Source organism: Pleurodeles waltl, chromosome 9 (assembly GCF_031143425.1).
Source record: "Pleurodeles waltl isolate 20211129_DDA chromosome 9, aPleWal1.hap1.20221129, whole genome shotgun sequence".
NCBI classification, from domain to species: domain Eukaryota; kingdom Metazoa; phylum Chordata; class Amphibia; order Caudata; family Salamandridae; genus Pleurodeles; species Pleurodeles waltl.
Window position 1 is genome coordinate 977,520,051 of NC_090448.1, and position 144,179 is coordinate 977,664,229.

Here is a 144,179-nt window from a genome sequence, read left to right on the forward strand (position 1 = left end):
TGGGAACCACTACAAGGGCTTTAGAGGCCGACCTCAAAACTCTTGTGGGTGTGTATAATGAAATTAATGATTTTAAATAATGAGGATCCTTTTTATATAGAGCTCTGTGGAAGAAGCAAAGAGCCTTAAACTTTATCCTTTTTGCCACTGGAAGCCAGTGCAGTTCAATCAGACCTTTCTTAGCTGATGTGGTCCTAGGCAGATTAAAGAGCAGTCGCGCTGCAGCATTTTGTACCACCTGTAGTTTGTTAACCACATAACCTGGAGATCCCAAAAAGAGACTGTTTCCATAATCTAATCTGGATAAAATCAGGGCTTGTACGGCCAATCTTTTGTCCAATGGCGGAAGCAGGCCAATAACCTTCCTAAGTAGCTTAAGTATCCCAAAACAGGTGGCTGCTGTCTGATGAAATCCCTGTCTGCTTCCCAAGCTCAGCTGCGCCAGTGACCTCCCGCTACTCTAGATAATTCTCACGTCTAATCCCCCTGTTTGCTATACAGTAACTTATTTTCCTGAGCAAAAGCATCGTAGCTGGAGTAATCCATATGGGAATTTATGCAGGACTGTCACTCTTAAAAGTGACACTGTTTGCATGAGTGTCCCCTTCTCAGGTCGTTACACTTGGATTAATCTGCATAGTAGCACCATAGTAGACCATACTGTTGGTACTGCCCGAGTACCTTGGGATATGTGATTTGAGTGAGTGTTCTAGGGCCTAGCATATATTTCCTAATTGGTGCTGTAATTGTCAGTTATTATATTTCTATCACAGGAGGGCTAATTTTGTATTAGACTCTTCATTGAGTCTATTTTATGAACCATACATATTCTTTGCTTAACTTTGGAGGCTCTAAACCTCACAGTGTATTCTATTTTTAAAGGTGCTGTTTTATTCCTCTGTCTAAAGCGCTTGTGACTCTTCTGATTCTAGGCATTTATCCCTTAGCTGTGTCTAGTATTCACTCTAAGCAGTTTGATGCATGTGTAAGTTGGCTAAAGCAGTATTGCAATCACTTTGAGCTTGTTTGGCGCCAGTTGAAGTAAGGTTTGCTTTAGCTTCATTGTTCCTTTTGGTAGTAGATGCATTTAGGTATGCTTAGCTGTTTAGTAGTTACATTTTGTCTGTGCACAATCCTCTTATCACACATTAATCTAGGTAGATACTTCCTGCCAGAGTTCAAACAGAAGGAAGGTCTAAGGTACCTTCTGCTGACAGACAATGAAGCCTGCCTCTTTTCAGAGTCAGATACTGCAGTGCAGGTCCCCTGCCCTAGAACTCTCTTATGTTTACACCAGTGGTTCCCAACCTGTGGTCCAAGGACCCCTGGGGGTCGGTGAAGCTTCCTCAGGAGGAAAATCAAATATTATTAAAATATTAGGTCCCCAGCTTTCAGTAATGACCAAGTGGGGGTCCACCAGTTTCCAGTAATGTTCAGTGGGGGTACCAGCTTCCAGTAATGATAAAATGGGGGTCCACAGAAGTCAAAAGGTTAGAAACCACTGGTTTACACTGGTAAAAACCTTCAGGATTCTTTTATTCTTTAATCGCCATAGTCACTCTAATTACTATAAAAAAATTATTCTAATACCACGTTCAATTAACATGTAATTTAATATGTATTTTTAATGATTCCTACCGATTCACTGGAATGGGCTTTCTTGTTCAAGGCCGCCTCAACATATAAGCAAGAACATAATTAAAAGTAGGTTAAATTAATTTCCAATTAATTGTGGCAGAGTAGTTCATTAAAACATCCAAACTTAATGTCTACATGTGGCAGCATAGGGTATGGATATTGATTCAAAAACATAACGATGTTTGAAGTGACGAAGACTGCAATTATAAACAGAACTAGAATAAATGTTAGTTTCTTAACACTGCAGCACATGGAATGATAAAATATTCAGTGAGCTCATTTGAGTACTAAAAATAGTACTGCCTTATAGATAGTGTTTAAGGCCTAGCAGTAACAGAAACAGTACTGCGACATATATTCTGGATTGAAGTTTTATGAAAAGTAATGTCTATTGAGTAATGTAAGATCTAGCAACTTATACCATCTTGCAGTCTATAGTTTTTGAAAATAGGGAAGAGCAGTGGTGGTAGAATGTAGTGTCTAGCAGAAAGCAGGGACCATTAAATTCTAGCACCTAATGGTTCAAGAGTAACAGCTTCATAAAATGTACACCAATTGATGAAAAGTGTGATCTGAACATCTGCAGCAGTCCCAACAGTGGATTGTGATTTGGCACCTGAGTCACAAAACAAAAGCTGCACTTGTGCAAATGGAGGAGCACGAACCAGTTTCTGCACAATCGCACATTAATATGCTCCCATAAATTATGTGAATGGGGAACTAAAACCATCGTCCTTCTAAGTTATGTGTGTCGCAGCACTGCTCCACTGCTCTTCTTAACACTCCCACTTGACTTGATCTTTGTGGGCCTCAGCAAATATTCATGATTCTGTATTCCTTATGCCATTTTATTTCATTTCATTTTTCACTCAAATGTAGATCCCCGCATTGATTGAGTAGGCTTTTACCACCAACCCCATCTCATGGTAGCATCAACAGCTGCAATATTATTGATAGTAAAGTAACTCTAGAGATTCTGCCTAGTATGATACCTTTTATACTATTCCCTGTAAAAGACTGAAATAAACAATACTTCCCCCACAAGTAGATTCATTTATTTAATATATAATTGAATATATGTTCATGTATAACATTATACAGTGCTTAATTTGTAAATAAAAAGGTGCCGATGCCCAAAGCTGTCCTCTGAAACACACGGTTGCTGCAATTGAATGTGCAAGCACGTAATACTGAGGTGGCGTAATCCTCAAGCCATCTTGGGCCTCTTTAATCCATTTACAGCCACTCCTGCCCCTTCAGCTCACTATTGCAGCGTTCTCCTTTCTCCCTTCGTGACGCTTTTTCATTTTTCTCTTCCTCCATCTTTCTTATACGTGTCTTTTGCTCACAGTAAATGCTTGAGGCAGAAAGGTAAGTGCCGGCCCTCAAAAACGAATTGCCGGTGCCCAGCACTGGAAACCACTAACACGAATTAAACACTGATATAACTGATAAAATGGAGAATTATCATCCATACTTCTCATTGCAAGAAGTTTCCTATCATTACATTACAATTTCATACAATTGCCAATGGTATCGTCTGTAGCTTTTAAAATTGTTGACCCACTTCATATAATAATAGCATAACATGTGCTTCACGTGTAGAAGAATAAGTGACGTTCCCAAAGGTGTACTCTGTAGTCCACGGTTGGCACTTTCGAAGGCTGGGTTGCCAAATACCAAGGTTGCTCAGCCTTGATTTCACCTCATGCCTCTTCAATCTACATCCAGCCCCCCGGCCTTTTTAGTTCACTCTTACAGTTTCTTTTTCATCCCTGCTTTCTCCATTTGTCACTATTTTCCAATCTTTCTCTTTCACCTTCTTTCCCACTTTTGTGTTTTTTGCTCTATTGCTCTAGATCAAAGTTTGTTGCGGGAAAATAAGTGCTGATCCCCAGATATTAGTGCTGGTGGGCCCGGCCTGCAACCACCAGTGCAAATTAAGCATTGAACATAACAGTAGTACTGCTGAATACGTTAAAATGTATAGTTTTAGTTTGTAGGCTCAGTGTCAATTTGAGAAAGACAAAACATTTCCAAGCTGATAAAAGTGTTGATACATATTTTTACAGGTTGACAACAGGCTGTCATTATACTTTGTAATAAAAAAATAATCACTTCAGTTATCCAGTTTGGAGGTATTGCACAGGAAACAAAAATTCGCCCTGGAAAACATTGTGAAACTATGTTCTTAAGGCATCAAGCACATGAATTGAGCAAGTCTGAGTCCCTGAAGAGGTGCTTTATAGCGTGGTTCATCACATAAGTTTGAAAAGGGTGAGCCCAGTACTGCTGTTTTACTTCAGAAGTCTGCCAACGTTCACAAGAGCATTATTTCCCAGCAGTATCAAAAACCAGTGGCAATGCAACAAGTCCAGGCTAAGGTTAAACAGCTCTGTTTTCAAGTGTTTCCTGGAGTGTGGTTTCTTTGGTTGGTGCTGTTATAGTTCAAAGCAGTTTAAAGGCAGACTCCTTGACCCACAAGGTCCTGTCGCTATAATTTAACTGATTGGACGTTGGTTGATGGACTCGATGCAAGTTTGAAGAACATATATTCCTGACTTAACCAGCCACCTCCATGGTTCTGCAATGTTCTCAAATAGCTGCAGGTCAGCAGAGGCATTCCTTCTCACATATGTGACCATGTTCTAGACAGCTTCCTGCAGTTCTTACTCTGTTGTGATAACCCTGACTATCTCAGCGTACCCAATCACTCATGCAGACCTAGGTTTGTTCAAAGTGTTGCGCATTTCTCAAAATGTTCAAATGTTCATGCAGATTTCAGCACAACCTGCGCAAAATTGAAATAATGCTGAAAAATGTGTTCCTTGCTTTTATGATGAGTTTTTACATGCTGAGTTGATATAAATTGAATGGACCAAAAAAAAAAAAAAAAAAAAAAAAAATATTGAGGTATTAACTTGGAGGAATAGGATAGGAAAATAGAGTAAAACATGCTCACGTTTTTTTATGTTGAAACAAAATCAAAACACAGGAAAGGTCACAAAAAGAGAACGCAAGGGAGTGTTATTTGTATTTCTGGGTTAGTTCCATCTTAAAATATGAAGGCATAACATACCCCCTAAATTATAAGGTTTTAAATGTTATTGTGTGCTTTCACTTTGTGAGGCTTCTGGCATTATTTGTATATCACTGCAACCCTTTTGCTTTGCCATGGCCCTACAAGCCTCTCTATTTTACAGCTCTATTGATTGAGAGGAAGACAAATGTGCTCTTCCTAAGGTACAGTGCAGTTACCCCTATTTTTTGTTTAACTTTGTTTTATTACATTTATGTAGTAATGCATACAGTTATCATGTAACATAATGAGAACACGTATAAAGCACTTGTATGCAGTTTGCATCAACTTACAATTTCGAAAATAAGGGAGGGGGATTGCAGACAAAGCATATCAATGACATTACACAATAAGTGCAGCTAGACAATGGTTGAGTTACCATATTTGCACATCAAACATCTCCAACATACAAGCTCAGCATGGTCTATCTCTGGTTTGTTAGTATGTAGATGGGGTCGCTGCCCGTTCAGTGTCCCTGTTCAGGCAGAGTTGCGTCCCGCTATGTGTAAAACGTTGCATTGCAGGCAGCCACTACCTGTACAGCGCAGTTACCCCTATATTTAAGGTAGGGCTTTGATTTTTATGAATGTTTTGATTGTGTTTCTCATCTCTCACATCATTAGGTTTTCTGGTGTTCAGTTCTGTTTAAGTTAGCTTTACCTTCAAATGGCAAAGATTGTGTGCCTCTCATGCTACTGTAACTACTTGGTGCCCGAGTCACGAAAAAATGTAAAATGATGGGCAGAGATTTACATATTCACCTGAATGCAGGTGCAAGTTTCCAAATGTACCAATAGAAATGTTCTGTGACGTCTGCTATTGGTTCCTATTCCACCTAGCAAAAATCTACATAGCATTGGTTTCAGCACTTTGGGGTCATGGAACCTGCCGTGCAAAGGCCCATTTTTATCCTGGAAGAGAAACACTCTCCCCTGGAGAAAGCCCTCCTCTTTCACGTCCACCAAATGTGAGGGGATTTGTTGAAATTCCCTTCCTGGAAGGGGACACACACCAGTCCCTTGCTGGAGTAAATTTCCAATCATTTTCAGAGTCAGATAGAATTAGAGTTTGTGAGTGCCCACAAAAGTACAAGTTTGAAGACATTCACAGACCTACAGCACAAACCACGCCATTTAATGCCCACATTCCATCCTGTGTATTGATGTGGATTTCCTACTGTTGATTTCTCCACTAATGCTAGAGAATGTTACAGCAGTAATGTATTTATGTAACATGCTAACATAATGTAGGTTTACTTTCTATTGTTTCCTGTGTCTTTTTTTTTTAGAATTCTGAACTCTGTATTGTGATGTATAGAATCCTGGCTTTGGGTTGCATGCTATAACGACAGTTGGTGCTTGGTTTCTCTGCTGTCAGCAGCATCCCTTGACGTGGCTAGTTATCTGCAATAAAGGTTACCTTAGCAACTTTGGATTGGCTTCCTCGTCTACTGCTGAACGCTGCATTGCCCCGATACTATATATTGATATTAGGAGTGGAGTAGAGGCCTTTGTGATCTGGGATTTAGTTCCTGCTCGACCCACTGGCTATTGGGACTCACCATTTGCCTTCCATCCTGCAACCGCTGCAATTTTTCTGCTGGAGGCTGATTATTCCAACATTGTATGGAGACTGTTCAAGCTTTATTTCTGCTTTTGTTGCTGCTAGTTGGCACAAGCCGTGAGGTGCAGGAGACCGTTGATGAACCTACCCATGAAGACTGTGCTTGTGCGGGGTTGAATCATCTCTACTCTGGTATCTACTATTTGTCACACCACCATGAATCCTGGGAATGCCATTTTAGTTTGGGTGATTTTCAATTTGCCTATAAGCTAGCACTCCATGTTCGTCCTGGCACTTACAACATCTGCCTGCACACATTCTTCTCCAAGTTTGACTTTGTCTTATCGGCGAAGCTTACCCACGCTGTTTATTCTTGATGTCGCCTTTCCTGAAATTATTGGTGGGCCAATAATTTTGCTTTGCACTTTGTGTTTGCTTGTTTCTTCTAAATTTCAACATTCATGGCTACCAGCATTGATGTAGTGCTTCCACCACCTTTTCTACAAAGGGATAGTAGACCAGACATTAAATGGAAACAGTGGGAGTGCATTTTTGAGAACTATCCTCTAGCTATTGGTGCGCAGGCTTATGATCCAACTAGAAAATGAGCACATACTTTTAATCCATTCAGAGGTTGCTCGACAGATTATTTTCGATAACCTTCCCATAATTTGGAGATTGGAATGTTTATATGGAAGCAAACGAAAGGCTGAAGAAACAATTTGATGATGAAGCGTGTGCACTCCTTGAACGGCATAGCTTCTTTAAACGTAAACAAAACAGCTATGAATCCGTGGAAGAATTTATTGCAGCTTTGCATGTTTTAGCCTGTGAATGTGAATTCCAGAATTTTGTGGATACTTATATAAGGGATCCATTCATTTTCCATTGTTTCTCCAAAAGATGCAGGAGAGTTATTGGCTTGCAGAAATCCTAGCTTACAGGAAGCCTTTGACATTGCGAAAAGCATTGAAGGATCTATTATGTCAACACAAGCTTTGGCCTCACAAGAAGGTTTGTCACCTGTCTCGTTTATTTCTGATGATGGTCCCATTTCTACTGTCAATCTTAGAAATCCTAGAAACAAAAGAAAGCAACCTGTTTGTTATCCCTGTGGTTCTGAGAATCATATTGGAATAGTTCGTCATGTCCTTCTCTGGAAAAAAAGTGTTTGAAATGTAAGGAAGTGGGTCTCTTTGAATGGGTGTGTAGAGTACAAAGACTGGGTAATAATGATGTTACAATTAACAATGCGGAAGTGAAAGAAGCTATGGGAAATCCCAGAATTTCTGAGCAAGTGTTAAAAGATTGTACTACTAGATTTTCGAATGCACTTCTTATCATTGCAGATGATCAACATGACATTCGCTTTAAAGATCCCATTTGTCAAGCGCTCATTGGTTGCAAAGCTCTTGGGGCCTGATGTGTGACGCGGCTTTGCAGTCGCAAAATGCGAATTTTGCCCTTTGTGACCACAAAATGGCCTTTTCCAATGTACCATCCTTATTTTGCAAGCCAGCATGCAAATCCCCACTTGAAAAATAGGGATTGTGACTCGCAGTTAGGAAGGGGCATTCCAAGGGCACCCCCTCCTAATTGTGAATTGTAGAGGCATGTATCATTGTTTTGTGATCACAATTACTGTCGCAAAACAATCGCAGTTACCATCAATTTAAATTGGTGGTAACCCATTCACAAACGGGAAGGGGTCCCCTCAGGACCCCTTCCTGTTTGTGAATGGAAGAGAAAATATTTTTTTTCGGAGCAGAAAAAGAAAACATTTCATTTTTTGTTTGAAATGCATCTTGTTTTCCTTTATGGAAGATGGGCTGCATTAAAACAAAATGCTTTATTTAAAAAGCAGTCACAGACATGTTGGTCTGCTGTCCCCAGCAGGTCTCCACCCCTGTGAATGTGGCCATTCCTGATGGGGTTGCAAATTGCAACCTAACTTATGAATATTGATGAGGTAGATCATTTGCAACCCCTTTGGGAATCACAAACAGTGTGGTTGACACAATTACACATTGCAAATTGCGACTTGCAAAAAAATGCTAATTATGAGTCGTTATCTGGAATGGTCGTACATCGGGCCCTTGATATCATGGCTGACTTTGGTGCTCCCATCACTGTTTTAGTTGATAAAACATTTTTCTCACATTGGCCAGCCACTAACAAACTTGAATCTCCTTATATGAAGCCTAAAATGTCTGGAGACCAAGAAATAACTTTGTTTGGTTATTTTAATTCTCTTTTACAATGCATGGGAAGAAGTACATGGACCAAAGTGTATGTAGCAGTCAATGGTAGAGCCATAATTAGTTGGAAGGATTTTGCCAAATTAGGAATTATTTTGAGAGCAGGACATGATAATCCTATTGTGCTGAGTGAAATGCCTATTTTCTCTATTGATGTGGATTCTGATATACTTCCTATCATGGTTTCTAAAGTCCCCATGGTTTTCAGGAATGAAGTAGGCACAGTCCTCGGATTTGAACATGTCATACATTTTTTTAAATGTAGTGCCTATTATCCACAAATGCAGAAAAGTACCTATTATTGCTTGTGAGGAACTTAAGATGTTACTTGACAAACTGTCTAAAGAGGGCATTATGGGGCCAGATGTACAAAAATGCAATTTTGCATTTCTTAAATAGCAACTTCGTAAAAATTGCTATTTAAGAAATGCAAAATAGAAATGCAAAGTAGGAATCGCTATTAGGAAATCGGTATAAAGAAATCCCATTGCATTTGAGTCAGTTGGCCAGTTTTGCAAACGGGCTTCATACATCTGGCCCAATATCTCCCATTGATTCATCTGAATGAGTATCACCCTTAGTTTAGGCCAAGAAAAGGTGCTCTTCGGTTGTGTGTTAATAGTAACATTCTCGATGACTGTCATCTGTTACCGCATATTCATGAGATGTTAGCTAATATAGGGGAGGCAAAGTTTTTCTTCAAAATTGATTTCCATTCTGCATATCACCAGGTTCCTTTAACCCCTAACATCCTTATTTTCACCACCACCTGATAAGAGCCTTTAAGGCTTTTAGAACAATACTTGGAATTCTCCAAGATAGAGGCATGACAATTAAGCCTGAAAAGTGCAGATCTTTCGTTCAACAAGTTGACTACCTAGGGCACTCTATTTCTGCTGATGGCACTAAACCAAAAAGTTTGGAATTTGGAGGCCACTGTCGAGGCACCTGCTTCCAGAGACAAGGAAACTCTTAGATCTTTTCTAGGAGCTTGTGAATACTATGCCCGCTTTGTTCCTGTTCACGCTTTAATGGTTCAACCTTTAAGAGCCCTTCTCAAGAAAGGCGTTACGTTTGAATGGGATGATAGTCTTGAAAATGCATTTTTTTGCATTAAAAAAATAGTGGTTAATGCCCCTGTTCTAAGTCCATATGTGTCTGGTGAGAAATGTTTTCTTGCCATAGATGCCAGTTTAAATTGGTGCTGTTTTTGGCCAAGTTGTTCAGAACAAGGAACTTACCATTGCTTTTGCTTCCAGGACACTCCAAGAGGCTGAATCTAACTACAGTACTATCAAGAGAGAAGCCTTGGCCTGTGTTTGGGCTATCAAAAATGTAAAACGTATCTATGGGGTACTTGCTTTGATTTTTATACCACCCACAAACCCCCAGTCGATCTTTTAAGTGGCAATGGTTTAGGAAAGGCTTCTGTCGCTTGGTACATCTGCTATCCAAACTTCAGGAATGCAATTTTTCCATTAGATATGTCCAAGATGGAAAAATGTTCAGGGCAGACTGTTTGTCTCATCTGCTGTTGCCAGATGTCTCGGATGGGTTGGAGGGTGAATTTGAATTTGTGGTGGCTGCTGTTGATGTTGTTTCTCTCTCAGAGGGATCAATTACTGAGTCTGAATCACTTGATGTCACATATCAGGAAGCTATTTTGAGGGACGTTTTTAAGTACCTGAGGACAGGTTGGCCACCTCTTCACAATTCACCTTCTTCGTTGAGATCATTTGCTCTAATTGCATCTGAACTAGCTTGTGAAAATAATATATGCCTCAGAAATTTACATTTTGTCCCACCCACGACTTTGTGAGAACGTTTAATTCTCTTGGCTCATGAGGGACACCTGGGCATTACTGCTTGTAATATATTGAGGGAGAATTTCTAGTGGCCCTCCATGAATGATCAGGTTTCGTATTTTTTTAATCATTGTCCTCAATGTGTAGGTATCCAATATGCATTGGAGGACAATTGAGAAACCTCTTCATCCTGTTCCATTGATTAAAGGTGCCTGGCAAAAAAATGCTTTGGATTTTTCTGGTCCTTTTCAGTTGCTACCTTTCTGCAACAGATTTTTAATAGTCTTAGACAATTTTTCTAAATAGAAATGTTTTTCATTTGTGGAAATTACTTCCACACAAGTGGTGTTAAAATTTTGGAAGGTGTTTTTTTGTTTGGTGAGTATTCTGAATTAGATTGTTACCGACAATGGCACTCATTTTGTCTCTAATGAGATGAAAAACGTTTTATCCACACAACATCAAACATCTTCAAGTTGCTCTGTATAGTCCTTCGGCAAATGGCCATATGGAAAGAGATAATTGTTTTTTTGAAGGACAACATTCAAAGTGCCCTGGCTTTTAATTTAGATGTTAAACACTTTCTTAAGAATAAAATCAATGCTTATCATTCTCCACATTCTACCGCAGGTGTTACTACCTTTGAAATATTAAGATTGAGGAAATGAGGACCAGTTCGGTTCTTGATTGGTTGAGCAACTCAGTGAGCATTTCTTATTGTAAGAGTAGAAATACTGAGTTACCCATTTTTGTAGAAAGAATAAGAAATAAACTGGCTAACCAGAAAGAGTATTTTGACACCAAACATTCCACCAAAGATCGAGTTTTTGTTGAAGGAGGTTCCGTTCTTATTAAGAAACCAGGGAAAGTTTCCAAAGGATAATCAAAGTTTTCCAATCCTGCTGTTTTGGAGAGGGTTTCTAAGAACTCTATTTTACTGCAAGGAAAAGGTTGGTGGAATAAAAACAGGTTGGTTCCCATCACTGATTCACAAGCTAAAATACACTCACACACTCATTAATTCTGAAGCTTTGTTTTATGTTTCTAATGTTTTAGGATATGGTATTTCTTCTTCTATTGACAATCACTCTTTGGATTTGTATTTTTGTGCTGCTGACAAGCTTGATAATAAAATTGCCTTCCAGAGCGGTTGTTGAAAATTCCGTTGAAGCCTCCGATCTTAACAATGCTGCTTGTACATCCAGTGCTGTTATTGGGGATTCCAATGTATTATTTCATGTTAACAATCCTCCTATTACAGGAACTTGAATGTAACAAAACGATGATCACATTATCAATTAAACTATTGGATTACGATTTTAGCTAACATGCTTTTGTTAAGGAGGGGACATGGTGTAACATGCTAACATAATGTAGATTTACTTTCTAGTCTTATCTGTGTTTTCTTAGAATTTAGAACTCTGTAATGTGATGTATAGAATCCTGGTATTGGGTTGCCCACTGTAATAGCAGTTGGTGCTTGGTCTCTTTGTCATCAACAGCTTCCCCTTCCATGGATCGTTATCTACAATAAAACTTACCTTATCAACTTTGGATTGGCTTTCTTGTCTGCTGCTGATCGCTGCCTTTCCCCGAAAGTACACTTTACATCTGCCAAGAATCCCTTTGTGAGTTCCTTGCAGGTATTTTCTTCTGTAAACTTATGTTTATGGACACACATATATTTGTGAATTGGGCACATGGGCCCAGATGTGCGAAGCCAGTTTGCATTTCTTAATGGTCCAAATCGCTATTTTGAGCTATTAAGAAATTAAAAATGAGCTTTTTCTTATGTACAAAGCTCTTTAAGAAATCGCAAATTGGGATTTCCTATTTGCAGTTCCCATTCTGATGTACCGTGCATTTCCTAAATGCGACTTGGGCATTTAGGAGATACAATTACCATTGACTTGGAGTCGATGGTAAACAGATGCAATTTCAAAAAAGCACCCCAAAGTGCTTTTTTCTAATTGCAATAGAGAACACACATGCCCATTGGGCATGTGTGTGCTCTGCAGGTGCAACCCTATTTTTAGAGTGCACCAAGGGGGGCTTTTGCTTAACAAGTTATGCGCCTCATGTAGCCAACAAATTATGCGCCTCATGTAGCGCAAAGGTGTTTTCTTGCCTTCCAGTTCCATGTTACAGACCTTCTCTAGTTCCAAAGCTGCTTGTAAAAGTTTATAGAAATGACAATCGACTGCCGCTTTCAGAGTTTTACTAACCATCGCACATCACTCTGAGACAACAGGTTTGTGATACCTCTTGTCAACAAGGCAGCAGGAAGGAGGGCTTGCTTGGGGTTGCGTGGCTAATATTTACTGGCTTATTTATAGGGTTGTGCTAATAACTTGTTTTAAAGCAATTGGCACCAGAATGTTCGCTGTTTTATAATGCTGTAAATCAGTGTTTCCCAACCTGTGGTCCAGAGACGCCTGGGGTCCGCAAAGCCTCCTCAGGGGGTCTGCGACTGCTTAGAAAATTAAATAATATTAACAGATTAGGTCCCCAGTTTTCAGTAATGACTCAGCGGGGGGTCTCTGTATTTCAAAAAAGATTCAGTGAGGGTCCCCGGGCTCCAGTTATGATAAAGCAGGGGTCCACAGAAGTCAAAAGGATGGGAACCACTACTGTAAATAACAAGTGTTACTGTTCTCCCGTTTAATGGATCTCATCTACGTTGGAAGGATTGAGGGAATGGTCAGCTGTGCAGGATTGTAACATGTAAGTCACACGCAAGCTTTAACTGCAAGTGCTTACTGCAACTAACGGAGCATTCTTTCACATAAAGGATGACAGCTGTGCGGATCCTAGAGCAGTTTTGCAAAAACAAAATACAATTACCTAGTAACATCAATGTTTGTTTTTAAGTTTAATAACTATCCTAGAAAAGAGCAGGATCCAATTATGTTTTCATATTAATATTATATTGGAATATTAACTTGGTTTTAGATGCAGTTACCACTCACTGCACGTCTGCTGTTTCTAAAAGCTGGAACATCACTGCTACCCAACTGAATCGAGACAGCATCAAGGTCACTGAGACATGCAATTATAAAAATAATCAAAATATATGATTAGGTTAGAACATACCCATGTGGCTAAAATGGTGAAATACAGGCTCAAGTTGAGGGAATGTTCACACGCTTGTGGTGGCAAGGAGATAGGCATTGCGCTTGTAGTAGGTGAGAATGGTGCACAGGGTAGACTGTGACTGGGCAGTTGTTTTGGTTGGCTATGGAATATCGTTTCAGTCAGTGTAGCGGAGCATCGTGCTGTAGGTAGTGTAGGGTGGGCGAGGTATGAGTTGGGTGACTAGCGGTTAGTGGGGTGTAGTAACATTACTGCTAGTAGTGTATCATGGTGAAGCGGTATGTGTGAGAAGGGAGTAGAGGTGGTTTGAGTGCAGCCTCTAGGGTTGATAGTAGCACAGTGAGGGTGAGTGGTAGTGGTTCATAGTGGTATGACAGTACTTAAAGAGACGCATATGGAGAGGACATGTAACTTCCTGAATGAGGTGACTCTTCCAGAAACTACCAGAGACTCCAAGGGGGAAGTGAGTATGAGATGAGGAGGCCAAGCAGATAGACATGGAGCCATTCACTCTTAGGCCCTCATTACAAGTTCGGTAGAATAGGGTTGAGTGTTTTGTAACAACAACAAAATAATTATTTGTAACACATTGAATTCGACATGTTTTGCCCTTTTCCGTGTCTATTTCTCCTACGCAGGTTTGATCTGCCAGAATTAAAAAGGGGAAAACCATGAGGGTGTGATCATTTTGACACAGCTGGTAATTATGCTTCCTGGGAAAACTGGGCAAACTTACGTTTGCCCAGTGATCTGAATTTAGCTGTTGCCTTGTAATGAGCGTCTTACAGTGTGGACCTAGCCTTGGTACTGTTTAAATGAGTGACTGTGTGAGTGGGTGAGAAATCTATCAGTGCGAATATTCACCAAATGGGATTGTGGTTGGCAAAAAGGACCAAGGGTCAACAAATCAAAGAAAGTTTCCTAACCAAAGAGATGGATGTTATATCCTGGTTTAAGGTGTAATTTGCTTTGTATTATTACATTTTTCATTTAGCATTTCTTCTGGGTGCTATTTATTACTATTGTTAGTATGTTGTGTGCTCCATTTTGTGTGCAGCCACTGCGTTCTGATTCCACTATTGATGGTAAGTTCACTCTGTTGCTCTTAACACTGGCATTTTCCTAGCAAACGAACATTGCTGCATTTTTACTCCGTTGCACTCATATGGTGCTTCAATGGATATGTGAGTCCAGATGAAACATAGTGGCGATGAGCTGATTTCTGTGCCCAGTTGCTTTCCAGAGAAGGAGCCCAGCACAGAGCAGCACAGAGCAGAACTGGGTATGTATTTTGAGATGGCTAACTTCTGCCTGGTTTGTCTGAGGTCAGTATTAGAAACGGTGCTGACCGCAAACCTCTTGGCAAAGGAGCCATTGCAAGCATACTGTAGACTCAATAGCATTGCACAAAGTGCCTTGAGGCCTGTTAGTGACTCCATAACTAATATCACAGGACAGCCATCAGCCACGGCCTTCTGGTTGCAGAACTAGAGTCCAGCTTACAAAGTAACGTGACATACATGGACATCCCAGATTCCATGGAAGTAACTTCAAAGTGTATGGTGCGCAACTATTTTGAGTTTCATCGAAGGCTCAGTAGCTGTGTTAGTTGCCTCTACGCTGCAGTGCACACTGATGTTAATGGCAGCCGCACTTCCTTTATCTTTACCTTCTCCTTATTCATTAAAAAGGATGATAAGTGCAGTCTCCCTCAGATATTGCTCCCCTGCCTTTCAGATTTACTAAGAGGAAGGTGAAAAGACACCAAGTACAGCACCAAGAAAGTTGTGCAAATGGCAAAGGCACCGTACATGTATTTCAGAGAGGAAAGGTTTAACAAGTTACAGAAAAAATCCTCTCCAAATATATAAATAGAAACAAACATAATGCTAACACAATATTTCTAACAACAACACAGAAGAGAAGAAAAGCTAAAATTATCACACAAGAACTCAAATTAGGACATGGATAGCAGAAACAAGGGAATGGGGCACAGTGGGAATAGAACGTGACGAAATCCCCAAACACTGAGATGCACAGAGGATCAGACTTTGAGCCTTTACATAGGAAACCAGTGCTGACACCTCTTCCAGTGATTCAGGAAACAGAATTTCGCCATTTTGTATTTGCAAGACACATAGAATAATATTATACTTCCTGTTATTGAGAATAATGTTGTTTTGTCCTCCGACCAGTAGACGTTGTGTACCTTCTAGACGTTGTGTACCATTTTTCAAGTGTTCAAAGAAGTGTGGCCTCAAGAATTAGGAGAGTCTGCTGCTGGTAAGTATGCCTCTTTTTCTCAAAGTCTTCTGCTTCTAAACAGTGGGCCTGATTCACAAATGTAAACTTACACATATAGGCCTATCCTATCTTTTTATGTACAGATTTCTCCCTGAATGCAAAGCCTCAGCACTCCTAACTGTTTAAAAAATGTTTAGTTTTGTGAATACTGAAAAAGCATAAGTGTACACAAAAGACAAATAGAATAATATTGTACTTCCTTTTATTGGGAATAATGTTGTTTTGTCTTTCAACCACTAGACATTGTGTACCTTCTAGACGTTGTGTACCATTTTTCAAGTGTTCAAAGAAGCGTGGCCTTAAGAATTAGGAGAGTCTGCTGCTGGTAAGTATGTCTATTTTTCTCAAAGTTTTCTGCTGCTAAACAGTGGGCCTGATTCACAAAGGTAAACTTACACTTATAGGCAATGCTTAATCTGTAAATAAAAAGGTGCCGGTGCTCCTCTCAAACATGCGACAGCTGCAATTAAATGTGTGAACACGGAATACTGAGGCAGCTTAATCCCGAAGCCATCTCGGACCTCTTCTATCCATTTAAAGCCGCTCCCTGACCCTTCAGCTCACACCTGCAGCTTTCTGCTTTCTCTCATTGTGATGCTTTTTCGTTTTTCTCTTCCTCCGTCTTTCACAAACCTGTCTTTTGCTCACAGTAAATGCTTGAGGCAGAAGACTAAGCGCCAGCCCTCAAAAATAAGTGCCAGTGCTCAGCACCGGAAACAACAAGCACAAATTAAGCACTGTTTATAGGCCTATTCTATCTTTTTTATGTGCGGATTTCTCCCCGACTGCGATGCCTCAGCACTCCTAAATTTACTTTGAAAATGTTGTTTTGTGAATACTGAAAAAGCATAAACTTACCCAAATGTGTAAGTTTACCATTGCAACTTAGCCCTCACAATTGCGACTTAGGCCCCTAGTTTTTAGGAGACATGAAGGGTCCATTGATCCTACTGTTCAAAGCAACTGTGGGAGGTCTTGAAGAATCACGGCTTCAGTCCTCCTTTGACGAAGTCCACAAAGACTTGCAATTTCTCTTCTGCGAAGCATAACAGGGAACCATGACTTCATATGTGAGTATTTGGATGAATACAAAAAAATGCTTTGTGACTCAAAGGTAACATTTTGTATGGTTCCCTAAATTATGGGTGTGCACACTAGCTGCCCCCAGATCTGGAAAACACTTGATATTAGTTGAGCATTCTCATCATTAGGTATGGTATGTATAGAACGTTACTGTTATTAGACTTAGAGACACGTTGTATGTTTGATCAAAAATATTAAGAGCACAACAGAGTATTCATCTACCTACCCTACTTTTCCTTATCCTGGGAAACCATAAACAAATGGAAAACATGGCTGTACTCATTTGAAAATTATCTGGTGTCTATAGACCGGAAGATATATGCAGCAAAAAGGAAGAAAGTGCTTCTGTTCAACTGCTTATGTGCTGCGGAACAGGATGTTTTTTTTTTACAGTTTCCCAGAAATAATACCAGACTACCAGAAAGATGTGACTAGGTTAAAATGCACTAGGATGAGGAGCCTAGAGTGGATTCTTTTCAAGGAGCTAAGGGAGTCACAAAACAATGGAGAATTGTGTTGCAACACTGTGTATTGTAGCCTCATCATGTGTATCAGTTTAAAGAGTTCGTTGATATGTATTTATGGGATCAAATAATAATTCTGATGTTTCTCAAAGAAAATTAAGGAACATCTATTGTGTTGTTGTAATTTATGTTTCGAAGAGACTATTTCCATTACTAAAACATTGAGAGATCTGTCACATCTGCTAAGCTTCTTAACTTGGCTGATCAGTAGTACTGTTAAATTATAAGATAAAAAGAAGCATAAACATGTTGCAAGGAAAAACATTAGTGCATGTTACAAATATGATTCAAAAACATGTGTCGGTAACTTTACAGGTTGCTCAGAATCAGGTAGACAATTTAATAAGTGCATGGAAATTGGGCACTTTCTGAGTGGCTACATGAAGCTTTCAAATTCCTAAATAAAAACAAAACAGGACAAAAGAAAATAAGAACCTTGGAGAAATACAGAACTAAAAAAAGAAAACACAACAAATCAGAAGGCTGCAACGAACCTGGCTCAAAACAAACAGCATTCAATTAAAACTTCACCTACGCAAACTTAGCAAAATATACAAATCATCAATCAAAAATGCTAAATCAAGGAAGTACTCAGACAGAATTCAAAATACTGTATATGCAAACAAATAATTTTACAAAATTCTCAATGAATTACAATAACCTAAATGCATGGAAGGAACTCATCCCATTACTCAAGAATTCACAGATAAACTGTCAAATCATTACACAACAAAGGCAGACACACTGGACTCCTATTTAAAACAAAGGAAAACCACCAGCACCAACGTGTTTCCAAAAATCACCTCTAAGAGTAGGCCACCCCAGCCTCTGCACTCCTTCAAACAAATATCCCAAAGTGAATTTATGGATCTGCTCAAAGCAATTAGGCCTTCCGGCTGCTCTTCTGACCCTTGTCCACCACACATCTTCAAGAAAATTATTTTATCTACCTCTGCTGCCACACCAGTAAGAAGAATCATCAATAATTCTTTAACTACAGAAATCTTTCCTGAATACCTTAAAAAGGCACACATATGCCCATTATTAAAGAAAACAAACCTGGACCCGCATGACCCTAACAACTACAGACCAATTACATATGGACCTTTCCTGGGCAAACTGATAGAAAGAGCAGCATTCACCCAGATGTCACAATTCATTGAAGATAACTCCATACTTTCAGACTACCTACCTGGATTTCACCTAGGAAGAGGCACTGAATCTGCCCTCATCGCCATCTTTGATGATCTTAAAAACACAATAGACCGCAATGGAGTTGTTGCACTACTTGTCTTGGACCTTTCAGGTACCTTTAATACAGTTGATCATGGCACCCTAATACAAGACTCTACGAAGCCGGCATAGAGGGGACTGCTCTTGACTGGATCACATCCTACCTTCTAAACAGAATAAATGCCATTCTTTCTCCCCGTTTCTCATCCAAATCCTACTTCACAAATCCCTAAAGGCTCAATCATCTCACTCAAGCTTTTCAACATCTACATGAAGTCATTACCGGCAATGACCAATTAATTTCAATTCACATACTTCAACTATGCAAATGACACACAAATACTTCTTAAACTAGAATGCCCCAAAGACATTGGAAACTCAAAAATCTTCAGTTGCCTCAGAGCCATTGATCGGTATATGACATGGAGCAATCTCAAACGGAATGCTTCCAAAATCGAAATACTCACCTGTGGCGATTGGAAAAATTATGACCTGCTCTATGCCTGGCCTGGCGATCTGGAACCACCTCCTAAAGTATCTAATTAAGTTAGAAACCTTGGAATTACCATGGACTTCTAATTAACAATGAATGACCAAGTGGATAAATTAGCAAGATCAAACTTCATCACCATGACAACTCTGCAACACATCTTCGCCCATCTTGGATTTCCACACAAGGTCCAGGCTACTATCTGTAGTGTCTAAAATGGATTACACCAATGGCCTGTACCATAGATTATCTCTATCTACAATGAAAAAACTACAACACATTCAGAACTCGGCTGCCACATTACTCCTACATGTAAAGCCACAGCCCACATCTCCCATGCCTTGAGGGCACTACATGGGTTACCGGTTTCCTGAAGATCCACCTTCAAGCGGCTTTGTGTAATCCACAAAGCAATACAAGGAACAGGACCTCTTTTCATCAGGAATAAAATCACCAAATACATCAAACAAAGAAACCTTCACTCAAGATTGGCACCTTGCCTCAAAACCCCACCATACAAGAAAAAAGATAATAGGTCGTACGTCTTTCTCTCTTCAAGCGGCCAAACTATGGAATTCATTACCCCCAATTATAAGATCTACAGATAACTATTTTATCTTCAGAAAACTACTCAAGAGTTGGCTCTTTCCTACACAACCCTCATACTCAAACAGCAATGGGCTGCATATCTCTGTGTATGTAAACATGTATAATTTGATTATATGTATATATATATAGATTTGTGTATTCTTTTGTACAAATATTTATTAACTATTTTATCTTAAAATAAATACAAACTCTTTCAGCCTGTTTAACAAATTTATAGATTGCTTATGGTTAAATGTATATATGTACGTATGTTTGTATATGTATGTTTATTTATTTATATATATAATAATAGATGTGTGTATATATATATATATATATATATATATATATACATTAGTCTATGCTTAACATTTTCATTGCATTTTTTCTATATAGGTTGTATGATTAGATGCTTATTAGTCTCTGTTTTTATTTTATCTATCACAATAGGTAAATATTATCTTAACTATTAACCTGCAAGCATTTCACCTTTGAAATATTTAAAAAAGCTAAAATTATGTTAGGTAACTACTTAAATGAATTAACTTCAAATACTGCAATACTCAAAAGTCTGTGATTATATGTTACAACTTTAAATCTCTATATATTATATTCCTTACACATATATTCCCATACTATGTAATAATGTATCTGTATATTTATGACTTTAGTCCTACTGTACAAGAGAAAAAAAAATCTGTCTTGACAGCTTTACTCTGTTTCACCATCAGCCTGTACCTCTATTTTACTACCATGATCTCCAAAGTAACCCTTCCCAGACTCTTCCCTCCTTTACCTCTCCTGGCTGACCCCAAACCTCAGTTTACTATTATGATCTACCAAACAACCCTACTAAATTCTCCCTCATGTATCTCTCCTTTGACTCATCCCAAACCTCATTTTACTACTCTGAGCTCCCTAATCTTTTTCTACAGATTCTTCCCTCCTCCATCTCTCCTTTACTCATCCCAAACCTCATCTTACTACTATGATCTCCCAATTAACACACCCGGCACGGAAATCGACAGCTACACACACACACGCTAACAAATGCCCTTATCAACACACATCTACAGACACACACACAAACTACACAAACACACGCTAAATCGAAACACCACGGCCAACAGACCTGTGCAATACACACAACACACTGCACACGCACATCACTGCCACTGTCAAACACATCCATACACAACACTCCACAATCACACAGTGACAACAACACCACAAACACACAATTGCATTGTCAGAAAGGCACATCAAACAACTCCACCTGACAACACATAGTAGCAGCAATACTTAGCAACAACACACAATCAAATAAATAGTACAGACATCCAAACAGGGCCTCAGGTGACACGTCATGTCCAACCAGCATACAAAGGACATCACTGATGCATCACTATACACACGGACGCACACACACTACCAAAACAGGCCTTACACCACCACAACAACATATCACAACAAGCACATGGCATAAGTCATCTACCCAACGCATGCAGCAACAGATACATCCAATACACATACGACACAGACACCAATGTATACAGATACAACACCACCATGTTGAAGGAAATCCAGGACAATTTTTTAACCTTGACACCAACATTTCAGTGGGGCAGATGTATTGAAAATATAAATACATTTAAAAAACTATATACAACTGAGGCCTACTGGCCAGTCCAATTCTCACAAGTGCCCCAGGCACATTGGGCACAGTCACATGACCCAACTTGACTCCTGACTGCAAATTGGCCTCTACATGGCAGGGTCATCAATGGGGCAGGCAGGCACCTCAGGGGTGAGGAGGGGTGGTGGTGGTAGGGACTTGGGCTTGGAAGCGGGGTCCTTGGGTTTAGGTTTTGGAGGGGGGGTTTGCCTTCGATTTTGATTGTAGGGGAGGAGGTTTGGATCTTGGGGTAGGAGTAGGGACCTTAGGCTTTGGAGGGGGTGTTTTTTTTTGCAGGGGGAGGGGCATGGGCACTACTGGGGGGTAACGGGAGGACCGGGAGGCGGAAGGGCTTGGTTGAGGCAGGGAGACATGGCACTTAGGGGCATCACAGAGTGGGACAGAAGCAGTTTTTTAGGTGCACAGGGGCGGTAATGGGTAAAAGATTTAGGAGTGGAGATAGAGGGAGCGGTTGTAGGAGGAGTTGGTGTGCTGGACATTGATGCAGGTGTGTGCAATGTGTGCTTGTGTGTGGTGGGTGTATGTTGAGAGGGTGAGTGAGGGTGTATATGTTTTTTGGGAGGAGGGGGAAGAGATGAAGGGAGGTGGGATACAAGATGTGTGAGTGTATGTTGGGGTGATGTCTGTAAGTAGGGTGGATGGGCTGCATGTGGTAGTTAAGGTTGTCATGCTGAGTGCAGATGTGGTGTGTGAGGTGGATGTCTGTGGGCCTGCTCTTGTGGTGTCTGTGGGTATGACATGACTGGTGGCAGGATCAGGGAGTGTTGGTGTAGTAATAGCAGGTGTGAGTGGTAATGTGACTGTGAGGGAGGAGGTGGTAGGGAGACCGTGTAGGGAGTGTCTGTTGTTGTGTCTGTAGGTGTGTGTTGACTGCATGCTTGTGGTGTGTCTTATGGTGCCTGTGTTTGTCTTTGCACACCATGTCTGTTGTAGTGTGTGAATGCTGGTCTGAATGCGTGCTCTGGATGTGTGAGGGGAGAGGGGTGTAGGAGTGGGCACAGGTAGCCAGAAGTGGGATGGAGGATAAAGGGACACTGACTGCCGTCAAAGAGGAGGCCAGTGCCTGAAACGATCTCTGCAGGCCAGCCAAGGCACTGTGAATGCCTTCCAAGTACACATTACTTTGTTGCATCTGGAATGCCAGTCCCTGGATGGCATTCACGATGGTTGACTGCCCCACAGAGATGGACTTCAGGAGGTCAATAGCCTTCTCATTGAGGGCAGCAAGGCTGACTGGGGCAAGGGCAGAGGTGTCTGCGGCGGAGACGCCCATCCTCCTGGGTGAGCAGGCCCAGGTAACTGGGTGGGGAGCTAAAGGGAGCTCAGTGCTGGCAAGGGGAGTGGTGGACAAGGATGGTGCTGGGATGGACCCAGATGGGTCTGACACTGACAGGGAGCTTCCACCGGAGGAGGAATCCGAAGATGATGTAGCTGTACCGGTCTCCTCTGTCGTGCTCCCCTCAATTTCCATCCCACTGGTCCCTTTGGCGTCGGTGGACTCCTCCTCCCGTGGGCTGCAGCTTCCCCACTCGTCGGTGCCCCTTCTCCTTTGCCTGATGATGCTGATGCACACGAGAATAGAAGAGGACAGGGAGAGAGGGTGGGAGACAAAAAAGGGAGGAAAGGGTCAATACCTACCCATCTAGTACACATACCTACAAGTACTCTACTCCTCTTCTGGTGTGGCAAGAATGGCCATGATACATTGTCCCCAAATTTGGTCAGGTAGACATAACTTAATAGTCAAGCTGTTACCTCCTAATTTCCACCAAACCACTAGTTTGGACATGCTGCAGTCTGTCATCAGTCGTTCTACAATGGTAATAATTACCAACCACCTACATATACTTACCAATCTGACACTTTAAAAAAAATATATCCTGGATAAGTACATTGCACACAAAATATAGGACAGGTGGGTAAAGGACTCATAATGTGCAGAAGTCCATTGACAATGCAACAATTTCATGATCGAAGTTTCCTACTTACAGTACATATTACCCAATATCAGCCCTGACAAGATGACATTGGCTATCTGAAGCAGACCCAGGGATAGAGAATAGAGGTGTAAGAATCACTCGACATAGGAGTGTGTCTAAAGGTAACTGGACAAGGAGGCATGGCACCAACTTATTACTGTCTGCATGGTGTTGAAAAGCTAACTTACACCACTTCTAAGCAGTGGAAGTAATAGCCAGAGACTATAATCTGATTTTATGTATACACACCTCATTAATACCAAAATAATCTAACTGACACAATAGAAGCCCATACAACTGAGATTAAACAGCTGTACTCACCCCCTTGTGGCTGCTGTGCTGCCCTCAAGCACCCATCTATCTTGGGGCAAGCCACTGCCAATATGCGGGCCATTAGGGGGTCACGGTCCGACGGGCACCTCTCACCCATTGGGAGGACGTCCCCAGCTGGGCCTCTGTGGTCTTCCGGGCCCAGCATCTCAGGTCCTCCTACCGCTTTCTGCAGTGGGTGCTCCGCAGGCTATGGACTTCTAGGGTCCGCACTTGTTTGGTGATGGCTTTCCATATCTCCTTTTTCTGATGAGCGCTGACCTGCATGGGAGACACAGACAAGAGGAGATAATCATGTTGAGTTACAGTACATCTACAGCAGTGGCCTACACACTGCGTGGCCAGCACATGCTCATACAGAGTCCACATTACGCCATTATCAATCATGCAACACAACCCGAGCAGTCGATCATGCCATGTCAGTATTCCCACACTTTCGCCGTCAAACACCACCCTAGCTTATAAGTATTCCACATTGTACTGACCTGTTTATCTGGAGCCCCACACAACTGTCTATACAGGCATAGGACCCTTTCCACCACTTTGTCCAATTCCTCCTGGGTGAAGGCTGGAGCCCTATCTCCTACAGGACGTGCCATTGTGGTTTCCAGATACAGCAGCTCATGCAGTGGAGGTCTTGCTTGCTCGAATGTCAGGAGTCAAGTGAGCTGGGCTATAAAAATAGCGGTCATGGCTGTCGCGGTAATGACCGTCACCGTAGTGGTGATCATTATTGACCCCAGTTTCCCATAGACATCAATGTTAACCAATGAGGAGTTGCATGGCGGTTCCGACCCCCTACCGCCATGACGACTTACGCCAGCGGAATGAGTTCACTTCCATCTGTCCTCTGCATGCAGGACAGGTGGCTGCCATTTTACATATTTTTATGATTTCTATGTCATCCTAGTGCATCATAGCTTGATGTTAATCAGTAGTTGCCTAATGTACAAGGTCAACTCATGTGAGCTCACTAGTGAAGTTAGAGTCACCTGCCAATATGTATGATGTATCATCTTTTCAAAGTGTGGAAGTTTGATATCTGTATCCGACTTATGGACGATATTACTATTTCTGACTTCCATCTCTGTACAGACCCCCTGTGACAAGTATAGCAATGGTATTTATAGGCATGATGTTGCAGTTGTGTAGTGTGTGAATAACTGTTTCCCTGTGTCAGCTATCAAATACCTTATATGACTTGTCCTGTTTGCTACCTCTATGGTGTACTTGTTGTAACAACAGTGTCAGAGGTGTAATGAATTTTGTTATATCCTATGTCTAGATACCGTCCAGTGGGGAGAATAAGAAATGCACCGGTCTACCGGCCCCTAGTAGACCTTGCTACCATGTAAGAAAGACACATTATTCAGACGTATCGTCTGAACCATCAGGCCATCAGGGAACTGTGTACCCAGTTGGAGCCGGATCTCCTGTCAGCCATACGTAATCCATATGCCAGCCCTCCAACAGTACAGGCATTATCAGTGTGCCACTTATTAGCCTCTGGCTCTTTTCAGGTGACAGTGGGCTTGGCAGCAGGTATGTTGCAGCCCATGTTTAGATTTGTGTTGGAAGATGTACTGTCTGCTTTGCTGAAGCTCATGGACAGTTACATAAGGTTCCCACAACATGTTTACTTACCCACTGTGAAGGCTGACTGCTATGTTGTAGCACATATCCCTCATGTGATAGGGGCTTAGAAGGCACCCACGTTGCTTTGATCCCTCCCAGGATCAATGAACAAGTATTTAGGATCCGGAAAAATTATTATTCTATAAATGTGAAGGTGGTGTGTCTCACTGATCAGTACATATCCCAAGTGACGGCCAAGTTCCCTGGATCTGTGCATGACTCCTACATTCTGAGGAACAGCAACATCCCACACATGATATCACAAATACAGAGCGGGCAGGCTTGGATCATTGGTGAAGCCATTCTTTTGTTGTTCCACAGTTAGCTATTTATTCTTCATTGATTACCTTATGCCATTCCTGGATTGTAATGTGTGCAAATGTCTTCTACACAGGTGACTCTGGTTGTCCTAACCTATCATTGCTGCTGGCACCAATGAGATATCCCAGGTCAGAAGGCGAAAATCGCTATAATATGGCCCACGGCAGGACAAGATGGGTGATTAAACTCACATTTGGCTTACTGAAAGCAAGATTCTGATGTCTGCACATCTTTGGAGGTTCCCTGCTCTACTGTCCGCAAAAGGTCTGCTAGATAGTTGTTGCCTGTTGTATGCTACACAATTTGGCCCTGAGAAGACATGTTCCTTTAATGGTGGAGGAGGAGGTGGCTGCTGTACCGGTGGCAGATAAAGGTGCAAATGACAGTGATGAAGATCATGATGATGAGGATGTGCACCCAAGAACTCAGCTAATCCTCCAATATTTCCAATGACAGTCAGATATGAATGCAAATACTGTTATCTGAAACTGTTCTGATCTGCAGTGTCGCTGATGAGATGTCACTTACTGGTATTCTGGCTACTATGCAGATAGTGATTGACTTATTTGTACACAATGAGAAAATGAGGGCTATCATGTATACTTTCAGCACAAGTGTCACAGTACAAATTGTCTTACTAACATGTTTATGCTAAGTGTTGCACTACCTTGTGTGACAAGTTTTAATGGAAACAGTTTAAAGTCTTTTCACTTGGATTTACCATTTGGGGTTATTGACACAAACATATCCTCAGTTGTAAGGCCCTCCCTGACAGAACTCCCAGCCCAGGATGTTAAGAAGCAGTCATTGAAATTGTAACTTTGGATCCTGTTTGGATGTGTCAGCTGTGAGGTACTGACATATGGCGTAGAGTGGGAGATGTCATGTACTGCAGGGAATGTTCCATTTGTCTACACTGAGTAACTCAAATCCCATTTTGTAAGTTTGTAAGAGTACAGCATGTTTAGTGGGCACCTAAATTGGGATCCTAATTGTCTTGCACTATTTACAAGTAATGTTGTTGTATTAACTCAGTTTCCTGCCTCATCTGCTCGCTGCCTTTGGAGAAGAAATCAGTATTAAGAAGGACCTATTTTTTTAGCACTTTCCTCCATCTTCCATCCCCTTCCATGACACACCTGCGTCTGACATTTTTTTATATTTTGATTTTGGAGTACAAACATTGGTATATCACTCAATAAGTACATTTAAACAATATATGTGCTCAATAATGTTTATTCTGACAATATAGTTGAAAGTGGAGAAACGTGGGGTCATGGTGTTTGGAATCATCAGAGTAATATGCACAGCTGTGGGTAGTACAGGTCCAGTATCCAGGGGCCAATGGAAAATGGGGCAATGACAGTGGTGAGTCCATAAGGTGTCTCAATGGCACACAAGAGAGACAGCCCAAGAGAGGGTCACTTCCTGTCAGTGAAATTGGTCTTGCCTTCATTTCCTGCAGGATGTCTGGCTTGACGATCATGTTTGCGGGGGTTCCTCAGCTACAGAGGAAGGGGTGCTAGTGGCCTGTGGATCCTCTAGCAGGGCCTCCATTCCACTAGTTGTAGTAGATGTTGAGGACTGTGTTGGAATCTAGCTAGTGGAAGGGGCCTGCTGGTGGTTGGAGGACTCACGCAGGATGGTGGGTAGTTCCTTCAGTACCCCTGCAATGGAGACCATGATGGCACTGAGTGCTTGCCACTGCTGCATGGCTTCCTGGCAGTGTTCCCTCTGCAGCCTCTGGTTCTCCTGCAACGTAGCAAGTATCTGGCCCATCCTGTCCTGGGATTGCTGTATGCTCCCAGGACATGGGAGATGGTCTCCTGGCCAGTCGCTTTCCTGGGTGGCCCCATACCTTGGCCCACAGGTGCCATCCCACTGGCCTTAGCCCCCTGTGCCTGTGTCCCTGGCACAGTGTGCCCCACTCCCAGTGACACTAGGACCTTCATTGTCTTGGGTTTTAGGAGAAGACTCATGTCCCTGTATTGTTGGGCACACTCCTGATTGAGCTGTCCTTGGGATACCTGTTTGGGAACGTGGAGTTGGCTGAGATGTTCTGGCCACAGGTGTTGGGTCCTCTGCAGTGAGCTGGGTGAAACTGGTTGTGCGTGATTGATCAGATGTTCCAGATGGGCCAGGTTTGTTATCCGGATCCAGACATCCTGAGTTGTACTCATTACTGGGGCCTTCTTCCTGTGGAGGACTGGCAATTTCAGTAATGTGATGCTTGGTGACAGTGGCTGTTGTACCTGGGGATGGACCAAACTGTTGTTGGTATCAGGTTTATATGATTGTAGTCTGATGACATGGTGCATGTTGCTGTTTAGGTGCTTCCCAGGGATGACAATGACAGTTGCTACAGTCCAATTTTACATTGCTGGAGTATTTTTTTCACATTGGTTTCAGCTTAGATGTGGGATAGTGTCTTTGCCATGTCATGGGTTGGAATTGACACCTCACGATTATGTATATGCCTTGCTCATACATGCAGGTGTTCCAATGTTGAATATGAATATTTTAGAATACTTAAGTACGTAGTGATGCATTGTGGGAGTAGCCGTCCATCCAGTTGAGCTTGCTTTCCTTTAACTTGGGGGGGATTTGGTGGGGATGGTGTTAGTGGGGTGGTGTGGACATGCAGGGGAAGGGTTTAAGCTGATTAGGGGGTTGAGGATCAGTGTAGGATGGGCTGATGTGGGCAGTGATAGGGGATAGGGTTGAATGCAGTAAGAGTGTACAACGTGCCTGGGGAGTTTACATGACTTACCAGTCTCCAGTCCTCTGGGTATTCCAGTCAGGCCCTCTGGATGCAGGACAGCCAAGACCTTCTCCTCCATGTTGTGAACTCCGGGTGAGGAGGTGGGTGCCCACCGCCAGTCTTGGGGATGGCAATCTGGTGTTGTGACACCATGAAACGCACATTCCCCTGTGGGTCGTTTGCCCTGTCGACGATCCTCTGCCTTAACTCCACTTTCCTGACTATTGATGTTTGCCGGACCTGTGCTCCGAACAGCTGTGGCTCAACCCGACGATCTCATCTACCATGACCCTCAACTCTTCTTTGGAGATGCATGGGTGTTTTTGTGGGAACATGGTGATAGTGTAGTGGTTGTTGTGGGTGGGTGGTGCAAAGGCTGGAGTGTTTTTTGGTTAATGGGGTGTGTGGGGTGGGTGGTTGTGTGTGGTGATGTGTTGTTGTGATTGTGTGCAGTGGTAATGTGTGTGTGTTTCAGATGGTGAGGTTGTGTCGTGTGTGCTGAGTGTGAAGTGTAAATGGGCCTATGGTATGTAGGTGCTTAGCGTATGCTTCTTGGGACCTCGCTGTCTGTGAGATCGTGGTTGTGGTTGCAAAGGATTGTGGGATGTGTGGGTGTGTCTTTTATAGTGGTGTGTGTGTGTGTATCAGTTGTGGGGTATCCGCACTGTCCAATGTGGGTTAGTGTTACAGTGGAGGAGCTATTTCGACTGCGGCGGTTCGCACCACCAATGGTTTGCCATCGTACAAAGACCACAGTGCTGATTTGTGGGTCGTAATTTGGAGGCATGCATGTTATCAGTGTGGCGGTGTAGGTGATAGGACCTCCTCTCTCTCGCTGTCGTTCAGCCTGGCGGTGTCATATTTGTGGCTGTTTAGGGAGGTCTTCAATTTCTGACTCGTAATATGGCGGTTGTGATATCGCCAACACTGGCAGTCTTTTGGTGCCAGCTAATACAGCGGTCTTCTGAAAAGACCGCCAAACTTGTAATGAGCAGCAAAATGTTGGCACAAGTGGGTAATGGCGAATCGTCTCTAGGATTGATGTCAAAGCAGCCCACTAATAGGCGGTTTTATCACTTGATCCTCAAATGTACGATACTTGTTTTGAATTTTAGTGCATACAAATATTTGAGGCTACCATTTGAGCTGACTTTTGCAGTGAGTGTGTTTAAAAAATGAATCAATAATTTATTTGGTGGAATGTCTGAGGTTCAAACATTCCAAGGTGACATTCTGATCTTTGTGCGTGCTCATAAAGAACATAGCATTAAACTGAGAAAGATATTAATCATTTTAAGAAAAACTGGTATTACAATAAAAAACGGAAACATTTTAGTTTCTAACTTCGTAGAATATTTAGACCAATGTATCATATGTGAAGGAATAAAGCCCAGGTTAGTTTTGATCAAAGCAGTTGTGGGCAGGGAGGCATTACAGCCAGGTGAGAAAACATTTCAAGATGTTTGTTTCAGGGTATGCAGTTTTGACTGAACTGCTGCCTGAATTTCTATGGAAAAGGGAACGAGTCTGTGGGCAGTGAGAAGGAATGAGTTTTTAAGGAAGTGTAAAGTATGAAATGCAGTGCCTTGTGTTGAAACCTTTTGTAGCAGGAGTAAATTCAGTAGTGACAGTGGATGCAAGCGTTGCTGGTGTAGGAGGTGTTTTGGATCAAAGGCAAAGAGAGAACAGTGACTTTCATATCCCATATGTTGAAAGGTGTCAAGATGAAGACTTTTTTATGGGAAGTGCATTTTGAGCTGTATGTGGATCACAAGCCCTTGTTTTCCATTATAGATGAGAATGGAGTGGGTAAGGCCTTATCTAGATTGGTTCAACCTGTATGACATCTGCAACAATTTGTTTTTTTTACATACAATATGTTCCAGGATCAAGTAATATTCCTGCAGACTTTTGTCCAGGTTATCTTTTTCAGATGATGTTTATAAAGTGGTTGCAAATGAAGAGTGTATGGTGGCTTGTGTGAATGCCTCCATGTGTTCGTTTGGGGCTATTGTATTAGAAGAATGGGACTTTCTTATAGAAGTGACTGCATTCAAGACAGTGGTAGGTTTATCAAGAGTGGTTGGCCTTCTGTATGTTTTTTCTAGGTGAATTTAGACCTACCCAATGGAAAAGGAGTTGTTTTGAGACAGCAACAATTTGTTCCACCTACAGCCCTCAGAAATAAATTCCTTTATTGTGCAGAAGAGGGATATTAGGTGTCAGAGCTACGATGAAGGTATTGCATAACTGTTACTGGTGGGAGGGTATGGATTGTGCTGTTGAGACATATGTTGGATCATGTAGGGAGAGTTTGGTGTCTGGCAAATATTGCTCTAGGACCAAAACACCAATGATACCATTGGCTCTTCTGAATAAACCTTGGGAGAAAATTGCAAAAGATTTCCCTGTATGATTTGTGAAATTGACAGAACATCATGGATATTTAATTGTTGTTGTTGATTATTTTTCCAAGTGGGTATTCTATGCATTTGTTAGATCGAACACCACTGTTTTAGCTACTACATGTTTGCAGTTTGTGTAGGAAAGGCTGCCTAGTGTATTGCTTTCAGACAATGGTCCATATTTTGTTTCTGAACATAATTAGAAGATTTTTTGCGTGATTTAGGTGCTGCTCAGTTAAACGTGGCATTGTATTCATCACAATGATAATGTTTGGTTGAATAGACCAACTGATTCCTTGAGGAAGGAACACAAATGGTACTTGCTTCATTTTTGTTGTAGGTCTTGTGCCTGGACACAGGATGGCAGAGAACTTTAAGAGGCATGGCACAAAATTAAAAGACAAGCCATTTTTTACCATTTATTTATTTGTTGTCAGCCTATCTGGCCATAACAATTACACACAATAAATACCAATCCATCATTCACTATAAAAATCACATTAGATAAAACATATCAATAAAAAACTGCACTTGAAATCTTTGGTTTGACGTGTGCCAAAGTGCACCCAATTTACCCTGCATTACCATAAAACGTGATCCATAACCATGATTTACATAGCACTCTTAACTTATTCTAAAAAGACATTATAAATCTAAAATTTAGATATCTTGTTCTGGCACTAATCATTTGGGGCCTTACGGTGCCAACCACTAGTTTAATAGTAACCCAGATCCTGGCCCCATTTTACAGCAACCTGCACCAGCTTCCCAAGCTAGTAGCAGCTATGGGACAACGCGAGCAGTTATACTTGTGCCAGCTGCAGGTGCATTGATAGACGTAACTTCGAAGCCTCCAGTATGTAAGTTGAGACCTTTGTCACAATATGTTTTTCATCTGATCGCATACATAACACTTCCGCTTCTTTGCACTTCCTAACTCCATATGATCTAAAGAGTGGACGTAAGTACAATTTGCGTAGTTTGAGCGTGAAGTGACATAATATAAGGAAGTGGGATAATGTTTCTTGGCCACCATGAAGACATGGACAGCATTCTAGTCTACCCGTAGGGACGGGTTGCCATCTATCGGTCACCGCTATCACTGGTAGTGTGCCCATACGAAATTTAAAGTAGAGAGCTCCTTTTTCTTCCGGATAAATACTATCTATAAAAAAAGCTGGTTTGAGCTCTTGATTAAACAAAATGTAACGCTTAAATAAAGGGCTAAGAGTCTCCCACATGCTCTGTGTCTTTTGGACCCAGTATGCCTTTTTTATAATAGATAAACTAGGCCTTCTGATTTTTCCTGGATGGAGCCAGAGATCTTCCTGGCCTATAGCAGCCAGGATGGTTGAGATGTGTTTGAACCAGGGCAATTTCCGATGACTTTGTAGCTTCATAATGTCCATCAATGCATCTCTGTATGGTTTGAGTTCCTCTTTTGCCCAAATGCGGATCCAGTATCTTATTGGAGCCAATGCAATGTAGTCCTCAATCTTCCTCATTTGTAGATCTATTCTTATTGCGTTCATAGGTGTAGCATTGGCTAAGCAAAGTAATCGGCGTAACAATGTATTCTCAGTTACTTGCATTGATGGAGTCTTTCTAAATCCCCAGATCTCTGCGCCATATAGTGCTGCAGCCCTTGCTTTTGTTTTATATGCAAGCAGTGCAGAACTCACAGAGTGATTGCCTGTAGCTTTTGCGAATCTGAGTACAGCTCCAGCTTGTTGGGACAAGGAGATGTTGCTTTTATAAATTTGCGGTTTCCATGTCAGTTTTTCGTCCAGCCTACAGCCCAGGTAGTCATAAGTAGCCACTTGGGCCAAAGGCTTATTGTTTACCCTAAAAGTCAATCACATCTTCTGTTTTTGGTTAAGAATCATAAATGTGGTTTTCCCCTCATTAATTACATACCCCTTGAGGTGCAAAATGATTTAAAACCTCCAAGTAGTCGATGCATTGCTATCTCCGTTCTTGCCAGTAATACAGCGTCATCTGCAAAAAGCAGGATAGGTATACTTTCATTGGCTAGTTTTGGCACATCCAGATTTAATTTCCTCAGGTCTTGACTTACTTCGTTTATATAGCAATTAAATAAGGTTGGAGCCAAAACGCAGCCTTGTTTTACGCAAAAAACATGTCACCTTTCCTAAAAATATTGTCTTGTGTTGTTTGAATGCAGTGCACACTACCATGATTACAATCATTTAGGTTCTGAAGGGCACGATTGGTTTGCTGAAGGTCATGCCTGGTTGGTTTTGTGATAAAAGACCTAATAATAAGGATTTTATTGCATGTGACTTGGCGAAAAAGAAGAACAAGCATTTGCAATGCAACGGGTTTCGGATTTCTCCGAGTTAGAGCTATTAGCAGTTGTAAACTCCCAACTGGACTTTTCTTGCCTCATTCAATGGAAAAAAAACAAGCATGATTGCGCTGCTAAACAAGTGAGATCGCACTGCGAAAAAAGAGAAAAAGTAGTCCACAAACTGGATGGAAAACAGCGAGCCTCATATGTTTTCAGTACTTGATCGCTGCACTTGAGGAGGGCTAAGCACCGGAAAAGGCATGACGTATGCATGCCTTCCACAAATGAAAGCAAGCAGATTTTAAAAGGCAAGCCCACGAACCAATGACAGACACTGACGTGACATGGGCGGGGCTCCGAGCCCTTTCCTAACTACTACAGCGTCTCGCAAGCGATACGCAGGCTCGACCCTAAAAAGGTGGATTCCCTAACAAGTCAGCTGGGTTGAAGGGCGCTGCTGAAAGTACCATGATTAGTGATGCAACAAAAAGCATAAACGTAGCTGATTCCAAAAGTGTGGAAACAATAATGAGATGGACCTGCCACCGAGATGCTATGCCTTAAGCACAGAAACAACAACAGAAACAGAGCACCTTACTGAAGGGGGTGAGGAGAAACATGAGATGAAGATTAGCCTACATACACTTATGTCCACGACCTTCATATTTCTGCTCCATGGGGAGGCAATGGAACCCCAAGAAGGTATGGCCACAATTATATAGGTTATGAAGCAGTCTGATTTCTGTTTTCAGTCAGCTGCACATATCTGCAATGACACACATAAAGGTAGCAAACACACACACACACAGATACATATACAGAGCTACACCACACATACAGATACCGAAACACAAATACTGTTGGGTACATATACAGATAAATGCTTAGACCTGCTACACACACATACATAAATTGCCATGCACACACAAAATACATATACAGACCTCACACATGAAAAGCTGCCTTACATTTACAGATCTATTTTGCTTTTTCTCTTCAGAACGTTTGGTGCCTCAGAGGGCAAGTTGGCCTCACTGTGCAAAATTCCTATACAAATCAAAGTGTTTACCCAGGAACCTGTGCCACAAATGAGATTCAAAAGTATAAACCTCTGACTTTCTGATCTCACTTTCTATTTTATAGTAGGGTACTTTTGTGCTGCTACTTTAGACGTGTTAGAAGGGTCCTTAGGAAGTTCTTTGAAAAGCCACTGTGTGAAAGCCACGTGTTCAGAACAAAATCATCTGCATCAAACCTGAATGTAGTGACTGTACCTCTAAGGTCCTTTTAACAACTCATCAAAGGACTACAGTCAAAACAATGCTAGCAGCAAGTTTCATTAGACTTGTAGAGGGTGATATACAAGTAATGCACGCCCAGTTATTCATAGACGATAAGAATACAAAGTATTTTCCAACCGTAAGCCGTTGAAGTCGCCATTTTGGAACCAAAGTGTTCCACTCACCCTTATGTGAATCACATCTCTCTCTTTGTTTTCACTGTGGCAGCCATTGGCACAAAATGAATTTAAGACCATGGAACGGGTAAGACCTAATTTTAAGTTGAACTCACGTTTGAGCGGTTTTTCAAGTGCTTTCCTAAACACCTGCCATTTGCTAAGGCCTCCTTTACTGCTGATGTTAGAGTCCTTCCCAACACGTACATAATCAATAAGGGGACGGCCCGCTGGCAGAAGGGTCTTATAGCCAACCAGCACTTTAATCTTAAACTCTTATCCAACTCAGTTGTCTGAACTCTCACATTCGAAAAGGTTTTGGAATTGGACTTTTGAGCTGCTTGTAGCAATATGCAGATTACCTGTGGCATAACAAAACTGTTTCCTTTTTCAGCCTCTAAATATACATAATGAGATTCGGAATGCAACCCTTCCTCCACCATGGGACCTGCAGGGAATGGAGGGAAAACAAGATATATGCACGTATATAGTATTTGTGTGGCGTGAGCCTAGTCAAAAGGCAGTGGAGCGCTGTATATGGCCAAAGGAAAGCTTAAAGTCAACAAGTAATAGCAGCAAAAAGCCTTTCTCTCCTAGCTTACCTTCACACTTTAGATAAAGTACACCTCTGACAATTCTGCATTGAATGCAGTTCATTAAAAATGCATCCTGCTTCTCGACATTTATTGCAAAGCCTGTTGGAACTCATGACCTACATATCTTCCACAACCAGATGCCATAGCAAACACCTTCTGTACCAAACAACCTGGTCACGCCTCATTGCTTCAAACGATCCAGGGTGGCAGCTTTGCTACCCAGGGTGTCTGCTGTCTAGTTGCAACAGCACAAAATGGATTTCGGCTAGCTCTCATGACACACACCACCGGGCAGGAATTCCCCTGGGTTAACTCCTCTCTTTTGCCGTGTCCTCGTCATGAGCTTACTTGGGCAGTGCCCAGAAACAGTGGGCCGTATTTATACTCCGTTTGCGCCGAATTTGCGTCGTTTTTTTCGACGCAAATTCGACGCTAAACTAACGCCAACTAACGCCATATTTATACTATGGCGTTAGAGGCGAATAGCGCCAAAGTTCCCGGAATGTGCGTCATTTTTTAGCGTGAACCCCTTCCTTGCGTTAATGATATGCAAGGGAGGCGTTCCCGTCTAAAAAATGACTCCCAGGCCTTTACGTGGTATTTATACTCCCGGGCAAAAGAGACGCCCGGGAGTGGGCGTGGCTAAAAACGGCGCATTTGCGCCGCTTTTTAACGCCTGGGTCAGGCATGGCGTTAAGGGACAAGTGGGCTCAAAATGAGCCCAGAGTGCCCTCCCCTGCCCCCAGGGACCCCCCCTGCCACCCTTGCCCACCCCAGGAGGACACCCAAGGCTGGAGGGACCCACCCCAGGGACATTCAGGTAAGTATTTTTTTATTTTTTTTAATAATTTTTTTTGGCATAGGGGGGCCTGATTTGTGCCCCCCTACATGCCACTATGCCCAATGACCATGCCCAGGGGACAGAAGTCCCCTGGGCATGGCCATTGGGCAAGGGGGCATGACTCCTATCTTTACAATGATAGGAGTCATGTTGATGGGGGATGGGCGTCGAAAATAAATGGCGCAAGTCGGGTTACGACGATTTTTTCGACGTAACCTGACTTGCCCCATTTTAAGACGCCCATGCGCCATTTTCCCCCTACGCCGGCGCTGCCTGGTGTACGTGGTTTTTCTCGCGCACACCAGGCAGCGCCGGTCTGCTTGCGCCGGCTAACGCCATTCAATAAGTACGGCGCCCGCATGGCGCTTCAGAATGGCGTTAGCCGGCGCAAAACTTTTTGACGCTAAACTGCGTTAGCGCAGTTTAGCGTCAAAAAGTATAAATATGGGCCAGTCTATCACTGCATGTGGCACTAGAAAAAGCCTAAATTACATAGCATAAAACCAGGAAGACATCTCCCACACAGCCCCTTTGGGCCTCTGTAGAAGGAGCGCGCACATGGCGCTGTTAGAGAGGGCGCGCGCAGGCGGCAGCGACAGCTATGGATGTGCTGCAGACAGAAGAATTTTCCATTTTGAGGCCGAGGTGCTGGCTGCCTCCCGAAAAATGGAAGCGGAGGGAGGGAGAGAGAGCCGGGAAGAGAGGCGGGGAAGGCCGGGAAGAGCGGGCGTGAGCGCCTCCATCACTGGAATCGCTCCCGCCACTTGTTTCCTGGCCTGTAATGGCTGACTCATCCCCGCTGGCCTCGGGGAGAGCTGACTTGGCGCGCGATGAAGGTGCAGAACAGCTGAGGAAGTTAATACGCTCTAGCTGTCCTTGTTGGCAAGGTTGAATAGGAAACCTTTGTGGTGGAGGGAGGGTGAAGGAACAGAAATCTCTCTCACACGGATAAATCAAAATGCAAAACAGCACCTAGTTCTAGGCCAGCTCTAATGAGCACTCCAGCTCTTCGGGTTGTCATGGCGACGGCAGGCCGGCTGCTCTGATTGGCTGCATACTCGGTTCCCCGAGTAACCCCATCTTCCATTCTTCCACGAGAGCCAGGTATTAAAAGAGGAAACAAGAAGCTTCGCCCACCTGCAGCCACCCCCTCCCTCTTGGACTTTGAATCCGATGTCCAAGAAATCCAAGAGTAGGGACGTATGATTGACGTGCAAGGGCAATGCAGGGTGGCACAAAGAGAAGAGGTAGCCGGATATAAGGAAGTGCATAAACATGAAGGCATGAATGCACGCAGAGGGCCCCTTATGTCAGGCAGCATCCAGCACTACAGCGCCCAATTCCTCAGCAGGAACAGGGTCTGCTGGGGTCACCCTTCACTTGGGGCGAGTCAAGTTGTGTGTGGTGGTGGAGGGGTGGAGGGTGTAGCAGACGTACACGCCTAATTTGGAGATAGGGGCAGTGCTTGAAATGAAAAAATAAAAGCTTGTTTTTGAGAAGTGCCGGTACTCTCCAATAAAAAGTATTAAGTTTTTTTGAGAAGTGCGCGTACTCTTCCTCTCCAAATAAAAAAGTGTCGGTACTCCGTACCGGACAGTACCGGCCCATTTAAAGCACTGGATAGGGAGGTCAGTTCCGGAGTAAGCCTGCGCAAGAAAGCTCCATCACCTCTGGAATTACACTGGAGTGGGCAGGAGTGATCCATCACATCTGAAACCCGGAACACAGGGGCTGCAGGGGGGCTCTAGCAGCTCCAGAACCAGCCCGAAATAGGCTAGCTACCTGGAGCACACTGCATTTAGCTGGTAGCAGAACGTTTTATTTCTGACACAGTTACCAGCCTGATGCTGAATGACTTTTTTTCCATTTCTGAGACAGTGCAGAACTGGAGCAGAGCACGATGGCCATATCAGCTCAGCATCCTTGGGGTTAGCTAGAACCTGCAGCAAAAGTCAGCTCAGCAATTGTCTTGGAACGACGAGTTTGGGTGTGTGTGCAGGTGGAGGGGGTATGCCTTGGTTGGAAGGGACAGTCTCTTAATTCTAGACCTGCTAGAATTGGAGCAAGGAGCTTTCTACAATCAGACACGTTTATATAGTGGGATGGGTGGGCCAACTAGGCCTAAAAACCTGGTAGACAGTTGGGCCTAAAAACCTGCTAGAACAGTGGATCCCAGCCTTTTGACTTCTGTGGACCCCCACCTTATCAATACTGGAACCCGGGGACCCCTGCTGGATCATCATTGGAATCTGGGGACTCCCCCGACTGAGTCATTACTGAAAGCTGGGGACCTATTCTGCTAAAATTATTACATTTTCTATGCAGTCGGGGACCCCACTTAAAAGGCTTTTTGGACCGCCAGGGGTCCCAGGACCACAGGTTGGGAACCACTGTGATAGAGGGTTTTGTCAGCTTTAAAGCAATCCTAGAACACAATCAAATTGGTTTTATCACCTCTGAAAACAATCTGGAGTTTGAGGGGTTCCGCAGATGCAGAACAAGCCTGGGATTGGATCTCTGGGTCTCTAATAGTTCGGCAGACGTGAACTGGAGCCAGGCCTGGACAGCATGTTCTCGGCAACCTGATGAGTGACAGTAAGCAGAGACGTTTTAAGGCTTGGGCAAAGTGGGCTGTGTCAGGGCTACAGCCTTTCAGGGGGGCCCAGCTCTGTTCTGCAGGGAGTCTTGCCCTGATGACCTTGAATAATTATTTAACAGATTGTTGTACATATAGTTTTAATTTAGTCTTAGTGTGGGTGATACGTGAGAATCTATCACAGACATTTTACAGAGAAGTATTTTTTGTTTCATGCAAAGCCCATAAAAAGTTTCTTTTAGATCAAAACAGAACCTCACTTTTGAGACACGGGAGAATATTATTTTCAGTAATAATAGTGAGATGCTGCTGTGTTACAATATTGAAAACACACATGCTGTCCCACAATATTAGATGTGAACACATTTAGAATTTGGACGAGTGTGCATGTACACTTGTGGGTGACCTGGCCAAAGAGGGCATGAAAGAGCTGAACATGGAATTTAAATTCAAAACTGTTTCGAATAGGGACCCCCAAAATCCTAAAGATGTCCCTGACAGTAGGTGATTTCTCGTGGGCGCCTGGAGGTGGGGTTCGCTCCTCCGGAATCAACCTGGAGCTTTAGGGCTCTTCTATTTTACTGTTGTAGCAAAAGTAACCCGATCTGTCCTGCTATTTTATTGTGCACTTGTGTATAGGACATGGGCGCGGAGACGCTACAGCAACAGCGACACCTAGCGGCACAATATAGCAGGAGTCACGAAGTCATGTGAGTCTATTTCCTTCTGGCTCCAGCAATGACATTTTCCGGGGTTTTATCCGCTCATAATTTACTCTTAATTTTCAGATCCATCGTGCTTCTTCCGTTAAACGTGCATACTCGCCCTTTTAGTAGAATTTCTTGGCATTTTTGAGTGTCAGATCGTTCGCCAGGCACTAAATGGCTCCAGTATGATTCAGAAACCCGTAGATCGGGAGCACCTGTACCTCTCAGCCTTGAGTTTAAATGTTTACTCTGCAGTGTTTTTACAGACCAGACTTTCCGACTTTTAAGTCTGTTCTCGGTACTATTCAGCATCGCGCGAGGATTTTAAAACGTGCTTGTTTACGCCTGTCGTTGCCACCCTGCCGCGGCGAGCTGAGGCAACTCCTTGCCTGACCTTTTGCTTCTTTCCATTTGTTTTATTTGCAGTACTAATTACATTTGCGTTCCTTTGTATCTGCTTCAGTCATGCCCTGGCAGGCTTTATGCTTGTCACAAACCGACTTTTTATCCTTAAGTGACACAGGACCGAGGATAGGGGTGTCGTAACAGAATCCTTCTTGCGAGCCGGCACACGGTTCCCCTGAAGGCTGAGATCAGAAACAATAGAGACCTAATGTTCTAGGCTGAGTTCAGAGGCAACAGAGCATCCTTTTTCGAGACATTAGACAGAGATAAAAGAGCTCTCCTTCAGGCTTTCGTCATCAGTTTTAGTGGCTTCCAGATTTAGGGTGTAGCCAGAGATGGTAAAACACTTTTTCTTGAGGTTGGTTCCACAATAAATAGAGCTCCCCTGCTTGCTTCAGAGGCGAGGGTGCCCTCTTGGCTCGACCTTGCTTCCAAAAGGGTTCAGGCCTCCTACTTCAGGCCGGCTGCTGATGCCAGCATCTGCATCTGTCTCCAACTCCAGAAAGACAGAAACTATTTGTAACAGTGTCATGTTTAGACCATTAAGCTGGTATTAAAATTCATCTTTCAAATCAAAATGCACATCTTAGTCAAGCAACGAAAAATATGAAGCATCCTCAGAAACTGTACTACCCCAACCACTGCAAAAGCCCCTAATTAACTTCGGAATCAGCTGCGTGTACAGTATTCTTCTGGTAAACGTCTCTTGGTATGTGTTGAGCAATCCTCAGGTTTATCTGTTTTCCAGGTCTACACCCAGAAGCCCTCAGGTTAATATCTGCTTCATATCTACACCCAGGGTAGGAACTTTCAAGTAAACGTCAAGTATCAAGTAAACTTCTGATCTAGCTCTACACTCTGCAGCTCTCAGATTAAGATCTTCTCCAGGTCCACACCCATGAGATGTCAGGTAAAAGTGTGCTTCAGCTCTACACCTGGAGACCTCAGGTAAATGTCTGCTCCAACTCTATACCCAGGAGACCTCAGGTTAAGATCTGCTCCAGCTCTACACACGGGAGACCTCAGGTAAACGTCTGCCCCAGCTCTACAAGTAGGAGACCTCAGGTAAATATCTGCTCCAGCTCTACATCCGGGAGATCTCAGGTAAATGTCTGCTCCAGTTCTACACCTGGGAAACCTCAGGTAAATGTCTGGTCCAGCTCTACACCCGGGAGACTTCAGATTAAGATCTATTCCAGCTGTGCACCCAGGAAACCTCAGGATAATATCTGCTGTAACTCTACACCCAGGAGACCTCAGGTAAAAGTCTGCTCCAGAAATACACGCATGAGACCTCAGGTTAAGATCTGCTGAAACTCTATACACAGGAACACTTCAGGTAAAGGTCTGCTCTAGCTCTATACCTGGGAGGCCTCAGGTAATGCCTGCTTTAGCTTTACACCTGGGAGACCTCAGTTAAACGTCTGCTCGAGCTCTATACCTGGGAGCCCTCCGGTAAATGCCTGCTTCAGCTTTGAACCTTGGAGACCTCAGGTAAACGTCTGCCCCAGCTCCACAGCCAAGAGACGTCAAGTTAAGATCTGCTGCAGCTCTACACATTAGGGGCCTTCAGGTGAACCTTTGCTCCAGTTCGACACTTGGGAGCCCACACATTAAGATCTGCTCAATTTCTTATCATAGGAGTCTTCTGCTCCAGCCCTACGCCCAAGAGCCCTCAGGTTGAGTTCTGCTCCAGCGCTACACATAGATCCTTATGTCAAGCCACTGCTGCTGATTTACACGAAGGGGTCCAAAGGTGATCCACTGCCAGTAAACACCTGGTTAGGTTATGGACAAAGGTTCCTTCAAGGTCAAAGTGTTACTGGCTTAGAATGCTCGGGGTGCCAACGTTTACCAAATTTAGTAAATCCTGAGCCTAGGGGCCCCTGGCTTACTTAATTAGTAAGTCTGCTCAGAGTGCTGGCATCTACTGACTTGGAGTATCTGGTAGGAAATTACTGAATTAGAGGGCCTGCTTAGGATTCCAGGTTTTACTAACCTTTGTTATTTTTCGCAGTTCAATCTACCTGCAATAGTCTCCATCGTTAGAGATGTGCACGTTTTTTTTTTGGGCCAGTAAAGTTTTGTGAAGTCAGTTTTTGCATTTAGTGAAGCATGCAAAGATTCCCTGTTCACTTTGCTTTCGACTGTGCATTTTTTGGGAGATCTTTCCAAGATCATTTTCATTACATCACTGGTGACTTTGACTCTGCCTTCCACATCCAAGTGGGACTATGCATTTAGTCAATTCACTGCAAATTAAACCTCGAAGAGCTTTTATTTGAACAACAGCGCTTTTGCAGATTCCTTTTCCTCAGGTTTATCTGTTGCGAGTTTTTCTGTGCACAAAGCATAGATGCGGGAAAATACCACTAACTGGGACCTACGTAAAATTTGGAGGATGGTTCCCCAAAAGGATCTGGCTTCAGAGGATTTTCCTCAGCCATCCTACCGGTAACTCACATGTCAAAGCTTAGAGTTCCCTGGTGCGGCATTTGGGAATTCTTGACAAAAGTGCTCCTACAGGAGCACGTTTTTGTGAAAATGCTATCACAAGCAGTCACCAGGTAATGGCGACCTGCTAGCAACTGTTTTTGATTTTTTGATGCCAAGAACAGCCTGGGAGCTTTCTTACAGTGCATGGAGGACAATATTCTGTGTTCTCGTACAGTCGCAGTTGCTACCAGGAATGGGTAGCGCACAAATCGGGCGGAGCAAGGGTGGGGCAGTTAATTAAAAATAAAATAAACTTACCTGCTCCTCCGTGATGTGCCACTCTGCGCCTGCCGCCTCGTCTTCTCTCCCAAACCAATCATGACGCTTCTTTCATGCCAAAAAATACAGCGGGTGGAGAGTCCGGCCAAACTGACATGCAGACTTAGAAGTTTCTAAGTCTGCATGTCAGTTTGGCTGGACTCGGACGGCCAGCCAAACTGACATGCACACTTAGAACCGCACATAACACTCCTCCTCCAATTGATGTGGAGGAGGGTGACCCAGCCCTACGAAGGTGGAAAAATAAAGGCATAATAAAATACTTTTGTTATCCCTTTATTTTTCTACTTTTTGTCAGTAGGGCGGCGCTCCTTCGCCATAGCAGAGGGGCCGGCCCTTTTCTCTTTACTTGAAACCACCACCTCATGCATGGAAAAAATATCACCCAGAGATTTCTAACAGCAGATGAAGCATATTTCTGCATTCTTTCTTTCTGCAACTGCTATGCCTTTTATTGTGGTCATGAACAGGAAGTGGCCATAAATAGGGCATTAGGGTGCTCATTCAACACTGTTTAGCCAGCGACATGTTGGTTATGGGCCTCTGGCAAGGCCTTTCTGACAAGGGCAAGGCTTTGACATCAGAAACTCGATAGTTACATATATAAATGAGATTGGGGAACCACGAGGTGGGCATAATGGGGCTGCTGATTTTCCATTACTGCCCACCTATAATTAACCTTGTGTTTTCTACATGATGCATTTTATGCGGAACTACTTTTTATCGCTAAATAAGCTTACATACAACATATTTTTTCACAGAATTCATGATTTTCATACAAATGTGTAAAAGCAAACCACTTTGAAACATTTAGAGGGCTGTGAGGTTTTCCTTAGAACTTCACAAAGGCTAAAAAAATACATTTTACATCTTTTGCACACAGTTTCGTGATACATAGTGGCAATGACAGCATATCCGCCCCTCAACATCACTGCTGCAGGCCTACTGGGGTGACTGGGAAGTTTCTTCCCGGCCAAGCCTTCCCTATCGCTCCAGTCTGGGTCTTCGCTTCTCACCACCTGGAGTAAAGTATATCCTGTGCCACTGGAATTACAGGATTCAGCAGCCAGGGTATTTTCTGCATAATTATGGATTTGCTACATTTGCCACATAATCCAACAATGGCTGCATAACCTGCAAAATATTTTTTTTGTTTCTATCTGAAACGGATCAAACGTTGCTAAAATTGGGGGCGACCTGGGTTGCTGAACAGTGGCAAGCACAATGCAAACGTTGACTGGCTATCATTCAGTTGCTCATTGCTGCATTTGGATGCTATACTGGTTCTAATGAGGTGAAATCTTCACCCAGTGTGAAGTCAAAACAATGACAGAATTATGAAGTAGTGCCATCACAAAATGTGCAGCTTTGTTTCACGTAATTTGAGTTTTCATGCTGCATAAGTTTGTCAACCATGCTGCATAATTTGGTGTTCAGTGATCCGGAATATATGTTTAACTCTCCAATTATATGCTTACCCAACACTCTCTACTAGAACCCACACGGATATTGTAGTGACATGCTTGTTGGTAGAGAACTGCAGACAGTAGATACATGAATCCAGTGCTTCTGTGCGTGTTTGTGGAGCTTTTGGCATCTGTCCATGTAGTGGTGCAATTGTGACAGGGATGTGTTTGCTCCCAGGATTGCGTTAGTGGCCCACGAGGGAGGTATGCTCGCTCCTTCGTGTTTACTCAGCGGTACCACCTGCCTGGGCATGTGCAGCGATCTGAGCTTCAGGGAGAAGGCCTCACAACACTGAATCATAACACGGCTCTTTCCTGCTGGAGCAGATCTTAGGCAGAGCTCTCAGAGCAGGGCCTCGGGTGGAATTGTCTCCCCAGCAACACAACTACAACATCATATCTGCATCCCTCTCCGCCAGTATCGCTGAGTGGGTGGAGGGTCTCGGAGAGATGCAACAGTTCTACTGAACTGTAAAATCATACGGTTGTTAAGACCGCTTCACCTATCAGGAATAGTCTGGGCATCGGCTTCTCAAGGATTTTGAGGGACCTGGGCCAAACGTATTTTGGGAGCCCCTGTTCGGAACTGCTTTGAATTTATGATCCAGTTCGAGCTCTGCCATGCCCTATTTGGCCAGGTCACTGACAGTGCAGAGACAGACCTGTCCAAAATCTAAGTGTGTTTACATCAAATATTCCAAGACACTTTCTTTTACTATTGTAACACAGTACAAGCTCAAAAATATTACTGCAAATAATCTCTGTGACGCCCTCCCATTTCTCGTACATGAGGTCCTGTTTTGAGCTAAAAGAAACTTTTTTTATGGATGTTGCATGAACCATAAACACAACCTTTCGCTGCAAAATGTCTGTAATAGACTGTGACACATCACCCACATTAAAAATAAATTAAAGGAAAATCGTGTTTAAAGCAATCTGTTTGAGAATTATTCAAGGGAATGAGAGCAGACCTATCTGCAGAACAGAGCTGCCTGTTTTAGGGCATACCACCTGAAAGACTGGGGGCCCTGGACCAGAGCCTACTTTGCCTTACACTTTCTCTGAGTCTCGGAGCTAAACACAGCAGTGAAAAGTGTTTTTTAGTTCCAGTTCTACACTGCAACCAGCGAGCAAGCTGTGAAACCCCAGTGTGAGTCACAGATTCAGCTGACTTGGTGTCCCTCAGCAACAATAAAATAAGCAAGCTCCCCAAGCAAAACACACACACACACACACACACACGTGCTCTCTCTCTCTCTCTCTCTCTCTCTCTCTCTCTCTCTTTTTCAAAAGCTGGCTTTAAATGAGTCACATGATATTGTAAAACATATTCAGAAATTGCATGAAAGTGCTTTGAAATCAACCTAATAGCTGATGCCGTGTGGAATTATTTGGTGTCATTTTATTTACTTGTGTTGTGTACAGCTTGTACTGCTTTCTTTCCTCTAATATATCTAGCCTCATTCTCGTATTTGGCACTACTAGAATTCGATTTGGTGCGTTTAGAAATCCGAAAAGAAACTCCTGTAGGAGTAAAAACCCTACCTGCAATGTCCATTGCTTCGACGTCCGACACGCTCCAACATGAAATTAGACAAAGTAACAGTTAATTTAGCAGATAATTGTTTTCGTGATAAACCTTCATTGGCTGACCAGGCTACAAGGAATTTTAAAATTATATTAACGTCCCACAAGGATGAATATTTTGGTTGAGGGGGATGTACCAAGCGTATACCACGTAGGAGTTTACATATAAAAGTATATTCCCCAACGGTTTTACCATCAACTCAACAGTGTTTGGCCAAAATAGCCAACCTAAAGTCGTTAATCGTTCTGTAAGCTAAACCTTGAGCTGCTAACTGGGACAAAAAATTAGCAATCATCTGCACTGAGGCCCACAGGGGATCCACACTCCTCTGACTTTACCAATCCAACCATTGTTTCCATACAGAGTCATACCTTTTATGCGCACTAGGTGCCAGGGATTGAGAGAGGAAGAATCTAGTGTCCTCCGACACGTCTGAGATTTGCTCTGATCCCCTGAAATTCTCCATGCCATGAGCGACAATCGCTCTTCTGGAATTAGAGTATGTGGTTGCCCCATCGGGTCCAATAAGAGATCCTCCGATCTCAGAATTTGCACCGGCGCAACACAGCATAGGGACAATGCCACTGGAAGCCACGATTCAGCTTTCCAGCATGGGGTTACCAAGATTATCTCCACCTTATGATGAAGGACCTGGAAGACGACTTGGTGAATCATGGAAAAAGGGGAAACACGTAATTCAGTTTCTCAGTCCAGGACTGAAGGAAGGCTTTCCAGCTGAGAGCCATTGAATCCGGTCTCCAGCTGTAAAAGCGTGGAAATTGAGCATTCAGGCGGGACGCAAACAGGTCCACCGAGCAAGGACCCCCCGAAGTTGATTCAGAAACTGAAATACTCTGGGGTGTAATTGCCAATCGCTGACATCTCAGAGGTATCGAGAATTCCAGTCTGCTACTACATTCACTTTGCCCAGGATGTACTCCGTTGTGATCGAAATTTGATAAGCTAGACAGAAGTTCCAAAAGTGTTTCACAATTTCCGCTAGCAACTTGGACCACGTCCTCCCAAGTTTGTTGATATTCCTCACTGCTGAAATGTTGTCAATTTTCAAGAGGATACAACATTTTGTCCTGACCGGAGACAGTGTCTTCACAGCAAACAAGAAGTTCTAGACAACTGATGTGCAGTTGAAGTTCCTCCAGGGACCACTGACCCCCTGTCTCCATCTGTCCACATCTGGGTCCCCAGCCCCTTCCGATTCTATGACAATCTCCGGAACTGAGGCAAATATTGCTTTCCCATTCAAGGCGTCCATAAGAGCCAACCACCATTGAAGCTCTGGTCAGGCTTCCTGTGACAAAACAATCAGTTCCGAATAGGATAGGCCCTTGTGGAGATGCATAATCTTCAATCTCTGAAGAGCCTGATAATGCAGAGGGCCCGGAAAAATGGCTTGAAGCCAGGAGCCCTACCAATCGGGCAAGTACCCTCAAGGAAATCAGAGGAACAGACAATGCCTTCAACTCCTTCTTGATAGCTAGTCTCTTTGCCAAAGGGAGTGTCAATTGGGTCGAAATGGAATCTGTCCTGAACTTTAAAAAATCTATCTTTTGGGAGGGATCTAACTGTGATTTCTCTTTGTTTATAATGAAACCCAGATCCTGAAGAAGCTGAATCATCCAGGAGAGGTGTAGAAGTACCAGATGCTTCTTTTGCGCCATGATGGAATGTTGTTGAGATAAACTATTAGACACACACCTTTTTCTCTAAGCCACTGCATAACTGGAAGCTTGATCTTGGTGAACCACCAAGGGGCGTAAGACAATCCGAAAAGAAGGGCTGAGAACTCGGAACACCTTTTCTGCCAAAAGAACTGAAGAAAACGGCGATGAGGAGCAAAAATAGGAATGGTCAGATAAGCATCCTTGAGGTCCAAGCGGACCATCTAGTCTCCTTCTAACAATAGGACTCGGAGGACATGAATGCCCTCCATTTTGAAATGCCGGTAAACAATCCACACGTTGAACTGTCGAAGATTGAACACCAAGCGAGAATCCCCTCCCTTCTTTTGGACCAGAAAGATCGCACTGATAAACCCTCAGGGATGAGGGTGAGAAGGTACAATGGCCCCTTTTCAAAGAATAGGGTCTACTTATTGATCTATAAAAGCACTCTCTTGATGGGATAAATTGACAGGAGGTGGAATAAACGTTTGTTCGGGGTGGAATAAAATTCTAGATGGTAACCTGCTACGGTCTCTAGTACCCATACATATTGTGTGATCAAAGACCAGTTGTGTACAAACATAGTCACTCTGGCCCCCAACATTACCTCCCCGGAAGGAAGAATTGTTACATGATTGAAAGGAACTCTGATTGTATTGTCCTTCCCTGTGAGGCCCTCTAGGATTGCGACCTCTATAGCCTCTGCCTCACGATGGGTAGAAGTTGGAGTTGGTATGGTAGCTGACGGCCCCTCTGCCTCTATAGTATGGTCGGGAGGTTTGGAGACTGAACCGGCCTGGCGCTCGACCTCTGAAGCATCCGGCCCTGCGAAAAAGGCCACTGTTGAACACCTTCTTGATTGAAGTTTGGGCCTTATCCAAAGCCGAGAAGGTAGCCACATATTTGGCTAGGTCCTTGACGAACTTGTTGCCAAACAATAGTCCATTAGCGCTGGACGTGCATCAGAGGGTGCCAATTTGGGATCAATACGCAACAGGAGCGACTTTCAATGTTCTGTGGAAATCAAACAATTGGCATTTCCTAATAAACAGATGGCTCTTTGGGCCCATTCCAACTGGACGTCAGGGTCTATAACTTCTTGTGTCTCCTTGGCCTGTACCGCTAGATCTAAAATCTTGGTGAGGGCCCAGAAATATCTTATAATTTGTCCTGACATCCCCAGCAGGCTCTATCAATGTCTTTGTTTTCGGGTCCTTGGCATACTTCTTAAGAAAGGTCACCATGTGAGGATATAGTTCTGGTGTCTCTGCAACTTTGCCGAAGAGAGCTGGGCGAGAGCACTCAGACCGCAGCGTGTTGTGAATGTTTTTCTCAAAACTTTTTCGGAGTCTTGATTGAACATACCCTGCCACCTCTTGACATGTGGTCCATTCCGTGGACCTGGGATGTACGATAGTATCAGGATCAAATTGTAGATTCTTATTAAGGGGGGAATTGAAGGTTCCTCAGTATGATGAGTCTTATGCTTGTGTTTGCCCTTGTGTTTGTCAGGAGTCGAATTGTCATCCGAATCAGAAGACTTGGACTCATTGGTCTTATTTTGAGTAGCCTGAAAGGAAGGAGTAGCTTTATGGCTCCTAGAGGCATCATACTCGTGATCATTCAGGACTGAATTAATGGTCTGTTCCAAAGGCTCATAAGTTGACCGAGCAGGCTCATTTATATTGACTTCTATAGGGGCAGGGTTCCCTGATCCCATGCCAAAGCGCCTAACTTCAAAGTTGAAAATAGGTTGCGCAAATGGATGCACAGCTTTTACTAAAGCCTTATTTACTGAATCCTGAACCTGGAAGTCCAAAGCACCCACAAGGCGCTCTTTCATGTGCTGGTCATAATGACTAGCATCATAATCCCCATACTGGTCATCATCTGGATATTGTTGGGCCATTTATTTCAAGTGCAATATACAATACAATATATCAGAGGTCCCAAATTTATTTGCACTCATAATATCCAAAGGGGGCTTAAAACGTCCCTGCCGGTATTTTTATTTATAAGATGCAGAGAAGGAAGCACCAGAAGTCCCCTAGAGCCAGGCTCTACAGTTCTATTACAGCCCCTCCAGACGTAGAGCGCGGGGCGCACGGAGCAAAAACGGAAGCCTCTGTCTGCCGATGAAGCAAGCTCGCACAGATGCCAAGAACGGGTCTAGGCGCATGCGCGAGGGCAACAACAGAAAACAGACTGCTGCAGGGAATCGCACGGCCTCCCCTATCACTCCTCACCAACGTCAATTAAATCGGCTGAGAACAACGCCAATACAAATGTGGAATCTGCGCTCGGAGCGGGGTAAGCAAATCACCAAATCTAAGGCATCTGAAGGCAATAAGCCACGCCGTAACGTGTAAAATAATAATAGTAGTAATCAACAGTAGCGTAATGGAAAAGATGAAAGTACTTAGCTCTGCGTTGAAGCAGCAAAGAAAGAGGACGGACTTAGGTGATTATGATCTATATAATAGAAGGTGGGCTGTGATTGGGGGTCATAGCGAGGCTGCAAAGGTTTTGGGAAATGTAGTGTAGTTTTTTTATTGGCTGCTGTGTGTTGACAGTAAAGAAAGAGAAAGCATAATCCGAAGACTCCGGTCCTGTCATAGAATCACAAATGACTAGCTCAGCATCCAGAAGTTTATATTCCTTGTATCTTTTTCAAGGTCCTTTTTCTTTTTTCTCATGAGGAAGATGTGCACTTACTATCTGAGTTTCAGTTTCTGCTACATGTACTCTCGCTTAAAGTACAATGAGGAAATTGTAAACAAAGTCACATAAATCAGGGAGGATTTAGGATTATATGCTAACAGCTGTTAGAGGGTGAATGCTGCCACTCTGTATAGCGATATCACACTATGCTTGTTTCGCCAAATAAACTTGGGCAGTATTCATCTAGGTTTAGGAGTAGTCCGTTTTACCTTTGGCAATCTGGGGCCTCGGCCAGTAACCGCCTACTCTCCACTGAGGTGAATGAGGGCTGGACTGTTTTCCACGTGAAGCCCTGAGGCACCAGAGGTGGGATAGGGACCTCTCCAGGGGGGAATCGGGGTGGAGAGCAACCCATTACTCGACCAACCAACAGGTCAGTCAGGTTAGCACAGTAACAACTGTGAAATGTGAAGAATGTGCATGTTTATTCCCTGGTGTTTAGGGTGCAGATGAAAACCTGAAAAGTCCTTTGGGTAGGAGAAGACGAGTTAAGCTGGGTTGGGCAAGTAGTTTGGGGGGAGGTCTAGGATTTAGGAGAGTGTAAATACAATCCACTGTATGGAGCGACTGTACTCTAGAAGTACCATGGGGCATGGGAAGATAGGCAGGAGTTCCAATACTCCAGCACATACCCTATAAGGATGAATGTACTTGAGACACATGTTCACTAATTCAGCTGCCCCAGAATTTCAATTTGCAGCTGATAATGGAACATTTCCCGAAACAGGGGATCAGTAGCCATACGTGTGAGATACTTTCAATCCTGGCTTTACGAGAACAGTTACATGGACATCTCTAACATCCTTTAATTCCCTCTTTTGCCTTCTACCTACCTCCCTCCATAACATGGACTGCACCAAAAAAAGGCAGGCCGGCCCCTTTATGTGTTTCTGGAGAAACAGTGTATGGAAGAGGATAGGTAGGGGCTAGAAAATTTAATCTGAAGAACCCCTGGAAAAAAAGACCTTCACTCATGCCCCCAGTTTGGTGAAAGCATGTGCATGTATTTAAAGCAGTGGGTGGGACTCACTTGCAAAGAAGGAATGCATCTTTTATGTAGGTAGGTGCAGTTAAGCCAGATCGTTTAAACAACCTAGGGAGAAACTAAAGGATGCTAAAAATAAAATAACAAACAGTGGCCAATTTTCCTGAAGAAAACAGCAAGAAATAATAATAATAAGTTTAAAAGAAAGCAAGAGTTACAAACGTGTGGGATGAAACAGACTCACAAGAGACTCCAATAGCAAATTAGCCATTTGATGCCAGATTTAGGGCTTGCTCACCTACTGCCTGCCTCCTCATTGTTCCCCAAATTACCGCTGACAAATCTGACCTGAAATAGGAAAGGAGGAGCAAATATCAGTTGTTTTATGTTTTAAGCAACGCTTGGGGAGCTCCAAATGGGACGCCCAGAGGTGGGGTAGCGCAGGCTGCTCAGCAAAGGCAATGTGCCAGTGGGCCCTGCAGCAGCAGCGAGATCACCGACAGCCCACATAACTAGCAACAAAAAACTAGGGAACAACACGCATACCCCCAGCAAGAGGCTGCCTTGACATTCCCACTATGTTGATCAAGATCGTGTGTTAGCTCAGACCCTGCTAGTGTCTGAGCAGACTGGGCTCACAAGCTAGAGAATCATTACAAATTGCCCATGAGGGACCACACATACTATCCTCTAGTGATGTTAAAGAGGACGAACCCTGAGATGAGTCCTGGAGGGACAATGGCTATCCAGGTCCCATGCAGATTTGTTTAGCTTCAAGAAATAACTTCCTAATATCCAATATCTTCAAGTGGCTACCCCTACACGCAAAACTCACAGTGACACAGGTCTTCATTACCAGCCGACTGGACTACGGCAATGCTCTCTACGTAGGAATCACTGCACACCTTCTACAGAGACTTCAGACCATACAAAACACCTCAGCCAGACTCAGCCTCGGCCTTCCTTGAGGAAACCACATCACATCCCACCTCAGGCAACTTCACTGGCTCCCCATACAGAAGAGATGCCAATTCAAGCTGCTGACACAAGGCTCTACACAACCAAAGACTGCATATATAAGCACCATCTGCCCTTCCACCAACAGCCTCCCCACACACCTCTGGACCATCACCTCACTTCCGAAATTTCGAATGGCCCTCAAGATCTGGGTGTTCGAATATGCCTCCTGGACCTGCAAGCACCTGGATACCAATGCCTTATAAATCCTGATTGATTGATTGAACCATAACAGTATTGTTAGTAAAATAAACTTTTCATATTTTTATTTATACAAACATATATTAATACAGAAACATATGATTGTTTATTTGGATTTTTTGCATTCATACAGTTAGTTTTTCTTTATCACATATATTATCACAATTTTCAAATTTATTACCAGTCAAAGGGCAGCAAACCTTTCATGCAACATTCATATTTCTAGGGTGGTTTATAATTAAAAAACTACAGACAGCGTGTTTTGCTCTATGCATTATGACAACTGCTTCTTCATTGAAACTTGAGATAGTACTCATGCTTGTTGCAATCTTAATGCTGAGGGTCACCACTGGTGCCTTCTACTACTGTCTTCTTTTTCAGACTTCTTAAAAACGTATTTCTTCAACATGTACTTTCATAATCTCCTATAGCAGTGGTTCTTCAGCTTTTGGCTGTTTGGACGTCAACTTAATCAGTACTGGAACTTGAGGACCCCCACTGAATCATTATTGGCATCCCAGGACCCACACTGAGTAGTTACTGGGCCCCGGCCTAAGCATTTTCAATAATTTGAAATGCAAAACAATAGATACAAATTACAGAAACAAGTATTCATCGAACAAATATGCAAATGAGGAAATATTTTATTAAGGTCACAAAAAATATGAAAAAAATCTACATTATAATTTTGATGGGAAGGTTAGAGGTTTTCCAGATTTAATTGAGGTCATTCATCGTTCATGCTGTATTTTGTTTGATGCACTTGCACTGCTCCCATGAATGAATCTTAGGGTACTAATTGCATTTTTAGCTTCCAATTTCATATTCCTTCACTTTTACAGAATGTTTTAAAATGTTTGTACATTTAGCTTCTTTATTTATGTAAACTTTAATAATCTGGTCCTATTATTTAATTTTCTAAGCAGTCTTGAACCTCTGAATAGCTTTTGTGGACCCGCAGGAGTCCCTGGACCACAAGTTAAGTACCACTGCCCCATAATGTGGCTAAGCATCCAGTTTTCATGCCACTTCAATCACTTAATGTATGCTCTGTTTCTGTACTGTTCATACTTAATAATTTCCATCACAAATGTTTCCTGATATTACTTCGAACAGCTTGACTAGTTGTTAATCACTCCAATATCACATTTCCTTCATGCCTTTAATACCTTCACCGGTCATGTACCGTTCTGATGTCAAAATGCAGCAAGCGTTGTAAACGGGAGGACGTTTCCCTTCAGGTGTTCAAACTGATGCTTTCCCAGTACCCACTCTTAAAGATCTGTCTCTGCTGCAGGGGTCTGAGAATGAAATACAATACTGGATCAAGCTGAATTGTTAAAGTGACCCTGACAGAGTGTGCCAGGATGGAACAGTGACAGTGGTGGTCCCAACATTTCTTCTTCCTAAACTAGCCCAGCTGTATCACAACCGTACTCTTGTTGATAGGAATGGTATAATTTGTTCCACATCAACCTAATATTTTGAGTACTCCTCAGCTACCCATCAAATTTGTCACTCACGTGCCACATGTTATGCCCACAACATTATAAAATGGATTAAGACAACTCTTGCCACACCCCCACCTTTTTGAGGCCCCTCGTCCACCTACAGATGGACTTTATTCAGATGCCTATGTGTCCTGTGTTCTTGTAATTATGTAAGCGGCACAAACTTATAAAATTGTATTTTGTAAGTTTGTGCTGCTTTTGCGTCAAAAAATGACGGTAATGCGGCGCAATAAAAGTATAAATCAGGGCCTACGCTTCTTATGTAATACAGGGAGTATGAAAATCTCTCCGGATAAAACAGCATTTTGATTGTGCTTATCACCATGAACCATCTGGTAATGTAGTGCATTCCAATAGTGTGCTCTAGAACAAGCTAGTTATAACCTGAGCTTACACTGACCATAAGTGGCCCAGTGTGCTATCCTTGCCATACATTTTAGGAAAGCTCCGACAAGATACCTATGCGCTGTCACAAGCAACTTTCCTCAAACCATCCAGTCTGTCCGGCTTCTCTTGAACTGTCACTGAGTATGGTTCTGCAGTACTGCAGACAATTGATTCACTGGCTCTGCAGTTTCTGTTCCGAAGTCCATGCAGCCCTGCCGCGGTGCCCCTCCACAACTTGCCAGGACCTCCAGCACTATGAGTGGATCCATACCCAGGTCCACCAATGAATGTCAGCACCACAGCCCACTTGGAAGGCATTCTCACAGATCCTGCACTCTGAGAACACTGCTGTGAAGTGCAGTGGGAGCCCTGTCTGGACTCACTCAAGAGGATGGCTGACCCAGTGGCGTAACGTGGGGGGTGCAGGGGGGGCCGGCCGCACCGGGCGCAACATCTTGGAAGAGACTAAATCCACGGGTTAGGGGGCGCAAATTACTTGCCTTGCCCCGGGTGCTGACAACCCACGCTACGCCACTGGGCTGACCCTCCAGACTCCAGCTCTTCCACACTTGCTCTGCCCCTTACTGCCTCTATCCTCCCCACACTAGACCCAGCTCAACTGAAGCAGTGTGCATCAAAGCTACACAGAGTGGCTCCAGCTTCTGTGCCTCTGCAGCCGTGACCTTCTCAGAATGCAGATCCTTATGGTCACCGTTTGCGGCTCCATCCGAGGTAGGTGACAGGGCTCCTGCTCTCAGATACTGCAGTGAGCTCGGCCAGCTATGTGTGCAGCAAGCCTTCTTGTTAAGCAATTGAAATTAAATCTGGTGGGTTTCATCCCAGTAAAATACACTCTGCCTGTTGCTCATCCAAGTAGCCACCATTGGTGTATAGCAAAAACACTTATTTGCACCTTTTGGGAAGGTACTGACTAGACTTCAGTCCTTTCTCCTGTTGGATTTGCACCCATTTGCCCACCGATGCTACAGGGGCCTGTATTTCCTATGCTGAAGAAGCAGAGTGATTTAATTTATTTCATGTACACTTCCTTAATGAGTGCAACGTTACTTTCATAATACCTGTTTTCAAATGGGCTGTGCCCATTTAGTCCACTGAGATTTTTTGCTTTTGATCACCCATTCTTTAAATCTTTACTGTGGGTGAGCCTCATTACCTGAGTCTGACTCACAGTAAATTCATGGTAGTTGGACTGACCATATTTAATGCCAGTGTCTGCCTTTTAAGATAAGGCCACTGCATTGCAGCTAGGGTAAAGGGTAGTAGGCTGGTTACACTTGAACATATGTGCACACGTGTGTAGGCTGCATGAGTGAGACTACCGTTGTGTGCAGCCTGGTAATTCCACACAGGTAGTCTGCTGCAGAAGGGACTCTGCAAGGATAGGTGCAACCATAGGGTGTGGTACTCGCCATATAGATAGGTCAGTAGGGTTTACTGGAAAACCTGTTGTTCTTTCACTGTATTATACTTATACTGAAATCTGCTTCAAAGTACAGTTTTGCTCCACTTAGGCCATACTGCACAGAGTGTACATTGAAATAATAAAAAACATTATATATATACTAGGATGATAATTATTCATGTTTTATTGTACCACGTGATATTTAGTGATTGATCTCTCAAGAGCAAATTTTGGGGGTCATTCCGACCCTGGCGGTCCAAGACCGCCAGGGCCGGGGACCACGGAAGCACCGCCAACAGGCTGGCGGTGCTTCCCAGCCCATTCTGACCGCAGCGGTAAAGCCGCGGTCAGAAAAGGGGATCCGGCGGTTTCCCGCCAGATTTCCCCTGCATGGGCTGAATCTCCACGGAGGCGCTGCAAGCAGCGCCGCCATGGAGATTCCGACCCCCTTCCCGCCATCCTGTTTCTGGCGGTTTTTACCGCCAGGAACAGGATGGCGGGAACGGGTGTCGTGGGGCCCCTGGGGGCCCCTGCACTGCCCATGCCACTGGCATGGGCAGTGCAGGGGCCCCCTAACAGGGCCCCATAAAGATTTTCACTGTCTGCTTAGCAGACAGTGAAACACACGACGGGTGCAACTGTATGGGCATGGGCAGTGCAGGGGCCTCCTAACAGGGCCCCATAAAGATTTTCACTGTCTGCTTAGCACTTGTTGCAGGGCCTTTCCCGCTGGGCCGGCGGGCGCTCTTTTGGCGGTCGCCCGCCGGCCCAGCGGGAAAGCCAGAATGGCATCCGCGGTCTTCTGACCGCAGAGCGGCCATTTGGCGGTTCCCGCCAGGCGGGTGGCTCCCGCCGCCCGCCAGGGTCAGAATGACCCTCTTTGTGTTATAGGAATTGTTAGACTGCCCAGACTCTAGGGGGGTATCATTGAGCGCACCACTACATATGCATTATGTTAGTTGGGGAATAGACTAGATCCCAAGACAAACATGATTGGCCTTGAAGGAACAAATGTTGCTAACATGTCTATACTGGATACTAAGAAGATCATTTCTTATAGACTTTAAGGTATGACAAAACACTTGATCCCAGAGAGCTGGCAGCAGTTGGAGCAATGTGTCTTATTGGAGGAAAACCTAATAGCTAGTCTTGATATTTAGGATAGTCAGAACTTAAATATGCCTTGTTGGAACAGCAGGGATCCCAGGAACAGGATAGTTTCCTAGTAAGAATGGCTTGATGATGGGGAATGATATGATCTAATGTCTTGAAGTAGCACTGTTAGCCACTGCAAAGAAGAACCTGAAGACATTGTAAAGTAGAATGGGCATAATTTGTGGATGACCAAACAATAGAAGTAAGAGCAGGGCAGAGTGGTTGCCTTTCATTAAATAATAGTACAACCAGACACTGGCTAGTACAATAGCCAGTCAATAGCGAAAAAAGGAGCAGGAAGGGGGGTGTCTTGACTGCCCCAAAGTGAGGGCCATATAAAAATGAAGGTCAAGAGGGCTAACATAATATTGCAGTGCAATTCAACAAGAGATTGGAGAATAAAGGACTTACCTTGAGAAACTTGAGTGAGCTGATCTTGAGAAGTGCAGAACTGAAGGAATAACCAGTGGATATGGAGAACTCTGAGAAAGAGCAGACAAGCCGAGGAAGAAGTCCACAGTGCAAACTTTGAAAGGCAGCTTAGAAAGCAAACAAGGGAAAACTGAACAAAAGACATACGTCAAGAAGGACCACACCAACAACCCACATTTTTTTTTTATATTGTACTTACATGATTATAAAGTCTTAGAGTTTCTTTCTACCAAAGTTAGAGAAATCTCCAAGGAGGGAGCATGATACGAATGCTTAAAGGTCATCAAGAAACCCCTGGGCTTCAGTAAGAAGGTCCTGAATGTAACTGCATGAGAGCAGTCTCACTTGATATGATCTGAAGGCAGTCTGCGGGAAAACTCAGGCACAATCAATCTGTTCTAGAATTAGGAAGGCCTGGTTCATGATCAATGAGGGTTTAAAGTTGTTCCAACTGCAGCTTACCAACAAGCTAGGCCCTGCAAGGAAGACTGGGACAAAGCCAGGTGAGGGGCCTGAGCAATTCAGCACCACCTTGTGGTTCTTCATGTTCTTGTGGTGGAGAGTTGGGCCACTGGTAACAAGACTGTCCCAATTTAACCTCCAACATACTCCTCCAACCTCCACAACCCAAGTTTATCTTAGTCTCTAAGAATTGATACCTTATTTTTAGGACAACCAGAGAGTTACCAATTGCACCTTAATTCCGATAGACTAAAATGGTCCCTACATGAAATTCGTCCTTATGGGAAACCAACTTCATGACCAATAGATACTGGTGCTAACCAATCTGCCTTAAAACTGAATTAGCCATGTAATCTGTCTGTGGCATGTCTATTGATGCAGTTGGCATTTCAAATACCCATGTCCTTCACCCTATTACTGCTCTTATCTCCACAACCCAGGGTCCAATGACTCAAGAACACACCTTTCTGCTGAGTCCCCTCTCTCCTGCAAATCTACTGAGGAGGGACCTCTTGTGCAAATTTAACTGTATTGTCTATTGCACTACTGATTATGTTTCTTTGAATGCACTGATGAACAATGAAAATGAAGTTCTAGCTGTTTGATATGAAACTACTGATTAAAATGATGACATTGCATGGAAAAAATACTGTACTGAAATCTGTCTCTAACTTTCTTGATCTGGTGCCTCCTACTTTATGGTCTGCCCATGCAACAGTGATGGATATGTACTATTTGCCAAGTTCAAAAAGATTTGGTCAAATCAAATGAAGAAACATACCTGGTTTCCCAAAAACCCATTACGCTCTGAGGCGAAGGCAGGTATTAGACCTGTTATTAGCACTTTAATGAAACAAAGAGTTCTAGTACCTACTGTACATGACTGTTTAATACACCTATTTTACTGATCAAAAGGTCTAGCAAAGGCAAGTGCAGATCTGTGCACGACCTGCCAGCTATTAATGCTGTGGTAACACATCATTTTTCTGTTGTTTCTAATGTCCTCAACAATGCTTTCTTGTATCCCAACCATTGTCTAATGGTTTACAGTTATTTATTCAAGTTCTGCCTTTTTATATGCCTATACACTCTGAAAGTAAATACCATCCATAATTTACCCACACCAGTCAACGTCTTTCAGGTAAACACATTGTTGGGAATGATGGGTTATTGCAGACAGTGAATACTAGGATATATGACTATTGTTAAGTGCTCCCATGGGTACCTAAAGAAGGATACCCCTTGCATTTGAATGAGGAGGCAGAATGGGCTTTTTAGACTTGGAAACTAGCATTACCTTAGGCACCTGCATTTGGGTTCTCTGATGAAAATAACCTATTCACTTTGTACAGTCATGCAAAATGTGGCTTTGCATGAGTCGTCCTTGTCCAGGACACAGAGATTAGCATAAACGTGATGCATACTACTCTGCTGCCCTCAATAAAGTTACAGAAGTACTTCCGCTTTCATTATGAGCTGTGGTGGTGGTTGCTGTAGAAGTATTCAAAAATATTATTGTTATTGTTAGCTCAATGCTCATAGTAGATATACCCTATGCTGTATTTGCCCCTTTGCTTACAGCCAAATCCGAGTATTTGTCCATGGCAAGACTATCAAAGGATCCAATTGTTTTGTCATTACCATTACCCTGGTTCGCTGGCCTAAACCCTGCCTTGTTCTGCCCACTGCTCAGGACAATGAGCCTCATGACTGTCTCATAATACAGTCCCCTTATTGATCTCTCTGATGCACTAACACCCATTTGTGATCTTGTGTATTATATTGACGGCTCATGTCTCAGAAATAACTGTGGTTGATAGTGAATGGTTGCTGGAAGTCAAAGTTTCCCTCACGTGCACATTACTCAAGTCGATGAATTGGTTGCTCTTGACTGTGCATGTACTATTGATGCCCAAATGATTTCTACTGTATTTACTTACTCAAACGATGACTATAGAGTAGCCCATGCTTTTGGACTGTTCTGGATGCAACAGGGTTTCCTCACCCCAGCAGGAACCCCGATTTAACTGGGATTTATGATAAAGGATTACTTGATGCTCTCAAGCTACCATCTCAGCTTAAGGTGTTCCACACATCAGTTCTGTTCTCTCTTGAAGTATCGTCCAGAGAAAACGGGTTTCCGGACCTAACTCCCAAAAACGTTCCCTTAGCTTCAATTTCTGAAGTCATTAAAAAAGTTTCTCAGACTACTGGGTATCTTGTGCCAATTATAAAAGATTTGTGTGAATTTCAGGGTTATGCTTCTGAGTTGGAGAAGCAGGTTTGAATGAAAGAAAACTGGAATCCAAAAGGAGTGATCAGAGACAACATCAGGAGAGTGGTTGCCCAGAAATTCCTCCTCTCCATCCTCATCTGGCTATACCATGGTGTCACCCAAATCAGCAGAAATGGTTTTTGCCTCCAGTACACATGGGTTTGCCCCATTTTTCCTTATTGTACACAGCTGCCTATAGAGCCCACAATATTAGCAAATGAAACCACTTGTGTTGCTCACCTATGTCCATTCAGATGGGCTTTATCCAAATGGCTTTTTGTTGTTCATATATGCATGTCTTGGTTTTGGTCTGTATGTTTTACTGCTAGAGCAAGTTTATGTGTTGAGATGGGGCACAAGTGGCCTGACACTCTTCACTTGATGCTCTGGTCAATTGAAGCCTTCCCTAGCCCAAGAACTAAGATAAAATAAGATAGTAATGGGTCAACCCCACCACGCCTCTGTAGCATTGCTAGACATTCACCTAAACAATGATGTTACCCTTCAGTACAGCAAACAAAGTATTCTTTGTCTCTGAAACATCCATTCTCCAATCTGCTCTGCCTTACGATTCTGTCATTCAAAGTCTGCCAGAACCTGCACTAAGGAGAATGGACCCACGTGTTAGTCCACATGTAAAACACCACACCCTCTCCCCATTGGCATGATCTGTTCCAAGCCCTGATGAGCACAAGCAGTGCTGTAAATTGCAGTGCTGTGGAATACCAGCCTTGATGCCAGTCACTGCAAGATTACCCCAAACCAAATATTTCCAGCCCTGCGGTTGCCTTTGTGCCTGTAAGTCAAGCCTCTTCTAAACATCCTGCTTCTGTTCCAGCAAACCAACGTAACTCATTGGCTCAGTAAGGAGCTTGTGTTGCCAGCTTCCATCGACCTCGCCAGGATGCAGTCCTTCCGTCTTTCCGCAAATATAACCTCTGGCATAGGTAGTTGGAAGTCTCTCAGCTACTTGATTCCTCGATGGGTGTTGCCGGTCTTCTTCGCTTCAAGCCTTGATGTTTGGCTCACTGTGTGGCTCTGCATAGATGGGCCACGTGGCAGGTGCCTGAAGATCAACAATACTCTGCCTGCAGCCTTCCCTAGAGCTCAACAATCCTCATACAGGAGAACTCCTTTTGCACTTTTTAGAGCACTACAAACATAGACTCAATCTTTCCACTTTCTGACTTTGTGCCAACTTGTTAAAACACAAAAGAGAGTGGCGGGAGTAGTACAACCCCACACATACTCCCGAGAGGAATGAGCATATCCATATACCACTGGAAGTGTGGGGTGATCAAATGAGGGTAAAACTGGATTAGTTGACCCTCGACTAGTGGTGCTGACTCAGTGCGTATTTACTATATAGGGGGCTGTATGTAGAGAGGGTGTCTATGGTAGTGTCTGTGTCTGCAAGAGGGAGTTCCTTTTACGGACTAGGTGGTCTCACACACATAATAGTGTCATGCTTCATCATTTGACCACCTAGCCCCACCCAGGTAAGATAGTTCTACCTGGGCGGACTCAACCTCGTTGTTAAAGGAACGACAAAGGGAGTGCTGAAATCAATCTAACTGGACATTTCACAGGGATCCAGATGGGGTGGAAATAAAATTACCATACACGTCACCTATCATGGTTAGTTAGGTACTTTAATAGAGGTGCATGTAGGTAAGGTTAAAATTATGATTGGGACTCAGTTGAGTTTTAATGGCTCACGGAGTCTAAAAGTCAGGGACCAACATGTTTCTGTCCTCTCAACGAGCTGGAAGGTCAGGGGCATTCATCAGGGTCATGGATCCCCTAGGGGTGGATGCTTTTTAGCATGCTGAGTGGGTGGTAAAAGGAAGAATAGTGAGCCTACCTGAACTGATTGTTCATATTTAGGTAGGTCCCGAGGAATAAGGCGTTTAGCCTCTGGTCTGGGAGATGCCGGAGGTAGGGTATCCCTTGTAATCACACTCACTCCAAAGGGAATAGCGGTAGGTGTACCTACTAGCCCGAGCCCAGCCGCTCGAGTGCCAACTTGCCCATGGATGCTGGTCCCTAATTCTTTTGATGAAGAATAACAATGCTATGAATTATATCTTCCTAGGCACTTCCTCATGGAATGTGGAAATACTACTATTGCTATAACCCTGAATGTTGAGGACTGCTAAATTTCTAACCAAGGCATCATGCATCCTGCTATTCACCCTGCTGGCACTGTCTGGAATGGCTTGTGAAACCTGGAATGGCAGCATCTGCGTGGGCCAAGGTAATTGTGGTTTAGAGCCTAATTTATATGTTGGTAGGAAGGGGAACTCCATTGCTGCAGCAACGGAGCTCCAACCCTTCAACATGGTGGTCCCCCTCCCTGATCTATAAGTGGACAGATGTTACGTTTTGCTACAGCAGAGACTACTCTCTTTCTGCTGTGGCCAAACTTCTTTGACAGCCCAGCTGAATAAGGGCCTCAAGAGAAATGGCCACATGTCTGCCCACCCAATTAGTAACGGTAGACATATAGCAATTTTTTCTGTCTATATTTACTGATTTTTGTACTGGCAAACCCTGGAGGTGAGGGACAGTAAAAACGAAATAATACCTCCCCCCTCACTGTGGGAGATGACACTTATGGAAGGGAGAGCATTACTTTTTGTATTTGCAGAAGGAAAATCCCATTTCAGAATTTTCATTTTGTAAATAAAAAAATAATGTTGTTTGGTACAGAGCTGAGTCCTGCTGAGGCAGCCCTGTAGCAAAGAGTAAACTGCGTTGACAGGAACCGCCGTGGCAGCAGTTCCTGCCAACGCTTTTATAAATGACCACATGTTTGGTGGTCATTTATAAATTAGACGGGCGGTCCCTCCATTAGGGTGATGGGAGTATTTTACTGTGTCCCAATGCCAGAAACCAAGCTGTCTGCCTAAATATAAATCAAGCCCTTATTTCTCACTGCTCTGTCTGATTCCCATTTTAATCCTTATCATTTCGAACTTCCCTCAGGAGTCCCTTATTCCCACATCAGCTCTCAACAGCATCATTTTTATGGCGCCCAATCCTATACCTAGCTACTCATGGAGTAATCTGGATTCTGGTATGCAGCTTGCATCATCCCTGCTATATGTCATGCTCCACCTCAGTGCCATACCAGAAAAGACTGCCCAGAGAAGTGGCAGAATATCAGAACCTGACAACATAGACAAAAATCTCTCCTGAATGTTTTAATGATGAAATGTCTTATGAAGCTGTGAAATTGTGTTCGTCCCTGCTTAAAGTGTTACCAATGCCTTTGTTCTTTTACACATTGGCATGCGTTTTAAATGCCCTGATATCTTTTATTTTGGTGTTGTACATTGCTCATTTAGTGTGACTGCTCGAAAAAGAGTAGCCTCGTTTTGAAGTTGCCATAGACAAGTGAGAATCTGCAGAATTAGTGGTCAGCTTTCTACTGTACTCTACCATATCACTGTCTGAAGGTCGTGTCATGCTCTTCCCTTGAGAAGAGCTAGCAGGCATCTCCTCGTTAGTAGCTGTCTTAGGATTCATTATAGGCCACATGCTCTATCCCCCAATTGCTGCATTACAGAATATGTGTAGAAGTAATTCACAGAATGAAGTGAATTTACCATTTTATGCCAGTGGTTCCCAACCTTTTGACTCCTGAGAGCTCCCACTGAATTATTACTGGAAGTGAGGGGCCCCCAAGCAATTTGTCTGATTTAAATTTCAAACATTAAAACAGTAATTTGCAAAAAATACACAAACAAGTACACACCAAACAAATACTCAAATTACTAAAGATACAATTATTTTATACAGAAAAAATAGAAAACTTTTAATTGGAAGGTTGGAGCTGCAGCTCAGCGACTAACTAGTCAATGTTTGGTTTTATTCAGGAAAGTTGAATCCTCAGGTCAGTGTCTACATTTCCCAAGAGATTTCTGTTTTTAATTTTTAGGTACATAAGATCAGAGAAAGCTTTTTCACATAAATATGTGGTGGGGAAAGGAAGTAAACCATAAGGGCCTCTCATCTCTCCATAGCTTCTCTGTCACATATAATTAATTAGTTTTTTTAGCACCTCTCATACCAGTGTAGGGTGTCAGAGCACTTTACAGGGGACTCCAAGGTGGAGGATTCACATGCCATCCCCACTGGTAGGCATTTTCTAAGAGTGCTTGGTCTAGAGGAGCACAACTCAGGATTCAGAACACAACACAGTGGTTAGTGTATTTCTATGCAAACAAAACTTCTTTAGCAGCATAAGGAAAATGAAAGACTGGGGAAAAAAGAAATTTCTAATTTGTGCCTCGCAGTTTGCATGCAGTTCTTTAATGGCAATTCATATTTCACTGTGCTAGATTACGATTGTAACTTTTGAACTGCACAGTAACAATAGAATCTCTGTGACAAAAGCAGTAACCCGCTGTACTATGCACGTAAAGTACCGTTCTTTGCATGATACAAGTTCCTTGCAGCAAGTATATTAACCATATGTGCTACCTTTGAGTCAAAGCTGGCACTAGACAAAACTCCCATCTCTCCCCAGCAGGTACCTTAACCACTAGAGTTATCTTGAGTTTTATTTTTGCCCAAAAACTGTTGAATGTACAATGATCTTTGCAGTGTTTTTAAAACTGCTGCACTAAGGAAGGAATAAATATAAAAGCACACACATGTTTGTCAGAGGACCCAGCTGGACAAGTTGCTTCCTGCTGGCCCAGGCCTGCAGTCCCCCTGAGAAAGTGTCACGGACCCCTGCAGGGCCACGGACCACAGGTTGGTAGTCGCTGTTTAATGCTACATGAGCTCACAAAGTGAAGTGCTGGTCCTTTAAAACTGTCAAGTCATATTTAACATATTTTTGCTACTTGCTATATTTTTGCATTAAGCATGTATTTGATTTCAGTGGGCTTTTCAAAATGTTTAACTTCTTCTGTAGAAACTGGCGCATTGTGTGCTGGGATTTCACCAAGGGGACAGGCACTGGGCAAGACTCCACACGACTCCGGTTGGTAAGGTAAGGGAGAGGCTTATCCAGTGGGACTGCATTGGAGCAAGGCCCAGCACTGGACCTGGTCATCTGGCCAGAACGCTGTAAGCACACTGAACTTAATTAAGGAAAAGTTTGACTTACTGTTTGTTACTTTGCTTCCTTGGAAGTAATGTTTTGAAAGGTGTACCAAGGTGTTGTCTGAGTGAAAAACAATTGGATAACAGAGTACTTGGGTATGTAGGAATTAAAGGAGTCCTGTGGAAGAGATGGCGTGTGTGTAATCCATGGTTTAGCGAGAACAGACTATAGGGAGTAGTGCAGATATAGGGAAATAGATATAGGGAAAATTGGTTGGAGTGCATGGACCCAAAGTGCAGATCCTTGAAGAATGAATATGTGTAAGAAAGAGGCCCTTTGATTCAACTGCACCGGCCTTTTCTCTAAGGGCTCCAAGCGCACACCTGCAGGCACACTGATTGCAAGGCCATCTTAAGTGCAAGGTCTTAATCTTACTAATAAGTGCACAATACCTTGCCTCCCTCCCACAATGAGATCAGTTAAACAAAATTAAATGAGGAGTCTTCTCACACTACTTTCCATTTCCTTTCAACCCTCTTCACGTAATGAGCTATGGCACAAGTCCAGCAGGCACCTCCTTGTTTTCTGTACATGAATGAAGGAGACATTACCCGGGCAAAAACATCTAAGCAATATGAACCCACATGGAAAAGGCCTCCTACCCACACCATGTACCACCAGTTTGGTAAAGACGTGCAGATTTCTGAAACATTGGGTGGGACTCACAAAAGAGGACATGAAGAAATCCTTTCCTGATAGCTGTATGTTAGGTTATTTGAAAAATAAATTAAACAACCCTAAAACTGAAGTAGAAGAACAGCAATGTCTGTTTTGAATTGGTTTAAGTAATTGAACAAACCCAAACATGAATCCCAGGTCTGTGGTATGATATAGACTCAGTGGAAACTGGAATACAAAGTAAGCCACCTTTGGGAAAGAGTTAGGGCTTGTGCCCCAACTGCCCCACCTCCCCCCATCTCTTTCCTCAGATCACTTAACCTCAAGAAAAAGAGAAGGTGACTGAGGACAACAGGGGGAGATTTACTGGATGTTTTAAACTTTCCCATAACAACCGATGAAGTGCGCCAATGGATGCTCCCGGAAACGGGGTGGCTCCAGCTGGACTGCCGGCAGGGTAGAGGGAGGTAAAGCGCATGTGAGTGCACCTACTGACCCTAGAACCCTGGAAAGAGGCTACGAAAAGCAAGGCGTGACGCATTTTCCAATACCATAGACCAGTCCTGACCAAGAGTTTGTTCAGTCCAAGCTGGGCTTGGGGATTTCAGTGAGGGAAGCCTACTATCACCTGAGAAATGAGTATGATGTACTGCAGAGCACCTAGCTAGGAGGAAGCTTCTAACACGAGGACTGGGCTGATGTGAATGAGTTGCTGCATTTGTTTGTGCCAAGAGAAACAAGAGATTTATTGATTGATTGATTGAGAAAGGAAGGTGGCTGAGACAGAGCCCTGGGAACGATAGCTCCACAGGTGCTGCTACAAAGGATGCTTGGCTTAATGCAGAGGGATAAGTGTGCCCATTGAAAAAATATTTGGTGCGGACCTCAAACTGCAAACAGAGCAAAGAAGAGTCAACAGCAGTTTATTTAGAAAGGCTTATGATGTGTTTTTAAAGTTATTTGGTCATTACTTGTCTGACAGAGATAGCTCGGGAGGCAGTAGGTGCTGCTTTTGCACATGGATTGTCGTCAAAAATGCAAAATTAATTATGACATTTTGCATTGGATGGCAACATAAAAAGCTGTCTGAGCTAGTAACTATGGCATGTTATTGTGTTACATAAGAGGAATGCAAGAAAGAAGCTGTAGAATTTAAGCTGTGCCTCTAATATTACAGAGCATGCAACTGAGCATGAAAGGCAAGGAGCTCCTCCATGGGGGCAGCAAGGAGGGGGACAAGGAGGAGGACAAGCTGAGAGGAGAAACAGGAGAGACAAGGGAGCTCTGGCAGCTGAAGGTCATGTTTTGCTTGTGGGCATCTGAAATATTGGAAAGGGGATTATTGTGATGTTGTTTAAATTGTACCTTGTTCATCTGACCCATAAGAATTTAATCAGGTCTCACAAAATCCATAGACTGAATACAGGGACAGCTTGAAAGATTCTTGGAGATTAGAAAGGTTCTTATGTAGATTGTTTGATAAGCATAAAGCCACCACTTGCCACATTGACACTAGTGCAAGCCGATCCGCCCTAAAAAACTCTGAATTCTCTTCACTACCTCCTGTGACAGATGCAGCCAGTATTTCAAACCAACAAGTTTCACACAAAATATCTTATCCTGTCTCTATAACTCTTGGTCTCATCACATACTAGGTTGCTTTAATTTTAAGCCCTAGATCCCCTGCTCTTCTGTTCAATTGTGTACTTTTTTGTGAACTGTCACAGTCTACCTCAGTGTATCGCACAGCGAGGAAGATGAGGCCCTTGCCCTGTTGTGTAAAAACTTCATTGTCAGACTCAGCTGATAATTCTAAAATGTCTAAAGATCTGTGAAGGATTTTCTCCTCCTCTTGTTATCACATACTGTCTCCGGCGTGGCGGCTCTTTTCTTACCTCTCTCACCACTTGCAGGTTGCTTTGTGGCGGCTTTTCTCTTCAGTGGTGTGCTGGAGCACCTTCCTGAAGGGAGAAAGGAGCAGTGTCCTCACTGATAGCCATGTTCATTTTTTTCATGCGAGTCTCGGGTTTCCTGACCATGCTAAGCATTGAGGGATGAGTTTCCTTGTATGTTGGCCAAGAGAAACTCCGCATGTGGGAGTATGATGCCATAGCCCGACAGAATAAAATGAAAATTCACTTGGTCTAGTAACATAAATATTATTATCACAAGTATTCTTGTACATTTACTTAATAAACTGTAAGTTCCTTCTCATAGAAATGATGTCATGTACTGTTCTTCACTATAAAAGGAGCTCCATTGTTGGTCAGTTGCATTGCAACTGTCCCTGAATCATTGCTCACTCACTGGACTTCATGGACTCCACGTTCTCTCCAGTTCCTGTTGCCTTTCCTCAACACATCACCCTGTCGCTTGGCCTGGTCAACTAGAAGGTTTTTTCTGGTCTCCAGTGTTTTCTCCTTCTTGCAGATTTTTCTCTTGAGCATTGCCAGACTCCCCTTTTAAATCTGACATCTGGTACTGCTTCTGGATATGAGGCCTTTTCTTCAAACCAGAAAGAAACTCCAACCCCCTCCCAGAAGCCCCCGCATGATAATACGACTGATTTGCTTGCACAAGGGGTTGATGAAGTGGGGTGCACATGGGGATAATGGTGTGCGGTGCATTCTTTTTCTTGACTTTGTAAAAATAAATTCAGTGAAAAGGAGACACCATATTCACCAGTATCCTCTAAAGCTTGGAGCTGAAGCATTAATTTTATCACCCATTGCAACCTTATCAATTAAGGGGTTTTGGTGAGCAGATTTATCCAACATTTGAGAGCTTTTAATAATAATGTGGTTATCCTTACCTTCAATGTTGTTCCCAAAGCCCGCTGCAACCCCTCCTGTCTCCCTACAAATGACCAATGGTTCTCTGTGTTGGATTTATGTTCCACCGTCTTTTCCATATCTATTTACAAAGAGAATCAGTTTATCTTTACTTCCTCATGTGGGGAACCCCTGTGGTGTGGAGGATGCTTCCTCAACACTTGTAGAATCTCCTTCCATCTTAACATAGGCTTTGAAGAAGGATTTTAGACACCTTTGTCTTTCCCGGAAACTCCTCTTAGGACCAATATATTACTGATCTTCTTGTCTGTTACTTTAGACTAATGAAAGGTGACTCCATCTACCTCCTTAATGAATTCGCTAAGAAAGGGCAGACAGCCTCAAAAGATAAACTGCAATTATGTTGTCCCTGTGTATACTTCTTAGGTAATGTAATCTTAGGTAATGTGAAAGTGTTATTTATCTACAGAACGGATTAAAACCACCTACATGTTATTAGATAAGGCACCAGTCTCCCGGGTACAAACAATTTTTGGGTATGGCAGGGTATTGTAGTCAGTGTATCCTTGGGTATGCTACTACACAAAATTATATTAAAAAGAACTCGGAACACTTACAATGGTCTAAATAAGCTGAACATGCATTTCTATGAATAAAACCAGCCATCGTCTCTGCACCTGAGATTACACAAAACTGATAACTCTGTGTTGTCACAAACAAGACGGATTTGCTATTAAATTATGAGGTTAAGATCATAATAATCAGATAAAGGTTGTAAGACATTGTTATTCTGATTTAGGCTCCATAGCAGCAGGGTTTCCTCCAAATCTCCACTGTGTAGCTGCTGCTGCCTAACTTGTCAAATCTTCTGAAAACATTGCATTGAATTTGTTTTACCTTAGTTATGGCTATTCCCCATTCTGTTGTTGCACTCCTCCTCACTGCCAAGACCCAATAACTTTCCATTGCCAGGTTGGCATGATACAAGATCTTTTTATTGCCTGACACTCATGTCTCTCTAGTCCCTGCCCCACTCTAAACACCATATCTCCAGTGCCCACCAGTGAAGAGGGAGAATCTCATGATTGTCTTGTAGTAATTGTACATTTGACAAAGCCTGTATTGATCTTATTTATGCTCCTATACGAAATTGTGAGTTATTTTACTTTGTGGATTGATCTTGTTTGAGAAATGATGAAGGCGAGCTTGTTGCTGGATAGGCTGTATGCATTGCATTCCAGGTTGCTGAGACCTGTCGCCTCTGCAGAGTGAAATCTGCCCAGATTGCCAAGCTCATTGCCTTGCCAGAGCTTGTATCTATGCTGAGAAAAAGACTCTATTCACGGACTTAAAATAGTGCATGATATTGACATTGTCTGGCTGCAGGAAAGTTTTGTTATTTCTGCTGGCATCCCAATCAAAAGTATCCTATATGTAAAAAAACTTTCCGTGCTCTCTGCTTTTGCCTCTCAGAATGGTGGTCGTTGAATGTGCTGCCTACCGAAATTCTCATGATGAAGTTTTTCAGGGAAATAATTACTGATACCGCTGCTAAAGAAGCCGCCGTAATTCCAAACAATAAAGCTGCCATGTATGTTGTGAGGCCAATTTTCTTTCTGTTCCCTCTTTAGAACATCTGTGTTTGTTACAGGAACAAGCTTCAGAAGTCAAAATATAATACTGGACACAGCGGAATTGTACCAGTGAACTGGAATGATTTTGGAGAGAAAGCTTTGCACATATGGTTGCACTGAAACTTCTGCTCCCTAGCCTTGCATGCTTGTGTCATGACCAATTTGGATGAGATGCTATGATTCCTGCTGTTGCAATCCACAGGTATGTGCCCATCTTTCCTCCTATCACCCAAAACTATTGTCAGTCCTGTGTCATCTGCAAGTAACACACCATTGGTCAGAAATCATTTCTACCCCGCTGCTCATCCACCTCCTCTGCCATCTTTGTCCATATACATTTGAACTCTATACAAAGGCGAAAATGTGCTTCCTGTTCTTATGTATTGTATGCTTTCTTTCTGGGTTGAGGTATTTCCACGTGCAGGAGTAAATGCTATATGCGAGGCGGAGCTCCTACTCAAGTGGTTCATACAATAATTTGGCATGCCACAGCGTCTTTCAAGTGATGAAGGAACACACTTTATTTCAGTAGTTCAGGAAATTTGCAAAGCTCTGGGGATCACTGTGCCTGTCATCAGGTCAGCAGGGAAAGCTGAGTGTAATATTAGCATGCTCAAAAATAAGACAGCATCATTCTTTTCCAGTATCTAAATGAAATGGCCTGATACCTTTTCTTTGGCTTTGTGGCCAAGCAGGGCCATTCCAACTGAAAGATGTAAAATAAGCGCGTACAAAATAGTTATGGGATGCCCTGTGTTGCTTTCAAACCCATTTGTTCCTACTGCTAAATGAGATGCAGTTCGTCAGCACTGTTGAAAACAAATTTACAGTCTCTACAGTTTTTATTCACAGGTTCATGCTGCCATACCTGACTAACCTTCCGAGGTCTGCCATGACCTTTAGCCATGTATGTGATTGGGTCTTTGTCAAGATGCACCATAGAAAGTCCACCTTGCAACCCCTGGGGAGGGGGCCATATCTTTTGTTGCTCAACACCAACACAGCTATGAAGTGTTGTGGATTGCTGATGTGAATCTACTCCTCTCAGTCCAAGTGTGCAAAATCTTTATTGAACATCTGCCCACCTGTGTCAGTCTCTGCAGCTGCACCTGCCCCCATCCATGGCCAGCTGGCCTCATCTGCTGCTGAGGGGAATCAGTTCATCTGTCCTGTGCTCCTGCAGCTGTGCAATAATGTTCCCAACACCTGTCACTGTTACCACTTCCATTTGAGGTGAACAGCTGTACTGTCGAAATTGGATCCCCAGTGGATCTGGCCTGCATCTTTATAGAAGCCAAATGAGGCACGGGTGGAAATTCAACCTGCACTGCACCTGTCCTTAAATAGAGCGGGCAATCTGTGTGCCACCACAACGTCTACAAACTGTTGCGAGAGAAGTATTGTTAAACCGTAAATCTTACTTCCTGCTTGGTTTCCACTTCTTGCTAGCTAGCGCCTGGGACAGCTGTGCCTTTAATTGGAGTACACCTCTGCAAAAATGAAACTTGCATTGATCTGCCTATCTTCAACATTGTGTGCCCAAGTGTGCGGGCACTATCCAAGAATCTATTGCAGATATGGAGGACTCCTACTACCCCAAACGTTTCTTCTTGCCAGAAACTATTCATCTTGCTTACGGAGAGTATGGGTAGTTCTGTGAACATTGAGATCTAAGTTACTGGATCATCTTGGTGAGTCAAAGTGAGTGTGACACTGTTTCGGAGAATTTACATCACTACGTTACCCCCTTTACAAACCACTTCCCTACCTCTTTTGATAAGCGAAGTATGCTCATTTCATTGTGGTAAGTGTGCCTATCCCTGGTTACTCCCTCCAGGACTGGGGCTGGAGACTTGGGTTAGTTATGCTGGATATGTTGTCCCATCTGTCAGGCACTGTTCTGAGCATCTCCTCCTGCAATTGTCAGCCTTTTATGAAGTGTCAGATTAGCTGATCTTTCTCCATTTTGTTCCTTAATTATGGTGTAGGGCAGGTTTTCAGTGAAAGAAGATGGAATACTAAAATACTTGATGAAATTGCCAATGGCACAGTCATTTATTTAGGCCTAGGACTGATTACTGATCAGTTAGAATACTAGAATACCATGCCAATGCAAAATAGAATGGCCCAGGACTACCAAAGGAGGGGTGTGGGGGCAGGAGGAGAGTTGTGCATAGTTGGGTCAGACTGTTGTAGACACACATCTAACACTTCTCCCAGCATCCTTGAACAAATACATCATACCAAAAGTAGCATTAGGAAACTACAACTAGACAAAATTAAAAGTGCCTTAGACATGGACATAAGTGCCATTTGGTCTTGGATATCTTGGTTATTTGCGAAGAAGGGAATGAAGACTTTTTAAATACTACTAGCGATAATTATTATCATGCTATCTGTATATGTTTTGATTCAACTAAGCGCATGCATCATTCAGCATATTTGCAAAAATAAAGACATGCCCCGTCTTATGTGCCTGATATTACTGATGATGCATACAGTTATGTAGAAAAAAATTTAATGGTGGTGAATTCTCTGCTGAAATGATCAAATTAAATGAAAATGAATTGTGAGTTTCACCTCATGGTGAAAAAGGATGGAATGTTAAATTGTTTTTATACTACTTTAAAGTACTACAAATGCATTTGCTTTATTTCACATTAACACTCATTTTAAATGTCCTCACTGCCATCTAGCATTTTGTATTGCACATTTAGTCTGCCTGCTTGAGTAAGCCTAGCCGCCTATTGAAATTGGCAAGAAACTACAAAATTAGTGAATTCAGCTTTCTACCATAGCCCACTGTATCTCTATCCCAAGGTCTTTTCACATTCTTCCCACGAGATGATATACAGTAGGTTCCTGCTTGTTAATGTTAGAACACATGGTCACTCTTCCACTTGCTGTATTATAGAAAATATACTCAAAAAGTCAAAACTGAAGTGAATTTAGCATTGTATGATCCAACGGCTAGGACAGCAAAGCACTGATCTGTTGAAACTGCGAATTCACACTTAGGCTTTGCTTACAATTTGAGGTGCTATTTATCGCAACTGATAAATAACAATACTATGGGGTATGTTATTAATCGGGTGTGATAAATAACACGTATTATGAGCTAAAGGGAGAATAACATGCAGGTTTTGGTGTTTAACGCACCAACATCCACATAACACAGTAATTACCATATGCTTTTCCCCGTTAGATTTCAGCAGGTTTGACCTCCCGAAATGTAATGAAGGGTGAGGTAATAACAATAATTAACTGATACGTTAAATACCTACCAACTCATAATTCTGACTTGTGCGCAATCAGGGGTTTACGCACTGGTCGAAATATACAGACCTACTAGGAATCAGGGCCTTAAAATGTTTTGCTGCTTATATTTTTGCATTAAGCTATGCATTAGACTTCAGTGGGCATCTTACAGTATTACAGTTCTTCCACAAAGTAAACAGACCTATGACAACTGATTAGATTTGTAACTTGCACAATACATAGTGCAAAACGGAGGGACCGTGGAATTAAAACTATTGCTTAGAGTAACTGTGACAGCGGCGGCCATCTTTTCATTCAAAGCTTACCAATGCTACCAAGCTGTGCCCGTCGCTGATGTGTAGAGCCTTGCTGTCATGTCTGGCAGTAGAAATGAAATTCTTGAATAGCTTGCTCAGCTCTGAAAGCTTACATTTTGAATCAGTTTGATGGTCATCTGTGTACTATCCCACGATTTCAGTTTCTGCACCTGCATCGTTCTTTTGTTTCAGTTTCATCACATCTGTTATAGCCCAGAGTATGAAAACATGTACGTTTCAGGACAGTATTTTTGTGTTTTGGTTTTATGCCCAGGAGGTGCCAGTGTGGCTATATTATATCACAGGCTATTTTTCTTATTATTCATAAATGTTTTAGACTTCTAATCTGACATCTGACATGAGTGCAGATTTCTTTCCATGTAGGGATGTTGCACCGAACAAGAGAATGCATTTTAAATGAATCTTTTGCGACTTTGCTGCAACCCTGTTTCTCAAGTTTTATTCTTGCTCTGCTATAGAGAGGTATTCATGTGTGAATGAGTGGAGAGCTGCTATTATCACTAGAGAATGGGTACAAAAAATGTTCATTTCATTAGAAGCCAGAACAAAGAAGGAACTCTTCTAACCTGACTATTACCTTCGGTTTGCATCTTTGAGCTGGGCCAATAGAGCTAGCAAGAACAGTGTTTCTAGATGAGAACTAGTCTCAGGCCACATTATTTCCTCACTTGACACTCCCTTCACAGTCTTCAGATGTGTCCTTCAGGTAAGAAAGAAGGGCATTTTTCTTGCAACTCATTTTCTCTTTAAGGGTTCTAAGATGGATGCTAGAATGATTCTGGTATCAGCGGGGACAGACTTAATCAGAATTCAACTTTATATGGTCTCCGCACTTCCTTGACTCACTGTGCATGTATGAACCTAACTGCACAGATGGGACTTTCTCCCAGCTATCTTTTTCTCATCAACAGTACCCTACTAAAGGTGTGGCAGCTGGCAAAGGTGTGAATCATAACCAAAAAGCAGTATTTCCCAAAGGGGCATACACCAGGTGCCCAGGTTATGTGTTAGCTCCGAAGATGCAAGGGCATATTGTAACCACATTCCTGAGAGAATTATCTGAAGACTGGGGCTCTCAGTAGCACAAGGCCAAGAAATATTCCTTGCTCAGAGCCTGTGGGCTGATAATGTGCACAAAAATGAGCGGCATTCATGTCAATCGTCCCGAGGTCAGCTCAATTTTTAGAGTGACCATGGGCATGAAAAGTATTGTGTCTCTGCCTAAATAAAGTTGTACTAAGATAGCAGGTGGTAAACCTACTTCCTAACTTGATTGTGTTGATTCATTCTTCTTAGGGTATAGTAAAAGAGCACTGTGGTAAATGATATGTAAATATGCGGACTTAATTTTCTGCATGTCGGTTTATCTGCAATTTCCTCTCAGCATTTTCTGCAAAAATAGAATTTGGAGGCTTTTGGGGGCGTTCCACAAGGAAGCGCGGATGTGAGCGCTGGGCTTGAACCGAGTTCCTGAGTTCCCTGAATTTTCCGAGTGCCAGTGTCCATGCACCAGGAGCCCAGAGAGCCGGCACAGAGTCGGAGAAGCCAGGGATTCCATTGCTCCAGCAGACTTCCTCATAGGGGGGAGTAGGAAAGCATCCCAAGGATCTAGACGTTGAGCAAACCAAGTGATAAAGGCTATAGAGAATGGTGGTGCGCCAAAGCCTTTGGGCAGGGGGTGAAGCATAAGTGCGTAAAAAATTCAAAAATCTCGAAAACTAGTGTGATCAGCCTGAAGCCAGTGAGAATGCCTCACCAGAGCCAAAACTAGGCTACAAAAGGCAGGTTAGCCATCAATTCGATCATATGGGTAAAGCGTCCCTCAAGATGCTTTGTAAATGTACAGCATCCCTATCTGCCAGAGCTAGTAAGCAAGTAAGAGACACCTCGCTTGTGAGTAAACATAATCACAGTGAAAAGGAGACAAATGAATTATTACCAGAAGTACCAACTTTACAGACCACAACAAGCACTGATCGATTTCTGCCGGAGAAACAACTTCATTGATTAAACTCTCATTTTGGAATGAAGGCAAAGAATTAACGTCATATTTTCAAACTAAAATAGGAGACTCCATTTTGAATTCAGGGGGCCCAAAGACCCTGATAACCGATGTTGTGGGATCAAAGTTGTGCCCATTGAAACTGTCACAAATTAACCAGCTCTGGATACTCCCAGATACATAGGGCAGTGCCTGTTGGGATGGGTCCCTATTAAAAAGAAAAAGTTAAGCAGATGGTTCCTTATTCTGTGGCTTACACTGGCTAAGTGTATGATAGACATTCACTGGCTGTCCCCTAAGACCCCCAAGCATACAGAATGGAAAAGGGATGTGGCTGAATGGGCGACTGCTGAAGAGCGCCATATGCGCAAATCTCGGAGGTATGACAAATTGTTGGATGATTTGCAGACCTGGTCAGCGATGCTGTCTGACTTGTTGGACACTCCTGATACGCGTCCACCGTGATCTAGATGATGTGAGGGGGGTTAAGCCAACTGAGTTAGGGGTTTGCTGGAATGGGGTATATATCCAGTTACAGAGGTACAGGGGAGAACACTGCTATTTTTTTATCTTCAAGATTATTGATGTCTGATCCTAATTATGTGAGAGGGGGTCTTTGGGGAGGGTGGGATGGGCCATTGCCACACCTATGTTGACTGCTTGTGCTACTACATGATCCATTTGCAGTTTCACTTCGTCGATCTCCAATGGTGTAACTTTATGTTGATTAAATGCCAAGAAAAAACTATACTTAAAAAACAAATTAACCTGCCCTGGAATCTTAGACTTGAAGAAGTCAGTACTTTGGTAACCCCGACAATAACACCTAGTAAAAGGGACTCTAATATCAATTTGGAACTTAGAGGAAACATTGACCCCTGGTAACTGATCGAAACATCTATAATCAGTTTTTAGTCAAGATCAAAGTTCAAAATACGGTCACCATACGGCAGGTATTAGCTTCTCCTAATGCAACATCAATAATTTGGAAAAGCTTTATAAGCAACAGCCAGAGTGTGAACATTCTAGATAATGTGGGTTCTGCTGTAGATCCAAACAGTTCAAATCAAATACCACTGCAAGAAAGAAATGCTTTATTGGCGGCCAGGCTTGCAAATCTCGTATGCCTGCAACTGGATAGCAAGCAGGTAGAATCAACTAACAGAATAACATGAGACAACAGCAAAGAGCTAAAGGAAAAACCATGCCTGTTAATAGTTCTGGAAGAGGAAACGATACAGAAAGTAAGTGATGTCAGTTTGGAAGATGGAAAGATCATAAACATTAGGAAATGCGAAATGGGTGATGCCAGGTTAATAACAGAATCTGGAATCCAAAACAAATCCAAGGTCTGGTCACCATGAACAACTCCGAACATGTCAAGTCTCAATAGAAGTGATGACGGCACAAAACAAGAAATGTTGGTGGAGCAAAAATTTGCTCCATTGGCAAAGATGCTAAATTCCATGACAACTCTACTGTCTTTGGTTAGGGAGGCTTTGATTGCGCAGTCATTCAAAATGGATACTAAAATTGTAATTCTGTTGGCAATAGCAACACAACTAAGCACAAAAATTAGACAACACATCATCAAAGAGAGAACCCCCTGAGATGTTAAAGAAATGAGAAAAATGGATAGGGAAAACACTTTTTGTGGTGACATGATAGAGAAGCTAGGGACGCTGCCTAGCATTCTAAGCTCCATGATTTTGGCTTCAATGGGGATTGAAAGAGATATTAGGTTCCATGAGAGGGGCAAAACTTGGAGGAAGAAGAAATTAGTGATAATCTGCTGGAACTTGACCCGGAAAAATGTTTCTTGAGGGCATCTAAAAATGTCATATATTATCTTGCTAGAGGTGGACAATCCTCAGGGTTCCATATATAGGAAAAATGTAATATGTAAAAACATTTTGTTTGCGACAGCTATAAAAAATCCAAAACAATGTGTCTTACCTCTGGGGGATTGTGGTGTTTGGAAATAGGCACATCCCCAATCAAAAACAATGCACCCGTATGATACTATGTTAGAAGGGAATTGCATGATTATTGAAAATATAGTGAAACCATCTTTACCCAGAAAATAATCAAAAAAGGATTAGACAATGTCTACACAAAGGGAAAAATATAATGCTCACAATTTCTCAGAAAAAACGAGATCAAAACAACAAGAAGACCAGGATGAACCAAAGGCACAAATAAATCATGCTGATATAACCATTGCATAGTAATGAACCAAAACCATAAGGCAATCAGTTGCAGGTGAGAAATTAGGGATAGAGTTGAACTGCAGACATGCCCGACACAGCCAGAAATGATTGAGATGCAGGTAGGAAGAACATGTCAACTTAGATGATAACACGGGGGTTATCAAGCAGAGCATAGGTCTAAATTGCCCTGGTAACAATAGAGAGGCGGCCAGGCATGAAGATTTTTAAAAATACATCCAATAAGATTCATTTTATTATAAAAACAAATGCCGGCACTCAGTGCGACTTTGTACTTAAAGCAGCACCAATGGTACAACATATCCCGGGTAGAAGTCCATCAAACGCTCATGAGTATCTCAGTAAAAGAGTGGCGAGGACAGATACATGGAAGTATACAAAAAATGCAAGCTAAAAGCAATCCCAAATGGTTTGCATCCTAATAAGTCAATTCTGTTCCTGCCCGCAACCGGCATAGCTCAAGAAACAATAGTCGAAACCATAAGAAAGGAGAATCAACAAGTGAAGAACTGTACCCTCTTTACAAGAGGTACAGAGGTGGGGCTGGTGCTAAGCAGGCTAATGATCAACCAACACCATATAGACCAGGCAGTGATGATGATCTCAGTAGCAACCAATATAAGGAACCCGAAAGGAGGAATTTAGTACTATTTGCTCCTCAATATTCCAGTGAGGGCCAGCATGAAATATTCAACAGGAATTCTCTCTCTGACTCTTTGCAGCAATTCCCGCATTATCCAAAGTAAAGTCTACTGATATTGATTGCCTGACATTTATTGAGAGCAGTAACCAAGCTGGCCAAGTACAACTGGAAATAACAAAATAAGCCGGGTAGAATCGAATACTGCAAGTTTGATCACTTCTCAAGCAAACATGCTCCAGGAATGGGGAATATCAGTCCTTCAAGAAGTTATGTAGAAATACCCTGAACTATTGAGACAGTGTAAAGCTGAATAGGATTGCCCTAAGAAGAAAAGGTAAACTGATAACTTAACTAGCGATAGGGGGACGGTGTTGTGTATGCTAAAGACTCACACCCACCAATCCAAATAAAGTGGATCTGGCTTGCTGGAACATTAGGCACCTCAAGTAAAAAGTTCAAAATAGTGTAGAAACCACTGAAAAAAGGTCATGGCTGCAACCAACAGTCAGTGTTATCATGGAACACTGCAAGAGTAATCAAACTAAAAACGGAAGTGACCTCAGAGCATATACAACCAATTTCCCACTTATCTGCCTTCAGGAAACTTGGTCTGAGACTGAAGTATCTTTAAAAGGTGTTAATGTAAAAACAACCTGCAGTAAAGCTGTCAGAGCGCCGCAGATTATCAGGTGGCTTGGCAGCATGCGTCAGTCCCATGGTGAACTACACATGGGAAGAGCTCTGTTATCTTTTGGTAACGAAAATAATGTTTCAGAGTATAAATAGTTCTGAAATTTTGCTCTGCAGTGTATTTGTTCCGCCCTACCCTGTAAGAAAAAGTTAACTCAAGATGACCTACTTAAAGAGCCAACAGTTGATTTATCCAGAACTTGAAATCATTATAACTGGGGACATAAATGAAGTAGTCACATCTAAATACCTACAGGATGTGACTGTAGCTGAACTGGAACATTTCTATAAGGTTCTGAACATGGTATTAAAAACTTTATCAGTGGGAGGACATAACAAGAAGTTTGGGCTCCCCTTTTTGGACTGGGGATGTTAAATCTAAATGGACGTTTTCCCTCAGATATTCTGACTGCGGTAACTCATATAGTTGAGAAATCTGCAAATGTCCTAGACTATGCAATGGAACTGCTGCTGTCCAGAAAGTACCCTGAAATGCAAGTGACCCCTTTCAGCAGATGATAAGTACTAACTGGGAACTAAATTACAAAGAGTCACTTAGGGGGATTTCAACGAAGGATGATGAGGCTGGAATAAAATTGAGCTCAGACTGTCACAAATAGTATGAAAACTCGAAAGCAGCACATGGAAAATCTCATTTAGAGGCACTAAGGAAACAAGATGAGGAAACAGCAAACAATTTATTCTGGGTCACAATCACAACCTCAATGTTGGATCATTTTCATTCCAAAAATCAAAAACATAAACTCTGAAGGTTTCCTGTAACAGAATAGAATAAGACTTGGTGCAGGGAAGAGTTTAAAAGGTTAATAAAATAATTGACTAAAACCACCAGACAAATTAAAAAACATGGTCTTGTTGAAGATAGATTAAACATTAGATCTTTCCGACAACGGTATAGGAAGAAATGTTGGGAAGCAAAGTGTTAATTTGAACTCAGCAGGTGGCACAACATCAACAAATGAGCACAAAGGACACTAGAGCCTTTTGGAGACTTATGCGCAAGCTAGATCAACCAGAATTTAAAATAGACCACACTGAGTCAGAAAGTTGAGAGAAGAACCTGTCACAACTATACTACGATGACCCGAATAGTGAATGAGACATAGGGTGACGTCATCAAAAGGCCTCCTCTGATAGAACAAAGTGAAGAAGTTTAAAACAAAGGGGTTAATTGATAGCAAGGTAATGCTGGGGGCAGCATTATCAGTGAGTGATCCAAATGAAGAAGTCCTTACTACAACCATGGGGGATCCAGGTCAATTGAAAATATATCAGCCTCTTATTGATGATGCATGTTCGGTGCCGCAAAAATCAGAGTTAGTAGAAACACTATCTCTAGTGAAAAGCAAAGGGGTGCCAGGCCCCAACTGAGTCCTGTTGCAGTTTTCAGGACGATATAGACATTTAGAGTATGATGCTACTACCCTTGTATAAACGTAACCTGGCCACCAAAACTATACCAGAAAAGTGGAAGGGTTCAAAATTGCACCCCAACCTCAAGCAGGGAGATAATGATAATAATAACATAAGAAAAACTACAGAACTGTGCTCAGTTGGACTTTCTGCCAGTGTTTGCAACAGACTTTAGGAAAGGCTGCGTAACACCCTATAACATCACAGTGATCAATCTCTTAGAAAAGAAAAGCAATTGAATAAAAATTCCCTTTGTAGGTGTGCTTTTCAGACTAAGCCATAGCATTCAGCAACGTTAATCGGGGTACACAGTTGAAAATGTTGAAGGTATAGAGTATGCCAGATAAACCTTTAACCGCTAACAGAATATTGCATACTGACACCTTAGTTAGGGATGACTGTTTCTATTAAGATTCCAAATAATCTGAGGCTGAAACAGGGATGCAAGCGCTCTAGCCAGCTGTAATTTCTCTGTTGGCTTTTAACCATGCCCACTGCATGCCCATCAGTTTTGTTGGTTTGTGGGCTTGCCTTTTAAAATTCACTTGATTTCATTTGTAAAAAGCGGCACACATCATGCCTTTTCCGGTGTTTAGCCCTTCTTGAGAGCACTGACCAACTACTGAAAACATACGAGGATCCATGTTGTCCACATGGCTTCTGGACTACTTTTTCTTTTCATTTCCTATGCAGCGTGATGTCGCTGGGCAGTGGTTGAGCGCTTTGCATGACATCGACCCTGTTACATGGACAATTGCATAACTGCAGATAGATTTGACTGTAAGCGAACTTCTATTTCTTTTTCTGTCTCTCTTTCTCGCTTCACGCTCATGCCGTGTTCCTTTAAATCGACTCGCTTATGTGAAACTGTTTTACTTTTCATTTTCAATTTATGTGGCAAGAAAAGTCCGATTAGGACTTTACAATGCTAATGGCTCTAAGTCGAGCAAATGCAAGACCTATTGTATTGCAAATGCTTGTGATCTATATACTGCCGGACTATTGCTGACACTTACAACTTTAAAAATGTATCCCCCAAAATTAGGGTCACACCCTTGCCCCTTCTCCAGTACGCAGATGATACTGCCTTACAAGACAAGACTGCAATTGGCCCTCAGAGGTCTCTAACCTGTCTCCAGGATTGGAACGAGCTGAGTGAACAGAAATTAAATTTGGCAAGAACAAAATAATGAAATTTGGAGTATCCAAGTCCAAGTATACCTGGAGGAAAAATTATCAAAAAGAAAATGATTACATCTCAGATTATGGCTAGATTTATATTTAAAGTATAAAAGTCTGTTAAATTCAATGTGTAGCTGTGCTCGCCACTTACAAGATCAATTACAACAAATTCATAGCAACCAAATGAGTCTGAATGGAGTGAGAGTCCTCGAAATAATTAAAGCCAAATTAACGCCAACACTGTTCTATGGGTCCCCAAAGTGGGGGTCTAGTTTGCATAGTGAAATTGAGAAATCTACTCCTGTGCTATTAGGCAATATTTGGGCTTCCTAAAAGGCCCCTGGTTTGCCAACCTAGAGTGGAATTCTGGCATAGGTAACTTATCAACATCAGCAGACACCCAATTTATCAATTATTGCTTCTGAATGAAAAGAGCACTGGAAAATGGATGACTAAAATTCAATCAAATCTGGAAATCGGGATATTGGGAGGAATGGATAGATTAAATCGCATTCAAACTTCAAGGGAAGGTTGTATTCATATAAGAAAAACCTTGAAGCATTCAGAAAAATGTTCAGAGCCAATCTATTATTATTTTCATATGATTCTTCATCTCCCCAGGCGTATCTATTTCAGAATATGAAACAAGCCATGAAAATGAAATTCATCTGATTAGGGTTTCTGCTGTTTCCTCTCAAATCATTAGAAATTTGGAAGAAGCCGTCATTGTGCGATTGCTGTTGAGGATGTGAATATCGAGTAGAATCTTTGTCACATCTAAAATGTTGGTCCGTGTTTTTTGAGCATAAGAAGAAAGTATCCATGCCCATGTTTTCACCGGGTTGTTGTTAGGTCAGTGGTATGTTTGCAGGGTGTGATGTACAGCTTACGTGCTGCTTCTTAAGGCATTTGGATCAAGTAGCAATCGAGTTGCAGAAGGTAGACATAAAAAACAGGTCTCCACCTGCCTAAACCACTGAAGGCAGCTTGAAACTTTCTAGCACCTCGACTATGTAATAGAAGGCCCATGTACAAAAGTGAGTATACAACTAGTCCATCAAACATTATTGATCACTCCAGTACAAAAGGTAGAATGGAGAACCCCCCAAATGGTAACAGCCATGGGCCTTGTTCTTATATTTTTTTCTAATGTCACCACTTAAGGTACACTGATGAATCTATATTCAACCATTGTGTCAAAGTGCATTAGGGCCGGTGAAACAATAAGCATTAGCCATGTTTCCCTCTTCAGCTCCTATAGCATCCCTATCCTCATTGCCTATTGCAGCACTAATGCACTTAAAATTGCACTTTGTTTGGATTATAATTGTCACAAAGTCCTGACTCTTGTCAACATGTGTCAATTTTAGGGTATCTTTGGATGTCTTAGTAGATGGCATTTTAACATGAAATGTATCGATTTGTACTGAAATATGGTTTAAAGATGTGTATGTCTTTTATTACAATGCTTTAGGCGAATTAATAAGCACTTGTTATGCATCTTTTTGCCAGCATCTTTGGTACCTCTAGATAAATATGCAAATACAGCACAAATGCACTTCAGCAATTAAATGTGTTTTGAATACTACGGTTCTAATTATGTACCGAATTTCGATTTGTGATAACCTGTGTTGATTTTAGTGTATTTTAAAAGCCGTCTTGATATCGCAATTAAATAACACTAAATGTATTAGGAAAATATGCATTAAACAAATGTTCCATGACCTCCATTGTAATGGTTTTCCACTGAAATATGTTTTAGGGTGTGTTCCATGTTCTATATTTTAATGGTTCTTATTAACCGAAAAATAACAATAGATTTTATTTAATTTTAATTGAGGCCACAGATCTTGGTGGAGTTTGTATAGCCATCCAAAGGCATGAAGTCAAGCAGAACAAATGCATAGGCTGACTGCCGCCCCCAAGGTCATTACTGACACTGTTTCCAGTCCTGAAATTGTCACTTACAAATCATTGATTTCAGGTGTATTAGTATAATAGAAGCAAAACAAGGCAGTATCACAAAGAATGCATTAGTCAATTATACAAAAGTCCAGGCCTGGAATCAGTGTCCTAATGACCGGGAGTGAGGTGGTCACCCAGCAAATACAGTTCTTCAAGGCTCAACTGTGTGAAGTGGAGCTACATTTACTGGGTAGGCAAAATCCATCTCAACACTACTGGGCGTGTTCTATGGAGATGTCCAGTGATTTTCCATGTACTGATAAGTAACTCACTAACTTGGCACCGGTGCCCTTCTGGACACTGCAGGTTAGAGGCAACAGGTAGAGCTCAGTGCATTCAGCTATGAGAAAAGCTAATTAAAAGAGCTCAGCATTCTCAGTATGTGTGATGCTGAGGGTGCCAGGCATCCACACTTCTGCTTACAAAGGGGTTCTAACAGCTGGAGCACTTGTTCATACAAAATAGAACAAAAGTGCTAATATATAATATTAAATTATTCATTAGCACACTCTTTATAACTCAAAATACTCTGATTTTTTTTTCAATGCCACCTTAAAACCAGAAATCCTCCGTGTAAATACTGAGCTCTAAACTGACACAATTAAATGTCTGCTTTTGCACCTGCCTCTGGAACGACACAATGGTCTTGCGTCTCCAGAGCAGGCTGGTCAGCAGTGCGACTCTTGTGGTAAGAGGGTGCAGGCAGCCACGCAAGCAAGTGGCAGCAAAGTTTCCCAAGACCCAATGACCGGGAGGTCAGCAGTGTCCCAGCTTCTGCTCTGTGGGTTTCTCATGCTCTTTCTGGGAATGGGGAGCACTCTGCAAATTCTCACCGTGGTCTGCATTCTCCTTCTCACTGAGAACAATTTCTAGGTGGTGTGATGGGATAGGTTAACATTCAAGTGAACCATTCTGGAGTAACTGCATCTTTAGAATCAACACCTAATGGACCCCAGCATTGGTGCTGAAGGAGAACACCTGTTTCTATCCCAGATATGTAGCAGAGACGGAGTCTTTGAAGGAGGTGATGCAGTCTGGGAGGATATCTAACCAAGTGCATGGGCACTGCATGGGCCCCCTGGTGCCCCGTCTCGGCCAGCTTATACATGGCAGTGCAACCACGATGTAAAAGCTGGCTGAGAGGGGACTCGTAATCCCCAGGGCAGTGCTGCCCTGGCGGATTACAACCGCCGGCACTGCCAGGCCATTTGCCGGCGAAGAAGTGGTGGTGCTGGTGGTCCGATCGTGGTGCCTTCGCCACGGTTGTTATGTGGAGGCCAGACTGCCACATTGGTGGCGATCCGACTGCCACCGCAACCCTGGCGGTCTCTAGACCGCCAGGGTTGTAAGGAGGGCATGAGTGTGTGTTAGTTCAATGTGTTTGAGATTGTCAATGAAAATGAAAGAGTGTGAATAAATGACTGAGACTGAATATGAGGAAGTGAAAGTAAGGGACTGAGTAAAGCAGTGTAAGTGAATGGAGTTATTATGGGTGAATCTACCAATGCCTCAACAGGTGGAGTTACACCAGGACACAGAGGCCTAGGTGCAACTGGGCCTGCTGCACTATTAAAGCAGAACACCTGTAACCTCATGAGTTCTAAACAGAGCCCCTAAACATCAGTAGTTGTGAGTGAGGGTCAGTGATTGTGAATGTGTGAGAGTATGCAAGTGTGTTTCTGAGAAACAGTGAGTGTATGAGTACATGTGTGCGTGAGGGTCACCAACAGACTTTGAAAACAATGTGGCACACCTGTGTCTAGTTTTACGCACCATCACTTTCAGGAATCACAAGCTGCCTCTGTCCTAGAGGGGCCTGGACTCCACTCTCTTCAGTGGTTTCTAGGCACATCTCTCCCTTTGCGGCAGAACCACATACAGGCGTGGACACATACTGACATGCACTAATACATACTGACACATATCTGTGTCAAGATAAAGTAGCTAGGTTACAATTTATCACAATCAGGATGGAAAGGTTTTAGTGACCACTGAGAGTCCTGCCTAACTCTGTGTTACAAAATATCCACACAAACTCGCATGAGCTGCCACCAGCCTGTGAGACATATTGCTATGAAGCCTGGAGTCCAGAAAAAGAGATACAGTTGTATATCCTGGCTTCAGCCTCTTAAGAAGGCTGAGGCAGTACATCACCAAAGCACAGCTCCGAATGCGAAAGAGTGACACCCTCATTTGGAATGAAACCAAACAAATGCTTTCACTCCAGTTGACATACATTACAGGTACAAAATGGCTGTCCTGTCAGATGATCCAATGTGTATATGAAACTTCCAGCAAAGCAATGGCTGAAGAGGGCGTTGCTGGAGAGGATGTGGCGTTATGACCAGAGCTGCCTATTTTGGAACTGGGGAACCAGGTTGGAGTTTCAGTGTCAGCTCAATATCCACTGATTCTAGGCAAATCATTTAATCTCTTCATACCTAAAAAACAAAAGAAGAAAATAAAAGTGACCTTGTCTCATATAACTGGTGCACATATAAAGTACTCCAATATCTTCCGGTTGAGTTTGCGCTAAATAAAACTGCAAACAAAACAATAAGGCTGACCCAGACAATTTAATGGGTAAAGGGGGGGCTGTCCCAAAGCTCCTTTCTATGGCGTTGATTATGGGTCTGGCTTGGCAGAGTGGATTTACTGCATGTAATTCTGCTACACCTGACTGAGTGGCGTAGTGTCCCCACACCCGGTTTTCAGTGGTTTTGGAACACTGGACCCAGTGCTTAATTTGAGGCAGTGGTTTCTGTTGCTCAGCACCAGCACTTAATTGTCACACCTACACTTCTGACAGTTTGCCACATGGTGACGTTATTTGACTAATTTAGAGGTGAACACAACAAGAGTTGTTTATTATTCCAACATTCATTAAAGAAGATTAGTACCTGCCGACCAAGCCCTCCTTATAGTTTTGGGGGCCTGGAATAGTTGAAATTGACACACTTGTAGGAGTGTGATGGTTAGTAGTTGTGTTGGTACTGTCATTGGCAGCGCTAGCAGGGACAATGGGGGGTGCAAGCTGCAGTGTCCTCCTGAGAAGGTTGTGGCACTTATGTTTTTACAAATCAAGCACTGACTGGACCCGATTTTACTAGTCGGTAATTCTGTCTGATAAAATAGCATGAGACTTTGGGCTTGATATAGAACTCTGTGAACTGGTTACTCTGCCACAACCTTGACAGATATCCCATATGCTGAAATCTAAATCCTATAGGATAGAATGGGACTGCGATTTCAACGGGCGGGCTATCTGTCACCTTTGTGACAGAGTAACCCATCCGTCCAGTTCTAAATCAGGCCCTTTGTCTGCAATATCAATCAGGCCTCTTTCCCGGTTTATTTTCTTGTGAGAGGGCTGTAAACAATGCATCCCCCGCCAGACCTCAAGTTCCCCTTCTGGTCCTTTGTCCACCCCTAATCCACATTGTGTCCCCCACATACATTTACCACCTACTCAGAGCAGGTCGTAAATGTGTGTGCCAACCCACAAGGAATTTGGAATACTGTGTGATTTTACAACCAGCAAATTCAGTCCCACATGGTTTTCCCTATTCCATGAGGTTTAACTCGTACTTGCACGTTAGTGACGCGGTGTCACCTCATGATAACATTAATCCTGCCTGCGGAGTTTGCACCACACCTGCACCCTTAAAGCATAAACTCTGGCAAACAGCTAAACCTGCCGGGTCATCCGAAAACCGACTGAGTTCTGGGGACTTAGGGTAGGGACCTTCCTTCTCACAGGGTGTACCCGGCTGTGTACATCCGGCAGGATCCAACTGCCAGGGGCCAAAGTTTATTTCACGAGGCCTGGCAGTACCCACAGAGACTGGGTAATGAGCACATAGGCATGCGGATTGCCAAATCTTTGCACAGTGCACGCCTTTTATAAATGATTTAACCAAGGTTGACCTCTGTAAGAATTTAACAAAATTATTAGCATTGGTGATACAGAAACGATGACTGCGAGACTTCCCAGCCAGAACGTTATAGGAAATGTTCAGACTATCAGTCTTATTTATTATAGCATGGCTTAATCAGAACAGTTCTGTTCGATTATTGAAAAAAAAAAAAAAAAATATATATATATATATATATATATATATATATATATATATATATATATATATATTTCCTTAGGGATACAATTGCAGAAAATAAAAATAAAGAAAATGGATTATGGGGAAAAAATTGACCAGAGACCTGCAGTTCCACACCCTAGTTTCTCCTGTATATTAGAATGCATTATCCTTAACATTGTGCATGCACAGTATGTCTCATGAATGTTAACAGCTGCGAGCCTGTTGGTAAGTATTATATTAACGATGAATGTACATACTGCACGTCACATTGTCTCTTGGCGCTTTAAATAACTGCAGTCACCTCTGCCAAACGCAGGGGAGCTCATTGCATGAACATCTGTTCACACTCGCGCAGCGATGATTTAAAGGCGTCCATTGCTTCTCTGTACAACACCTATGAAGTCCCCACATCAGGTTTCATCCTTGCTGGACAGAGGCTGAGTGTTGCAACATGTCGTAGCAAGCGAAGTTCTTGCTTTATTAGAAGGGGACGTGGGCGCACAGGTTGCAGAGCAAACACTGGACATCACCCAAGTAGCTAGTGTCAGAGGTGCGGGACGCCACATGTGGGGCCCTGGAATTTGGTACCTCCGCCCCATGATATACCACCACATGGACATGGCCAGAGCTGTGTCACACATTACATTTATTTTCACAAATCAAGAGGCACCTCTTCTCCATACAGAGGACAGTCTGCACATAGTCCAAAATATAAGGTCCACGTGCTCCAAAATAGGCTTTGAAGGGCTGGCAGTGCCCAGTTCTAAATATTTTAAGACAGTTTTGGCAGGCTGGTAGATTCCCAAGATACTACTTACTGAAGCCTGTATCTGGGCCTCTGATGATCCTTATACTGTCACATGCTGACCAGCATTCCACTGTCAGATGCTATACTACTGTCTGATACCGAGATGCTGACTGGCATTCTCCTGTGAGGTGCTGAGCAGTATTCTGCTGTCACATGCTGACTGGTAGGTACTCAGGCGTCTGATGTTGGCTTGTATTCTATTGTCAGATGCTGACCTTTGTTCTGTGAGATGCTGATTGTGTCCTCCTGTGGGGTGCTGACTGGTGTTCTGTGAGATGCTGACTGATGTCCTGCTGTGAGGTGCTTACCAATATTCTGCTGTCAGATACTAACCGCTGTTCTGCTGTAAGAACTGCAGGGGGTTCTTGTGTGAGATGCCGACTGGTGTTCTCCTGTGAGGTGCTTACCAATATTCTGTTGTCAGATACTAACCGCTGTTCTGCTGTAAGAACTGCAGGGGGTTCTCGTGGGAGATGCTGACTGGTGTTCTCCTCTGAGGCGCTGACCAGTATTCTGCTGTCAGATACTGACCAGGGTTCTGTAAGAAGTGGACAGGTGTCATCCTGTGAGATGCAGAATGGTATTTGGCTGTCAATTGCTGACTGGTATTGTGCTGTCACATACTTTCGACTGGTGTTCTCTTGTAGGTGCTGTTATTCTGATGTCAGTTGCTGACTGGTATTTTACTGTCAGATACTGACCGGTGTTGTCCCCTAAAAATGCCTATTGGTGTTCTCCTGTGAAATGCTGACTGTTATTCTACTGACAAATACTGACTGTTCTCTCCTAGGCAGTGCTGATGTGTTCTGTGAGGTGCTGACAGTTGCTGAGTTGAATTCTGCTGTCAATTGCTGACTTGTAATGTGATGTCACATACTGACTGGTGTTCTCCTGTGAGATGCTGACTGGCATTCTACTGTCAGTTGCTGACTGGATCTCTGCTGTCAGATGCTGATCCTATGCTGTCACTTGCTGGTGTAATTCTACTGTTATTTGCAGTAATTCTGCAACTTTGTCTCTGCACTTTCTGGTCACGAGCCATCACTTACTAATCACTCATTGCTCAGCTTTACCTCTGGTCATGTACTGTGGCACTTTGGCTTTGACGGGTGATCTGTAGTTAGAGGCCTGGTCACACTCTCTGCCTGCTTTACATCTCCAAGGATGGAATACTCTGTCACAAATGCGATGGATATCCCGTCTGCCGTATTACAATCTCCATAGGATAATATGGTCACGTAACCTCACCGCTGCTGTAGCTGTCGCCCCACAATGTCCCATGCGACCAGGTGAACTGCAGCTTCTCTAGCGCCTCACAGTTTGATCTGGTGGACTCTCAGCACCCCTGGAACCACGGGGTGCCCTTTGAGGGATTACCACCTTTTATGTTTTTTTTCTAGTACCCGTGTGGAAGAACGTAGAATAAACGTTATCCTTAGCCTGCCACAGAGTGGTATCTTCTTGTGCATCAGGGACTCGGAGTGTGGGGGATGTGCGTGTTCTCACAGGGATTACATTGGGTACTAATGCTATTGTGTAGCTAGGGAATAGCTGCGAATAACTGGCATGGGAATTTGCATGTTTCTTTTACATCTTGTCTTCCGTTTCCACTTTCCCGTTCATATCCAATTTTCTTTTACTTTGTTTTGTTTTTATCCTTTCTCCCGTTATTTCTTTCTTACTCTCCTTTTCCTACTATCAGGTCTCTCTTTCGTACTCTGTCACTCTTTCTATGTGTGTACTTTATTTTCCTCTTTCTTTCTTTCTCCACCATTTTTGTCTCCATTTCATTCATTTTCTTAAGCTAGCTTCTCTTACTCTATCTCTTTTCCTATTTTATTCAGTCATTCTTTCCTTCCCCCCACATTGTTTTCTATCCTTCTTTTCTTTTTTCTGTTACGTTCCCTTCTTTCTTCATTTAATTCTTTCTTACCTAACTTTTTCTTATTCTGTCTCCCTTCTCTTCGCCCTTGTGGTGTTCCCTTAGGTCACTTCCAGCAGGGTACCTGTTTTTCACATTGTGGGAGTTGTCGAGGGACATTTCTGGGAATGTTGTCCTCTGAAATCCCAGCTGCAGGGTCCTTTAGAGGTCACACAGTAACAGCTGACCAATGGCTATTCTTAGCTCAGGAATGCATGGGTCTATTTTCCTCTCTAAGTAAGTGTAAACGTCTGTCTTTGAGCGTGTGTGGTGGGGGAGTGTGCTCATGCCAGCCTCTGCAGTTACTTCAATGTGTGTGAAAAAGACAGCATGTGTGTCTTTGTGAAAGTGGGATACGCTGCATGCTTGTGTATGTGCGTTGGCCCCACAATACAGGGTGACTCCCCTACTCTTACTTACTGCTGCGGTGGCAGACTGTATGGTAAAGAAGCACAGGCCTTTTTATCTGACCCCACACCCCACCTAATCGAGGCCCACTTTTGTACAATAACGTTCCCCAAAATAGACACTTACTCTTCTCTCAGGAAATATGTGTGGTTCGAAGCATGTAAAACGCATGCAGTGTGTGTGTTATAGTTGTGTGTGTGGCAAAAGGCATCGTGGCGTGAATGTGTGTCACAATATTGACGTTTTTTATAGAACTATAAAGACTCGAATCCTGAATATCGACTACTACCATAGAGACAGGGTAAGTCTATAAAAGTAAGAATGGATTTACTTTTCATAACTCCCCATCCAAGTGTCTATTGTCAGGGTACTTAGAGGTGGAGTTAAGATATATGCTAGTTACGTACGTATATATACTTACCTTGAGTATTGTCAAGGTGGTCCATAAACTGGATTCAATATTTTGGTAGGTCTAAATAAAAACGTAATGAGGTAGAATACTGTGATGTTCTGCAGGGGCAGAGGGAGTATGGTCACAGTGCAAGTCCCCCCACTTAGATTACCCTTGTATTTGTGGCAACATCTATGTGCTTTTCACCCCCTGGAAAGTCTCTAACAGGGGCGTAGGTTAGTCAGTGAGATTCGGGGAAGGTTTGGGATACACTGTTCCCATGAGGAAAAGGTTCAGTACTGATTTGCAGAAGGCGGGCCCCTGTCAAAGTTCCTGATAAAAAAATAATACGTTTAAACCTTTTAGTCAAAAGAGGACCAACAAAGGCATGGGGGCCACCAATCCTTTAGGGGGGCCCCCAAACCCTCTGTTGGAGCCCCTTTTCGGCCCAAGACCAATGAATACCTGGGAGACTCATTGATCCCTGATCACATTCTGCAGTGGGGCGCCATCATTTTACGTTACCCCACCGATCAGTGGAGGGGGCTGCTGGGATCTATGTAGCGGCTTACCAGAAGACAAAGAGCGGACCCACACCTGTTTACCATGGCTACTTGGATAGCTCAGTCCCATGATCTCTTAGGCTTTGGCTGCCACATCCCATAGTAGGGCAGCCAGAAGTGCTGGTTTAAAAGCCACTGTGGGCTTATAGATTGTAGGACTGTTGGTATTTTTTCCGTCCAATGTGGGCTGGTTTAATGGTTTGGCATTACTATGTAAGAGGTGAAGCATAGGAGCAGTGGTATTGTTGGAGCTGCATGTAGGTAAGTAGGCTGCAGGGGAGTGATGTATGCACACGCACGCATACAACCACACATGCACATACACCACCATGCCCAAACTAGTCCCCCAAAGTTTCTTTAGTGGACTATCCTGCTGCTTCAAAATCATAGCCAATTTCATGCAATGTTACTTTCTGAATGTGGATTAAAATGCACTGCTTTCAACAAATTTTCCAGAAAGTGAACCTCCTAGGTATCACTATTGCAAAAACCTACATTATTACCCCAATCCGACCCTGTTCCCAGAGATAGATAGACCCTGCTTGAGATTGGGATTTGACCATCTGTCAGAACCTTCCTATCTAATGGGGATACCTGTAAACAATCAGAGTCAAGTCATGAACTGAATACATGCCTCATGGGCAACAGAAAATAAATAGCTTCAGACTGGCCTCACCTCATTCACTCTTGAATGTATTTATTTTGACAAAAACATCCTTTGTAGGCCCCAAATCCCTGCTTCGTCTTTCCCTCCAAAAAAAACCCCTCACAAAGTGGGCTTGTCCAGCCCACATCAAGTGTTTAATTTTTGCCTGTGTTTGCAAGGGGTAGGTCCCAGGATTCACTTTTTGGGAACCAGGATCAATTAGAGTTTGACCCAGAGAAAGGGAGAGAAGGGAAGACAAAGGGGAAAGAGAAAGTCAGGAAAACAAGAACAAAAAGAGAAAGAAAGTAGGAAAAATAATCTGCAAGTATGTGATAGAGCAACAGGAAGAGCAATGTGAAACAGAAAGTGTTATGTGATGGAAAAAAGAGAAATATGAATCAAAACGAGGTGACTTTGGGATAGGGAATCCTGAACATCTTGCAGCGTCAGTGATGGCTCACTAAGGAAAAAATGTACTCTTGCATTCATGTATTTTTTGCCAACTAATCATTGCCAAAACCTATATCGGACACCCAGATCGACATTTTTTTGTAAAGCTTCAGTTCCTGCCACATGCTCAGAGAAACTGTGGTTTGTCTAAACCAAAATCTAGTGTGCTGTCCAGCCAGCAAGGAAACTGCATTTGCTGCTGTCCTCAACACCGCGTCTATTAGGGAGAGTGCACATTCAGGGCCTTGGCCACAAACTGTGCAACCCTCTGTCCCCAACTCCCAAACTGGAGGAGAACATGCACAGTAGGGACCATCACAGAGGTATCTTAGGCCCTAACTCAACCATGAAATTCACAGTCACAATCCTTCTGGTTGGCTAGTCTTGTGTCACACTGTTTTGAAGCATAATCGCATTATCTGTGATATATTATCTAAATAAATAAATATCACTTTAAAAAAAACTAATGTTACAGAGACATTATAGTTGGGAACTACAACTAATAAAACGTAGAAATTCACCAAAAAGCAAAGGTTACGGGGATGTTATAGTTGCAAATGTTACAGTTATATTTTCAATGATGTCAAAGAAGATGTCATGAGTGATGTAATATCTGGGGTAATGACAAGGGTGCGATTTATAGTTTCTTTAGGGCACAAGTTCTAGTTACTTGAAATAACTCTAACAGCTGCATTTCTGTGGTTTTCTGCCTGTAAAATTTGAACCTCAACTATAATGCCCTTGTAATCTTTGATTTGAAAGTGAGTTTCTAAGGTTTTTTTTAAATTCATTTTCCTAACTATAACATCCCTGTAAAGTTTTATTTTTCAGTGAATTTCTAGGGTTTTTGACATTATGTAGGATGCCCATCACAATGCAGGGTGGGGGAGTTGGACGCAAGGCCTGGCCTGGCATTGTGCTGCCTCCAACCAAGCTTGCTGCTCCTGTCCCCACTCCTTGCCATCCACTGTCCAAGTCCATGCCCCTGCTCCCTCATTACAGCCGGGTGGCTGTTGTTCTGCCACTGCCCTTTGGGCCTTCCCTGAAGTGTTAGCTTGCTGCTCCATCCATCGCCTCCCTACCCTTTGTGGACTAAGTCTATGCACAAGCTCATTCCCTCATGGCCTGCATGGTCCGATGTGCTGCCACTGCCCCTCCTCCTGCCTTTCATGATCCGTTACGCTGCAACTGTCCCTCCTGCCTGTCTGGTATGGTCAGCTTGCTGCCCTTGCCTTTTTACCCTCTGCTTTCTGTTGTCCATGCACATGGCCCTGTCCACTCCCTATTGCTTTCCATGGTCCGTTGTGCTGCACTACTGTCCCACTTGCCCTGTGTGGTATACTGTGCTGCTGCAAACCCTGATGCTTGCCCTGTAAGGTCAGTTTGGTGCCCCCGCCCATCTCCCTTCTGTCCTCTGTTATCCGAGTCCATGTCCTTACGCCATTCCTGCTGCCCTCCCTGATCCAATGTACTATACTTTCTAACATATTTAACTTTGTAAGAGGGAGATTTTGAAACAAAACCCGGAATTTATTTTCCCCATTGACTCATATTGAAAAAGAGGAGATTTTAGGCAGAAGGCAGATAAATAAGACCTAACTCTTCCTTCTGCCCTCAATGGTCTGCTATATTGGCACAGCCTCCCTCGCCTGTCCTGCATGATTGGTTTGTTGTCCCTGCCCCCTTTCCCCTGTTCTCCATGGTTTGTTGTACTGCCTCTGACCCTCTAACCTGCCCAGCGTGGTCAACTTGTTGCCTCGGCTCCCTCATCCCTCCCCCTCAATTATCTAACCCAATGCCCCAATCTCTGCTTCCCCACTAATGAACAACTAGATTGCTAACATTCCGTATTTATTACAAAAGTGTGGCATGTTGTGGCAAAACTGTAATACCTAAAGCATTTCCTTTAGAAATTATAATAAAAATGAGAGGGTCTTAGTATTCCAGAAGTTATGGTTAGTACTCTAAAAAAGTTAAAAAGAGGACACATTCTCGATAAAGCACTTGTAAATTATTTGCTATCTTTTTTTTCATCCAGTTGATCACTTAATTATTTGTTACACTAAGGGGACAGAATGTGGTGTTATGGTCAGAGCTGCAGTCTTGGCAACTGGGGAACCAGGTTCCATTTTCAGCACCAGCTTGACATCCTGTGATTCTGGGCAAATTACTTACTCCCCCCATGGCTACAACCAAAATGAATGTGTTTTTATGTAATGTAACTGATGGTCATGTGAAGCATTCCAATAGTTTCGGGCCAAGTCTGTGCTATAAAAAACTGTAAACTAAAAAAAAAAACGTAGGGCCCGAATTTAAGAAAAGTAGCGCTGCATCCAGTGGTGCACCACTTTTCTTGCCCCTTTTAGCACCCCTGTACCGCCGCCATGTGTGCGCCGTATTTAATATACGGCGCATCAAGGCGCAGGGTAAGGGCAATGACGTCAACATTTTTGGCGCTATTTATGTACTGTGCAGAATTATTGCCAAACTTTTGGTGCTAATCCTGCAGAGTATATAGGGGCCCATTGAAAACAATGGTATGCCCCCTTTAAATGCTTGCTCTATGTAGGTGTTAAAAATAGCTGTTAAAAATGACGCAGTGGAATCTCTTCGATTCCACTGCACCATTTTTGCGGTCTCCCTAACGGGGGAACGTCCCCCTTGCATCCATTATGTCTGGCGCAGGCTTAGTGTGGAGCAAGGGGTTACAAAGTGGCGCAATGCATGCACTGTGCCACTTTATAAATATGGCGCGGCTAATTTGACCTCGTTGAGCCACATTAGCATTATAAAAAATTACTCTAATGTGGCGCAAGGAGGCGCCAAGCCCTCTTAAATCTGGGCCTAAGTGTTTTGCACACTTCTATCATTGAGCTATACTTGGGCTACATTTGGGTGATATGTGTGCTGCATTTGGGCTCTTTTTAGGTTGAGCATACAAGTGCTTTGACCTGTTGTAAGTACTGTGGGCTTTTAACAATGCCTTTCTCGAAGAAACTGCACAACAGGTCGTAGCAACTTTGTGAAGCACCCAGGGGCCGAAAACGGACCAAATGGAAAGACTGCGAACTTGAACCACAGGTTTCGCCAAAACAATTGCAGAATCAGCGATGTGGCGTGAAAATTGGTACTGTCTTTGAGATCCAGACGAACAAGCCAATCCCCCTCTAGCAACAGATCTTTTAAAAGATGAATACCTTCCATCTTGAAATGGCGATAGATTATGAAGGAATTGAACCATCTTAGATTGAGAACCGATCAACACCCTCCTACTTTCTTTTGCACGATTGTGCTGACAAAACCTGAAGGATGCAAATCTGTGGATACTATCGCTTCTGTAGAAGAGAAACCACCTCGAACTCTATGAAATTGCTTTCTGCTTGGAAAACATTTAGCGGAGAAGGAATGACTGTCTGCATGGGAGGGGAATAAAAATCCAACTGGTAACCCATCACAGTTTGAAGGATCGAGGGATCCTGAGATATCTGTCTGCAAGCCTGCAAATGCACTCTTAATCTGCCCCCCCCAAATAGACTTGGGAAAAGGGAATTATTCTCACCTGTTGTTGCCAATTCTGGATTGTTGAAATTTCCCCGTTTTCGCCCCCGATGGGTACGACCTCGACCTCTCCCGCGGGAGGGGTAGAATCCGGAAGAGGCTTGGTAGGGACCACGGCCTCTGTGTGAATAAGTGGAGGACGCCTGAAAAAATCCATGGCCTGCCACTCGGCCTCTATAGTGTACGGCCCTGAGAAAAAGGCTGCCACTGAACATCTTTTTCATGGAGGACTGAGCCTTGTCAAGGGCGGAAAAAGTAAAGACGTATTTCCCAAGATCTTTAACAAATTTGTCTTCAAACAAGAGACCATTAGCCAGAGAACCGGGTTCCGAAGAAGCCAATTCCACCAACTTAGAGTCTATCCTCATCAGAAAAGACTTGCGCCACTCGGTGGACATGGCGCAGTTGGCATTGCCGAGAAGACAAGCGGCTCTTTGCGTCCACTCCATGACTGCCTCAGGATCCGAAGGCGTATTACTCTCTTTGGCCTGTACCGCCAGCTCAATGATCTTCATGATAGGTCCAGAAATATCCAAAAGCTTATCCTGACAGCCTTTCCAGGCTCGGTCCAGTACCTTTTTAGGATCTTTTGTGAATTTTTAAAGAATGGTGGCCATACTAGGGTCTAACTCCGGTGTATCTGTCACTTTGCCTGACAAGGAAGGGCAGGGGCACTCCAAACGCAGAGTGTTGCGAACATCCTTGTCAAAACTCTTGCGCAACCTGTCCTGGACATATTGCGCCACCTCCACAGAGGGCACCCATTCAGTGGATGTCAGGTGAATGATACTCTCCGGATCAAAAAATAGGTTCCTCTGAACCTTTGTTTTGTCAGTTGAATGGTGGGATTTACGTTTCCTCTTACCCGACACCTTAGGTTCATCTTAAGTTTTCTCAGAAACAGAGGAATGGGAAGCAGAAGACTGAGATTCCTCAGGACACAGCATACCCTGAGAGGACAATTCTCCAGGGGTCTCAGTGAGATCCTGTTCACATTCTTGGTCTCTGAGGATCGAGGAAGCCATTTGGGATAATATCTCCGCTGAGTATATGGGTCCTCCAGAACCCCTCTGGGTCCGACTCATATCAGATATTAGAGTATCAGACACCCTAGCATCAGAGGGCCTGCCCATCAATTCTCTCTGCCCAAAACGCACCAAGGGCTGAGTAAAAGGCTTGATTTACAGAGTCCTGCACATGGTGACCCAGGGCCTGTACCAATCTTCCTCCATCTGATTATCATATGGCTCTTCGGCCTCTTGCTGATAGAATTTGTCCTCTTCGGCATAGTAAGCCATCTCTAGAGATGAAGAGGAAAGAAGCAGTTCAAAAGGGGGGGGAATCAGTCCCTGCAGGTAGTCAAATGGAGAAACTCCAATCAAAAAATGAGAGAATAACTCTCAAAACACTGCCCAATAAGAAGTGGAGGGAGCACCTGCATTAAATTCCCTGAGGCAAAGCTCTTTGATGTTTATTCCGCCCCGTCGGGCGTTCTCAAGGGGATTTCTGTTTAAATTAATTCACACGCGTCTGCCGCCGGTGAGATCCGAAGCATACAAGCCCCGGATATCGGCCGCGCATGCGCGCATTGTGGAAATAAGGAGAGGAATAGCCTCTCTGGAAGCCAGCGCTCATACGGCTTAGAGAAGCTGTAAATTGCCTCACTCGAACATGGGACGTTCTACAGGGCGTTCCGAGGCTCAGCAAAGGCCTCGGCACCTCCGCGCTCGCCTCAAACCGCAGAACCCTATTAAGGGAAATACACAGAAAACAAGCGAGCGTGGCAGGCCATGCAGAACAAAACTGGAACAAGCCCGTCATGAGCGCCATTCAACCCCCTGCTTCCACTCCACGGCCACAATCACATTCAAGAAAAAATAAATACAATAAGACAGTAATACTGCACACAATGTATTGGGTACTTAACTGAAGGCTGCAAGCAGCAAAGAAAGAGGAAGGACTAAGGATACAAGGACATTTATATGGACTGCAGACCAGGGATTGGTCGGATTGGACCACTGGGAGATGTCGTTTTTTGGTTATTTAAACATTTATCAGTGCTGTGTTCTTTCCGTAAAGAAAGAGAAAGCATAATCTGAAGCCTCCGGTCTTGACGTAGAATTCGATGCGGACATGAATGATTGGGGATTGTGATCTTTATTATTTTAAAAAGAAATATCATGCGGAGTACTTGTACCTGTTTACGTCCATAGTGTATTTTTGTTTTCACACAACGGATTCATTAATAAAAAAATGTTTATGAAGTATGTATTTTAAAAATTGAATCTGAATGTTCTAATAGCCTCCCTTTTTCATCCAAATACGAAAACTCACCTATTTTCAAATGCATTATTATTTTCCAGATGAAAATGTTGTAATAACGTGGAGCAATATATCAAAGGCATAGATTCAGCAATGGAACTACAGTATGTAATTAGAGTGTTACATGTGCTGCTTGCTCGTAGGCAACGGATGGGTGCATGCGCACAAATACTCACATGCACACAAACATGCACACACCTCCTGCCTCAAACGCTTGCATTAAAGTTGAATATTTTTTAGGTTAAATCACATTAATAATCCTGAAACATATTATTGGGAGGAAACAAAGAATGTGTGAATTAAAGAAAACCAAAAAACCCACAAATTTGAAAATACTTAAAAACGTGAAGAGAGCCCAAGAGGGCCGGTCCCGCAGGCAGGGCCGGCTTTAGGGTGGTGAGAGTAGTGCGTCCGCACCGGGTGCTGACCAGGATTTGGAGGCACTGACCTCAGGGCGGTGCTGTGTTTAGCAATAACTTACGAAACTTGTGATTTAAAAGCACCTATTTAAAAGTTCCTTCTGTGTCCAGCCTTCAGGAAACAATTAAAATGTCAAAAATACCTCTTGTGATTAATGTTCTTGCTAGGGAGAGAGATGGGAGTTTTTGTCTAGGGCAACTTTGACACTCCATAAAGTAGCGTAGAGGGTTAATCGCCTGCTGCAAAGAACAGAACTATATTTTATGTGGCTAACTAAGTGGATTAGTAAAGCCAACTTTTACGAGCGCTTTAAAAAAAAAGAACATATGTGAAAGGGGGGCTACGGCAGTGGCGTAATGAAACTAAATCCCCCCTGCAAAGTACCTGTAGAGGGCCCTTTCCTCCCTGGACCCAGTCAGGGGCCTGCTGCCTCTGAACTGTGAACTGTGCCGTGGGAGGGGGCATGGGAGTTGCAGGGGCTTTTGTTACGACACTGGGCTATGGAGAGATGAGGGGCACATTTGCCGGGGGTAGTGAGTGAATCCGAGGAGGTGTTTATGGGGGGGAGGTACCAAAAAAGACTGCCGCACAGGGCGCCACTAGTTCTAAAGCCGGCCCTGCCCGCAGGGCACTTTTTCTTCTCAAAGACTAGATTTACCTGCTCTATCTCTCTCCCTCACGCACACTCCCTCTCTCTCTCTCACACACACACTCTCTCGCCCACACACTCTCTCTCTTTCTCTTTCTCTGTCTCTCTCCCTCTCTCTCACACACACACCACACTCTATCTTTCCCTTTCTGTGTCTCTCCCTCCCTTACACACAGCACTCTCTCTCTCACTCACGCACACACACTCTCTCCCTTTCTCACCATCTCCTCCCTCTCACACAGAGACACACATGCGCTCTCTCTCACACACTCTTTCTCTCACATACACGCTCTCTCTCTTACACACACACACGCTCTATCACGCGCACACATGCTCTCTCTCACAGAGACACAGATGCGCTCTCCCTCTCACTCACATACACACATGCTCTCTCTCACACACACAAGCACTGTCTCACACAAACACACACCTCTCTCCCACACACACGCACACACTCTCTCTCTCACACACACATGCTCTCTCACACACATAAGCACTGTCTCTCACAAACACACACCTCTCTCCCACACACACACTCTCTCTCTCATACACACACACACACAGTTTATTTTTCTTTTCCTCTCTGTTTTTCTCCCTCTCTCTCACACACACAGCACTCACTCACACACACACACACATGCTCTCTCTTGCACACACATGCATCACACACACACATGCTTTCTCTCTCACACACACAGACTCTCTCTCTCGCATGGCATGTTGGTGGCATGACAAGGAGGTCTTTGTTCCCTGTCACACCTCCAGCAGTGGTGGCGGTGAGGTGGTGTTGTGCAGGAGCATCCTTGATTCCTGCGGCTCTGGATAACACCTTTACTGTTGTTTTAGTAAGAATGAAACGTGGTGAATTGATAGTATGCCAGTGAGTCTCTGGCTTCTGCCAGAACTCCAGCAGTGGTGGCGGTGGAGTGTTGTGCTGGAGGACAATTGAGTGAGGCATTCACTGGTGCTTTTACGAGAGTTGTGATGTGACAGCGGCCCTTTGCAACGGTGGTGCATCATGGACTCCAGCTGCCCAGAGTAAGGCTCTCGTTGGTGCCTGTTAATGATTCTCCTGCAGCTGCAGAGTCAGCAGTGGGTGTGATTGTGAAAAGCTAGGGTTACACCTTTTCCTGTACTCTGTGCTCACCGCTTGTCCCTTGCCTTCATTACCTTGCGCTGTCCTGCGCTTGTTTTCCATCCTTTCCCTTGTGACCTTGCTCTGCAGCTCGTGCCTTTCTTCCACCCTTACCCAGGTATCGTGGCTCCACAAATATCAGTTCTGCTGGTACACTGTAGGAGTTTTAGAGACACATGGAGAGACCTGTACCCTTCCAGTGCCAAGCGTGGCAGTGTTGCAGTTTACTGAAACAAGGATGAGTGATGGAATGCTTGATTTAATCTCAGCCACTGCCAGTCACTTGGGCTGCATCCCAATTCATTGTTTTTCAACCACCGGCCACCTCAGTTTAGACCCAGCCATATGCAAATCAGGCTTGACCCTGCTCCTGTGGAAACAGTCCAGCCCGAATTGCCAAGTCAGGTCTTCCATAAATCAGAATACAAGCAACCTAGGACTCATCAGCCAAGTATAGCTTGATTCCGGTGGCACTGTGGGTATGGGATCCATATCTGGGCATACCTGTTGAACTTAGGTCATCAGCTGCAACAAAAACAGGGTGATGGATGGAACGCTTGAATTAATCTCCGCCACTGCCAATCACTCGGGCCACATTCCAATCCATCATTTTTCATCCAACATTCCACCTCAGTTTGGACCCAGCCATATGCAAATCAGTCTTGATCCTGCTCCAGCAGGAACACTCCAACCTACACTGCTGGCTAGGTTCTTCCTGAACCAGAGTACATGCAACTTAGGAGTGGTTTTGCCTTTCGTTTCAGCCAAAGACTCCGGAGCAAAAGTGTGCAGTGACAGAGGGGGAAACGTCCATGGGAGGAGGTGAAAATATCCTCTCTCTATCGTTCTCTTTCCATCTAACTTTTGTTTAACTTCCTCTTTCTGTCCCTCGCTGTAGCTCCCCCATGGGTGTTTTAAGGCATGTGCAAGTTGGGCGATTGCCCCAAGCCCCCATCTTTCATGGAGCTCCCTGGGAAAGTAAACTTTACATCTTTCTCTAGCTCACCTCTGTTTTCCTATTTGTACCTCTCTCCTTCTATCTGCCTACTCCTACCTTCATCTCTTTTTGCCAGGTGTTATTGTGAGAATTGTTAGTGTCCCCTGAAAGGCATATTTCAACTGCTTTTGTGTGAACCCTGTTTCTGGAAGTTTGTTTGGCCTTATGCAGGCAATAACTATCACAAAATTGGGTAATGAAATTCAAAGTTGTTACGAACTAGTGGTCCCAAAATATGTCTAGCCCAGGTCCTAAAAACCCTTAAAATGGCACTGCTCTCTCTATTTATCCTTATGTTACTCTTTTTTGTCTCTCTGCCCTCTGTTTCTTTCTGGCTTCATTTTGTCTTTTTTCACTCTCCCTTTATCTTTTTACGTTGAGCGCGCAAGTGCTTTGACCTGTTGTAAGTATTGTGGGCTTTTAACTAAGCCCACCTCACGCCCATCACTTTCACTCATTCGTGAGCTTGCCCTTCAAAAATCCCTTAATGTCATTGGTAATTGCTTTACGTTTGTCCTGCCTTGATGTGGTTTTGTTACCACCTTTGAGACTGACCCTGATAAATGGACAATTGCACGATTGCCAGCATACTTCAAAGTTGTTGAACTATTTTTTTCTTTTGTTCGCCCCCCCCCTTTGTGCTCCATGGCAACCATGGCCCTCACAGCCAGCCGCCCCAACAGTGCAAACTCCATTGGCGGTATTGATGCTCTGGTCACATTGTTTACACTGTTACCTTATCAGAGTCATTTCTTTTGGCTCTCCCCTTCATGCTCCATAGCATTCCCAAAAACACTTATAATTGATTATTACTTTACTAAAAAAACACAGAAATCCACAACACAGCTCTCCCGGGACAGCAGGGGAGCTGACACTACAATATTCACTGCACTTGGGAAAAGTCACCCCATAATGCTTTGCAAGCATTTATTTTCAAAACATTTTTGCCCGTAACAGTCGGTGGTGGTCCTAGGACAATGGGACTACCATCAAAATGTTCAGCATGACTCACTCTTTCTCTTTAGGTCATCTCTGGGTCCCCACACTTGGTCAGTGGGGACCCCAAAATAATAACCCCTCCCACCATACAGTCCCTTTTCAAGTTGTCTTATGGCTGTAGTGATTGTATTACAGCTTGGAGTAGTTTGTGTTTTAAGGGTCTTAGTATTGTAGTAGACCTGCTAGGTCTGAAAATGTGCAATGCACTACGTCTTCTAGGGGCTAAATATATGGTTGCATTACATTACTTTCTCTCATTCTATTTTCATGTGGTTATGATATGTCCATGTTTCTTACCAATTATATTTTTATTGTGGTGTTCTCTCAGGGCTGTTCTGAGCACACAGCCAACATACTACAATATTTGCTGCACTTGGTCATCCCATAATGTTTTGCAGGGCATTCTTTTACAAAACATTTTTGCTCATAGCTCAGCATGTGGTGGTTCTAGGACAAAGGGACTACCTTTAAAATGTTTACCGCAACCTGCTCTTTCTGTCTAGATCGTCTCTGGGTACCCACACTAGGTTAGTGGGACCCCAAAATTATAATACCTCCCTCCATTCAGTGTCTTTTTAATCTCTCTCATGGCTGGCATTTTTGTTTTATGTCTGAGAGTAGTTTGTATTTTAAGGGGCTTGTTCGTAATGACATTGCAGTAGGCTTGCCAGCCCTGAAAATGTGTAATGCCCTACGTCCTCTAGGAGCTAAATATACAGTTACATTGCAATACTTTCAGTAATTTTCTTTTAATGTGGTTATGCCCTCTGGGGCTAACCATATGGTAACATCACCATGTTTCTTACAAATGCTATTTTCATTGTAGTGTCCTCTAGGGGCTGTTCTGCACATTACAGTCTAATGCCAAACATTTATTTCTGATAATGGTTTTTATTGGGTCTATATGATAATTGTATATATTTTATTAATCTCTCCTTATTGCAATTATGACCATGATTCAGGCCAACTTAACATCTGTGTTACACTATGACTGTTTGACCACTCTTGATATGTTTGGGTGACAGCTTCTACTTTATTACTCCTCCCTGGCTGTCTTGTTTTGGGAATTGTGTTAGCCAGCCAGAAACTCTGATGGTGGGGTGATGAAAGTAGTATACTATTGGAATCAGCATGGCAGATTTAAATTAGGATGCCAAATGCCAACATTTTCATTTGTACCTGCAGACAGAAGAGGAAGGTAAATGAAAGTGCTTTAGTTACATGCAGGGCCACTGGAATTATGTGGCAGGAAAAGGCAAAATTATAAGGCAGGGTTGACCAGTTTATGAGGCAAGAAAAGTCCAGTTATGCATTTACAACACTAATAGCTTTAACTCAAGTAAATGGGAGACCCATTCCATTGCAAATGCTTGTTTCTCTGGTGGCCATCTTGGGAGACTAATTTGTTATGAAGCTCCCTAATTTCCTTTGTTACTGCAGTATACTCAGTAGAAAATGATTTCGGTTTTCCATTTTGATTCTATCAATATAGCGTTCAGATATGCTTTCTGAACCAAGAACTAACTTCTTGCCAAATTTGGTGTAATTCTGTTCAGGGGTTTGGGCTGCAGTCGTGAATAAAATCTCTACGGGAATTAACATGGAAAACACACTTTTTTTTACCCCCACCCCCTCCCCTTTTTTACGGCCCCAGCTTCACAGATCACCCTGAAATCTTCCATGCACAACAAGACCCAACGTGACACTTTTTTGGGGACAAATTTCATGAAGATTCGTCAAACAGTGCCAAAGATAACCAGGTCAAAAATACTTTTCCTATGGAAACTAGGGCCTAACTATAACTACCTACTGGTAACTGCCAGCAGGTATTATATATATATATATATATATATATATATATATATATATATATATATACTGAAAAAAACAAAGGTTACAGGGACGTTGTAGTTAGGGTCTGAATTTACTCATACAAAACCATAGAAATTCAGCAGTTATAGTTAGAGTTCTTTCAACTAACTAAAACTAATGCCCTAAGGTAACAATAACTCACGCCCTCGCCATGCACAGTTGTCTCATCAATAATTTTACTGCAAATGTTGCAGTGAGATTTTGAAAGATGGCATAAAATAGGTCATCAATGATATAACATTTGGAGTAGGTAGCTGTGCATGGCGAAGGCACGAGTTATAGCTAGCTAAGGCCGCGAGTGTTAGTTATTTGAAAGAACTCTAACTGCTGGATTTCTATGGTTTTGTACAAGTAAATTCAGAACCTAACTATAACGTCCCTGTAACTCTTGATTTTTCAGTGAATTTCCATGTTTTTTTTAACGTGTAGTAATTTTCATTGCTATACATGGATTCAACCACAGCCTTTGGTGGTGGTGGTTGGCCACAGGCCTGGCCTGTAGCCAGGCCCTGAAACCAACCCCCATAAGCACCCAAGCTTGCACTGTGCACAGCCTTCTCCTGTGTGCAGTAGGGATTGCCCACAAGGGCTGATCTGTAGCCAGTCCCTGCGGCCAACCTTCCTAACCACCCAACCCGATGCTGTGCATGGCCGTTTGCACATGCACGGCGGAAGTTGACTGCAGCCTCTCTGGGTGTGAGAATAGGTGTAAGAGGCTGTATCAGGTGTAAGAATGGCTGTCAGAATGTCTGTTTAGGAGTGAGAGTGCATACCTTAGTGTTTTAGTGGGTGCTTCAGTATGTTTGAGGGTCTGTGAGTGGGTGTGTGACGGTCTGAGTGGGTGTGGGAATGGATCTGTAACTGTGTGAGTGGGTCTGAGTGGGTGCTTGAGGGTCTGACTGGGGATGTTAGTGAGTGCATGAAGGTCTGGGTATGTCTCTGAGTGGGTGTGTGAGTGTCTGAGAGGGTCTGTGAGTAGGTGCAGGAGTGTCTGAGTGGGCCCGTGAGTGGGTGCGTAAGTGTCTGAGTGGGTGTATGAGTGGGAGAATGGTTTCAAAGAGAGACAGAGACAGCGAAAGAAAGTGAGAGGGAGAGGTAGAGTTGTTTAGTCTCTGATGTCTGATATACTTAGAATAAGTTTCCAATTTAAAATACAAAATGGTGTTTTTTAAATATAATAATTAAAAAAAATTGAAATGAGTCCTACCTTCACACTGAGCTATGGGTTTTTTATTTTTTAAATTGTTTTAATTTTTTTGTAGCACTTTATGGGCTATCTGGGACCGCGGATGAGCCCTTAATGGCTCCCCCGTGGACCCTATATATATATATATTTTTTTTAAATAAAGCACTCTTTACGGGCTACCTGGCACTGCAGTCTTAAGGCTTCCCTGCAGTGCCTTTTCTTCAGCAAGCACAGAGCTGCTTTGACAGCAGCTCCATACTTGCTGAAGCATTTCATCTCTGTCAGAGACGGAGATGAAAGTTCTGCTGTTTGACATCGGGCCTGCTTTTAAGATCCCTCTGTCAAACAGCAGAGTGTTTGCTGTGGTTTGGCTCCAGCCAAGCCACAGCAAACAGCTATGTCCCGGGGGTTGGCATCCCGGGACATAGCAGGAGCCGGCCATGGGGTCGTGGCAGTCCCAAGGACCATCAGTGGCTCTAAAAGGGGGGGTCGTGTGGCCCCCCTCCATGTAGGACATAGCCCCGGGGATGATGGTCCCCAGGGCTTGGGGGTCCCGGGGCAGCTGCATTTTAAAAAAGAAAAGCCCTAGGGAGGTGGAGGTCCCCAGGACAAGAGGGGGGACAACAGGACCCCCCTCATATGTTAAAATGAAAGTCCTGGGGAGGTGGCAGTTCCCAGGGCAGTGAATGTTAAAAGGAAAGCCCTGTGGAGTTGGTGGTCCCCAGGGCTGCAGGGGGGATGTGGGCCCCCCACATATTTTAAAATGAAAGCCCTGTGGAGGTGCCTGTCCCCTGGGCAGTGTGGGGGGGGAGCTACAGTCACTGCATATTTAAAAAGGAAAGCCCTAGGGAGATGGCAGTCCCAAGGGCAGCGGGGAGGCCACGGGCCCCCCGCATATAAAGAAATAAAAGCTCCAGGGAAAAGGGGGAGATGGGAAGCCCCCCACACTAAATTTGTAATACCCGCGGGACCTAGCCCACCCGGGGGCCTATAGAAAAACAAGCACGGGAGCCTACACTTGTTTTTTTTTTTTTAATTGGCGCACATTTGTGAATATCACAAACTTGTGGGACCCCCTCCCCCCATCATCAGTTCTGAGGGGTCAGGGTATCTCTACCCTGGTCCCTTTTATTTCAATTTGACTTTTTTTCTGGGACTCGGCTCAGCCAAGTCCCAAGATGGCTGCCAACACTTCCTGGTTTGAAGCGTTGACAGCCAATCAGGGCAGTTCATTTCCGTGCACAAGCTCGTCTTTGTTTGCGAGTACTTTGCGGCCAGAGATATACAAATTTGAATTTCCCTAAATTTCTCAAAAACTACTGAACAGATTCACTCCAAATAAGTGAAAGGGTAATCTGCGTACCGAAAGCTGGCTTTCTGCCAAATTTGGTGAAATTCCGTCCAATGGTGCAGACAGAAGTCAAGTCTAAATAATCCTGTGGAAATTAACATGGGAAACTCAATGTTTTTTTAGTCCCCTTTTTCTCACGGATCACCCCGAAACTTTCCATGTGCAACAAGAATCACTGCAACACTTTTTTGGGAACATTTTGTGAAGATTCGTCAAATGGTGTCAAAGATATAGGCAAGTCAAAATATGCTTTTTCTATGGAAACATGATCCTAACTATAACTACCTACTGGCTACTGCCAAAACTGTTTAATGGACATTTGCAGAATGAATGAAATTTTTACTGTTTTACAGAAACTAATTCATACAATGCCTCTCTTCCTAAATTGGAAATTGCCTGCTTATATCGTAAATTGAAAATGCAGTGGTCTCAGGCCTTACTTTCAGAAGTATTTTTGTCTGATGTATTTATTTATGTGAGTTGCTTTAGGGCACATTACTTGGGATCTATATCTTTCACATTGTCCTGCAATTTCTTCAGAGCTTTTAAAGTGCAAATACAGTGGTCTCAGGCCTTACTTTCAGGAACATTTTTGTCTGATGTATTTATTTATATGGGATTCTTTAGGACACATTACTTGGGGTCTATATCCTTCACATTGTCAAGCAATTTCTTTAGAGCTTTTAATTTGCTGACCCCTCACCACCTGTTAACCCCATTCTTCCCTGACCTCCTCAGAACCCCCAAAATAATCCATCCCTGCCCCATACAAACACCTCAAGATGCCTAAACTACCCCATGATTGATCCCTAAACTCAACCCATACCTGTACCCTTAAATCCCTCTCTAACCATAAATGCCACCTATGCCTGAACCCTAAAATCGATCACTACCAATTCTTGAACCCTGAAAACCCATCACCACCCCTAAACTCCACCCATTCATAATTTCTAAAATACCCTTATCACACCTAAACTTCATCCGTCCCCATGCCAGTGGTTAAAGGTGGGGCCCACTAGCTCATAATTTTAGCAACTGGCACTTATTTCTCCTTATCAGACTTTGACCCAGAGCAAAAGAAAGAAAAGCAGAAAAGGGGAACAGAAATCAGAAAAGCAAGAAGGAAAGGAATGGCAAAGAAAGAAAGCAGGGATAAAAAAAAGGGGGAGCACAGAATATTGGTGGTGGATGTGGGAGGCATGTGGTGGAATCAAGACAATGCAGCCTTGGCAGATGTCATACCTGACATTAAATAGTGCTGGCTGAGGGCTACTGAGCAAAGTGTTAGGCCCTCACACTTAGGCCCTGATTTATACTTTTTGGTGCAAAACTGGACTAACGCAGTTTTGCACCAAAATGTTTTGCACCGGCTTGCACCATTTCAGTGCACCAGCTGATCCTCATATTCATGGAATGGTGCAAGCCGGTGCAAAGGGTAGGCTAGTGTAAAAAAAATGACATTAGTCAGGTGGTGCTGGCGGTATGGAAGAAGGGGGTTTTGCACCAAAAAATGACATTAGGCAGGTTAGAGTAAATAAAATGACTCTAACCTGCCTAGAGTCATTTTCTGACGCAAAACCATCCATACCACATGACTCCTGTCTTAGAAAAGACAGGAGTCATGCCCACCACCCCAATGGCCAGCACAGGTGACCAGGGTCTCCTGGGCATGGCCGTTGCACCCAGTGTCATGTGGCTGGGGGGCATTTCCGGGCCCCCAATGGAACGTAAAAAAATAGAAAAATACTTACTGGTACTTACCTATACTTACGAGGGATGGGGTCCCTCTCCTCCGCCGCCCCTCTGGTGTGGTTGTCCCAGGGGCCTGGGGGGGGAGCACCTTGGGCCTTGTTCTATGGTGTTCCACCATGGAAAAGGCCCTCGGCAACCTAATGCCTGCCCTGACCCAGGCGTTAATATATGGTGCAAAGCATGCTTTGCACCATTTTTGACCCCTCCTCCCTCCTGTGCGTGATTTTAGCATGGGGGGATAAATATAGCGCTATGGCCATGTAGTCATTTTTTGCACGGGAACGCCCACTTTGCATCTCATTGATGCAGAGTAGGTTTCCACATCCAAAAAATGACTTTAACTCCATACATTTGGCGCATGACGGGTCTAGCGTCAAAGTATAAATATGGAGTTAGTTTTCCATCAAATTTGCGTTAAAAAAATGACGCAAATTCGGCGCAAAACAAGTATAAATATGCCCCTTATTCTTTCACACATCGACCACTGCACTGAGCCCAAATAAAAACCCTCACTACCTTCAAACTTCAACCAAGTTTAACATAGTTTGGGATTTTTCCTTTAAACTATTTTTCATTTAAAAGTTTCCTTTAATTTTCAATTTATTTGTGTTTCCTTAAAAATGTATGTTTCTCAGTTTTCCTTTTTCCATTAATTCACATACACCACTTTAATATATATCAGATCAGGTTGAAGAAATCAACTTTTCCCTGTCCCTTCTGTGTTTTTATTGTTTGTAAGCTTCGTTTCATTGTGTTAGTCAGCCTTCTGCTCTGTGTTGCTTTGATTAAATTGTTGTTCTGATGAATAAATCAAACCTTTTAAGTTTTTTGTACGTCAGACATCTCTTCCAATGAAGGAGTCGTGGGATAGTTGGTGATAATTCATAATTCCTTTTTTAAAAGAGCTTAAACCAGGAACTAGTCCCCATGACTAATCAAAGCAGACGCTTGAGTAAAATCCTGGAGACTCCGACCTTGCAGCCATCTGCCCAAAGCGCCCCTCTTCGCCCACATGTGCAGCTACATTCCCCTGACCTTTATAGACAAACACAAGCCCTTGCCTCAAACACCACTTTCCTTCTACAGCACATGCCCATCCCCGTTTATTTTTTGGGAAAAGGTTAAAGGAAAACAGCTAAAAATATCCCTCGCATTTGGTCACGGTTCAGTTTTCAGTGGGTCACAGCTCCTCTCCGCCCACGCTGCCCCTGTGGGTGGGGGGCGGAGGGCCAGCATGGGCGGTGAGAGCTCTGGCAGAGCATGTGTCCAGGTTTTGTGCGTTTGTTTATGAGTATTTGTTTATGTGTGTCTAATTCATGCCTTGGAGTGATCCCGCGGTGCTGGAGTCGAATGTCAGACCAATAAGGCAGCCTAGAAGACAAGCTGAAAATATACTCCCCCCTCCCCACCACTCCTGCTCCCATCTCCATCTCTCTTGCTCTCTGTTCCCTCATGCAGTTTCGTTTTCATCACTCACCCTCCTGTGCTTCCTCTTTTTTTATACTCTCTCCTCCTTCTGGTGGTTCTCTACATCTGTGACTGTAGCACACTTTCCTTATTCTTTCTGAGTTATTTATGTTGCCATTATTGTCTCCTGCCTCTTTTTGTCTTTACTTAATGTATGTTTTTCCCTGTAACTTCTTTCTTCCCTATGCCTTCATTGTTGCTCACCTTCATCTCTTCCTCGGTCTTTCTTGTGTTTTCCCTCTCTCGTCCATTCTCTCTTGCAACCATTGAATTAAAAATACATAAAAATTCACTTAAAAAACAAAGGTTACAGGGATGTTTAAGTTAGGATCTGAATTTATTCGCACAAAGCCATAGATATTCAGTAGTTATAGTTATGGTTAGCTCAAGTAGCTATAACTTGTTTGGTAAGGTAACTATAACTTGCGCCCCGCCATACACAGTGTTTTGCTAAATAATTGTACTGCAAATGTTACATTGATACTATCAATGATGTTATTTAAGATGTCATGAGTGATGTAATATATGGGGTAATTAGCGCTGCGTGGTGAGGGCGCAAGTTATAGTTACCTTAGCGCAGATAGATAGCTAGATAGATAGACAGACAGATAGATAGCTAGATAGATAGACAGATAGATAGATAGATAGATAGATAGATAGATAGATAGATAGATAGATAGATAGATAGATAGATAGATAGATAGATAGATAAAGTAAAGAAGAGGTCCAATGGAACAGAATAGATGGAAGAAGACTAGAGGGCAAGACAGGAGGTAGGATGAAACTGAAGGAGGGAAGGATTGTTGATTGACAAATATGCAGACATAAAAAGAAATAAAAGGACACGGAAAAAGAATGACAGATCCTTACTATAACATCCCTGTAACATTTGCTTTTTTCAGTGAATTTCTATGTTTTTTTTTTTTACGTAAAGTAAATTTAATTACTATCCAACCCGCTATAACTACCCAACCCCATGCCACGCATGGCCTTTGCCTTTGCGTGGGGGAGTTGGCTCCAGGGCTGTGGCCAGGCACTGCAGCCAATATCCTTCAATCACCCAACCTCACACGGCCTTCGGACATGCACAGTGGGGTTTGGCTGTAGCCAACCGCCCTATTACCACCCAACCCCACATGCATAAGTCTCTGAGTGGTCTGAGATTGTGTGCATGAGTACCTCAGTGTGTCTGTCAGTGGGTGCATCGGTCTGTGAGTGGGTGCATCGGTCTGTGAATGGTGCAAGAGTCTCTGAGTGGCTGTATGAGTGGATGCATGACTTTGAGTGTGTCTGTGAGTGGATGCATGACTGTCTGAGTGGGTCTCTGAGTAGGTGTGTGAGTGTCTAAGTGGGTCTATGAGTGGATGCATGAGTGTCTGGGTCTGTGAATGGGTGCGTGAGGGTCTGAGTGAGTGTGAGTGGGTGCGTGAGTCTCTGGGTCGGTGAGTGACTGTGTGAGTGTCTGAATGGGTCTGTGAATGGGTGTGTGAGTGTCTGAGTGGGACTGTGAGTGGGTACATAAGTGTCTGAGTGGGTCTGTGAGTGGGTGTGTGAATTTCTGAGTGGATCTGTCAGTGGGTGCGTAAGTGTCTGAGTGGGTCTGAAAGTGATGTGTGAGTATGAGTGGGTCTGTGAGTGTGTGCATGATTGTCTGAGTGGGTGTGTGAGTGAGCATGAGTCTCTGAGTGGGTGTGTGAGTGCATGAGTCTTTGAGTGCATCTGTGAGTGAATGTATTAGTGTCTGAATGAGTTTTTGCCAATATTCACAAATTAGTTGCAATGTCACATGGAGGGGTCATGCTGATGGTCATGATGAATTTGCTAATATCACATATGATCACAAAAGCCTGTTTTTCAACATATTCTACACATCAGGGGTCCCTCAAATACCCCTATATTCCAGCCATGGGGCCAGGGTACCTTTACCCTGACCCCCTATAGTACTTTTAATTTTAATTTTCAGCCCGGGGACCTTATCCTGTTACCTAAAATAGCAGCCACAGCTTTCTGCTCAGGTTGCGGCTAGCCAATCACAGCATTCCTGTTGGTGCGCACATTTGCGAATTTGCTGCAAAACTCGTGAAAACTTGAAAAGGAACAGCGGCCCTAGATATATACATTTCTTTTCCCTATAATACCTTGACAGCTACTGATTGGATTTACACCAAATAACAAAAAGCACAATCTGCGGAACAAAACCTAGCTTTCTGCCAAATTTGGTGTAATTCTTTCCAGCAGGTCAGGTTGTAGTCGTGTTCAAAACTCCTATGGGAATTAACATGGGAAATGCACTTTTATTTGACCCCCCCCCTTTTTCTCAGCCCACACTTGACAGATCCCACCCGAAACTTTCCATGCACAACAAAAATTACTGACACACTTTTTTTGGAAAGTTCTGTGAAGATCCATCAAACAGCGTAAAAGATATAGGCAAGTGGTTTGTTGGAATCCCTACCCGCATTCATGTCTTCAAAAGATTTGGGGCATATTTAAGAGCCCCTAGCGCCACCTTATTGCCACCATAGTGTCATTTATTTTACGCTAAGGTGGCTCTAAAGTGGCTTTTCCCCACACCATATTTACAAAGTGGCCTAATCCATGCATTGTGCCACTTTCGTAAACACTTGTGCCACATTATGCATGTGCCAGGCATAATGTATGCAAGGGGGATGTTCTTGTGCTAGGAGGTCTGCAAAAATGGCGCAGTGAAATTTAACAGATTTCATTACACCATTTCTGGTGTCATTTTTAACGCCTGCTCAGAGCACACGTTAAAATCTTTGACACTAGTGTAGCAAAGCACCACAATTATGTAAAAAATAATGACGTTATTGTGGCAATGACCGCCATGATGCACCATATTATGAATACTATGCAACCATGGTGTTGTTAGGTGCCGGTAGGGGGGGCAGAAATAGTGGCACATCAGCTCAGATGCGCCACTTTTTCTTAAATATGGGCCTTTGTTAGGTTATTTTAAGAAGCAGCTCCTTTCTGAACCATTGAACTGACCCCCATGCACACACGGATACTGAAAAACAAGGCCAAAAGGTAGATATAGTATCATTGTTGATACATTGTTATATTTTCTGGCACTGTTTGCTCCTTTGACTCAGAACTGTAACACACATCTTAAGAGAAGAGAAATCATTTCAAGCATTTCTGAAGACAGTGTTCCTTTTCCTATATGATAAAACTGTCTTTACCATGTATGCGCTACATATACATTTGGGCTTGCTTCTCAATTGTAGACAGCAAAAGTATATTGGTTGATAGTCAATAGTAACTGTCCTACAATCTCAAAGTGTAAAATAAAGACCTACTACTATCGCTGGTTGGACATTGAGGTTATTGCAAATGATCACAGTGACATAGCAGCTCTAAACCTGGTTCCGCCGCCTGGAGAAAACATGGACAGCTTGACTTGCTAGCTTTGGAGATTAAAGTCTTCTATGGTAGTGACGTGGTTATTCAGTTGGATCACCCAGAAGTGCCAGTAGTAAACAACAGTAGCTGCCACAGATATTTCAAAGTAATCAGTGACTGTTCCAGGGCCCAGAGAAAAACCCTTATACCACTTTTGCAACCTCATCTCCTTCTCCAAACTCCATGCAAATATTCCTCCACTTCATTTACTCAGCCCTCACTTTCACTCTTGTCTGACTCTTCTTTTCCCACCTGTCATCCCTCTCTACCCTCGACTGTTTTCCTCTCCCTTCTCCCATTAAAAGAAAAAGTTATTTACCTTTGGTAGTGCTCTTTCTTGCAGATTCCTCACTTTTGCATATTCCCCCAGAATCAGGAATATCTAAAGCAATATCCCTTCACGTCGGCAGGTGGCGCTATTGGCCCCACACTGACATCGTTCCATATTGGAAATGGCGTGTGCAGGCATATATAGGCACCACCCTTGCACGCTAGCATCAGTTCCTTTCTTTCCATTCTAACATCTTAGGTCTTTGACTCACTTTACGTTTTATTTCAATACTTTTTACCTTTTATTTCTGTTGAGAAATTGCCCTGTTTCTATCACGCGCCTCTATTCTTTTTTTCACATCTTCTCTTCCCTCATGTACCTGAGATTCTGCCATGAGACTTTACCCCTCAATTACCTTGTCTCTGTGATTTCATTATCTCTTTGACAGTTCCCTGCTTATGCCTCCCTGCACGCGGGAGCCTCCCCCCTCCCTACCTGTACCTCCTTCCTTTATCTCTCTTCTCATTTCCTTTTTGTTGCCCTTTGTACTGTTTATCTCTTCTTGCTCTTCCTCTTTTTGTGACCTGATGACGCACCTTGCTGGCCTAATAGCTCATGAAGTTAATGTGTCTACAGGTGAAATCTGTGTGAAGCCTACAAGTCCTAATTTATAGAACAGACCTATTTCTAAGTATATATATAGAGCGGGTTTGAGGTCTACCCCTTTCATCCCTTTGCTTTTTCCAGCCAGCCTCATTCAGCTATTGACTTGTCCATCACACCTTGTCTCAGCTCCGTGGAGTATTCCACTTTCTACAATGCTGTTACCTGTTTGAGTGTATCATTTCACCTCCACTCATGCGCGTGGCTTGAACTGCATGGTGGACTACTTTACAATTATGGAAGGGGGAGGGGAACACATTGCCTGGTATTCTAGCACGTTTCCCAGGTGTATTATGTTAAATGAAGTGTCTCTCAAGTTTACTCATAAGTATCAAAGTATTGACCATTGTTGGCACAGCCAATACTGGGTATCTCTGAACATTTGTGTGTTCTGGAGTTTTGTCCTTCATGAGCACAGTATGGATTAGGTGTGCTTAGATATGCTGCTTTAGACTTTTCAGGTTAAGAATCACTCCTAGAGCACAGGTGAATCCATTGGGGTTCTTTAGCCATTAAATCCAAGGAGGAGCCAATCAAAGGGGGTGGGGGAATACACTTAATGGCACACCAGCGCACGTTTCCCGGGTGCATTAACGGTAAATGCAACACATGAAAACCAGTCGCAGCTTGCTGGTAGCAGAGGGGGTGGGGTGGGCGTGCGGAGGGGGAGGAGGAAGGGGAGACACATTACATAAAATATCTATTTTAAAAAAATTACCACTGCTCCTGTGCCACGCCGTTCCTCTGCTCTTCCGTCTCGCTGCAGGCACAGGCTCCCAGCCTACCCTGCGGTCAATCCTGACGCTGCTCAGAGCAGCATCAGGATTGGCTGGGATCACCCAGTCAGGGTGCTCCCAGGCAGACTGGGAGCCTGTGCAGGCTCTCTCCAGCTCAGCAACTGTGTTGCTGGGCGGGAGAGACCCTTCTGCACATGTTTGTTTGGCCAGCCCGAGACGGCCGGCCAAACATACATGCGCAGTGAGGGGGGGTGCTGAGCACTCCCCCTCATTGCTCATCATCCCCGTGGCCCCACCCCTTTCCCCCCAAAACTATAATATTATTATAGTTTTTGGGGAAAAGGTTTGCAGCTGCCGCTGCTGGCGGTGGGGGATTGTGGGTGACACTTCCCCGCCCCTATGGAGGAGCCACCCCTGATGAAAACAAGCTATTATGTTTACTCCCAAGTATGAAAATAATCACCATTGTTGGCAAAGCCAGTACTGGGAGTCTCTGTACATTCGTTTTTCAGATTTTTGTCCTTCATTGGCAGCATGAGCAAGAAAACATGGCTACAGTAGTAGCAGTTATGGTAAAGCAATAAGTCACATTTTACACTAGTCATTAGGTACATTGAACACATTCTCCACACTTTGACTGTCCCTAGGGCCTTGGAATCCTTCTGCCTCCTCGCCAAAGGAAAAGACCATGTATGTGGCATTTAGTGGATATTGACCTATCATTTGCTCCTGTGGTCAAGGCGCTATCTAAGAGCATGAATATGCGTCCTCCCTCCTTCAATAAAAAAGTTTGTACACTCCAAACTGACCACAGAGTTCCGTTGATGAGGGATTTCATTCTAGTACAAGAGATGGGTGAAAAAATTGCTCAATCGTAAAGTGGTTGAAATCCACCTTTATTCCAATCAGCCCGTAGTGTAGAGCTAATTTGACCTATACAAATTGCTGAAATGACAGACGTCATTCAGAGAAATAGGTCGCCTATGAGCATTTTGTGTGTTCATGGCCTTCATGTGGTTCCCCATGGCAAGCAAAGTGATTTGAGGAGGAGTGCATGGGCTGCAGAAGGTGCCCATGAACTGGCCATGTGCGGTTCGTCATGGCAATACCACTTCCGTCAGTCAGTCCTGTTTTTCATCTCTCGCTAGCAGAAGTAGATTGATGCAAAATTGCAATATAATCCACTTCCACAGAAGAAAATAATGGCCCAGCCCTAGCTGGAATGCCACAACAACTGGCTTCCTAAAAAACACAATTGCCAGGCTTTATAGACTTCAGGACCCGGCAGTTGAATTGTGAATCATCCTTCAATGGGACCACCCCCGTGCTGTAGAGCTGTCTGTGTACATTCTAAAAGTCACAGACATTTTGATTGGTTCATATATTTGGTACAGCCATGCTGGTGTAACAGTATATCACGTTATCTATTCTTGCTTAGAGAGCACAGTGGGTTAGGCATCTGCTGCAAGGTCCTGGGTATAGTGTTCGCATTTAAATATAGCAGGCTGGATCTCTCAGTGAACTGGATGCTTGCTGCGGACATACTGGGTGACTGAACCGCTACATATGATAACTGAGTTATTTTTACTGACTCCCATCAGGGCTAATCAGAGCTTTTCATTTTTCTGGTAGAGTTAAAATGTGCAGGGTAGTAGTTAACACCTCTTTTGAATCCTCAAGAAGCTATTTTTGTTGTATGCTATATACAGGGTCGTGAGTAGTATGCTCATTTACGTAAACCTACAATACAGTACATGTAGCACGCATTCAAAAGATGCTATTTTTCTTGCCCCCCAAAACGATTTGCAGGTCTCCCACTGCTCGGTACACAGTTTGTTGACTTGCATTGACAGAAGGGGAGAATGTGCGAAGCAGGCAGAGGAACAGGCAGAAGCCGGCAGACGAGGGAGGGAGATGCAACCCAATAAAATCCATCGATGGGTACCAGTGGATGAAGGTCCGGCCTTTGCAGGTAAAATAAGCATTGGCAAAGCGAGTGTAAGACATGATGGCGTTGCTAATTACTGTTTTACCCTTGCTTTAAGCATCTTGGCTGCTATGCAGCATGACAAAAAAAAGACATAATGATGCAGCTGCTGCGTCATTTTCTAGGCACGAGTACGCATTCCACCATCGTGCATGCTGCTATAAAAGGCACTTTTTTTTAACCAATCTGAAATGGATCTGTAAATTTAAAAAAGTAGCATTAAAGTGCTGTTTAGCGCCAAAGGTTGTATAAAAGAATAATATATGAGCTGATTGCGGGAACAGATTGGGGAAGGGGAGGGGGTCGTATGAAGTAACACGGCAAATCGGGGGCAGAAGCAACATGCCCGGTGGAGGTGGAAGAAACAAGTTTGAAAGAATACAGGTGAAGGAGAGCAATGTGGCAAGCGTGGAGGCAGTGGCACACGTGGGAGGGAGTAACACAAGGGTGTGTGGATAGAAGCACATGTGCACAGAGAGCATGGGGAGAGAGAAAAGCACAGGAGGGAGACAGCTGGAAAGACATGCACTCTCATAGAGTGCTTAAACAAAAAGGAAAAAATAAGGGCCTGATTTAAGAAAAGTGTTGCTGCGCACAATGCAGTGCCACTTTTCTTGCGCCCCTTGGCGCCCCTAGCGCTGCCATGTGTTAGCAGTATCTAAGCTACGGTGCACCCTGGCAGTACTTAGGGGAACTATTGACAGCTGTTTGACACTAGTGCAGAGCTTTGCAGGATTAGCGTGAAAAATGTTGACACTAATCCTGCAAAGCCTATTGAGGCCCACTGAAAACAATGGTGTGGCTCCTTTTAACACCTGCTCTGAGCATGCATGAAAAATTGCGGAAAAAAATGACGCAAAGAAATCTCTTAGATTTCTTCGCGCCATTTTTTTGGCCCCCTAACACAGGTATAATGTAGTGCAAAGGGTAACAAAGTGGTGCCATGCAAGCATTGCGCCACTTTGTAAATTTGGTGCTGCGATTTTGGCCTTGTTGGGCCACATAAGGGTAAACAAAAATTAAGCAAATGTGGCACAAGGATGAACTAGGGGCTCCTAAATCTGCCCCTAAGTCCCTATAACCAAGAAGAGGAAGGATAGAAGCCAGCCAATCAAAGAGATGGCAAAAAGGTTATGTTTCAAGGGAGTAACAAACACAAAATTGGCAAAAGGTCTTCAAATAAGAAGCCAAATGAGACTGACGTGAAAGCCAAACATTGGTAAGCAGTGGGCAGGCGTCAAGCCCGGGTATGCTCTTGGTAAGGCCACAATATGTCTTTTGCAATCAGGGCTGGCCCATCTCAGGAATATACAGGCCCTTCATCAATGCTGTACTTGGATTTTATATTTTTACATGACAATGAGCTGCCAGATAGGTGCTCTTCAGACACCCAAAGGTGCGTGTGATTATTGCATGTTTTCAGGTCCTTCACCCACAAATTCGCCCAACAACTGGACTGTAGTTTGGACTAGGACTACTAATCCCACAATGCCTACGATGGACACTTCCTCTCACCCTTACTTTTTCCCACCACCTCTGTATCTTTGCTTTCTACTTTCCCCTCTTCCATTCTTTCCCCACCTCTGTTGTAAGGTGCATTCTTTCTGTCCTCTTCTGTCACTTCTTCTTCTACGTTTTGATAACATATCTGCTCCCTTTTCTTCTCTTGGCCTACTCGCTCTCTCTTCTCTAATCTCTAGTTTTCCTCTCTCTCCTTCCCTCTCTTTCCTCCCTCTCCCTCGCTCTCTCTAATCCCCTGTGACTTCTTGTCCTCCTCTGTTGACAGATACTCCCTGTCACTACCCTTGAAGGCTTCCAGCTGTTCCTGTTCTGCGTACATCAGAAGAGAAGGGTTGCCAGGAGACCCGGCTGCCTGGCTCGCTCTCTGTGCCCTCAGAGATCTCACTCCTGTGCCAGGAACTGGCAGCTCAGCATGAACAGTCGAGAGGGGATTTTATGTAGCATTTGTAAAATAATACCTTTGCCTTTGTAAGGCCTCTTGGCTCACATGGCTGCCAGGTGCATGCATCTATCCTGCCCTTTTCGTTCATAGGTTTGAAGAGCTGGGCTTCTAGAATGCCACGTTGCATACTCCAAAAGGCTATCCTCCCATTGCTACTTTTTAAATTTAGCTTGACAGCATGATGCTATAAAATATACACAACAGTGGAGTAACAAAGGTCCCTGCATCCCCCGTGGTCAGGGGGTCCCTGAGCTACAGGGGGGGCACCTCAGCACAGTACATTGGCCTAAGATCTCCTGAGTGAGCCCAGAGAGGGGGACCTTCCATGCACTGTGCAGGGGAGCCCCCTCAAGGTTTGTTACCCCACTGATACTCAAGTGGATTTGGCTTCTCCCCAAGGCGATTTTCACCCTCGTGTCATGCTATTGACTGATCTGTGTATAATTCCACCTCTTATTGAGTAATTGCTTTGCAATGCATGAGGGACTATTTTACATTTCAAAAGTACTCTGAAACATCACGAGTTAAAATATTTATTCCATAAATGCATTGTTTACAGCAGGGGTCTCCAACCTTTTCTGTAATAAAAACTACTTATGTTCAATATAAATCATACTGCGCTACTAACAAATATTATTGTGTTGCAATAATGACTACATCAGACAAGATAACAATAGTGGTCACCCTGTCCAAGATTATCATTAATGATGACTTTGGTGCAGCAGCAGTAATGTCAAAAAAAGTTTTATCAATTTGGACTGCTTCAACATGGGTATCCCACAACAACCATAGATTCAATGCCTGAGGCACCAAGGCACCAAGGTAATAATATCAGCAGTAAGCCTCTCCTATGCAGCATGATTTATCATTCAGATGTCAACTATGAATATATTTTGGAAAATCAAAAATTGTACTTCAAACATCAGTTTATGAGCTGTGAAAATACACACATTTTTCGAATTTTGTATACATATATTATTTATAGACAACAAAAGCTTCTAATGTAATAGGCTTTGCTGCACAGTGGGAAGCTAATTACTGGTAGTCAGAGAACTACTAGTAGCTCACGAGCTAGCCATTTGAGAAACCTAGCATACAAATATCAATCTCCTATGTTTTGTGTTTTTCATTAAGTAGACTTTTTTTAATATCTTAGGACCCAAAATGTAAGCCAGACCTATTGCCTTTGCCAGTGCTTGTTTGGCGTTAGTTAATGAGAGGGTGTGTGCTGATGCTGACATACACGAGTTAGATCAGTGATATGGTCCAGTTTGAGGAAAAGGCATCTGGGTTCCGTTTAACACTACATTGCTTTTGGGGAGCAGGGAGCATTGATTCCTCCACATTCGTTTTTGGGGGAGCAATGAACAGTGCTCTAGCATCCACCCAGAAACACTTTTCAGGTGCAACCAAAATCCAGGAACAGGGCGGATACCTGGCTTGAGTCCTTTTATATGACATTCATGTATGGAATGCTTTCTTTTTAAGGGCTTGATGTGAAATGTACAGTTCATTGGAAGCAAACGTAAGGATTTCAGTGCTAAAGATATATGATCTCCATGTTGGATTTTGAGTGGCAGCTGCTATGTTGGGGGGTTGCAAGAAAATATAACTGCAGTTTTAGGTGAATGCTGTTTAAGAAGTGTAGAAGAAACAGAGCAACGGAAATCATCTACAAGGCATTCTGGAGAAGTGCAGTGTAGGGACACTAAGGGTCTGCCGATGAGGGATACATTTTTTGCTGCTTAGTTGATGTGTGGTTTCAAGGAGAGAAGTATTACCACCTATACGCACATCAAGAAGATATATTAGGCTTGTGAAGGTGGTGGTTGTTGCTGTAGAACAGCGGTGGAGAGGTGAGAGGCTTTGGATCAGAGGAAGCATTGCTACAGAGTGTTATTTCAGTTTCCTCTGTGTTGATTTTTAGCTCTCCTCAAGACTTCCAGAAATTGACTAGAAGGTGTTGTGCTGCATTTGAGGCTCACTAATGCTTCCTATGCATAGCTGTATAAGATAGGACCAAAGGAGAGAATCATGTTGGCCAAAAACGTGTTGAGTATAATTGAGGAGAGGCTGAATCCCTGAAGGAAACACCAGGGGAGAGGCTACCTCCAGATGAGAAGTAAGGATTGGATAACAATTCCGATCTCACCTGAAATCTAGGTCCAGTTGTGGAATTGTGCGAATAAGAGCAGCTCACAGGCAGTTTAGTGATGCAATACCAACGTAGGGTAAGACATGGCCCGCAAGCTTGAACTCTGACACTGGCTCTCAGTCCTTTAATCTATGGTGCTAATAAAAGGTCTAAAAAACCATCAACAGACCCTTTTTTTCTTATAGCTGCTCAGCGTTTCTCCTCTCTTGTTTCCAAAATAGTGAAACACCTTGAATGTAACCTTCATGTAATCAACCTCAGCAGCCCATCACAAGCTTCCATCATCTACCCTCCCACTCCTTGATCTATTCACTGTGTATGAAAGGGTTGATGGCCTGACTTTACTTTCCTATGTATAGTCACTAGGTATCAGCGAATCCTCCCTCAAACGATTCGTCTTCTATCCATTTGACTGATCTTTTTGGTGGGCCCCATGAATATTAAATCCCCAATATTGTTGGGACACAATATTGAGGACAGAGTATTGAAAATAAAATATTGACAGGTAAGTACATCTAGATTTTCTATACCTAACTCCACATATATGTACTTACATGGTATACATATCTTCAAGGTATGTAGATGTGGAGTTAGGAATAGAAAATCTATGCTTCCCTAAATGAGCATAACTTTCGATATTTTGTCCCTTGATATTAGTATACCACAATATTGTTGGTCCTGATATCTAGTAGTACAGCCGATCTTTTTCAAGTGCTTGAGTCTCCAAGTCATCCTCATTGACTGCTACACCAGATGGCGTCCCTCTAAAACGGTAATTCCTGAGTCCACTCCTATGTTCTGTCTTCGGGGACATCATCAACTCCGTTGGTTTCTCGTACCATTTCCATACTGATAAAGGCTGAATATCGTTCTCTTGCCCAACTATCTCTTCCTCCTCCAATCATGCATATGGGACTGTCTCAAAGCCACCCACTACTGGATGTCACTACAATTCCTTACTCTGGAATCTTTTAAGACAAAGGTATTACATTTCCTATCTTCTACTGCACCTATCTCTTTTCACATCCTAATTGGTTTCACCTGTGCCATAAATCTCAGTGTTCTCTTTAACCCCACATTTATCTAGAATCTTTCACCACTTCCACTGCTACTGTAGATTGGTATCAAGCAATAAATATACAAAAGATCCACCCGTCCACCCCCTTCCACACAGCTAAGTGATTGATAAATTCCCTTGTTTTCAGTAAAGTGGAGTCTTGCAGCCGTTGCTCATGCCCTTCTTGATGTCAGAATTTTACAACCTCCCTTAACATAGTTCCTCCTCCAGAAACTTTATATGCACCAACATTCCCCCAGCGGTTGTGAATGGAGAGTCCATCTTTTTTAGATGTAGGGAAAGAATGACGCCAATTATGAGATCCCAGGACACTGTACAGGACACATCAGTATTCCCATGGAGTGTCTTCTCCTATTTGTTAAGAATACCACAGATTAATCTACTTGTCTCTGCTAGATAGAAGGCACCCCACATCCTCCTGTTGCTAACAGGAAGACTGTCTCTTTAAAAAACAACCCAGATCACTTTGCGGGGTACTAACACTTGTACTTAAGGGTGCTCAAGGCTTAATACCTGACTTAAGTTTCAACCGCCCTGTCTTAACCGCAACCTGTGGCCTGCCAATCAGAATCTTCTGGCTTTGCCCAGACCATCCTATGTCACATCAGGATTCTGGTCCTGAGTCCCCTCCACCAGTACTTACTTCCTCCATCGACCAGGGCCAGGCTCTCCATCTGGGAATTTCAAACAGGCCTAAAGATTTACACCCTGACACTTGAAGGCAAAGATTTATAACGTCCTCTCCGGGCCCCCACATAGTCTAAATATATGTATTAAACATATTTGATTTTAGGCGTGGCTCCTCTGTTAGGGCGGAGGAGTGTTGCCCCTGCTTCCTCACCCCCCCCCCCCCCCCCACCAGCAGCTGCAAACCTCTTAATACAAAACGATAATAAACTATGTTTGCTATTGTTTTGTATTAAAAGGGGTGGGACCACGGCTGTTATGGGCACTGAGGTGGAGTGCACAGCACTCCCCCTCACTGCGCATGTATGTTTGGCCGTCCGTCTTGGGCTGGCCAAACAAACATGCGCAGTAGGCTCTCTCCAGCCGCCACTGTGTTGTTTGGCTGGAGAGAGCCTGCCCAGGCTCCCAGTCTGCCTGGGAGCGCCCTGGCTGGGTGCTCCCAGCCAATCCTGACACAGCCCTGAGCAGCGTCAGGTTGGCTGGAAGCCTGTGCCCACAGCGAGGATGGAGGAGCGGAGCAGCGCGGTGCGGCATTAAGGTAAGTTTTAAAAAAAATGTTTTAACGATTTTAGTTTATTTCCCCCACCACACGCCGTCTGCCCCTTTTCCCTCACACAAGCATCCACTGAATGTCTATGTCTGCCTATATTAAAAATGCATGCACGCAAATGCCAGTTGTTTTTTGTATTCATGTAGTCACTGCTTCTACTCACAAAACGTGTGAATTATACTCAACACAGGCACTGTGCTAGTGTTTACAGTGGTACTGTAAAACATTGTTACCGAATTGGTATCCTTACAATAAATAAATAAATAAAAAAACAAAATGAATAAATAAATAAATAAATATTCTATCATGGGACAGTGGTTGTGCTGAATTTGTAAGCAGCGGAGGGAATGTGATTTCTGCTGGAGATAGCTGTGTTCCATAAAGAAGTATCCCCGAACCAATCAGTCATTGTAGTTTGGACTGTGCGTGTCTCCTGAACACAATGGCATCATATGAAATTTACAGACATCTGCAGTAGATACATTTGCACTGTTGCCTACCTTATAACGTGATAACTTTGCACTAAGTGTCCTGTCAATCAATGTAATCACAATGAACACAGGGATTAGGGACCCACGTTGGCTGTGACAGTATGTGAGTTAGTATGATGCACCCTCTTTAGTAACACAGTACACATGGTACACACAGCACTAGGCCCTCGATACAGACATTGAAAGAGGGCAGCCTCTACCAAAGCTACACTTGTTGCAAGGTGGGGTCAGAGGAAGGGCCATTTTCCAGGGCAATATCCCACTTTGTCATCAAGGCACCTACCATGTTTAAATCACACGGTGGTACTTGCCTTTTGATTTAAGTCAGACCAGCCTGCCAGACAATAGGGCCTTGGGTAGTGGTGAGAACAGCAGCTCTGATCTGCGGTAGATCCACATGACTCCCCCTTCAGGCCTCAGGTAGACCGAGGGAGTTGATTTCCCAGCCCACTATGCATGTTTGTCTGGGGAGAGAGAGTGCCTTGGAACTCACTCAGACCTGCGGCCGGAGATAAGACTCCAATCTGCCCCAAAGTCCTGTCAAAATATTCTATCCCACAAAATAGATTGTCCATGGTGCCCAGTGCTTTAAATGGGCCGGTACTCTCCGGTACTGAGTACCGGCACTTTTTTATTTTGAGAGGGAGAGTACCGGCATATCTCAAGAAAAACGTAATACTTTTAATTGGAGAGTACCTGCACTTCTCAGAAACAATCAAGTACTCTGGTACAAAGTACCTGCACTTCTATTTTTCCATTTAAAGCACTGATGGTGCCTAAGGGTACATGTAAATGGGGAGGGGTGCTTCCTATTTGTCATATACACTACACATGCATACAGCATGACAGAAGTCCTAGGGCGTTCCCTAGTGCACCTTGAAAAGAGTAACCATAGGGATTCCATATGTCCATCAAACCTAGAGATTAATTGGGATCCTCTTGCCTTGGCAATGCTGCGCTATGGACAGCATTACTTGAGGAACAGCAGGGGTTCCACAGGTCCAGGGGTGCAATCCTGTGCGGTAGTAACAGCCGCAGCCCTGCATTGCAACAGGCAGCTATCGAGAATTGTCTGTAGGAACGAAGATATCAGCATGGTGCGTGACCCATTGTTCTGCTGGTATGCGAAATATCCCCTGCCACAGCTCTATTGGCCAAGAATTGAGGTTAACTGGCAGGACGGTGGAAAGAAGTAGCGCTGGGCAGTGCCTAGAGCCAAATAGAGGTACCAATCTGTACTTTAATTCCACCACATCTTTAGTCAGGTAGCACCTAGTAGCGATCCAGTTCATACTGTTGTGCCTACCAAGTGCAAGAGAGCGATAGAGACACCTTGGGAAACACAGTAATATTACTCACTTGACATAACCAAGGGATCAAAACCTATACGCAAAAGTCTGTCTCTCACAAGGCATCAAACAGAGACTTTGCTGGTAAAGGTCTAGAGTGTGGCTTTGGAGAGCAAGGGGGTACCAGAGCCGTAAAGGGCTTGTGAGTGGGTTATTCCAATAGAAGTGCATTCTACGATCCAGACTTCAATGGTTATTTGTGTAGTTCTCTTGATGAACAGGTTGTTTCAGAGATCCAAGCTGCACTGTAAAGTCTCATTGTTCGTTTGATGGAGGAATTGTAAATTCAACGTAAGCATTGAGGGGAAACCTTGTTACTGGTGTTGCACATTTTCTTCCAAGGAGACAGAGAAACATCCAGCACCACAAACCAGATGGATTAACAGTAAACTTGAGTGGCAGAGTTTTTCTTCTAGTTTCCTGCCCTGCAGAGACAGTCAAGCCAACGGGAATAGCTCAATTATTGGCAACACATGGTACACATAAAGGTTTGCCAATGTGAAACCCACTTTGTTTACAGGAGAAACTACCTGCATTTCACCTCCTCAGCACAGTTGCAATGAAGGGTGATACGCAGGGAGTGCAGACAGATATGAATTGGATTACAGATACAGTAAAAGGCATAGCTGGCATGACTGGTTTCTTACCGTGAACTTCTCTTTCTCGAACGATCCTGCATTCACCTAACAAATTGCAATACTCTGTTACACACCAAGTTTCTAGATACTGCACACGGGCGGCATAATCCATGCCACAATTTGGGCCAAATATCTGATAGTGAAGGTTCATGTCTTTTAGGTTGCATGTGATGGACCTAGTTTGAGGCAGATTCCGAGTCTGGTGTGGTCAAAGGTGATATCCACAAGAGAATCTAGGAAGGCTTCTGAGAAGGATGGATTATGCAATGCGGCACCATAGTCCAGCTGTATCTGAATGGGATGGGTTAATTCCATGTGGCAGACAAAACTTTTCAGGCGGCCATCAGTGTGATGATTGTGAAGAGTACTGCTACTCCTATGCATTTTCTCTTAGTATTCCAGTTTCTAGGCTTGTGCCTGATAGATTGGCGTCTCTGATCATGTGGGGGTGCCTTCAGTTGCCAAACTTTCTGTTACCAAGAGGAAGTCCTGTATCTAGACCATGATTAGGTTGTAGATTTTCAAATTGCCTCTAATTCACAAAAATGACACTGATTAGGATTCGAGACTGGTGGTATGCAGTGGATGATTGTAGGAGGATAGCCCTGTATGTAGTGTGCAAAACTAAGCGCGCTGTGCAGAGGGTCCAGGCAACCACACGTTGGTTTATACAGGTAAAAACTAAACCAACTAATGCTCTAATTTTTATGGTAGCTTGGTCGAGCAGTTAGGTTGATCTTAGAGAAGTGAAAAGCATTGGTTGTACTTACAGTATCAATAAATCAAGACACACACTCAAAAAATAACTCAAGAGCAATTTACAAAAATACTTCAATTTTTATAAAACTTTTAAGACCAAGATCATCAAAACTGGGGAAGTACTTCTTAAGTTATGAATTTTTGAAGTTTAATAAAATTAGTCTTTTGTGTGTAATTTCACACCACAGGAATCAATCGTGGCTATGCTTTAAAATTACATAAAAAATCAGGCAATCCGTTTACCAAGTTCTCCTTTTGCAGGTAAGTTGAGGTCATTGATGAACTCTATCGATCAGCTGCAGAAGTTCGGTGGGCTCCTGGTTCCAGCGGGAGCAGCAAGAGGTGATCTTTGGAGGTGGAGCCAGGCCACTGCGAGGGGCTTACCACCCTTTACACATTTAAACCCCACCACCCGCACCTAAAACATAACTTAAAAAATTAATGAATTACACAGTTTACTTATCAATTAAATATCTAATCATAATTACAAATAATTATTAATTCATTATCATTAATTTACTCCCCACACTGTACCCCTATAAACCCTACAACACTAAAAGTGACAATTAATAATTAAATTACATTTAAAAACAACTAAAAAAATTACAAGCTACATTAAAAACATTAACAAATTTTATCCAAACAATTTATCACATATACTATGAAAGCATATACTAAAATAAATAAAGATAATTAAAAAACAATATTCTTTACAACTGTATTTTTGTAAACAATATCAAGAACATAGATATGTTTAACATCGATATTACTTACCTGAGAGAATCCATAGTTTTGTCAAAGAGATTCCTGCCTTGTGATATTAAGGACCACTCTATTAAAAACTCGATATTTGTGAGCCTCGATATTTTTAACTCGATATTTCGTCCGTATACCACCTCTGCATAAGGATTATATGCCCGAGCTCCATTGCAAGGCGAAGTCCGACTTACTAAATCAATTCTCCTTTCAAACTTTCATCCAGTTTCTTGGGATTCATTTATGTATGTTTAAGACCTGACTGAAGACATCCTTATGAGACCCCAAGTCTCATTGCATGACAAGCATGGTGTAGTGTGTCCCAAAGGCAGATTGGAAAGTGTGCTAAACTGAGTTTTCTTCTCTCAGATTGGCACCTTTCTGTCCAAACTTCCATTGGGCATACCCATGCCCACGTGAAGCATGAAAAACATTTAGGTGAAGAGATCAATCAATCAATAAATCAGGGAATTTGTAAAGTGCACTACTCACCTGTGAGGGTCTCAAGGCGCTGAGGGGGTTGGGGGCTGGTGGTTGCTACTGCTCGAACAGCCAAGTCTTGAGATGTCTCCTGAAGGTAAGGAGGTCCTTGATTTGACGCAGGTGGGTGGGAAGAGTGTTCCACATCTTGGCAGCGAGGTGCGAGAATGATCTTCCGCCGGTGGTTGTTCTGCGGATGCGTGGGACGGTGGCAAGGGCAAGGTCAGCGGAGCGAAGCTGTTGGGTCGGGGTGTAGAAGGAGAGCTGTCTGTTGAGGTATTCTGGTCTGGTGTTGTGCAGTGCCTTGTGAGCGTGGATGAGGAGTTTGAAGGTGATTCTCTTGTTGATGGGGAGCCAATGTAGGTCTCTCAGGTGGGCTGTGATGTGGCAGTGGCGGGGGATGTCCAGGATGAGGCATGCAAAGGCGTTCTGGATGCGTTGCAGTCTTTTCTGGAGTTTGCCCGTGGTTCCTGCGTAGAGGGCATTGCCGTAGTACAAGTTGCTGCTTACGAGGGCTTGGGTGACTGTTCTTCTGGTTTCAGTGGGGATCCATTTGTAGATCTTCAAAAGCATGCAGAGGGTATTGAACAGGAAGAGGAGATGGCGTAGATTTTCTGAGTCATAGATATTGAAGATATTGAAGAGTCCAGGATGAATCCCAGGTTGCGTGCGTGGTCGGTGGGTGTCGGTGCAGTTCCCAGTGTGGCAGGCCACCAGGAGTCATCCCATGCGAAGGGGGTGGCGCAGAAGATGAGGACCTCAGTCTTGTCGGAATTCAGTTTAAGGCAGCTGTTCTTCATCCATTCAGCAATGGCCTTCATTCCTTCGTGAAGGTTGGTCTTGGCGATGTCCTTGGTGAGGGAGAGGATCAGCTGGGTGTCATCGGCGTATGAGATGATGTTGAGGTTGTGAGATCGGGCAATGTTAGCAAGCGGATCCATGTAGACGTTGAGGAGGGTCAGGCTGAGGGACGAACCCTGGGGTACACCTCGGATGATTTTGGTGGCTTCAGAGCGGAATGGAGGGAGGCGGTCTCTCTGAGTTCTGCCAGTGAGAAAGGAGGTGATCCAGTCCAGGGCTCTGCCGCTGATTCCTGTGTCATTGAGGCATGTGCTTAGGGTGTGATGGCAGACGGTGTTGAACATGGCTGAGAGCTCTAAGAGGATGAAGGCTGCAGTTTCGCCGTTGTCCAGTATGGTTCTGATGTCGTCTGTGCTGGCGATGAGGGCAGTTGCGGTCCTGTGGTTGCTGCGGAATCCGGATTGGGATGGGGCCAGAGTGCTGTTCTCCTCGAGGAAATGGGTAAGTTGTTTGTTGACAGTTTTCTCTATGACTTTTGCCGGGAAGGGGAGCAGGGAGATGGGCCAGAATTTCTTGAGGTCCTTTGGGTTCGCCTTAGGTTTCTTGAGGAGGGAGCCAGGGTTGGAGAGCTCCTTCACGATGTTGAAGAGCTCTTTGTGGCTGTGTGCGTTGTTGTTGATGCGTTCTTTGAAGGCGGTTCTCTTGGTAGTTCGGATGAGTTGGTGGTGTCTAGGGATGGCGTTTTTGAAGGCTGTTAGGTTGTCCAGTGCCTCATCTTGGCGCCACTTCTTTTCGAGTCTTTAGCATGTTTGCTTAGATTCTTGGAGGTCGGCAGTGAACCAGAAGGCCTTTCTGTCAGTGCGTCTGTTAGAAGGATTTTTGATCGGGCAAGAGTGTTGGCACAGTCGTCAATCTATTGCCTGAGGGTGAGGGCTGCTGTGTCAATGTCGGTGATGTCGATGGGTGAGTCCCGGGAGAGGGTAGTGATCAGTTGGTCTTCAGTGACCTTGTTCCATCTGTGGTGGGGAATCCATTGCGGGTGATGGTGTGTTGTGGGTTTCTCAAAGGAGAAGTGGATGCAGCAGTGGTCGGTCCAGTGGAGTTGGGTGGTGTGGCTGAAGGAGACGTGTTTGCTGGTGGAGAAAACGGGTTCGAGCGTGTGTCCTGCGGAGTGGGTGGCTGTCGTGACGAGCTGTTTGAGGCTGAGGTTGTCGAGCAGGGTGGTAGAGTTGTTATCGATGGTGTTCTCAAGGTGGAAGTTCAAGTCCCCAATGAGTATGTAGTCTGTGGGTGCGAGAGCGTGCGTGCTGATGACGCCAGTGATGGAGTCGCTGAACTACTGGTGGGGCCGGGGGGTCTGTAATCGAGGATCCCTCGGAGGGTGGTGTTTGGGTCAGTGTGGATCTGGAAGTGCAGGTGTTCAGCGATGCTGAGGGTGTCTTCGGTGCGGGTCGTGATCCTGAGGGTGTTCTTGTGGACGATGGCGATGCCTCCTCCTGGTTTGTTGGAGCGGTCCCTGCAGGTGATCTTGTAGCCGTCCGGGATGGCTATGGCGATGTCAGGCGCTGAGGAGGGGTTCATCCAGGTCTCATTCAGGAAGGCGACGTCAGGGGAAGCTGAGTCGAGTAGATTCCAAAGTTCGACGGCGTGTTTGTGGATGGAGCAGGTGTTGAGTATGATGCATCTGAGATGGTTGCGTCCTGCCTTGATGGGTGGGTCGTTGGCGTGGAGGCTGGTGAAAGTGGTGAAGAGATGTGATGTGATTGTCCAGAATCCCCCTAAATGTCAAGGGAGTGGGTGGGGCTGTCTATGTGCTATGCATAATTTTAACCATGACATGGAAGCACAATGTCATGGGATTTAAACAAAAGAGAAGGGGATATCAACTTCATTTCAGTCACAACATGAAGAAGACCTCTTGCTGAAGCTCTGATATGCATCAGCTAGAAAACCCACATGTTCTACATACTGGCCCCTAGAAAGTCTATTGATACATTTGTCAATGAAAACTACTATTGTCCAGCCTGAGGCTTACATGGTCCTCGGGCCCATTTAAATGATTCCAGAACAGAAGAAAAGCGAGTGATGTACCAAGGAAATGGCACTCTGGAAATACCCTATAATTACAGAGACACACAACCACAACTCCTGTCTCACAGACAACTTTATGAGGTGCCCATTGTATTGGACATGGTTGGTAAGTAAGCCTGGTGCCACTGTCTCATACAGACCATTGTACCATCAAAGAAACTGCATGTGTCCATATTTGAATTAGTGCAGTTCCTTAAGCACCATTTTTATGTCTCGCCTAGTTGTCTGTTATCAAAAGATCTCTTGAGGACCATACAAAAAACTTACAATGGGCATCGTGGCAGCCTATTGCTTGCCATTGGTTGGGTCTCTTGTCACTCTCATTTGCTCACCTCTTATTTAGTGACTTTCCTTCCTCGTCTTGTGCTTGTTATTCCCACCAGAGCATAACTTCTTTACCATCTTTTAGAATGGATGAGTTATATCCTTCCACTACTCACATTTAAGAAACTTGTATTTTCTTTTTCATTCAGCCGTCTGTGAGATTGCATATGTTTTCTTGTGTTTCACTTGTGTGAGGCTACTCTCCTGCAAAAGCCACACCATGAACTTGCTCTCACTGTTTCTCCCTGCCGCCTCCCCCAGCTTGTCTGTAAAAGTACAGCATCAGGTATATTTTTGGTGTATAGCATCAAGTACATTTTTTCATATTTTAGTATGAATTCGTGCAGGCTTTAAACTCTAGATTTATCTCCTACATTCCACATATTGCACAAAAAGCATAGGCCTTGCACACAAAGGCCTTAATGGTGTAGGTGCAGAGCCCGACTGCTGCACTCACTCAGCTGGTATTCCAGGCAGAAGGTATAATTAGCACAGCTGAAAAGGAAATATCTCCTAGCGACCCATACATCCTTTCCCTTGGCTGCTGCAGAGGACCAAATGGCAGGATCTTTTTAATTTCCGAGGCTTGCAAAACGTAAATTAGTATTTGGCGAACATTTTCCCTTAAAGTCCGACACTTCCTTATGCTTTTTAAATTCTGTCTAGAGTTTCCTGAGTGAAAATGATCTGAAAAATAAACCATGCTATTTATAAAGTTTCAAAATATCAAATTCTATGTTCAGCTTTATGATACCTTAAGATCAAGGCCACTGGAATTATGTGACAGAAGACAAACAAATTATATGGCAGGGTTGTCTAAATTATGCAGAAGGGAAAGGCAAAATATGCAGCATAGTGTGTCCCATCTCGTGATAGTACTGTTTCGTTATTTAGTCATTTTTACTCTCTGTAACAGTGTCTAAGAAAATAGTTCACCTTAAATGTATAACAATTTAACACCCAGATACTCCAATAAGCAACTGAAAGTTGACCACATATCCTTTGCATAAAGACTTTGGGTGTGCAGGAACCTGAGTCATCATATTTTTTGTAAGTTTTTATCCATTTCTGCTAGAAACAAAAAATTGTTTTTGTTAAAATCTACAGATGATGTGGCAGATTATGGATTATGTGGGTGGCAAATGCAACAAAACCATGATTATGTGAAAATCGCTGCAGAATCGCATAATTCCAGTGGCCCCGCTTAAGATATGTGTTTGCTTTTCCTCCAGTATTTTCAAATGTGTTTTTTACTTTTACTTTTTCTTTAAATAATACTTTACAACAAGCAGAGCAGAGCCAGTAGCCTGATACTTGCAATATAAAGGTGAGGCTTACTGGCTTTGCCCAGGCCTGTTTTTCTTATGCTGCCATAATTCCCTGTTAATATTTTAGTGAGAATTCGAGTAGCACCTCAGAGAGAGGGAGGTGAAGGATGAGAGAAATGGAGGCAATGAGAGAGAGAGAGAGAGAGAGAGAGAGGGAGAGAGAGACCAGAGAGAAGAAAAAGAGAAAGACATTATAGAGGAAAAGCTTAAGCAAGAGAGTGGGCTGAATGGGAGAAAGAGAGAGAGAGCGAGAGAGAACAGTGAGAGGGAGAAAGAGCGAATAAGAGAAAAATAGGGAGAGATGATTTCAGAGTGAGAGACACAGGAAGAGTGACAAAGAGAGGGAAAAGAGAGACAAAATAGAGAACAAGGGAGAAAGCAGTCTAGAGAGAGAGAGCGGTAGAAACAAAATAGTTGCGGGAAGGTATATATATCCATGGGTGAATATGTATATAAAGAGAGATAGAGAGCTATAGATGAAAAGAGAGAGACGGGGAAATAGAAGAGAAAATAGATAAGAGAGAGAGACCGACAGAAGAACGTGAAAAAGAGGAAACTAAAGGGGCAGGGGGCTTGAGGAGAAAGGGATAAGGAGAGGGGTTTGGGAGAAATGATAGAGGAAGAAATGATAAAAATAAACAGAGAAAGGGACAGAGAAAGTAAGAAACATGAACACAGGAGAAGTCAGAGACTGGGTTGAAGGGGGAGTGGGAAGGAGCGGGGAAGGCATTAGAATGAAACACCTTAAAAGAGGGGACGTGAGAGAGGCCTGAGTAGTGAACTGCAATTATAAGTTCGGTGTTGTCGGTGCTTTTAAGGATGGAAGAGTGAAGAAGGGAGCGAGGTAGGTGAGAGGAGAATAATCAGACAGAGAGCACATGGAAGCGAGGGAAGGATAAAAACAAATCTAATTGCACCCACTACAGGCTCGCCTACATGATGATCCTTATTTGTGTCATGGTGTGCGGGGTGGGAGAGCTGCAGAACTGACAGCAGGGTATGCAGAGGAAAGCCTGGGAGATTAAATGTCAAGATACAACCCGCAGACCAGAGGCCTTGAAGTCTAATCAAAATGCAAAGCCCAGGCGAACCTCAGATGCAAGCTGCACACCGTCTACAGCCAGTCATCTACATTTGTAAACAAAATGCAAGAAACTATGACCCATGCAATGGTGGATATGACAAACGTACGCTGCCCAGGGCTAGAGAGGAAGAGCTCTCAAGCTGATGAAACAGACAAAAGACGAGCTTGCAGCTCATGTAAGAAATGAAATGGATACGAGGCTCCATAGTCAAAGTAACAGGAGGCAGACAAAACACTACAGTATGTGCAACAGGGTGGAGACCAGGCTTCACATCAGTGCACCAGGCGAAAGAGCTGACTTGACAACCAGCATAACAAGAGAGACCAGGCACTACATCCCACATCAAGTAGAACGAGACCAACCTTGAGACACGGTAACAAAAAAGAGATCAAGAACTACATGTAGGAAAAATACCCTTTGCCTCATTTTTGAAATTTCAGTGTACTAAACACAGGGTACGCACGGCCAATCTAACTATGCGATTCTGCAGTTGGGGTGTTTTGGGCATAATTATGAATTTCCTACATTTGCCACATAATCCATTTTCTGCAGCATAATCTGTAGATGTTAACAAAAAATATAACTAGCTCAAAAGGATCAAAAGTTACTTAAAAGGCTGCAACACGTGGCTACGCAGTGAAAGGTTCTTCGCAAAGGTTGAATGGTCACCTTTCAGTTGCTTTTTGCAGTGTTTGAGTGTGGAACATGTACTAAGGAATTTGAACCATTGCCCAGGCGGTGCTTATGTCTAAAAACGACAACATAATGAAGTATTACTATAACAAAATGTGCCACATTAAGCCACATAATTTGTGGTTTTATACTGCATAATGTAGTCAGCCATGCCACATAATTTGGACTTTCACTACTGCATAATTCCATTGGCCTGGAGTATACATTTAACTCTTCATGTAGAAGCACAAACCTGTCTGGTCTGATTGACAGTATTGGTTAAGTTTGTGGATCTCTTTTTACCTGTCCTGTTATAATATGCATAGCTGTTAAGATGTTAGGTTAGATGGAAAATGCAAAATGGTCTAAGGCAGGCTGGCCAGGCTTTAATGTTCTGAGCAGAGCCGATTTCATTATTCCAGCTGTCATGTTCTGTTATTTTGCGATGTGTTATGTTATGCTCCGTTGCATTATGTTATGTTATCATTATGTCAGGGACGTGTAAAAACATAACATGAACAGCTACTATGATGGAGAGGGCAAGTTGAAAGATGGAGTTACTGGAAGCGCCAGGGTCAGACAATCTGCCAGAAATGGACTCTTGCTTCACCTGCCACCATGTAAGATAATTTGAGAACATCTGTCTCCGCACCTTGCCAGGGTGTTTCTTCCTTGGCCCAACAGTTCCTGTGGCCCAGGCCAGAGTAAGGGCTACAGACGTCACCTAGGTCTGACACACGTAAAATCGATTTCAGCACTTATCCAAAACCACCACAGACACAGCAATTAGGCTTGCTGTCAGAACTCTAAAAACTCAAGCCTCCCCTACTTGTGTAGAATATGGGACATCAAATAAGTGAAAAGTTCCATTAAAATTGACAGAAAGACACAATTATGTCCACAGAACTGTCCTTGTTTTGCACCAACTGAACAAGAGAATGTCAAGTGACATCTTAAAAGCAGCAAAGCATCTGGAGTTGTTGAAAAACAATAGTTACTACATATTCCTAATTGTGGTGGCTCAAAATCAAATGGGTATGTGTGTGGACTTTAGAAAGCTGAATACCTTAACAGTACCAGACCAGTAAATATGCCCTAGTCAATGATACACTCAAGTGTTTTGCCAGAAATTGCTGGTTATTGTGATAGATCTTTGAAGCAGATTATATCAGATTCATATAATATACAAGACAGATAAGCATAAGCTTTCAGCAGCTCTTTGATGTATTATACGTTTAGGTACATTCCACAGAACAAAGCTGTATTCCCATTCTGCATTTTCGGATGCTCAGCACAAAAATGTGTGTAATATGTTTTTACATGAGGGCCAGGCCATTCTTCACAAGGTACGCTCTTATCTTCCATTTTGGGGGTCCAGTACTCTGATGTCTTTAAATTCTAGTCCTTGAGTAGCGCACACCAACCTCTCTCAATACCCTTTTTAATTTCAGGGTGGAGGACCAGTCGGACATCTGCTGAAGGAAATGTTTGTTTTGCCATAACTGTTGGGTAGTCTAGTCACCAAAACCTAGATGGAGAATCAGAGCAGAATGTGAACAGTTTCTTTAAAAAAAAGATGATGTTGACGATCAAAACACGTGACAACTAGAATGCAAGAATGCATGTTATCTAGGCACAAATTCTGAGCTAACGTGGGAAAGTGAAATCCCATTCAAAGCACTTCTGAGAAGTAACTTTTGCAAGGCTTATCATGCTCACCCAAGCGTGCTGAGAGTGACTGCTTTAAAAGCACTATCAGTGTGCAGTTTTCTGGAGCTACTGATTGATGATTACAGAACTCTATTTTTGTGGGACGGCTGGATGCATTATGGAGGATTGATGATATGCACAGAGGACGGACGCATCCTCCACATTATATCTTCTTCCTCCTCAGCTGTTTTCTGTTTTACTTAGCTGTCTGAAAGGAACAAACAAAGTTAAGTTTCCAACCAGAAAGGCCTTGGAATGTGTAATCGGCTAAACTATGTATCATATTCTGGAGAGAACGCCTTCCCAGACCTCTGTCTGAGGAAGAAATAGAGACCCAGCTTGATGGGTGGCACCCTTAGAATTTGAGAATGCAGTGACTCTGACTGGCAATGGAACTTTCCCAAATGGCTGAACATGGAAAAATAGAGTTTCCTTCAAGCTTGTTGGAGACCTTTTAGTATTGGACCTGCGTGGCCCTCCTGCTGTTGTTGCTTATAGTTCATTCTGGTGTACTGTCAAGATTCCACTGAAATTCTGCCCTGGGACATCAGTGCTAACCCCACTCCTTCTCCTTTCAGTCAAATGAGATCTGTAATGAAGTTCAGAATCTGAATTGACTGTGCAATGGGAAAAGGGGACAGTAGATAGAGAGAAAAGAAACACTGTAAGTGACTTGGCCCACTGATCTCAGATGTATGGGCTGGAAGAAGGCTCCTTTTGTATTTGTGTACAACAGAATACAATGTCTTGTGAGTGTCACTAGAATGGCTTACCAGGGGATGGAAGTGGAGATGCTGTGACTACCCCCCCCTCCCATTCAAGGAGGATTCAATCAGGGAACAGAATATGACAGTTTGCCTCCAATAGTAAAGACCCTGGAAGCCAGAGTGATATGGAGTGTTTGACATTAAACCAGAATTTCCAGGATTACAGCAAGCAAAGCTCAGTACCTGTGGTTAGAAGGGTTAACCTGAGCTGTCCTAACCACCCAAGTCAACTGAAGGGCAGCAACACAAATAAATATGCAGGAAATGCAAACAGTGTGAACTGTGTGACTGGAGTGGAAAACCCATCAATCTTTCTTGCCAGGAAAAGTGTAATACTGTGACTGGTGCTTAAGTCTTCCCAGCTCTTACTGACCTGAAAATATCCAGACCTCTTCCAGAATGCTATATTCAAAAATGTTCTGTCTCTTTCAGAATATTCTGGCTCTTTCCATCTTGCCCATGAAGAGCTGATCTAGGTTACCTTGTGACCCCAACCTCCTTTGTCTCCCCAGCCACCACTGAGTCTTTTGCCACAGTCTCCAGTGCCAGCCCATAGTAAACTTGTTACGTGGAGTCTGATAAATATGACTGTGTCCCTGTCACAAAGGACATTATCTCGGAGAGCAGAAACTCCAGGATTCCAGACATGTAAACCATACATGTGTTTGCGAACATGAGACTAAGTGCACAACTATCCCTTCCTTTTCATAACAGACTATTTTTTTGCATTTGAAAGTGTGCTGATCACCATTGGGTGCTAATCGTGATCATACAAAGTATGTTAACACTTTTTAAGCATTTCAGTGGTTCCGTTATTACATTCTTGCAGAAGTATGCTTCACTGCAGGATTGGACCAACCTTATGGTTATTATGAACATTGTGTAGTGTGTATTCTCAGGAACCTCAGAGTTATTGCTGTACTGTTTTACACAATTGTTTTATTGCACATTCTGTGTTGTGTTATTTACTTTTTTATGATCTGACTTACTGTGCATTCTGTCTTTTCTGTATGTATATATATTCGAGCTATTTATTAAAAATAGTGTGTACTTAGAGCTCTGGTGACACCATTATCGCAAACCTGATAATTGTGCTGAACTCTACTCGGACTTACTCTTCACCACCTCCCCTGAGCCAGGCCTTCACTTCTCATTCACACCGTCCTAGACAGTCAACGAGTCTTAGTGAGTCTAACCCTCCATTGGCCCTAATACCCATTGCTATAAATGGGCAGGTACTCTCCGGAGTGAAGTACCTGCGCTTCTTTAATTTGAAAAGAAGAGTATGTGCACTTCTCAGCACAGCTACAATACATTTAATGGGACAGTACTGGCACTTAACAGAAGCAAACAGGGACTCTGGATAGTGAGTACCAGCACTTTTACATTTCCATTTAAAGTACAGCCAACACCTGAAACCCTCTTTAGCTGAGACCAATAACATTATCGCTTTTTCAATGCTTGGTGGCCCTTGCGAATGCTGGCTTTTGGGAAACTCGCTGAAACTATGCCACTGAGTCTTGTACATTTAAATATTACACAGCCTTTCCTTAATTATTGTAATTCTACTCATGTATCCTTAAGCCATTTTGTCTTTTATCATACACGAGGAGTAATTAATTGTGCAAGTAGCCAAGATTGTTGTTCTTTCATAACTTTGCTGCATCTAAGCAATTTTCTTCTTCACAGCCCTCCACGGGTTCATCAAACCAGGTTCACGCCATTCAGCCACAACTCATCCTTGTCTCCAAAAAAATGAGGCTCGGCAGAGACTGATTGGTCACCAACTGTTCTGCCATTGGTCTCATTCCAAGGTGGCTAAACACAGAGGTGACACCTGACTCATGATCCATCCTTTCTGTCCATAACAGAAAGTAAGTTGACAAATTCTTTGGAGGCCTCTCACCAAAGCCCTAAAGGGTTTGTGAACCACTGTGTAGGATAAGGGTGTCCACACAATGTGCTTTACGCCTGCTTTTAGCAGAGACATTTTAAGACATGGGCAAAGTGTGCTTTGTCCAGCGCCCCAACCTTTCAGGGAGCCCCCTGATAGAGCCTGCTCTGTTCATCAGAAAGCCTATCCCTGATGGCCTTGAATAATTCTTAAACAGATTGTTTTAAATACTGTTTCCCTTTAATTTATTTTTTAATGTGGGTGATGTGTGGGAGTCTTTTACAGACATTTTGCAAAGCAGTGTGTTTATGTTTCATGCAACATTCATCAAAAACATTATATTAGATCAAAACAGGACCTCACATATAAGAAATGGAGGCTGTTACATAGATTATTTGCAATAACATTGGTGAGCTGCTGGTGTGTTACAATTTTGCAAACACACATCACTATCCCTGAATATTAGATGTACACATTTAGTTTGGACCAGTGTGCTTGTGCAGTCAGTGACCTGGCCAAAGAGGGCATGAAAGAGCTGAAACTGGATAATAAATTCAAAATTATTCTGAACAGGGGCCCCCAAAATACGTTTGGCCCAGGGCCCCCAAAATCCTTAAGACGTCCCTGGCTTTCGGCATGCAGTATATTTGCACCCACCCACTCATTTTGTCATAAAAAGAATGGTGTTTTTGTTTTGTGTCTGGGTAGTGTGGCTCTTTCTCTTGCTGCAGGTGAGGGAACTTCATGGTGAAAGCAGAGGACCAAAGTTCAGCCATGCGTACCTTAACCTGAGGGTAAATGTGATTAGATACCAGAGGGAACACCTAATTCATTATGGGAAGGCCACTGTCACGTGACACCGGTCCAGTGAAATCTGGAACGAACTACACTGAACACGCGGTATGTGTCCTACACAGATCACACGGTTATCTTTGCCATAGTGAAATTAAATCTTCCGAAGTTACTTGTAACCCGGAAGCACTTGAATTGTTCTACAAATGATACATTTACCCAGATTTTATGAATTCAAGTTTCAATAAATCAAACATACGCCTATTTTGGCACATCTTTAAAGGATAAGATTTGAGTAAAGTCTCTTGTTTAATGAACCAACAGCCGTCATCACAGCCCCAAACTTCTCTTTAAAAAGATAGGTTATGCGACCTGATGAATTACATGTGAGTGTTCACCGCCTGCTCTCCTTTCGCTCATCTGTTTGCGTGTCAGCAAATTAGGATTTCCAACCAGCTGTGTGCCATTGAATGGACCCTATAGATACCATTTATGTTTGCTGGCCTGGAATTTCCACCAGTATGTGCTCCCAAGCTTGCACCGTCCATGCAGTGGAGGCAAGCCGGTGACTCGCACCACCCACCCACGAAACTGGATTGCCAAGAAGGGAAGGGGCCCCACCGTCCCCGACTGTTCCAGAAACGTACATTACTGCACGCTAAATCGGTCCACACAGATGAAATCTCAGCACACAAACGTGCTTGTACTTTTGTTGAAACAGGCCCAAGGCATCAGCAATCTTGCGCCCCTCAGGCGAGAAGGACACGGGCGCCCAGAAGCAGGCGCACCAGCACCAGCTGCGTTTCCACGAAAGTAAACTCTATCTGGCATATTTTGGGTTGCTGAGACCGAGCAGAGGGAGCAGCTGCCGGGCAGGGTACTTGGAATAGCTGCAGAATAGCGTCATCGGAGCCTCATCCGCGCTGACCAATGGAAGGACGGGATTGAGATGGCAATCTGAGGGGAAGGGGGCGGGAGCTGTGCTCAAACACAGCCGGAAGTGATGGCACAAAGGCACCAAATGGCTGCCCATAGTAACACGAAACCTGGAAGCGGTGGTAGGAAGATGAATAGGGCTAATCTGAAAACCAAAATGAGTCATGTAAAATATTTAATATCATCCTCTTTTTACACCGCCATTGCCAAGAGGTCTGCCCGTCATGCCAACGGCTTCCTGGCTGTGACAACAGGCAGATGACTGCGCTATAATTATTGATTGTGCTACCAGGAGCTTGTCTTGCAAGCTCAGGCCATATATAGCCCAGCAAACACCAGGTTACAGATACTGCTGTGATGTCAGAGGCCATATTTCCCCAGGACATAGAATGGCATTGCCTTGCCAGTTTCTGTCTGTCCGTCTGCCTGTCTTTCTATCCATCAATCCAAAGCAGTTCCCCTCTCATGTTGCAGAATGTATGTAAAAACAACAAGTGATGGACGGAATGCTGAACATTGTCAAACATTCACCCCCAGTCACAGATCTGGGTTTAATCCATGTTTTTTTGCTGCCCATGCCATGCCAGTTTGGACCCAGCCATATGCAAATCAGTCTTGACCCTGTTCCCCATGGGAACAGTCCAGCCCGAACTGCTAGGCCAAGTCTTCCCTGGACTGGAAACAAGCATCCTGGGACCGGTTTCAGGGCACGTCTGGGCATACCCTTCCCACTTAGGACAACAAATGCAAAAACAACAATGCAAAAACAACAAGTGATGGACGGAATGCTGAACATTGTCAAACATTCACCCCCAGTCACAGATCTGGGTTTAATCCATCGTTTTTTTGCTGCCCATGCCATGCCAGTTTGGACCCAGCCATATGCAAATCAGTCTTGACCCTGTTCCCCATGGGAACAGTCCAGCCCGAACTGCTAGGCCAAGTCTTCCCTGGACTGGAAACAAGCATCCTGGGACCGGTTTCAGGGTTTCACCCCTCATCAGCCAGGCTAGCTTGAATCCAGTGGCATGGGATGCACGGGACCCACGTCTGGGCATACCCTTCCCACTTAGGGCGACACATGCAAAAACAACAAGTGATGGACGGAATGCTGAACATTGTCAAACATTCACCCCCAGTCACAGATCTGGGTTTAATCCATCGTTTTTTTGTTGCCCATGCCATGCCAGTTTGGACCCAGCCATATGCAAATCAGTCTTGACCCTGTTCCCCATGGGAACAGTCCAGCCCGAACTGCTAGGCCAAGTCTTCCCTGGACTGGAAACAAGCATCCTGGGACCGGTTTCAGGGTATCACCCCTCATCAGCCAGGCTAGCTTGAATCCAGTGGCATGGGAAGCACGGGACCCAGAATGTATGTATACTGAACGACAGAAGCCACTGTGTATGTTGCAGCATCCTTTACCAGTTAAAGCTGTTGAAATAAGTAGGGTGACAGCCAAGTACAAATATGGAGGCAAGAGTTTTCATAGTGGCAGCAAAGCAGAACAATGTCTCCGTTTATCTGGTCCCATTATGTGTGTCTTCATTGCCAAGCCACTGTCCACACTACCTTCATCATGTAAAGCGCCATCATCGCCATGAGGCTGTTTGCTTTGCTAGCAGTAGATAAGCAATCACTGGCGCAACAGTGTTCACAGTACCTTCAATTGTGTACAGTGCACTTTTCATTCTTGTGCACATTTCATATTTGCATTGGGGACCTTTCTATGTCTACAAGGCAAGTTACCAGTAAAACATAGATTTGTGAGAAGTTAATCTAAATGGAAATCAATTTCACAGTCAGAGGTTATCTTGAAGTCATAGGAGGATCCTGCTGTCCTGAGCCTACACTGCCCTCCCCCACCCCCCGCCCCCCCCGTTGCAGAGCACAGTTGTCATACCACTGTTCACATTGCCTCAGGGCAAAACGCACATTTTCCAGTGTCTCTGCGCACATTGCACCACTGTGTCAAGTACCATTATATTGCTTGTAAAGATGTTACAACCAATCTTCTGAGAACCAGTTCCATTGCTGCATTTACATTGTCACAAAGGGCACATTGCATCTGCTGAAACTCACCACTCTGCTGCCTGCGAAACCGGTCTAGCCTTCTTTGCTGAAGTCATCCAAAAGATAAGTGCCTAATTTAAAAACAATAATGCAAGTGATGGGAGTGCACGCTGTGTGACTGTATATGCTGGAAAGCAGCACTTTCACAAGTAGTTTGTAACAGTAAGTTACTTTTGATACAGTGCAGACATGCCTATTACACATGTGCAGACGTGCTGCTACTACAGAAGAACATTTTCCCAATTTGCTTTTCCAGCTGCCACAGACATTCCCCATGGACACTCAAATGCTGACAGGGCTGGGCCAGAACCTTAAACATTATGGCTAATGTAGTCCCACAAGCACTTCCATGACTGAGGATTTGGAGTAGCCTTCTAAAAATGTAGACCAGTGGCACCAGTCTACCCAGAAGAATGTCCTAGTGACCAGGGGGAGACGGGGCAAAGCCTGGGCTGAGAGGGAGAGTAAGACCGACAGAGAAGAGAAGAGAACATAGTATTTTTTAAAAACTCTTTTTAATATTTTAACATACAGGAACAATACATGACATCACCTTAACTGGAATGGTATATTTGCATTACAACAATGGCATTAATTCGGACTACATCAGATACGTGGAATGTGCAATAATACAATAAGTGTCAATGTCCATAAATGAAAAATCTACGTTGCGGCAATATAGAAATGAACCCACATTGTGTTGCACAGAAACATAGCAATAAAATGTTGAGGTGGTTATGCCATGGAGAGAGCAGTTATGGCCACTTCGGTACCTGCTGGTAGCCATACATCTTGGAGATTCAGGAGGTATGTGCGCAGTGGCTGCCAGACATCCCTAGGGCGGGAAATAAGTAGTTGCAGACAGGCATACACTTCGCTGGTTGTCTCGCAATACATGAGACTTCTGAGCCAAGCAGACTTCCAAGGAGAGGTCTTGGAGCCCCAGTATATGGCTATCTCGCGTTTGGCCAGCAGCATCGCCACAGCTATGTAGCACCGCAGGGGCTTAGGTATGGACTCCATACATCCTAATAGGGCCAGCAG

The 144,179-nt window shown here is 43.5% G+C and overlaps 1 long non-coding RNA gene across 1 annotated transcript; it reads left to right on the forward strand.

Annotated features, from left to right (window-relative positions):
* Positions 1-11,504: 11,504 nt before the first annotated feature.
* On the forward strand, positions 11,505-72,411 carry LOC138258753 (uncharacterized). The gene is made up of 5 exons (XR_011198550.1): positions 11,505-11,971; positions 15,981-16,065; positions 64,705-64,782; positions 69,958-70,142; positions 70,780-72,411. It is a non-coding gene; the product is annotated as an uncharacterized lncRNA (long non-coding RNA).
* Positions 72,412-144,179: the final 71,768 nt, after the last annotated feature.